This window comes from Pleurodeles waltl, chromosome 3_1 (genome assembly GCF_031143425.1).
Source record: "Pleurodeles waltl isolate 20211129_DDA chromosome 3_1, aPleWal1.hap1.20221129, whole genome shotgun sequence".
NCBI classification, from domain to species: domain Eukaryota; kingdom Metazoa; phylum Chordata; class Amphibia; order Caudata; family Salamandridae; genus Pleurodeles; species Pleurodeles waltl.
Genome location: NC_090440.1, coordinates 310,556,168 through 310,700,346, shown reverse-complemented (window position 1 = coordinate 310,700,346; position 144,179 = coordinate 310,556,168).

Genomic DNA, 144,179 nt, shown 5'->3' with positions numbered 1-144,179 from the left:
CCCGCCAGGCCCCCCGCCATGCCCAACATGCCCCCCATCCCCGCCATGCCCCCCGCCATGCCCAACATGCCCCCCATCCCCGCCAGGCCCCCCGCCATGCCCAACATGCCCCCCATCCCCGCCATGCCCCCGCCATGCCCAACATGCCCCCCATCCCCGCCAGGCCCCCCGCCATGCCCCCCGCCATGCCCAACATGCCCCCCATCCCCGCCAGGCCCCCCGCCATGCCCAACATGCCCCCCATCCCCGCCAGGCCCCCCGCCATGCCCAACATGCCCCCCATCCCCGCCAGGCCCCCGCCATGCCCAACATGCCCCCCATCCCCGCCATGCCCCCCGCCATGCCCAACATGCCCCCCATCCCCGCCAGGCCCCCCGCCATGCCCCCCGCCATGCCCAACATGCCCCCCATCCCCGCCAGGCCCCCCGCCATGCCCAACATGCCCCCCATCCCCGCCAGGCCCCCCGCCATGCCCCCGGCCATGCCCAACATGCCCCCCATCCCCGCCAGGCCCCCCGCCATGCCCCCGCCATGCCCAACATGCCCCCCATCCCCGCCATGCCCCCCGCCATGCCCAACATGCCCCCCATCCCCGCCATGCCCCCGCCATGCCCAACATGCCCCCCATCCCCGCCAGGCCCCCCGCCAGGCCCCCCGCCAGCCCCAACATGCCCCCCATCCCCGCCAGGCCCCCAAGCCAGCCAGTGGCCCCAAATCCATATTGAATTAAACTCACTTGTTGGTCTGGAGGACCGTAGAGTAGCGCATACTGGGGTAGGACCCCATCCACAAGTTTCTCCAACTCCTCTCCAGTGAAGGCAGGGGCCCTTTCCCCAGTCGCAGCAGCCATTGTCCCTTCCAGACCGAGGTCACAGCAACACTTGCAGTATAGGTCCTCTCCTGTGAAAGTTCAAGTCGCAAGTGGATAAGTAGATAGAAAATGGCGGTCACGTCCGCGGCGGTGCGTACCACGGCGGTGCGTCCCGCCACCGCCGGTGCCCTTCGCCATTGGCTCCTGAAACCCATAGGCTTCAATGTTAACCAATGCGGCTTCGCGCCGCGGTCTTCGCCCGCCGCCCGCCGCGGTGTGCCACGCCAGCGCATTGACCTCACATCCCATTGTCACACTTCACAGGTCAGGCAGCCGCCATTTCCATGGCCCACATGGCTCAATTTCAACTGCGTCACACAGGCCTAGGCCTTGCATAGCCACTCAGACACGCCATTCACTGCATAGAGAATCGTATACTGTGCTAGCTGTGAGTACGTACCTGTGGGTTGCCTGACTGTGTGCTCCATGTTGTCCTTCCTAGGCACCGTCCGCTGGGTTGGGCGAGGAGACGGATGAATCCTCCCGTGTACCGACCGCTGGTGGACCTGTTGACAATGGAAGAACGCCACATTATCCTGACCTACCGTCTTAACCGTGCCACTATCCATGAACTGTGTGCCCAGCTGGAGCCCGACCTGATGTCCCCCATCCGCCAACCCACAGGGATTCCCCCTCTGGTGCAGGTCATGTCAGTACTACATTTCTTGGCAAGTGGGTCATTTCAGACAACCGTGGGAATTGCTTCCGGGATGTCTCAGCCCATGTTTTCGAAGGTGTTATCCAGAGTGTTGTCTGCCCTGATGAAATCCGTGAGGAACTACATCATTTTCCCTGAGGTGGGCGAATTGGCTACAGTGAAGGGTGATTTCTACGCCCTTGGACATATTCCCAACGTAATTGGTGCCATTGATGGGACCCATGTGGCTTTGGTTCCCCCAAGAGACAGGGAGCAGGTGTACAGGAACAGAAAAAGTTACCATTCAATGAACATCCAGGTGGTATGTTTGGCTGACCAGTACATCTCGCATGTAAATGCCAAATTCCCTGGGTCAGTGCATGACGCCTACATCCTCAGGAATAGCAGCATCCCTTACGTGATGGAACAGCTACAGAGACACCGTGTATGGCTAGTGGGGGACTCTGGGTACCCCAACCTGTCGTGGCTACTGACCCCAGTAAGGAATCCCCGGACCAGGGCAGAGGAACGGTACAATGAGGCCCATGGGCGTACTAGGAGGGTGATCGAACGCACCTTTGGCCTCCTAAAGGCCAGGTTTAGGTGCCTGCATATGACCGGTGGATCCCTAATGTACTCACCTAAGAAGGTGTGTCACATCATCGTGGCCTGCTGCATGCTTCACAACCTGGTTTTGCGCCGCCAGGTGCCTTTCCTGCAGGAGGATGGTCGAGACGGTGGTGTTGTGGCAGCGGTGGAACCTGAGGAGAGTGACGAGGAGGAAGACGACGGGGCTGAAACAGACAACAGGGACAGAATCATTGAACAGTACTTCCAATAGGACACAGGTAACATTTCAAAGATAATTTAGTAAATGTTAACTACTCTGCAGCATCTCTGCTGCCTGTCTATTTGCCCCAGTGTATGATGACTGAGTTTTGGCTTTTCCCTCCCTATTTCAGATCTGGGGTCCCCACTACGAGTCCTGTGCTTCGTTTCCCCATGGACTACAGCTTTGTGGCAGCTGTTTGTTGACTTCACCATGTACAAGGACATATTTGCACTGTCATGTCAATTACAATCTATTGAAATCACAGCCAGACTCCTGATATTTTGGTGCAAAATAGGTGTTTATTGAAGTGCTCAAAATGGGATGGGTGGTTTCAAGTGGGTGGGGGCTATGGTGAAGGAATGTCCATGGCAGAGTCCAGAGTAACAGTCACACAGGTGCATTGTCCAGAGGCCTGTGGAGAGATGGAGCATGGGCAGTTCAAGGATGGACAGGGTGACAATGTGGGACAGTGGGATGACATCAGGTGGTATCCTTTGCTGGCGGGGGTCTTGACATCCTACTCTGTCTTCTTGCGAGATCTCAGGGCCCTCTTGCGGGGTGGTTCTTCTCCTGCAGGAGGTGGGGGTCTGGTGGGCTGCTGCTGTGCGGGGGCCTCCTGTCCACTAGCGCCGGCGGAGGTGGATGGCTGTTCTTGGTCCAGGCTAGTGGCAGGGGCCCTTGGGTGTTGTTCAGTGTCCGCCCTGCTGTTTACGAGGTCCTGCAGCAGCCCTACCATGGTAACCAGGGTGGTGTTGATGGCTCTGATGTCCTCCCTGTACCCCCGATAGTGTTCCTCCTGCAGGACCTGGATCTCCTGGAACCGGGCCAGTACCGTCGCCATCGTCTCCTGGGAGCGGTTGTATGCTCCCATGATGGTGGTGAGGACCTCGTGGAGAGTGGGTTCCCTGGGCCTCTCCTCCCCCCCCTGTCGCACAGCTGCCCGCCGAGTTGCCCTGTTTCCCTGGGCCTCTGCCCCCTGGCCGGTGTGCCCACTACCACTGCCCCCAGGTCCCTGTTGTTGGGGTGGTGGGTTATCCTGGGTGCCCTGTAGTGGTAGACACACCGCAGATTGACGCGCCCTGGAGACAGAGGCATGGGCCCGCTGGGTGGGAGCTGTGCTGGTGTTCCCAGAGGGGTTAGGGTCTGTAGTGGCCTGTGCCTGTGTGAGGGGAACCGACTGTCCAGAGGTCCCCGATGGTCCGGGCTGGTCATCGGTGTCCAGATCGACAGAGCTGCTGTCATCGCTGACGGCCTCTTGGGTGGGGGGTGTGGATAATTCTGGCCCCTCCGCCGCGGTGTGTTGACGGTCGGGTCCTGCAGGGGTATAGAGGTATGGTTATAGTTTCAATGTGTGGCATATGGGTGTATCTGTGGGTTCTCGTGTCCCCAAGTGCTGGCATTCGTGTGTGGGGGCTTTGGTGAGGGTGGCTTGTGGGGGGGATGTGTATATGCATTGGGCATGCTTTGGTGATGGGTGTCCATGCTTAGTGGACGCATGCAGGCCTAGGTTTTGGGATGTGTGGGTTGTGATGGTGAGACATTGGCGGGGAATAGGTGTGCTGGGGGTGGGGGTGAGGATGGTGGTGGGGGTGAGGATGGTGGTGGGGGTGAGGATGGTGGTGGGGGTGAGGATGGGGGTGGGGGTGAGGGTGGGGTTCGAGGATGGGGGTGAGGGTTGGGGTCTGATTTGGCATGCAGGTGGGGGGGAAGCAGTATTGAAGCTTCAACTTACCAGTATCCATTCCTCCGCCGACTCCTGCGAGGCCGTCAGGATGCAGGATGTTCAAGACTTCCTCCTCCCATGATGTGAATTGTGGGGGTTGAGGTGGGGGTCCTCCGCCAGTCTTCTGCACGGCGATGTTGTGCCTGGATACCATGGAACGCACCTTCCCCCGTAGGTCGTTCCATCGCTTCCTGATGTCTTCCCGATTTCTGGGGTGCTGTCCCACTGCGTTCACCCTGTCGACAATCCTCTGCCATAGCTCCGTCCTCCGGGCAATGCTGGTGTATTGTATCTGTGTGCCGAACAGCTGGGGCTCTACCCGAACGATTTCCTCCACCATGACCCTGAGTTCTTCGTCTGTGAAGCGGGGTTGTCTTTGGGGTGCCATGGGGTGGTGTGTATGATGTGTGGGGTGGAGTATGTGTATTTAAGTGAGTTGAGTGTGGTGGTGTGTGTTGTTTTGTGTGTGGATAGTGTGTGGGTGATGGTGTTGAGTGGCTGTGGCTGTTATGTTTTGGATGCTGGTGTCTCGCTCTTGTCTTCTTTACGAATTTTTAAGCGTAGGGGTTTGTGGGTGATGTGGGTGTGTGTTTTATATTGTATTGTGTGTGTGGGAGTGGTGTGTGTATGTGTATCAGGTGTGTGGGATTCAAATCGTCCAATGTGGCTGAGTTTTGTTCGTTTGTGTGTATTCTGACCGCGCCGGTGTGTCCCGCCAATGGAATACCGCGTTTGAATGACCGCCGCGTGGATTCGTGGGTCGTAATGGCATGGGCGTATTTCTGTTGGCGTGACGGTGGAGGTTTGGTCACCTCCACCTTTCCGCCGACCGCTGGTCTGGCGGTCTGTTGTGGCGGTCGGATTTTCGGAGGTTTGCCTTCTGCGGGTCAGAATGACCGTGGCGGGTTTCCGCGACCGCGGCGGGATTATGGAGGATTTCTGACCGGCGGTAGGCGCCTTTTACCGCCGAGGTCAGAATGACCACCATAATTGCCAATCCAATGCTTATATATTTACAGCTCTAGCATCTCTAACCTGTTTATCTAACTCAGCCATGATATGTAAAGAATCAGAAAGCAGAAGTAACTTATAAAACTTGCAGCAAAATCAAAAATAGAAAACTCTTCTTTCAACAGTTCAGTTTCACTTCCAGGAACCCTTCTTCCCTGTCAAAATCGGTTAGCAGCTTGTCAAAATCAGGTTTCAAAAGTCAAATCAAGTTATCAATGTATTTTCCAGTTACTTTCAACAGTCTCTATCTCAAAAATATTTCTCAGATTGTCTCAACAGTTCAGTTCCTCAACTTTCTTCATGTCACCCCAAAATATTGACTTGGAACTTGCCTATCAAAACAAAAAGACATAAACTCTTGTTGCCATTCATTTGTAGTTGCGTACGCCTATTCAGGACCTGTGTATCTTCGACTTGCTATTCTCCTCCTCTTCAATTTTCGATCACCATTCAGCTCTCCCTCGCTTAGTTCATCTTTTCTCGTAGTATCTACCTCCTCCTCTATCGTTGGTTCGACAACCACCTCTTTCCTTTTCTCCACTTGCGATTTCGGCCACTTATCTCCTTTCAGTGAAACTTCTGTCAGTATTCTCTTCAAGACTGAACTCGAATCCTTTTCTAGCTCTGTGGTGTTTTCTCTTGACGGACCTGCAACCGGTTCAGAAGGAGTCAGATCACTTTGACTTTGATCCACCTCAACTTCTTACCCTTCTCGGTCTGGCAATTGCTCTGTTTGTCTCTCGGAATCGTCTGCTTCTGGGAGAGCCTCCTCTGCATTAGGTTCTCCTGCTGTTTCAGTTGAGATAGGTTTTCCAGCACACTTCTGGAGATTTCCACCCTCGTCTCTCACAGGAGTAATGGAACCATCTTCAATGAGCTCGGGTTCAGCCTCAGTTCCTCCTTGCTCCTTTTCCAGTGCTGTAATTTGTCTCACAGTTGTTGGTACTCTCAACAACGCTTCTTCATGATCTAGTGGACATGCCACTTTCTTCATGTGAATCCTGTCAATCCAATTCGAGATCCCAGCACACTTCACAGCTGTCGTAGTCATTAGGACAACCTGGTATGGTCCCTTCCAAGCAGGCTCTAAACACGTCTTGCACACATGCTTTCGGACAACAACCCAGTCACTGGCTCTCAGGTTATGCCCTGGTCATGGATTGGTGGCAGTGTGGTGGCCTCCACCTGCTGAGAGAAAGAGAGGACTACATCAGCCGGATCCTTGCAGTAATCCAACACCTTATCATCTGTAATGTTGACAAGTGCATTGGCTGGAACTGCTGGCAACCTCATTGCTCTGCCCATGATGATGTCCTGGGGTGACAATCCTGTCTTTCTGTCAGGTGTGTTTCTCATTGACATCAACACCAAAGGCAATGCATCAGGCTATTTCAAATTCGTAGCTGCAATTTTTGACTTTAAAGTGCCATTCATCTGTTCCACTAGTCCAGATGCTTCAGGGCGGTAACTACAATGTAACTTCTGCTCAATGTTCAATGCTGCACACAATAGTTTAATCACATCATTATTCAAGTGAGTTCCTCTATCTGATTCTAAAGAGATCGGAAATCTGTAGCGCGGTATCAGTTCTCTGAGCAGCAGTTTTGTTACAGTGAGGCTATCATTTCTTCATGTAGGGTACGCTTCAGTCCAGTGGCTAAAGATGCAAACAATCACCAACACATATCTCAACCCTCCACACGCAGGCATCTTAATGAAATTCAATTGCATTCTGCTGAATGGACCTCCTGCTCTTCCAATGTGGCTCAAATTAAACCACTGTCCCTTTCCCTGCATTTAATTGCTGACAAATGACACAGCGATGGCAAACTACTTCAGCTGCTTGTCTAAACGTAAGGTTAAACCAATCAATTTTGAACAGACGAACCATGGCATCCCTCCCAATGTGTGCCTGACCATGATACTACCTTGCCACCTGGGATAACAGGCTATTTGGCAAAGCAACTGACCCTCTTCTGAAACCCACAAATCATCCCGTCTCTGGACACATTTCATTTTGCTCCACAAACCTTTCTCCTCTTTGTCAACATTACTCTGTAAAGATTTTAGCTCTTCCAAGGACTCAATCACTTTTAATTCAAAACTCGTACATGTTGTGTCTTCTTCAGGTAACAATTCCCACTTGTCTTCAAACGATATACAGTTCAAGGCACAAAACCTGGCGATGTGATCCGTGTATCCATTTCCCAAGGACATATAGTCCTGTTACCTTAGATGTGCACTGCATTTCACCACAGCAATTTCTTCAGGCAGTTGAATTGCATATAACTCCTTTATTCTCTCACCATTTCTCACTGGTGATCCAGTAGAGGTCAGAAAACCTCTCTGCAACCGCAATTGACCAAAATCATGAACTATTCCGAATCCGTATTGACTATCAGTGTAGATCGTGACTCTTAATCGAGCAAAAACATGGCACGCCCTAGTAAGAGCGACCAACTCCGCTACCTGGGAAGCACACCCCTCAAAGCCAGGAAGCTTCTAAAGTACCTGTAATTGTGTTTGCAGCATATCCTGTTCTCAGTGTCCCTGTGTTGTCTCTCAGACAAGAACTATCAACAAAAACAATTTGGTCATTTTCTTCCAATTGGGTATCTCTAGTGTCAGGTCTCGGTTTTGTGCACAACTAAGTTACTTCGAGACAATCACGTTCCACATCTTCCTCTTTTTCAATTTCAGTAGTATCACTTGGAAGTAAAGTTGCTGGGTTCAGCGCTGAACATCTTTTCAGTGTCACGTTTGGTGCACCCAAAATACTCATCTCATACGTAGTCAACCTAGCACCAGTCAAGTATTGGGTTTTTGTCCTTGTCAGTAAAATCTCAATCAAGTGAGGGACCATAACAGTCAGCGGATATCCCATCACCACTCCTTCACACTGTGAAAGACTCCGACCAACTGTGGCATCCGCACGCAAACAACCTGGTACGGCTGCTGCAACTGGGTCCAAGGTAGCTGAAAAATATGCTACTGGGCGATGAGCACCTCTATGGACCTGGGTCAAGACAGACAATGAAAACGCATCACGCTCATGACAAAACAATGTGAAGGGTTTCGTGTAGTCAGGCATACCAAACGCTGGAGCTCTGCACAAACTCTCTCTCAACTCAGTAAATGTTTTTATTTCATCCTGATCTAACACTATGGGATCTGTGACATCCTTATGAGTCAACTTCTGCAATGGTTTTGAAATGTCTGAAAAATTCGCAATATCCCACCATTCCCAGGAACATCCTGACATCTCTCTGTGTGGTTGGGGGACTTATTTGCAGTATCACTGTAATCCTCTCCCCGGATATTTTCCTCACCCCTTTCTTAATTTGGTGACCCAAATACTTCACTACCCTCCGACAGTGCTGCAATTGCAGTGGAGACACTTTATGACCATACTTTCCCAAATTATTCAACAAGGCAATCGAGCCATACTTACAATCAACCCTTGTCTTGGATGCAACTAATGAGTCATCAATGTACTGTACCAGAGTCGATTTAAAAGGAAATTCCAAGGACTCCAAATTATTTTTCAAGATCTGTTTGAACAAGGAAGGTGACTCTGTGTACCCCTGAGGAAGTCTACACCAGCAGTAGACTTGATCCAGGAATTAGAAACAAAAGAAAAATTGACTATCAACATGAAGAGGCACAGAAAAGAACGCTTCTGACAAATCAAAAACTGTGAACCACTCTGCATCACATGGAATCTGGAACATTATTACAGCTGGGTTGGGCACTACGGGACAACACTTGACAACAATGTCATTTATTTTTCTCAAATTCTGAACAATTCAAACCTCCCCACATGACTTCTTCAAACCCATTATTGGTGATATACATAGACTACTCAACGCCTCCTTCAAAACTCCCTGCTTCACAAAATCTGCAATTATTGGAGCCACTTTCATCATCACATCTTCTGTCATGTTGTACTGTGGAAGTTACGGAAAGACTGCATTCAGTTTCAAGGTAATCTTCATCGGCTCTACTCCTTTGATCAAACCCACTTCTTTCCCTGTCAGATCCCACACGTTCTCTTGTACTGTTCCCTGCAAATCAGAATGCAGCTCTCTCACTGTGAACATTGGGGAAAACTTAATCAGGGGATACTCTTCATTTGTCGTTTCACACTTAGTTTCTGGGGCTGGGTCTTCCTCATCATCACTATTTGTATGGATCTCAATTCTATCATTTGAGCAAGTAATCAAACGCTTTGTTTTACACAAGTCTCTTCCCAGTAGGGATACCGGGATCGAATCGCAGACCACAAACTTATGCAGTCCCTGGAAATTTCCAATCTCAACTTGCACTAGGTCTGTGATCGGGTTTGTCAAATACTGCTTCGCTACCCCTACAATCTGAACTGTTCGACCTGAAAGGGGCAGATTTGGGACCTCTTCACTTCTTACGGTAGAACGTGTAGCTCCAGTGTTCACAAGAAATGAGACTTTGTGACCCATAACCTTTCCCCTCACATAGGGTCTTTTCTGATCTACTTCTGAAGAAGTTGCAAGTACACATGGCTCCTCATCCGAACTGTCACTCATCCATTCACCATTTATTTCGTTCTCACTGTGTAATGGGAATTGGTGCACTGTGTTACTACTTCTGTCTTGTCTCTGACCAACCTGTTGAGAAAGCATCATCTGTTGCTGCTCCATTTGTGCTTGAGATATCTGCATTTGCTGTCTAGGTACCATGGGAACCTGCTGCTGCATTGGCTGCAACTGAGACACTTTTGCACGGGGCAATTGCACTTGTTGCATAGGCTGGAAATTTTGCACTTGTGCCCATTATTCTGAAAAATCGGATTAGGCCCCTTTGGCCTTGGTCCTCTCATATTTTGAAATGTATTGATGTCATTACCTTGCTGAAAAACACCCTCCTCCACCATCATCGGACACTTCAGCTTCCAGTGTCACACGGCTCCGCAAATGTGACACGGCAATAGCTTCTTCATTCCCTGCACATCATTCTGAACCACTACTGTATTCAAATCTGGACCACGATTCACATTGCCTCCACGACCTCTACCTCTCATCTGAGGCTGAAATGTGACATTTCCCTGCTGCTGAGGTATATGTTGCACAAACCTTCCTTGCACTCCTGTTTGAGCTGCCTTAATCTGCATCACCATTGCCTTCTCTTCCAATTTTGTATGCTTCCACTCAATCTCATCACTACAGTATTTCGCATGCTGCAACACCTCATCAATCGGCGTTGCTTGCCAGCAAATCAGATGACTCTTAATCATCTGACCTATCTCAGGTCTCAATCCTTCCACAAATCTGAACACAAAATGCAGCATGTCTTTTGGCTAAATTGCTTCTTTGCCACTATACTTCTTGAACGCCTTTAACAATCTCTTATAATACGCATGTATCGACATGTATCATAGTGCCCCATGATGATTTCATGAGGTGACAATCCTGTTTTCTTGACGGGTGTGCTCTGCATACTCTTTTTTTTTAAATAATTTTTTTTAATGTGCATATTCAAGCAGGTATTTATATTGAAGCATATTAGTATATTGTTATCCCAAATACAATGACATTTCTGAATGTCTCAGATTCTTTGAGCATAAAGTTGTTCTTTGAATTGGACCAATTTCATTTTGTATTCCCAGAGATCATATGACCGAGGCAAAGGTGTTCTCCATTATTGCAGGATCAAAGATTTTGCGATAAGAGACACAATAAAGAACAATTGCTTTGATTGTAATAACAACTCAGGATAACTAGATATGCCAAACAGGGCTCCAATAGGTTCTGGTGCAAGTGGTATATGAAGTTGTGCACTTATATGCTGGAAGATTTTATTCCAGAAGTTGGTAGTAACAGGACAAAATAAGCAGATATGGAGCCAATCACTAACATCACAATGGCATCTAAGGCATTTGCTCTACATTGATGGAAACATTGTGCTAAGCTGCAAAGGTGTATAGTAGAGCAACCACTTTGTAAAAAATGCTATCCTCTTAAAATTGGCACCCCTTAAAGACTTATGTGAGAAAATGTCCTACTGCTTTCAAGAGTGAGAATCTATCATGAAGCCTGTTGTGATTTTTATCCTGCTTATGCTGTAATAGGAATCTTTGCTGACAGTCCTTGCTGAAGAATATGGTACCAATTGCCAACCCTTGGTATTTTCTGAACCCACAATGCTTTTATAATCTTGAAAGCGAGTGATTCAGATGGGTAACGAATTGCAAAGCCCATTGATTGGATACAATAAAAAATCTAAAAGAATGAAAAGTTTAAGAAATCTGGAATTGCAGGATTATGAGTCTTGAGTTGTGTCCATGTTTTAACATTATCTCCTATCATGAAATCTTGAAGCTTAAGGAAGCCCAATTCAGCCCAGTCTTCTATAACTTTACTAGTAAGGGGGAACCCTAATGCTCCAGCTTCTTTTAAAGAAATTGATGGATGAAAGAGAGTAAAATGATAAAACTGTTGTAGTTCAGTACCTCCAGACCAGGGTAAATTTGGGACCTTATATCTAGTACATTTCGGAAGCCACGGTATTTTAAGAAATTAAATAATTGCATATTATTTTCGAGGAGCATCTGCTTCAGGTAAAAGTTAGAATCACCATGACACGTATTGGCAGCCTTAAAAATCTGATTCATATATGCTGCCTCATAGTACTTCTTAAAATGAGGTAAGGCTAGGCCTCCATCCTCGAAAGTCAACTTGATTGATTCCACCTGAATAGTTTTTTTTCCAGATAAACTCACTAAGGATAAGATTCAGATCCTTGAAAAAAATTTGAGGGACCTTAATCATGAGGTTCAAAAATATGAATAAGAATAGAGGGAGTATCATCATTTTGACCAATGTGATATGACCAATCATTGTCAGTGAAGAGTTCTGCCATTTGGACATAAGAGCTTGTGGTTTCTTAAGAGTGGAAAGATAGTTAAGTATGTAGAGGTCTAACATGTTTTGGGAAACATAGATGCTAAGATATCTAATTGGGTGGGAAGCCTAGTAGTTGGTTTGCATCTCGTGTGGCAATGCTGATTCTTTGGCGATAAAATGTAATGCCTCAGACTTTGATTTGTTTAACCGATATCCCCCTAAATCAGAGAAGGCTTGAATCTTTTTGAAGGCACTTCAAATATTCTGAGTTTCAGCAGCAAGATACAAAATTGCATCATCTGCAAAAAGTTTTAGTTTGGGTGCGCCTAACAATGGAGCTCTGATAGATTTGTCTTTTCTCAGGGCTGAGGCTAATGGTTTGATAAATAGTGAGAAAAGAACCAGAGACAGAGGGCATCCCTGGTGAGTCCCATGACGTATCTGCACCTTGCCAACTTCTTGTGAGTTGACTAATATTATAGCTTGCACCCCTTGATACAAATTTGATAGGAACTGGGCAATTTGATGGGGAAACGTAAACCTCCTGAAGATTGCAAAGAGGAGCTCCCATTGCACTAAATCAAATGCTTTTTCAGCATTGAGCATTATTATCGCTGCCTTACTTTTATTATTTGAATATTAGCCAATTGCCTGAAGCAAGAAGTTTGTATTGGTAGAAATTGGCTTGCGTCGTAATACGAGCTGCCCAAATCTTCATAAATTTCTTATAATTGTTTTTAAGAAGACTAATAGAGCAATAGTAATTCATTTTTTCACCAGGCTTACCTGTCTTGAGGAAGCTGACTATCACCGTCCTAGAGAAGGAGCTAGGTACTTCCTAGCCATTAAGCATTGCAGACGACTAAGGTTTCGGCTATCTGCTCAGACAAAACCTTGTACAATTCTGCAGGAATACGATCATTGACAGATACTTTGCCATTGGGAGAGCTCTTAATAGCCTCTGTTACTTCAGAGATGGAAACTGGCTGCAACAAAGCAGTCTGAAGTTCTTCGATGAGACTCGGTAGGGTAATTGACTCCAGATATTTTTTAGTATGCTCATCGTGAAATGGAGTCTTCTGGGAATAAAGATTTGTGTTATGCAATAAGAATACCGTCCCTATCTCCTCGGCCTGATCCAAATTTTGACCGTGGGCATCATCAAATTTAGTTTTAATTAAGGAGGCATTTAGATTTTTTTTTAACATAATGCACCAGGAACTTCCCTACATGCCCACTCTCTTTATGGTACTGCTGAAAGCATGCATTATGATTAACTTCCTCCTGTGATAAAAAATAATCTTTAAGTTGAGTTCTAACCTCATGCAAGTGAACTCCTGAGTCGTGTCCATGGTGAATTTGATGAAAACGCGTGGCATGATTCAGATCTTACTGATTTTTTCCTTCCCGATTTGTTTTACAAAACACTGTATATGATATGACCTCTTCTCTAATGTGTGCATTGCATGCCTTCCAGATTGAAAAGATGGAGGCAGTTGCATCATTCCTAGCTAGGAACTCAGCAACTGACACTCGCAAAGCTGAAGTCATCCGTTAGTAGAGATTTGTCTACGAACCATCTAGGTCTCTCTAATTGACGAACTGAAAGAGATAATTGGACCAGTAGGACTGAATGATCCAAAAAGGGGTTGGATATTGTGTCTGAACCAGCCTTATCTCAGCAGTGAGAAATTAAAAAAAAGTAAATCCTTGAGGCCAAATTAAATCTTTTAGAAAAACAGATATAATCTTGGACTTGCAGGTGACTGAGCCGCCAAGGGTCCTTAAATTCAAGATCACAGATACATTTTGCCAAAATTCGAGACATTTGCGGTTTCTTCTCTGTATGATTGTTACGGGAAGCATTGAGTTTCATATCTTGAATTATATTAAATTCACCTCCTACAATCAAGAGGCCAGAGAGCATGCTCAAAGGATTATAGAGGCTCTGAAGAAAGGCAATCTCATCTTCTATAGGCCCATAAAAGCTTTAATTATGTTCTAACTGCCTCCCCATTTTAACACTGATTACTACCCATCTGGCTTGGGGATCACGATAAACCTGGAGTACTTCTCCTTAGAAATCTCAAGTTAGAAGAACCGCAACCCCACGTACAGCCGTGCTACCGGAGGTGAAGAAAGAATGGGAGATAAAGCTAAGGATATTGAGGAGCTTTGCCTGTTGTTGAAAATGAGTTTCTCGAAACAAGATAACCTGAACCTGGAAGGATCTTAACCAATGAAGTATAGCTCTATATATATTTATGGGCATTATAAAGCCCATAAGCATTGTAAGATGTGATTTTGAAAGAGCACAGATTGGTCTGGCTAACAATCATTAAGTAAATAAAATTAGAGTCTTGATGTCTACATCTGCCAAAGACCTGCTCCCCGAAACCAGTCCAAGAAACTTATTTGGAAACAAAGAAAAAACATATAACAACTTTTGAATTACCTGTACGTTTTCTGTCCCTCACCAGAATGTGATCCCAACCCCCTATCACCAAAAGAGGCCCTACCCATCATGACCTCAATCTCCTGATGCCCCCAAACCCCCAGTGTCTCCTCTCCTGCATCACCAATAGGAGTACTCTGACATGGCACCTATAAAACCTGAGTCTGGGAAAAGACAGCAAGTGCAAGCCGGTGAGAATGCTCATTGAACAGATACAGCAGTGTAACATTAACAGAGCAAGAGTTTGAGATTAAATAATAACCCCTTTATTGAGGCAGTATCGCTAGTCTTCTCATGACTAACAACCTTGGTGGAATCTTAACTCAGTCTTAGTACCTTCTTAGCACCTATGTTGCTTTTTGAGGGAGTCCAGAAAGTCCCTTGCCTGTTGAACACTTTGAAAAATATGAGCTTGGTCCTTACAGAAAACCTTAAGTTTTGTGGGTTGCATATTACCAGCAGGGGCCCCAAGCCTCTTGAAGACGTCGATGAGGCTGACAAATTCATGGCTTTGCAAGCCGTTGCCATGGACTTGTCAGAAAAGTCCCGGAAGAAGAAGTCGCCTCCTGCATTAAGCGTTCTCATTTTTATAGCTTGTGATAAGAATTGACCAAGATAGTTCATGGATATTTAGAATTCAGGGGCTTTGCTGAAGGAACTCTATGAGCCCACATGACAGTGAAGTCTCGATACACTGTGATATTATCAGACAGAATGCAGTTATGGCTCAAGTCCGTAATTACTTTTGAAACTATAGACTCTGCTTCCAACTCTTTGGGGATTCCAACAAATCTCAGATTAGAACGTCTAGACCTATTTTTGATGTCATCAAATATGTATTGGAGTTCCTCGAGCTCTGACTGAATCTGATTTGTTGCAGTTTGGTGCCCATTATGAGTGTCCTCGAGATCTGACACACTGTGCTCCACTTGGGAAATCTGTGACGTTAAATGCGATATGTTGGAAATAAGCTGAGCTAAATGGTCGACAGTCTTCCTATGCACCTCCTCGTGAGAAACTGTCAAATCACAATGCTCCCTAAGGATCTGATTCAACATATTCTCGACTGTCGGGCTAGTCGGGAAGGATTCAAACCAGATGAACTAATGAGTGAAGTCAGGGTAGAGTTGTTATCCCTGTTGGACTATAGATCTGATGCCAGAGGAGAAGAATCTCTGAACATTGAAACAGTTGAAACTGCTATGTTGTCAGCAGTTGGATTATTCGGTACTTCCTCAGCCAAAGAGGTACTCTTCCCTTTTTCGCTCCCCTTATTATTATAAACTGAAAACAAGGGATGGGAGGACTTCCCTATATGATGAGGCTCCATAAAGCGTGGGATGGGAGTTGGAAAAGTCTCCATATTTGTAGAGGAAAGGCTTGCCTGGTTATCAGAAGAAGAATCCCTCCTCACCTGGGCTACGGAAGGTGATGATACTCCTGGGCTCAACGGCATCTGGGTCGTCCCAGACTCTTGATGTGGCATATAGTTGGAATTTATTAAAGGTGATGACATAGACGTTGTAGAAGCATTCATTTTATCCTGGGGCTTTTCCATGTGGTCCATGTGGTCTTGCTTTGGGCCTGACCTTTGCCTTCCTAATAATGCGGTAGTCAAACGTTTCACTCTGCTTGTTTTCAGGGCCTTGCCGGCTACACGTGTTTTGGATGAGGCATCAAGAGCAATGCATTTCATATTTGCAGGGAGAAGTTTTCTAAAGGGAGAGCCAGAGTGAAGCTAGGGCACAACAGGCCACATTCATACTATACAGACCGCTTCCGCTACTACCCTAGGTTAGCACTCCACCTTCAGGAGCTGCCTAGAGCAAAGTCCAAAGGCTGATGTGCCCCTATATAGCCCTTGATACTTAGTTCTTGCAAGTAATGGTGCAAGAAATTTGCAATTCACTGATGCCCCTGGACTATTGAATTGGCATTTTATTGGCATTTAAGCAGCCAAGTGTTGTAGTGTACTGCAGTAGGAAATCATAGCTCCTGGCCTCACTGGAGGCCCACACACCCAGGTTGATTAGCAGAGCCAGTTAATTGGGGGAACTGCAGCATATGCCAATAGCTCATGACCAATAAACTCCCCTAAGAGTCTATTACTTGTAACTTTGTGATTTTTCAGTTATTTCCATTGGTGATGAACACTGATTTTTAACCGTCTCTCACTATTGCTCACTGGTTCTCACTGACTTGTGCTGAAGATACTGCAGTGCCTTATAAAACCATGACTCCCCTGCCAGTCACTGGTTGTATTTCTTTGGAGGGCACCTGGGAAGGTCTGAACCTCCTCATAAAATTGCCACCCAATATGCCAGAGGCATATGCATGTAACTCGCTACTGGAGGGGGAGTTTGAGGATTAATGCATTTTTCAAAAAGTTCTCCTTCCCTCTCCCATGCACCATGCGTGCTAGATAATCACCTTCTGCTCACCCTCTGTCTTCGTGATGTGCCCGCCCATCCATCTGTTACCTGATGCTTCAGCCCAACTCGATGCAGCTTGAAGTAGCCATACAAGGAAAAACAAACACCTGACCTGTCACATCCGTCACATCATCCTGCTTCAATGTTGCCGCAGATTATTCTGTTGCCTCCTCTGTCAAAAGCGGCTCGCAGCATGCAAACGCTGTAATAGTCTGGCTCCACTGAAGCTCACCGGCCAGCTATCTTGCTGCTCATCCAAACACAGATTCAGTCACAGAGCATGACGGGACCTCCACGTGACCCCCCTTACCACAATACCTGTATGCTGTGCATACTCATCAAAACAAGAGGCATTACATTTGGCCATTTCAGTCAGTCAGTCAGTCAGTCAAAGATCTTTATTCGGCATTTGCCATAAAAGTACAAATTAAAATCGAATATCCAAGTAAACAAACAAACAAAAGGGATTAAAACACAACTCATAAAATCATATCTTACATATATTACAAAAAGGGGGGCAAAGTAATCTAGTCCAAGGTCCTCTTTCGCAAATATTCCAGTAGTCTTATCAGATCATTAACTAAAGTCATATGATATAAAACCAAAAACTTTTTAGCTACCCTAAAATATAGTAAAAGCCTTTCTCCCAGTTGGAGGATCTATCCTATACCAAATATAAAATCTAAAATTTTAAAACAGAAATAAGTTTTAAAAGTCAGCATAAATAGATTAATAAATTGCAAAAATTATTAGTATCGATTCCTAATAGCAATAGATGATCTAATAAAATGTAATACCTGAAAACAAATTTTGACATTTGATAATTTCTGAAGATGTATCAAAGCTTCCTTATAATGGATCGGTCTTAATGTATGTAAAATTGGTAAGATAAAAGCATTCCTCTGGGTGGCGAAAAGGGAACAAAAAAGAAAGAAATGGGAAGTACTTTTTGCCAGATACACTGATTCGGAAAGGCCACCTTAAAATGAATCAAGTTCAGTCTAAAAAAGGTTAACAGAGAATATATTTTTGGACATGAAAACCAGGTCAGATAGGGTTCTATATATAAGGCCGTAACAATCTGGGTATAAGAATCTAAAGATTGCAATTTCAAACAGCTATGAAGTCTTATGTCTAAGGTATGCTCAGAGTATCGTGATTTCAGCTGAGACCTAGCAGTTGTGGTTAGCAGTTGTGGTTCATCAAACATATACTTAAACCCCAGCTTATCAAAAGATGATCGCAAATATGAGAGCCAGGAAATCCTGTTCGAATTGGCCAGCTGTATATATTCAGTAATACATTCCTGTACAAGACTTGCCGCTGGATTCGTCCAACATCTAATCAACAACAAAAGAGGGGCGATAGAGACTGTGTCCTCTAATAAGCATTGACCCACCTCCTCGTGGATAATGATGTTTGCTATACACTTGAGTACCATCAACAGTCTGCACATAAATTTATTCTCAATACATTGGAGAGTAGGTACTTTGATATGACCCCAGACACCATCCCCACATAGGGCTGCTGAGGCACACTTAGAATTATATAGTGTCATAATCTGAGAAGATGGACTATGACCCAGTTTACGGGCAAATCAAAAAATCGCTTCCATGTTCCTTGCCATTTGTTGGGTCTTAAATTTAAGGTGGGTATTCCAAAACATGGAAAAACTTAAATGCATACCAAGGTAGCAGAAATCTCTGACCTTATTAATATCATTGCCCCCCATAGTAAATTGTTTAGATTTTGTATTTCGGGGGCCACATATCATAACAAATGTCTTAGAATAGTTGACTTTCAAATCGAGGTCCAACATCAAGTTCAGAAAGAGGTCCAACAGGCCTTGTAAACCGTTTGCAGTGCATGCAATGAGTACAGCATCATCTGCATATAACAAAACTAGAAGCAATCTCTGACCCATCTTTGGCACATCTTTCCCATTTTTTATCAAAAAGTCATAGAGCCCATTTATATATATATTACAAAAAGAAAGGGGGCCAGAATACATCCCTGTCTTACTCCACTAAAAGAGGGAATGGGGGCAGTTCTCTGTCCCGATGGGCCAAACTGAACTGAAACCTTTAAATCCATATGAAGGCGCTTTATAAGTTCCAATAGAGTCACGTCAAACCCCAGGGTTTCCATGATTTGCCACAACTTCTCCTTATTTACCAAGTCAAATGCACTGGATAAGTCAATAAAAGCCATATGAATTGACTTCCTTTTGGCAGTTAAATATTTGCTAAGAATAAGATTCAAGTTTAATACTTGCTCAACTGTGCCCAAACCGGGTCTAAAACCAAATTGAATTGGAGATAAAATCTGTGTCTGTAGCACCCAATCCTCCAGGTGGGATACAATCACACTGCCCAGAATCTTGGCCGTGGAATCAATCAAAGATATTGGTCTGTAACAGGAAGGATCTTGTCTATTGCCCTTTTTAAAAATAGGAATGATGATTGGCAATTTCCAGGAAGGAGGTATGTTTCCTTAAACAACACTTCTTACGACATTTGTAACTAAGGGGCCCCAAAGATTAGGAATAGAATTAAAAATATCGATGGGAACACAATCAGGGCCAGGAGCCTTCCCTTGTTTTGAACTGGCCGTTTCATTGTTGGGGATACACATACTTTTCCAGTCTGGACTTCTGTGTTTCATTTATTTGTTCTCATAGACATGAAGCTTCTGGATGATAACTGCAATCTAATCTTTGCTCACTTCCAATGCCGCACACAGCATCTTAAGGACTTCACTGTTGAAATAAGTTCCTCTGTCTGATTCTAAAGAAGTCAGGAATCCAAACCTTGGTATCAACTCTCTAAGTAACAGCTTTGCTACTGTGAGACTATCATTTCTCTTAGTGGGATAAGCTTCAACCAAGTGGGAGAAAATACAGACAATAACTGCAATATACCTCAGTCCATTGCACACTGGTAACTCAATAAAATCCAACTGTATTCTGTGAAACAGTCCTTCTGACCTACCTATGTGTTTCAGTGTAACAACTGTACATTTCCCTACATTTATTTGTTGACATATTACACATTGATGACATGTGGCTTTGGCATTCACTCTAAATCTAGGATTAAACCATGAGTGCCTGAATGTTGTACTCGTTGCATCTCTACCATGTGTTCTCTCATGTGTCAGTAGCAGTCATCAAGAAATGTTGGCTTGTCTCATTCTGTGTATCACTGTTTCACTCTCCATTAAAGAAAATACAACTAAGAGCACTTGACAACTTTATCCATATAGGTATTACCCAGAGTCACATAATTAGTTGATTTCCTACGGGCCAGGCATTTCACAACACCTATTTTTACTGGCACCTGTATTGTCATCAACAAATGGTAAATTTTGTTACCGTTTCAGATTGGGGAACCAGAAGAGGTCATAAAGCCTCTCTGAGGCCATAACTGTCCAAACTCATGCACAACACCAAACCCATAGTGGCCACCAGTGCAATATGCCACCTTAAGCTGCTCAGAAACACAGCATGCTCTGGTAAGGGAAACCAGTTGGATTACTTAGCTTAAAAGACTCCTCAAAGCTGAGAGGTGTCTATCACAATTGAAACTGTGCAAGCTGCATAAAATACTCTCAATGTGCCATCTTTATCTCTCAAATAGGAGCCATCAACAAACATAACATAGTCATTCGGGGACATTGTGAATTACAGGTCTTGGTTTGAGGCATAATTAAGTCTGGACAGTAATGCTGAACCTTATCTTCATGGTCACTTGCATTTGCAACAGGAATATGCATCAAAATTGCAAGATGTGACATTGTACATCACTTGATATTAACGTTCGAAGAGGTAAAGGTCACTTGCTCATAATGGGTTAGACGGGCACTTCTCAAGTATTAAGCCTTTGTTCTGGTTAACAAAATCTCCACTGAGTGGGGCATAAAAATATTAAGTCGATGTCCCATCACAATGCTTTTGCACTGGTCTTTGCTGATGCTGAGGGCAGCCCCAGCCTTCAGACAACCAGGCAATGATGCAGGTACAGGATCAAGTGTTGCTAAACAAATATGCCACATGTTTCAAAAGTAAGAATTCACATCCATCTCTCTCACAACAAAACAAAGAAAAACATTTGTTATAATTAGGCATTCTCCGATCTGGGGGGAGGAAAGAGGCTTTCTCTCATCTCTCTTAAGGCACGTATACTGTTTTCATCCAATGGTACTGTACCAATCCTTGTGTGTTAGTCTCTGTAAAGTCTTGATCAAAAGGGAAACGTTTGGAATCCAGTGACAACAGCAGTCAACCGTTCCAAAAACATTCAGACTTCTTTCTAAATTACTAAAGGATTACATTTCATTATTGCTGAGATTTGTTCTTGTGACACTTTCATGATTGCTGAGATTTTTTCTTGGGACGCTTTCTTCACAGCTTTTTCAATGTGGTGACCTAAAGACAGGACTTTGTTTTTGCAATACTGTAATTTAGCTGGGGAAACTTTATGGCCATTCTCTCCTAAATGAGTTAAAAGGGCAATTTTATCTCTGCATGTTTCTCTGGTGTTTGATGCAAATAATTTGTCATCAATACATCTTGCACTAAGAGTGAATGGTAGGGTATTTTAAGGGACTCCACATTCTTTTTCAGGATCTGGTTGAAAATAGATGGTAAGTCCCTATACACCTGAGGAGTTTGGCACCATGCCAAAACACAACTGCTGAATTTGAATACAAATAAGTACTGACTTTCCTCATATAATGGTACACAAACAAATGCTTGGCAAAGATTAATGACTGTTAACCCCTCACCTTCACATGGAATTTGGAATGAAATCACTCCAGGATTTGGTACCATAGGATAGCATGGAACGACAATCTCGTTCAGCTTTCTCAAATGTTGAACAATGCAGTATTTTCCATTTGGCTTCCACAATCCTAAAATAGGTGAGTTACATGGACTTCCCATGATACTATGCTTAAACAAATTTTCAATTAAAGGGGTCAATTCAGCAATTGTCTCTGGCAACTTGTTATACAGGGGGATTATTTAGGTATCTACATTTGGTTTTACTGTTATTTTAATGGGCTTAACACCTTTAATGAGTCATATTTATTTCCGGAAAAATCCCAAACTTCTGGTGTCACAAATCTTTGGGCAAATCATTGATATCATCATTGGGTACAATGTGACACTCAGATACTGCGCTACAATTGAAGAGGGCACATCTTCCTCATTTGTCTGAATCTCTCTTCCTTTAGGTGTGCAGCTGCTAGAACAGTTCAACTTACACAATAGGTCACGTCCCAGCAAACTTCCGGGACTTGAATACCAGATCACAAATTGGTGTTCATCTTCAAATGAACCTATTTTAAGAGGGACATGCTCTGTAACAGTATTTTTCAAGTGTTTATCAGCAACTCTTTCCACCTGCACTCTCTTTCCTGGAAGGGGGAAAATTTGATGCTTTGGCTGTTCTGACAGTGGAACATGTAGCTCCAGTGTTGACTAAGAATCACACATCATGGGCAATAATATTTGCGTTTACCTAGGAATCACATTGATCTACCTCTAAAGAAGCACCTAACATGCAATCCTCATCATCAGAACTATCACTGTGAAATGTTTTGATGAATTTCTCATCCCTCAAAAAAATTGAGGGAAATTACGATGCTATCTGATTCACGTTTGCATTTGACATATGTTTCATGTTTTGCTGATGAACAATCACCTGCTGATGTGTTAACAGAACTATGGTATCTGCATCTGTTGTCCTGGGGACACATGTATATTCTGAATTTGGGTCTTTGAACTCTTTGATTTTAGACCTGGATATTACCTTGAGTCTGAACAACTCCAGCATTCTGCACTTGAACATTTACATTATTGTATAGACATTCCAATTGACAATGACCCAAAGTTCCCCTCTCATGGCACAGATTTCTCCTTCTCAAAGATTGAACATCAAGAATACCTCTACTCTGCTCTATCTGAACACCACATCTTCTACCTCTAGATTGGACAACATTCATCACCTGCTGAGGTACTCCTTGCATCACACGACTGATCATCATCATCTAGGGATTCTGTTTGCTTTCTGTGCAGCTTTCAATTGCATAACTATGACTTTTTCTATTTCAACTGGATCTCTACAGTTTTTCACATAACGCTAAATCTTATAAATCGGTTTATTCTGTGAACAAATCAGGTGCTGCTGAATCATTTCACTTATATCTGGCCTCAATCCTTGTACAAATCTGAACAAAAAAATACCCATATCTTTAGGTTCAATAGTCTCAGTACCACTGTGATGCTTGAAAGCTTTCAACAATCTCTCATAATAAGCATGGATTGATTCTTTCGTCTCTTGGCCTGTTCTGTCAATTTTCTGCCAATCAATATCTTTTGGGGGCACTTTATTTTTCAGAAACCCAGTCACCTTGTGATACTTTTTCATTGCCTCTTCAGATGGTGCACCTTTTATAGGATCTCTTGGAGGTTTACATTCAGGCTAATCAACAAGCACTTCACACGTAGTCCACAAATCAGTTGGAACCACATTTTCTTTAAATCTTCCCACAGTCATTTTGAAAGTTTCACAAATCTCTTTCTCTGCTTGTACCACTCCACTGACTTTTCTCTCAAACTTGGGGAACCATTGTTGAATAACCATATATCACTGCTACTCCAAGGTACGTGAACATAACCTCCACCTGGTATTTCTCTCATGGGCCTCATTTTCACATAGTGTTCATCTTAATTTGCTCCTGCCGGGGGCACATTTGACTATGCGTTCTTCTAATCTTTATTCTTAGCCAAGCTGCCTTCCCACTTATCTAGGACTCCCCATGTCTGTATGTATGTGATCAATTCCTTATTGTGCAATTTAATTCCAGGTGATCTCATGCTGTCTATGTCTTTCAAACTGAACTCTAATCTTTGATTTCTCTTCAAGGGTTTTGATTTTTCTAAATCCACATCACATCTCTTGGATAATTCAGCTAATGTCTCATCAGCCTGTCCTGCACATTGAGTAACATCCTTACACATGAACTGTAGTTTGTCTTCTTTGTAAGTTTCCAATTGAGCTATGTCCATTGTTCCCAGGATCAATTCATAAACTTCTAATTTCAATCTGGGCACATTCACTGATAAGACTCTCTCTGGTGTTTCTTCTGTTCCGGCATTGCCATTTGTAAATCCTGTTGCACCTTGTGGACTCAAACTATATAACTAAACTGTCAATTGCTGTGCTGTGAAACCTTGTAAACTGATATTATTTCTCTGAGATTCATCTTGTGGGGTACTGCAATGTACATTCGGAATCTGAGCTGATCTGAGAATAGAATACGGTGGGGTTCTCTGAGGAAAGTTTGCATCAAGAAATGGTCCTGCCTAATTTAACATCAAATTGGGCTCTGTAATTCATGTAGGGGTCATAAGTGGAACAAGAGAAGCTATTCTATCCATCTCCAAATTGTTTAAATATACTGATCTCTGCATACCAGTTTTGGCAATATCCCAGGGGATGTAACTGGTGTTTCAGGAGCAGTCAGGACATTAATTGAATGAGCATTACTTCCAGAATTGCCTGAAGCATACAACGTAACAACTGGACCTATAGTCACGGGAGCTGTTAGTGCATAGGGACCCACAAGAGCTGTCTAATTTTGAGAAATTTGCATTACTACATTCTGCCCTATTAATACAGTACTGTAAGTCTATCCTGTTTGATTCAGAGTGATATTTGACATTGTCTGTTGTGGCGTAATTAAAATTTGGAGATTAAAATTCTGCACAGGCGTAGTCACATTAGGTGTCAACACTGTCTGATTCACATTAGGATCTGCGACAATTTGATTTACAACTGGATTTGGAACTGAATGTACTGTGTTAACAGTCAGGACTGGTGGATAAATCATGGATACATGTGTCTCTACACTTACAGGTGTACCTGGAACAATCTGATTCAGGATCTGTGCAATTGGAGCAGTTGGCACATTCGGGATTACATTCTTTACTGCTTCATTTCTCATTCCTGTCTCAAATGAATGATACAGTGGTGGATGTTTCATTAATAACTGATTTATAAACTCATCACCTGAATCACTGTCATATGTTACTGTCTTTTTACTCTCAGCTTCTACTGCCTGTCCTGCTTTTTCTGCTTGTTTCTTTCTAATCTTAGGTTTTGTACTTCCGTCACCTTCCTCTGAAATAGCTGGAAACATTCTAATATATCCGCTCTCCACATCTTCTGCTCTGCATCCCATCTAGCTTCTGAAAGTGTCTTAATTGCTTTCTGTATTCTATTCTCACATTTAGCTGACATTCTTTCATGGGCAGCAACTTCCCAAATACTGAGGATTTCAAATTGTAGAAGTCTTGGAGGTAGTCTCATTTCATATATTACTCATCTCTAATTTTCTCAAATGAATGGTCTGTACTGAGGAAAAGTAAAGCACCTTCTTTCTCAGTAATCTTGTTCAAGCCAAGTACATGCATCCGACCCTTTAGTGGACAACATAATATAACCTGGAGCTCCTTCTGGTGGCATTCAATACCATTTATAACTGGACTAAACACATCTTCCCTTAATGCACTCTTTAATGCTTTGAAAAATGTAATTTTCGGTCAAATTCAGTTAATTCCATAACTTGCGATCAAATCAGGAAGTATTTTCAATACCCCAATCCTTTGATCTCACGGTTGTCAACCGATAGTAACAAGTCACTGTCCACCAATAACAGAGCAGCTTCTCATTAACCGACCTATACCAGCTCATCACAATATGACATCACACTCACTTCATTCAACAGCTGCAATCACTTCACAATTGTCTCTCATACAATCGCCTACTGACACCTCATGCAAAGTATTGCGAGCAAAAACCAATAACCTGTCTCCGCACTACAGGTAGCAACTCAAATACATCATAGATGTATGGGCTTACAGTTCTCAAACTGTAGCTTTCACAAAAACACAACCAGTGAAACTTGACCAGAAGTTTTCACGCCAATTTATACATATCCTCCACGTGCACTCAGGATTCACTAAATACCAACCAAAAACTTGCACTTATTCAAGGTAAACTATTGGCACCATCAACGACATCTCATGACAAATACCTCACTGCAGACAATAAATTATCCAAGTGTCTTCTAAGCTTGTGCGTTATCCCAGGATCTTAGCCAACGATGGACCCGTCAACAACAACAACGGATATATTTGTGCAAAAAGCGCCAGAAACATGTTAAGGATGACAACTCCACAAAACACTTCACAACATTACACTTCAGCTCAGTCTTCAAGCAAAAAGCATCACAAGTGCAAAACCCTATTTATATTCACACAGATATCACCTGTAGGCACAACACTGAAAGTTCATACATTTTTTGACCAAACCTTAGGACAAAATTTGGAGTAATAAATCTTTAGCCTGGGCAATGACATGGAGTCAATCCTATCTCCCTAAAACTAAACAAATATTGTTCTCTCTCCTTATGGGACAATACTGTAACTCTGCTATCAGAACTGTTGAGGCATTTTCATCCTTCACAGGAATCAATGCTCATCGAGGTGGTTTAATATTTGGACCCAGTAAGTAGTGTAGTAGAACCATCAACAGGATTTCAATACAATCCGAAACAATTTCAACACCATGATCAATGTGGCCAAGGAAGGAAAACTACAATCAAGAAATAAAGCTAATGTTTTATTACAAACACAGGCACAAAGTCAGTTAGACAGTGCGCAAAAACAAGTTATAAAGATACATAGAGGCAGATTTAAGAGCCCCTAGAGTCTCCTTGCGTCACATTAGTGTCAACAAGGCCAAAATCACTGTGCCAAATTTACAAAGTGGCACAATGCATGCATTGTGCCACTTTGTAACCCTTGGTGCTACGTTATGCCCTTACCAGGCATAATGTATACAAAGGGGGCAAAGCCACCATTCGGGGGACCGAAAAATGATGCAAAGAAATAAAAGAGATTTCTTTGCGTCATTTGTTTCAGCACTTTTAAAGCCTGCTCAGACCATTGTTTACAATGGGCCTCAATGGGCTTTGCAGGATTAGCCTCAACATTTTTTGTGTAAATCCTGCAAAGCTCTGAACTAGCATAAAAAATTTTGACACTAGGGGCCATATGTACGAAAGCTTTTTCTCATAGACACAGAATGGGTAAAATCCTTTGGTACATCTGGCCCTATTTCACTAACTACTGCCATGGTTGTGCTGTATCTTAGATACGGTGCACACATGGTGGCATTAGGGGGCACTAACGGGTGAAAGAAAAGTGCCACTGCACTGAGTGCAGTGCCATTTTCCTTAAATCTGGCCCATAATCACCAAGGATTGCTCAAGGCGTCAAAATAGATTCAGCCAAACTAACATTAATAAAACAAAGCATTCAAGAAGAATAATGCATAACATCAATATAAATATTTGAGATATTGAAATAATGTGTTGCTCAGAGTTAAACAATCATTGGTCAATTCAAATCAGCAGAGTCAATAATCTTTAGATGGGCACAGGTCAACCCTACAACTAACCAAATCAGGGAAATACATGTGTGGGGAGAAACACACACAGACAAAATACAAACAGAATAACAAGGACAATAATAATTTGGGAAAAGATAATCTCGGACTGCAGATCACTAACTAGGTTAGGCAACAGATAAGGAAAAAGGGAAAGTGTCAGCATTTCAGAAGCTCAGTCAAAAGTCTTATGAAAGGGAAAATAAAGGGAATTACTAAATCAAAAAGGGCATTTAAAAAAGGGCAATGGTTGAGAGGGAAGCTACGACTCCAAGGGATACAACATTCATGGAATCTTCTTCAGCAAAGCATCAAGACAGCATTCAAGGACTGCAAAGGTCTGCGAGGGACTGCTCAAAGTTCAAATGTCCATTGATATTTTAGAATTCACAAACCATACTGATTCATCAAAGATATCAGTTAATGTCACATTTAATAGGCATCATCCAATGGGAAATAATCGTATGACTCCAAATTGAAACAATCCAACTTCTTCCCAGGTCTTAAAAGGGATTATCTTCCATCTGTGTGACTTCACACTCATTTGAAACAACTGTATACAATAACAGTCCATGTTTCACAATGTTCTTCCATCAAGGACACTAAACTACATTCTCTCTATCCTTAAACAATAGAATCTATTACCAACTAGCTAAACTTCTCATGAAAACATAACCTAGAAGAAAGTTCATGTTAGGAAATGAATCAACATTTCTTAGCACAGTCACAAATTGCAAACTTCATCAGGCCTCACTTATGCTAACGAAAGAGAAAATATCAAATGCATTTAATATGTTTTAGTGAAACATACGTTATATGCAAACATAAATTCAGCATTTATAATATCTCATTAATACGAGTAAAACATTTAGGCGGTCATTCTGACCTTGGCGGGCGGCGGAGGCCGCCCGCCAAAGTCCCGCCATCAGGTTACCGTTCCGCGGTCGAAAGACCGCGGCGGTAATTCTGACTTTCCCGCTGGGCTGGCGGGCGGTCGCCTTCAGACCGCCCGCCAGCCCAGCGGGAAAGAGGCTTCCACGATGAAGCCGGCTCGGAATCGAGCCGGCGGAGTGGAAGCTGTGCGACGGGTGCAGTTGCACCCGTCGCGTATTTCACTGTCTGCGCAGCAGACAGTGAAATACATGTAGGGGCCCTCTTACGGGGGCCCCTGCAATGCCCATGCCAGTGGCATGGGCACTGCAGGGGCCCCCAGGGGCCCCGCGACCCCCCCTACCGCCATCTGGATCCCGGCGGTCGGACCGCCGGGATCTGGATGGCGGTAGGGGGGGTCGGAATCCCCGCGGCAGTGCAGCAAGCTGCGCCGCCGTGGAGGATTCAATGGGGCGGCGGTACACTGGCGGGAGCCCGCCAGTGGTGCCGGTCCGACCGCGGCTTTACCGCCGCGGTCGGAATCCCCATTGGAGCACCGCCGGCCTGTCGGCGGTGCTCCCGCGGTCCTCCGCCCTGGCGGTCTTTGACCGCCAGGGTCAGAATGACCCCCTTAATTTCAAACAAAAGGCTTTATTACTACATTTCATTAAGTATAAAAGAGAATTGCATTTCTCTCACTTTGCACATATATTTTAAACTCATTCACCATTTACTAATCATTAGAAATTCAATATTGTATCTACATGCACTGTTAGTCTAGAGTGTAAATTACATTATAACATACATTTTAAACATCTAACATGATTAAATTCAAATGCCACCTGAGTGGAACTCTGAAACATAAGAAAGTACACATTTAAAAAAGGTGTCAGTGCAGTTGTACATTTTTGTCAGTAAAACTATGATTTACATAAACTATAAACTTGATAACCTTTTGTGACATGAGGGGCTCTACTAAAGGTTAGACTGCATCACCCACCAGCAGATGCCGCAGTTCGCTAGGGCTCATTGGCTGGGTCACACATGTGTTGCATGGTATACCCCCAGCAATACAGAATGCCAACTACATGCAGTGTCAGGTGTGAAAGGGGCATATAATTACCAGGCCATGATAAGGCATGCAAGGTGCCTTTTCGTAGCACGCTAATTCTGAGCTACTACACTGAACTGGAGTGCCATGTAAACATATGCACTGATGGGGCACTATGATGTCAGTGTCTGTGAAATGTGGCACATATTTACTCATGCATGATGAATGATGCAGTGTAGTGCAGCGGCCCAGCTTGCTGTGCTGAATCATTTCAAATGTGCAGGGATGTGCTGTTGTCACTGACATGCAATGCATCCCTGTACCACCCTTGGTGATGGGGCAATAAATGCTGCACAACACCAACACAGGCACACATTCAGCATGGTGTAGTGATTCCTCTGTTGCAGGTCAAAATGCACATTTGCAGGAAGGGACACATCCTATAACATCAACTAACAGGAATGCTGTCTGCCACTTACAATGACTGTTGATGATTGCAACACACATAGAAAGATGCTCAAATTAGGCCCATAACAATGCCAGTCCTTTGTAGCAATACTTCAATGCCTCCCCTGACGTGTTGTAGCAACCTGATGCATTCACTCATGCACAAGTTTGGAAATGTGTTAGGTCCTTATGCCACCCCATGTGTGTTGGAAGAGTGATGGAAGGGGGACCCACATGCATCCTCCTTGTCACCACACACATCAGAGGATGAAGACGTGAAAGGACCTCCCTTCACCCAAAAAACCACCCAGTAGCTACAGTCTGTGGGACATGGACAGTTTCTCCTTAGTTCTGTGCTTACGATCATGCCAGTGTTGTAACAACTGGCAACATCCCCTCTTTACTCTCCCACTGTTGACTTATCGTGCATGGACTTTCATTGTGGCCAATCCTACCTAATGGCAATGTGATCACCTCCTCACTGATGCACTCCTCTCCTACACATGTCTCATGACATGTCGCCCCCTCCCCCCTTAGACTCCATCTGGACATCCAATGGCTTGAAATCTCTCATGGGGTCAATCTCCTGTACAACGTACATTTTCACAAACATGACTTGCACTTGTAAATAAGTGCACTAAATATAACATTTGTGTTGAATTTGTGTCTGATGCAGTAACTGTTTGAACTTTATTCATTGTATGAAGTCAATACACACTGAGTTCTTCCCACAAGGAAATGCATGGATTTGTGTCAGACACCAAGCCCCCCACAATGACTGAAGCATGATTGAGGTGATTGATAGCTATGTGGACTGGCAAGTACTTCCAGAGTCTCTCAAACATATCATGTTACAAGTACCATGCATGTATTACAATGGCTATTTTGAAATACTGCACCAGAGGCAGGGTAAAGCAAGGATGGTAGAACTAGTAAACATTGATGTGACAACCAAGTAATACATGTGTAAGACTGTGAGGGCCAGCCTTGAGTGAGTCATTAACAATTCCTAGATTTAGGGGGAGTGCAGTGGCAACTACTTCATTACAATACAAGTCCCATTACTTATCAACACAGAGAAATGGTCTAAAATATCATGTTTTGGGATGTGTATACATACACATCCAGAGTGTCACGTACATTGCTGAAGAATGTCTTGAGTTGCTGATATGATACCATTGCCAGTCTGACATGTACTTGACCATAGTGGATACACATAGTCACACATGTAAATAACTACTGGCTGCAAAGCCAAAGGCATGTGTCTAACCTGACTGGTGCAGAAATGCTTCCACCCAGACATTAAATCATGAGGGAGACCATATAGTTGTAAAACTCACTAAACTACCTACACTAACCTAAGGTATACTATCTTATCATAACCCATCCCTACAGCTGACTTATCTTACCTTAACTTATCCTATATTTTAGACCTGGCACTTTTTGCAGGATCATTCCCTTACTCATTGCCTCCTTCCTCCTATTTTTTCTGACATGTTTTTGTTGGGTTTAGAAATCTGGGCACTTTACCACTGCTAACCAGTGTTAATGAGCATATGCTCTCTGTCTAAATTGTTTTGGTGATTGGTTTATCTATGACTGGCATATTTGAATTGCTAGTAAATCCCTAGAAAAGTGTGCTAAAGGTGCCCAAATGCTACCAGTCGACCTGCAGCACGGATTGTGCTACCCACACAAGTAGCCAATAAACATGCCTCAGACCAGCCACTGCAGTGTCTTTGTGTGCAGTCATGCACTGCCAATTCGACCTGACATGTGTACCCACTTGTCAGGCCCAAACCTTGCCTTTTATTACATGTAAGTCACCCCTCAGGTAGGCACTAGGTAGCCCCGTTTGTAGGGTGCAGTGTATTAAAAAAGTATGACATGTACTGGTGTGTTTTACATGTCCTGATAGTGAAATACTACCAAATTCGTGTTTCTCATGTTTCACTATTGCAAGGCCTATCCTTCCCATAGGTTAATATGGGGACTGCCTTTAAATATCTTTTAAGTGCAGTTTCCGATTTGGGAGCAGATGGAGGTCTGGTGTTTGGGGTCTCTGAACTCACAATTTAAAAATACATTTTTTAGTAGAGTTGGTTTTTAGATTGTCTGTTTGAAAATGCCACTTTTAGAAAGTGGGCATTTTCTTGCTTAAACATTCTGTGTCTCTGTCTGCCTATGGAGTCACCGTCTGGGTCAGACTGACAATTGGACTGTTTGTAAATTCCCTCTAGACAGTGACACAAAGGGAGCTGAGATGTGTCCTGCAAATCCTGATGAGTATACTGTGCTAGAGCGAGGAGGGGGGATCTGACACCTGCACCTGAAAGGGCAGTGCCTATCCTCACACAATGCAGTCTTCAACCACCTGGAGTGTGTCTGGGGGCATGCCTGGGCAAGGCAGGATCTTGTGAACAACAGAGCTTTGAAGTTTGCCTACTTCAAAGAAACAAATGAGTATACGTAGTAAACCCAATACCCCAGGTTTTTAGAATACGTCTAGATCAAGCGTAACCTCTGCCAAGGAGAAGAGCTGGAGGAGGAGTACTACCACTTTGCTGTGTGTGCTCTGCTAGGTTGACTTGCAGTTGCTGCTTCTGTCTCAGAGAGGACAAAGACTGGACTTTGCTGTGTATCCTGCTTGTGAAGATTCTCCAAGGGCTTGGACTGATCTTGCCCCTTTTTCTGAAGTCTCAGGGCCATCAAAAAATTGCTGAGACCCCTACCCTGCAAAGTGATGCTACATCCAGTCCCTGAGCCCTTAAAAGGAGAAGCTGGTGAACCCAAGATGAAAATCCATGCACCAAAGCAGAGTGGCAGACAAATCGATGCATCACCAGTAAAATCAATGAATCACCAGCTCAGCACGGATTCATCACTGTGGTGCATCCGAAATTTCATTGTATCTTCTCTGGGAATCAAAACCTCAACATCACCATGCAGACTTGAGGTTGCTTGTCTGGAAATCGACGCATCTCTTCCCTATGAGGAAAGAATTGTTGCATTGCTTGCCCAGCAGAGAAAGAATCCGTGCACGGCCTCACTTGCTAGTAAGGAATAGACACATCACTTGCTTTTCCGACACACACTTGCCCGTGCGACTTTATGTTTGACACATACCAGGTACTTTGGGGCACATTTATACTCTGTTTGCGCCGGATTTGCGTCGTTTTTTTTTACGCAAATCTGACGCAAAGCTAACTCCATAATTATACTTTGACGCTGGACCCGTCTAGCGTCAAAATTCTTGGAGTTTGCGTCATTTTTTAGCGTGGACGCCTACCTTGCGATAACGAGATGCAGGGTAGGCGTTTCCACGCAAAAAAATGACTCTAAGGCATTTGCGCCTTATTTAAACTCCCGTGTAAAAATGACGCACGGGAGGGGGCTGGCCTTAAAAAATCACGCGCAGCCGCATTTGCGTCATTTTTTAACTCCTGGTCAGGGCAGGCGTTAAGGGATCTGTGGGCTTGGCAGGAGCCCAGAGGGGCCCTCCCATGCCCCCAGGGACACCCCCTGCCACCCTCGCCCACCCCTGGAGGACACCCATGGATGTGGAGACCCATCTCAGGTAAGTACAGGTAAGTAGAGGTAAGTATTTTTTTTATATTTTTTGAGCGGCATAGGGGGGCCTAACTTGGGCCCCCCTACATGCCACTGTGCCCAATGGCCATGCCCAGGGGACAGAAGTCCCCTGGGCATGGCCATTGGGCAGTGGGGCATGACTCCTGTCTTTGCTAAGACAGGAGTCATTTCCATGGTGGTTGTGCGTCATATAATGACGCGAGTCAGGTTAGCGTCAACATTTTTGACTCTAACCTGACTTGCACCATTTTTTGACGCACAACCCCCATTATTCCCTATGCCAGCGCTGCCCGGTTCGCGTCATTTTTTTTTACGCTCACCAGGCAGCAGCGCCGGCTAGCGTCATTCCATAAATATGACGCCCGGCTGGCGCGTTGGAATACGGTTAGCCCGCGTTACATTTTTTGACGCAAAACTGCATTAGCGCAGTTTTGCGTCAAAAAGTATAAATATGGCCCTTTGTGCTAAAACGACACATCCATTGATTTCTATGGATTAAGACTCTTTTAACTTCAAAAAGTCATATATTTGCTTGTGTATGTTGGATTTTTGTTGTTTTGGTCTTATTTGATTTAGATAAATATTGGCCTTTTTTCTAAACTGGTGTGTAGTCCTTTTGTGGTGTTTTCACTGTGTTACCATGTGTGTTGGTATAAATACTTTACACATTGCCTCTGAGATAAGCCTGTGGTTATCCCAAGTGTGTATCTCTCTACCCTGACTATAGTGAGGGTCCCTGCTTGGACACAATGTAAACTGACTGCCAACAAGACACCCCATTTCTAACACTATACATTTAACATCATATGATAAACATCAACTCCTCAACCCAGTTAAAAAACATCTGTATAAAAGGACAACAGTAACTACTGCTAAATATTGACTAACAAAACATATAGCCTAAACAAACATTTTTGGTGTATGTTTTTATTAATTTTTTGCTTTTTTATTTTTTTAACACACATACCCAAAACATAACCCACCAACTAAAAACACTCAAGAATAATAGATACCCAAAACCCATCCCCTACAAATAAACGCTATGGGCCTCATCATGGGCCTCATCAAGGGACCGCAAAATCAGTGTTCCGGCCTCCACATTTGACCGTGGCAGAGCTGCCACTGATGGACCGCTGACACCACCAGGTTGACGCCAGCTGACAGCCTGGCAGTGCCAACGGTCTCAATCCACCAATGGGTCTCAATCTGCCAAGGCAGCGCTGCTTGCAGTGCTGCCCTGGGTATTATGAGTTCTCTTCCCACCAGCCTTTGCAAGGCAGCAGCCCTACCATGCAAAGGCTGGCGGAAAAAGGGTACCCACATGGACAGCCGCGTTCCGCATTTCACTGCCTGAATTATGTGCACTGAAAATCGCGATAGGTGCTGTCACACACGATGCTCCACCACGTTGCCGCCGGCTCAATTATGACCCAGCATCAATGTTAAGTCCCTGTTGCCTGCTGGGCCAGCGTTTCCGCCCACTAGCCCAGCGGGGAACTCTTAATAGGGCCGGCAGGTGGAAGACCGGCGTGGCGGTCTTCTGTGCGAATTAGTTTGGCGGGGGGCCTCCGTCGCCTGCCAAATTCATAATGGGAGCCTATGTCATAAAACTAATCTACACTGCACTAGCTAAACTAACTATCTAAGACCCCAACTAGTCAGAAAGATTACAAACAAGGGGAAGGGAAGGAGTGTCCAACAAAGTCGGTCACTAAATCAGTGCCTGCTGACTGCTGCCTTAATGTCATGGAGCAAAATCAACATTTGGTCTGTTTTTTTCCAGTTTTGACATCCTGATCTTTAGGTTGGCCATCTCCTGACACATTTCTTGCTTAAAACTTTGTGGCATGAGTGGAGGTCCAGCTTGTGTGCGTGATGCTGTAGACAATGCCTGTCCCAAGGTAGAGGGTGCAGCACCCGCAGACCTACCCCTGTCCTTGTTCCTTGACTTCCCTGGTGTGTGGGTGCTGGTGGTGTCAGGGTGCTTGGGTGGTCCTCCATGGGGAAATGTCTGCCAGGACCCTGATAAATTCATGAAAGGCCGGTCCATCCTCTGGAATCCTTTCGCCACAGCATGGATGTGCCAGTAGCATTCGGTGAACACATGCAAAGACAAGAATGTGGGAAATAGAGCAATACACATGCACACTTGCAATCCATATCACTCTCTCCATGTATCCCACATACCAACATACTGTGTCCCAAAGGGCAGACATGATGTAATGTAACACGTGTAAATTACAGTTACCCGTGAATGCAGGTTTTTGGATGTGGTAGACTGACATGTGCTATGGATTTTCTTTTTGTCTGACATGCTAGTGAGTGGTGTGTGTTCTTTATGTGTGATCTGTTCTGCCTACCACAGTGTATGTTTAGGGATGTCAATTCTACAGTCTTTTTTTTAATCCTTCATGGGTAACTGTGCACTTTCAGAGCAAAATCTTTACTCATATCAGTGAATGACATGTTACCCTATGTAGACACATATGTACTGTATCTAAAGGCCAGATGTATCAAATATTTTTGCAATCGCAAATGGCCCAAAATGCGTTTTGGTATGTAATAGTCCACTATGTGATTTGGTAACTTGTTTGCGACTGCTTTCCGATTTGGTATTAGAAAAGGGAGTGTCAAGGGCATCCCTTCCCAATACCGAATCGCAGAGGTATGTATGATTGTTTTGTGACCATGAATGCGGTCGCAAAACAATTGCAGTTACCACCTACTTCAAGTAGGTGGTAACCCATTCACAAAGGGGAAGAGGTCCACAACGGACCCCATCCCCTTTGTGAATGCATGCAAAAAACATTTTTTAAGAGCAGACAGTGGTCCCACGGACCACTGCCTACTCTTAAAAAATGAAAAGGAACCTTTTTGTTTTTCATTTTTAAACACATCCCATTTTCCTTCAAGGAAAACGGGCTGCATTTAAAAAAAAAAAGATTGCTTTATTGAAAAGCAATCACAGACATGGAGGTCTGCTGAGCCCAGCAGGCCACCATCCCTGTGATTGTAGCCATTCTCAATAGCATGCAAATTGTGACCTACCTCATGAATATTGATGAGGTAGGTCCATTTGCGAGCCCTTGCGAATCGCAGTATGAAACTCCTGGAGTTTCATACATTCCAATAGCGATTACTTAATTGCGATTCGATAAAAAATGCAATCAGGTAATCTCTATTGTAAAGATTGATACATCTGGCCCTAAATGTTCAGAGGTGGTTTTTCACAAACAACATGCCATTTGTTGCAACTTTTCATCTGCCCATGTGCAAAGTTACAGGCCACACAGAGCCTGGGGCACCTACTGGTTACATGAAGGTTGAATTTGTGTCAATGTTTGCACATACACTTTAACTGAACAATTCCTCTCCACGTAGTTTTGCATGGACTTTCCTTTTAGCACACACTCTGCACAGCAGGGCTGCTGTCAGACAGGGATGCAATCAATAAGTTAACACAGAGCGGATAAGTGCCCCTACAATCTCGACAATGAAAATATTAATTAGTCATTGGGTGTAGTTTTACTTCATTTCGACTTTTTATTTTCCTTTTACTTGGATGTTTCTTTTTGTATCACTCCCATATGCATACAACATGAAAAATCTATTTTACACACCATAACAAAACACTTATATACATATACTACAAGACATACCTAATAAAGTCGTTAAAAAACAACAACTTGTTGCATATACAGTTCATAATGCTGGGGGTCGCGTAACTAGTTAGCATGGAGGAGTCTTGTTCGTCATCGGAATTAACCAGACAAATTGCTCCACCAACTAAGAATGGCCATGCGTCAGACAGGGATGGCATGTTACACATCGGTGCAGCAGTGGCATAATAAATCCCACCTCAGCCCCATTGGTGCTGGTGTGGCCCCGATCTCAAGGGGAACCCCTCAGCAGGGTACATTGTACTCAGGTGGCAGGCCCCTGCAGAGTATAGAGTGGATGGAGCCCCCTCAGGGGACTTTGTTGGGGGGCATCCTCAAGTTTTGTTACGCCACTTCAGTGCACAGCCAATTGCAGGACTCCAACTGCAAATTAAACTCCCCTGCCATACTATGTACTAGGGACTTACAGGTTGTTGATGTCAGCCTTGCCCATTTATGTACTAGGGACTTACAGGGTGGTTATGTTGGACTTGTCTTATCATATACTAGGGATTTGCATGACTATGGCCCTCATTACAACCCTGGCGGTCGGTGTTAAAGCGGCGGTAATACCACCAACAGGCCGGCAGTAAAAAAAATTGGATTTTGACCATGGCAGTTACCGCCATCCAAAACCGCCACTTTAACACATCGACCGCCATGGTGGTAACGACCGCTGGGCTGGAGACTTCGGTCTCCAGCCTGGTGGCCGTCACTAGACCGCTGGCGGTATCAGGACCCCGCATACCACCATGGATTTTATAGGGTTTTGTACCGCCACAAAATCCATGGCGGTAGGCACTATCATTGCCAGGGAATTCGTTCCCTCACACTGATTGGGGTCTCCCTCTCCCCTGAGTCCTCCCCCAACACCCACAACCCCCTTACCACCCCCCAAAGGTGGTAGGATCCACCCTCACCCCCCACACCCACAGAAACCCCCACAAACATCCCCCACATCCCCCCACACGCACGCTCAAAACACTCATACACATACATGCACACATGCACACATACATACACGTCGCATTTCCCATACACACATTACACCCTGCATGCGTACACACACTCACACAACCCCTCTACACACTCACACGCACACCCCCATGCATGCACACACCACACAACACCCCCCCACCCCCTCCCCTAACAGACGATCACCTTACCTGTTCCGGTGAGCCACTGGGAGGGAACGGGATCCATGGGGGTTGCTCCGTCCCCAGCACCCCGTCACCAGAACACCGCCACGCCGAATACTGGGTCGTATTACGGTGGGCGGTGTTCTGATGATGTGGCAGTCATGGTGGAGCAGCCTCCACTTCACCACCAACCGCCAGCATGGCTGCAGGGGGCTCTCCTTCCGAAAAAGGGCAGAGGGCTGCCAGCAGTCATGATATGGTTGGCGGAAGACCGTTATCACTGGTGATCTTCGGCCCGGCGGAACCTCGGCGGTCTTGGAAAAAGACCGCTGAGGTTGAAATGAGGGCCTATGTGTTTTTAGGTGATATTTATTCCTCTTAACCCCGTAGCTGCTGGGCCTTTTCCCCCGCGCTGAGCCATTGTTTGGCTATTAGGGATAGTTTGCAATTAGGCCTTCATAACTTTTTGTCTACTTAAGCTATCCACGCCAAATTTGCATCCTTTTTTCCCCAACATTCTAGGGATTCAAAAGGTACCCAGAGTTTGTGGGTTCCCATGAAGGAGACCACGAATTTAGCCATAATACAGCAAAAATGTCTTTTTTTTAAAAAAATGTGGGAAAAAAGGACATCAGAAGAAGGCTTGTGGTTTTTTCCTTGAAAATGGCATCAACAAAGGGCTTGTGGTGCTAAAATCACCATCTTCCCACCTTTCAGGAACAGGCAGACTTGAATCAGAAAACCACATTTTCAACACAATTTTGGCATTTTACTGGGACATACCTCATTTTTACTATTTTTTGTGCTTTCTGCCTCCTTCCATTTAGCTGGATCCCGAAAAGCTAAACAATTCTGAAGAGTAGACAAACTTCTGAATTTAACAAGGGGTCATTTTTTGTAGATCCTACAAGCTTTTCCTATAGAAAATAACAGCGGAAACAAAAGAAATATTGAAATTGAGTTGAAAAAAACAACCATTTTATCTATGCTTTACTCTATAACTTTTTCCTGCGATGTCAGATTTTTGAAAGCAATATACTGTTATGTCTGCTGGACTCTTCTGGTTGTCGGATATATAGGGCTTGTAGGTTCATCAAGAACCCTATGTACCCAGAGCCAATAAATTAGCTGCACCTTGCAATGGGTTTTCATTCAATACCGCATATACAGCAATCCATTTGCTGAAATATAAAGAGTGAAAAATAGGTATCAAGAAAACCTTTGTATTTCCAAAATGGGCACAAGATAAGGTGTAGAGAAGCAGAGGTTATTTGCACATATCTGAATTCCAGCTCTGCCGGCACATAAGGAAACCTACCAAACGTGTGCATTTTTGAAAACTAGACACCTAAGGGAATCTAAGATGGGGTGACTTGTGGGGCTTCCATCAGGTTCTGTTACCCAGAATCCTTTGCAAACCTCAAAATTTGGCCCCAAAAATTTTTTTCCTCACATTTCGGTGACAAAAAGTTCTGGAATCTGAGAGGAGCCACAAATTTCCTTCCATTCAGCGTTCCCCCAAGTCTCCTGATAAAAATATTACCCCACCTTTGTCGGTAGGCCTAGTGCCTGTGATAGGAAACGCCCCAAAACACAATGTGGATACATCACATTTTCCTAAAGAAAACAGAGCTGGTTTTTTTCAATGTGCCTAGTTGTTGATTTTGGCCTCTAGCTCAGCCGACACCTAAGGAAACCCAACAAAACTGTGCATTTTTTTTAACTAGACATCTAGGGGAATCCAACATGGGGTGACTTGTGGGGCTCTCACCAGGTTCTGTTACCCAGAATCCTTTGCAAACCTCAAAATTCAGCCAAAAAACACTTTTTCCTCACATTTCGGTAACAGAACGTTCTGGAATCTGAGAGGAGCCACAAATTTCCTTCCACTCAGCGTTCCCCCAAGTCTCCAGATAAAAATGGTACCTCACTTGTGTGGGTAGGCTCAGTGCTCGCAACAGCAAGTGCCCCAAATCACAACATGGACACATCACATTTTCCCAAAGAAAACAGAGCTGTTTTTAGGAAGGTGCCTAGCTGTGGATTTTGGCCTCCAGCTCAGCCGGCATCTAGGGAAACCTACCAACAATGTGCATTTTTTAAAACTAAACACATAGGGGAACCCAGAATGGGATAACTTGTGGCACTCTCACCAGGTTCTGTTACCCTGAATCCTTTGCAAACCTCAATATTTGGCAAAAAAACACTTTTTTCATCACATTTCGGTGATATAAAGTTCTGGAATCTGAGAGGAACCACAAATTCCCTTTCACCCAGCATTCCTCCAAGTCTCCTGATGAAAATGGTACCTCACTTGTGTGGGTAGGCCTAGTGCCCGTAACAGGAATAGATCACACAATGGTAAATGTTGATCCTTACATGAGGGCAACTGTTGACCCTGGGATGATCCATTCCTGACGCAGGCACTAGGTACAGGCACTCAAGTGGGGTAGTGTTTTTATCAGGACAGGTGGGAAAACCCTGGTTGGCGGGAATTTTATGGATCCCAGCATATTCCTGTACGTTGTGTGACAGAAATGCAAGAAAAACTGATTTTTTTCAACATTTCAGTAGGGTATTCTGGGTATGTAAAACTTTGGGGAATCAACACAAGTCACACCTCTGTGGACTCCCACGGATGTCTAGTTTCCAGAAGTGTCTGGGTTTGGGATGTTTCTCTATATGGCCGCCGAGCCCAGGACCAAAAACGGAGGTGCCTGCCTTACAAAACCAGTTTGTTTTGTGATAGATCATTTTGATGGCTCCACAACGTGATTTGGGTGGTGAATTTGGGGCTGAACTAAATTGGGAAGCTTCCAAGAGAGCACTCTCTCTGTGCTTGCACCACATGCACCTGCTCTCTGGGTTGGGCTAACCCGCAATTGTCCTGCTGCACAGACTGCTTGCTAAGGGACAGCAGGACTGCCCTCATCACCTCCCTCATAATCATTGGAAGAGGCGTTATCGAATGGGACTCCTCCGACCCCAAAATCACTCCAGAGTCTGCCCATTGCCATTTACCTCAGAGGCTTTCTCAGTATCTGCTGTCTCAGTCTCTGATCCTAAGTCAGTGTTGTCCTCTATAACTCGAGTTAGGGCTTGAGCAGCAGTCATACAACGAGATGCCATCTCTGCTACCGGCTAAACTGTCGCTCTAAAACCTTGGCCTATGTAGACAGTCACAAAATTGCTGGTGGGTGTCTGTGTGATACCTGCAACAGTAGAGGTTACCATACCTTCGCTTCTTCCCTCAATCAGCATGTTTTCTCAAGACACTCAAAAAAACAAAAAAGACACACCATTACGTCATCTTGTCACATACCAATCGTCACAGTCCTTAGGGCCTCTAGTGCCCAGTCCAGCAATCATTATTGTTTCTCCTCCCAATACCTTCTCCTTCAATTCCTCACTACCACCCAGCATTTCATCTCTCCATAGCCCCCCTTGATCGCACCCCACCAGGGGTAAACCTACCTTTAAAAAAATATATACCCTGGGGGGTGGCGGCCTGTTTGTGGAAAGGGCCGCCCCCCCCAAGTGAACACCCTGGTGTCTAGTGGGGGCCAGGAAACCCATTCAGGAAGGCCTCGTTTGAAAGGGGAAAGTTTCCCCTTTCAAACGAGGCATTGCCGAAAGTCAGGCAGGACGTTTGGGGCTGTTTTCCCCACTGGAGCAGGAAACAGCTGCTTTCTCCGGTGAAGAAAACAAAGAGAGAGGGCAGGGGCAGACACAGAAGTTGTTCTGTGGTTCCAGGATATTTTTAAATAAATAAAAATCCTCAGGTGCAATGTAGTGTGGGCAGTGGTCAGTGGCCGACAGCCGCACTGTAGTGGTTAAGCATTGTTAGGTCATTGGTAGACAGTGGAACAGGGGCATGTTGTCTAGACGGGGCAACTCACCTGAAAAGAAGGATGTCTGCAGGGAGGATGGTATGCCCCCAAACCTTCTGAAACACCTCTTGGCACTTCCTGGTGGACACAGAAACCCCAGCAGGTTTCCCAAAGGAAAAGGGAGAGTGGAAGAGAAAGAGACAAAACACTGCCACGTCTTGCCAATCCAGCCAGGCACCCTGTATCTTTGGGGAGGCAGGTCGTTGTCGACAGAGTGATAGTAGTTAGTGCACTCAACTTCCTTGAAACTGAGGCCCATATTTATACTATTTTAGCGCCACATTTGTGTCACTTTTTGAAGCAAAACCGGCGCAAACTTGCAAAGTACAATTGCATTTTGTAAGCTAGCACTGTTTTTGCGTCAAAAAGCGGCACAAATGCGGCACTAAAAAAAGTATAAATATGCGCCTGAATCTCTCTTTCTGATATGGGCACGGGAGCGGTAGGAGAACAACGGGATGCTCAAGCACTTTTCTTGGATAATAATAACTGTTGGCACAATTACTAACTCTGCATTGCCAAAATCCCAAACTGAGTACCATAACAATAAGTACTGCGACACTAGGGCTGGCTTCACAGAGATTCACTGTTGTACAATACAATTAGAACTGTGGTTGCACTTAGCAGGCCCAAGAAAGAAAAACAAGGGCATTAATTATATCACATATAACTTTCCTGCATGCATAAGGTTAAACTAAAAGGAAAAAAAAAAACAATCCAAGAAATACAAATGTCCACTCTGGGTTTAAACAGTTAGGGTGGCACAGTTTGGTTTGGTTTCACTGTGTGTGTGAAAAACCCTTCAAAAGCAAATTCCTCAAACCTGAAACACAGGCATGAATGACACAATTTAAATCCAAGAGTTAAGCAATTAGAGAAAGAAAAGTCACGTAAATGCTCTTTTAAAATTTGTAGTACTTGAACTTAAGCAGATTTCCTGAAGCACATTTAGGCAAGTAACTACAATAATAATGTGTAATGTTCAGAAATGCATTTGTCTCTTCAAGATAAGCACTCTGCCAAAATGCAAGGTCTGAAATACACCAGCTGTTCTAGGAAAGCGCGGCGCTCAAAGAACAAACTCCCTGGAGAATACTAGTCACTTAGCTGCAGTCTTTTCCGGAGTCACTTAGCTGCAGTCTTTTCCGGAGTACTGGAGGAATGCCTAGTGTCAGCTGGTACAGAAACAAAGAAAATAATTGCCTCAAAAGTCCTGAATAGGAGGATGACAGCAGGGGGTGGGCTACCAAATCAGATGCTGAGATCGGGAAGCAAAACAAAGCCAAGCAGAGAGGCATGCTTCACTCTGCTATTTATAGCCAATTAGGAAAGCAGTTGAGGTCCACGTGTGGATGAGTCACCACACCCAATTAGAACCACGTCTACACCTGCTCGCATTAGCAAACAAGCATTGGTAAAACAAACATTGATAAAACCAATTGTGTAACACAGCACATTATGTTTACTTAAAAACACGAAGGTTTAACCAAGAACAGAGATATGATTTAACCCTAATCCCTGGGGATGCTGACAGATAACGCAGGAGAGTTCCTGTCACATGTCTGCAGACTCAGGGTACAGATAGTGTCAGTTCCCACTTGCCTCATTCAAACTTTGTTTTGCTTACCAAGCACACAGGTGGAGTTGCTGACAATGTGACTGGGATGTTTACTTTCCTACACAATGTTTGTGAATATGAGTATGCACTTACATGGCTGTCATGTTGTTTTGTGAAGTGAGTTTCTGACAATGTGTAATAATTCCCTCACATTTAAGCCAGCTTGTGTACTGTAGGCTTCTAGTGGAACATCTTTCTTATCCTCACCCTCCAGTCCTTCATGCACGTCATAATATTTCATACATGTGAATTTAATAAAAGACATTGCTTCTTCCACAGCCTGAGCAATATTTGACATACCATTGACATTGTTTGCAAGATGAGCGACTGACTCCCACACATCTCTCAACTCAAGCCATGGCACTTGTGTAGGCTGTGAGTGACATCCACATATTGGCTGCCAAAATTAAGTAGAGGAGTGTCTCAGCTGTCCTTACACATTTGTTTGTTTGACATGTTCAGCCATACACAGCTCTATTCACCATCCTTGGTCACATGCACTATAAGTGTGTGAATAGTCCCTACAGCTATGACCAGAATATGCATGATTTTACAGGTCTGTGTCCTTATTCACACATAGTAGTTTGCCAAGAGTTTGTGACTTGCTATGACATTGCTTGATATACATGATTTGAGTCTGACAGACCTAGACATACATGTGCATTGTCTTCTATATGTAACTCACTATTAATTATACGTGTCAGTGACACTGACGGGTGTGTTGTAAGTTGCCACTTGTGATTGTGACATTCAGACATTGATTTGTTACATAGCAGACACTGACCTACTGTTTAAGGTACTGATTACACTTGTCCTACATAGGCCAGACATCTGAACAGCAGTCAAAACATTTTTTTTAATTTGGCTACTTTCAAATGTTAACCAGACAGATGTGTGATATGTGTGTTGCTGTTTAGAATATATGTTCAACAGTCAATGCATACATTACACCCTCACATTCATGTATTAGTGCATTGTGTGTAGTTATTTGGTCTTCCTCAGTGTGTTTCAAATTGATCTCCAACTGTTGAGGCCTAGTCATGCTTTCTAAGATGTGGGTGAGTTAATAAGGCATGTGAATGTGACAAAAGTACTCCAAGACAAATCTGTGTTCAAGTGATTTATTTGAAAATGTGTGCTCAGTCATGAATAAAGTAAAGTCTCTCAGTGAAGAAGTTGTGAACAACATTGTCCCTTCTGCGTGCTTCAGCAGCAGAGTTTTGTGCTTCCCCATCCTCTTGTTCTGCATGATTGTCCTCATTCTCCTGCCTGGGGACCTCCACCTGTTCTTCTCAAGGGACATTGGCGCGAACACAGATGTTGTGTAAAATTGCACAGACGCTTTATTTAGTACCCAAGGAGTAGTGCATATAATAGTTTTCCTCCGGATACATCAAGGCACCTGAATCTGGATTTCAGGATGTCCCCTCACCACATTTCTGGTCCTTTTCTGTGTGTCATTGTAAACCTTCTTGGCATCAGTATGGGGGTTTCCATATGGGGTCATGACCCATGGCTGGATGCTGTAACCGGGATCTGCTGCGATGGAAGAGGGGAGACTGTCAGACTTGCACTTGTGTTTATTTCTAACTGGCCTGGTGCAGTATTTGTCAATGGAGTAGAGAATCAGACTTACATCTGCATTATGTGGGTTCCTGTTTGCATGCATGATTGTATTAGTGTGTGGTGGTGCCCTTTCCAGTCAAGGGTACAGCCTCAGGTGCATGGTGATTGTGTGCTTTGTGTGGCATGACACTTCACCCATGTGGGGTACATGTAATGTTGAAGATTATTGTACATTTGTCCTATAACTTATGACTTGCAAAAGAGCCATGTAGTGTGAGTTTTAACCTATTTTGTGTGTTGTGTGCCATGAGAAAGGTATTGTGCCCCGTGAGTTGCCTGTGACTCCTCACCCCCAACACAGTATACTTCCCTTGCACACAGAGCTGTTATCGATATGTCCTGGCCAGCATACATGTGTGTATGTAGACACCAAGCAAAGTGTGGCATAGTAGCTTGAGATACCATACCATGTATGTGATTACTTTACAATCCATGTGCCCATGCATTCTGTCAACGATGATCAACTAAGACACTGTCAGCCTACATTATTTTGCAGTTTTGGAACTGAAAAGTGGCCAATCCATGTTTAGCACTACATTGTCATCATTTCACACACAGGATCCCTGCCATCATGTTGTCATAGGGGGCATCTACGGCTTAGGGGACACTGCCAATGGGGCATATGTAACCTACATACAACACTGGCACACCTATTATTGACCACTGAAAGCACAATCATTCCTGAAAGCAAATCAACCCACATGCCCATCACACAGTTACTCATTGTCCATTGATACACAAGCCAAAATACCTGAGTCACTGTTATTGCAGTGCACCAGGAATGTGGCATTGCATTTGTCTCACAATAACAGATGATGAAATGGAGTGCTATCTGGAATGTATTATCCACAAGATTGTGTAGTCAGGCTTGGCACCACATGATTGTTAGGGCCAGTGCATGTGTGAATATGTGTGCCTATCACTCACTGGAGTGACAGTGTCAATAAATAATTGCAGTGGTGTGTCTGTTGGAGTGGCTACATTCCTGATGTGCAGCTCTATGATATAAAACGTCACATACAGTGATTTGTTGTTCCCACGTTTGTACTATGATCAGACATTGAGCATATATCACCCTTCCATGTTTTACAGGTTGATCCGCCCTCGACACCATAGGTGAAGTGGCTCGATTCGAGGACCCAGGCGTATCCAGTAAGTGTGAAAATGTTTCTCCTGTGCTGTGTTTGCAGCTGTTATGTGATTGACTCCTGTGTGTTGGACTCATTGCAAGATATGATGAGCTGGCACGTGATCTGATATGTGACTTGACAGGAGGTTGACATAGTGTTCCATGGAAGAGTTGGACATTCACTGGCAGAGAGTCATACATTGGGAGTATAGTGCTGCGCAACAGGCATGGGCAGGTGAACAAGTTGCTTTGTAGCCACATGTATGCCCACAATTGATTTGGAGGTGCCCAGTGTCATAATTTAGTCATCAAGTCGTACCCTAATTCACACAAAACAGTGATGCATCAGTTTTACATACAAACATGCGCATCCCTGTGATGTAATGAACACATAGGACTGTATGGGTGGCTGTCCCCTAGCATCTAGTCCCACATGTTGTACTTTATTTAGGTGGCACTTCAGTGATATGTTATAGGCGTGCATGCAGGTCAAGGCCAGATGTGTGCTTGCATCAATGTGGTTAATTTAGCAAATGTGTCAGTGAGATCTGATGTTTATGGTTGTCCACAAATGGAAACATGAATGTAGATGTGATTGACCAATGGTTAACTCATTCCTAGTTGGCAGGCCTCCTTACCTGTGTCACACTGACTAAATCCATGCACAGCTGGACAAAGCTTTGTGGTTGTCCTTGACATGTGAAAAATGTACTGCATGCCCATCCCCCCTGAGGCACAGGGGTAGGGGGAGAAAATATATGTAGCTAGGTGTGATGGTCACAGTGTAGATGACAGACATGTAATTCAAGCATTCGTGTGTGTGAAACTACAATGACCCCTTATGATTACCAACTGAATACCATCCTCCCAGTTCCATATACAAATCACAGGTCTTGTGTTCCTTGAAGTTGATCCAGAAGATAGGGATTAGTTGGCCTGGCACATGTTGAGTACTTGCAGCATTTGTAATGTGACCAATAGCACTACATATATGCACAGATCAGTTAATTTGGTACACACCTTGTTGTGCATTGCTGTGCTGTTAGATACTTGATGGGTAGGCTGTGTTGGCATGTTTTTCTTCAGGGACATTCTATCATCTGTACTGTGTTTTGGACTGCATGTGCCTTTTGTGAGGAAGTGTTAGATTATCATCTGTACATGTATCACACAATGATGCCACTAATGTTTGCCTGTCTCTTTAACAGCTGCCCACATGAATGCCCAGGAAATTAGTAAGCTTCGGAGGCGGGCAGTGCAGAACAGGCACATCCTCAATGTGGATGCTGGGTACCGCATGATGGGAAGGCGGTATCATCACGAAAGAGCCACATGTGCATGGAGGGCTTTTAGACAAGGGGAGCCAGCATTGGCCACAACAGCCGCCACCACACCGACTGCAGCCACAGTGTACACTGGGATAACAGCCACTCCAGCTGGACCACCAACATCAGCAGCACCAGACACAACTGCTGCACCATCTGTACCACCACCTCCAACCACGGCACCAGCACCTGCAACATCGAGTGCAACACAAACCACGACAGCAGGTGTTATGGACATGGCAGCATTGCGCCACCTACAACGGGACATGCAACAGATGATGAGGCGCATGGACAGTCTCCAGTCTATCCAAACAATTCTGAGGAGGGCAAACCTCTGAGAACATTGTTCCTCACCCCTTATTCCGTCACCTCCCTCCTCTTTCCTCATACTGTTTTTAGTGGGTTTAGTGATAGGTTAGAGTAGGCTATTAGTTTAGTTAGGGTAAGTGGGTTGGGACGGGGGTATATTATTACATGTTGGTTTGTGGGTGGGGGTTGATGGGGTTTATTTGTATTCAAATAAAAAATTAAAAAATACAAAAAATATATATATTTGTTTAGGATTATTTAGTATGTGTTTAGGTTAGTATATGTTGTCCTACACGTGTCCCATCATAAAAAGGGGGTAGGGGGTTGATGTTTAGAGTGTTTAGTTACATATGGTAGGTAAGTTTAGCATAGGGTAGTTAGGGCCTGTTGTGGGTAATGTATATTTAGGATAGGTTTGGTTAGTATAGGTGTTTGACATAGTCCAAGTTTCCTTTCATACATATATAATAAAGTTTTATGTACTTCTTTATGGTATGTGTCATATGCTTGGGGATCTGGGCCTTTACATGAGTGTACAGTGTCAAATTTGTGTTTGCCTGTGTGTTCCATCCTGCATCCACATCCCATTCTTGACATGGTTATTCCCACTTCCAAATGAGCTGTCACATTGGCAGCTACAACAAAGCTACATATCTATGCATCTGCCATCCATTGAACCCACCACTCAAGGTGACTATGGTTCCCATGTATTGTAGAGGCAGGTGAGTCCCATGTTGGAATCTTGGGCACTGTGGGACATCTGCCTGCAGCCTGATGTTCACGTGAACCCTGATAAACTGAGTGTTGTCATAATATTATAAAGTTCAGCATACATATATCACACCTATGATTTTTTACATTGTACTCCCAGGTGACGGTATTGTCCAAACACTCACACACATCCATTCCTGATGTATTGTGTGGGTGTGGGATTTAAGTTTAGAGTCATATGTCACATACACAATGATTGTCTTGTAAGGATGTGGGCAGCATTGAATTTCATCTTGTATATGCTTTGGGCCTGACATATGCAATTTTTACACAGCATTATACTGTTTGTGATGCTTTAATCAGAAATAAGCCACAAGCAGCATGGATGGTGATAAAATCCAGACCCTTGTGCATAGATATAAGCCCACATTCTTTCTACAGTATTGTACTGACATTCTGTGGCCATTGACATGTTACATGCATCACAAAACTCTGCACGGTTGATGTGTCACATTACACAGAGACAAAGTGGTTGTGTAGGTGCTGTTCATTTTAAAGTGCTGTAGTGCAATATTTACATAGTCCTGGATTGTAAGTCCATTAGTGTGACGCATTATATTGTGAAGTGTGAGGCATTCTATTGTGACCCAACAAAAGTGCAATGGTGAGGGACATGCTGTGATGAAGTGTCATTCAGAGTGGGGGAACATTAATTGGCAATTAGGTAGTGAGAGACAATTGCAGTCCATAGTGGCAAGGTAAACAGTGTGTTGGAGAACAGTGCATGTTACCAACTGTAACAAGACTGACATGTTATCAAGCACAGGACATAAAAAAATCACTGTCCATGTGGTATGGACTGGTGCTACCGGGTAGTCCTTTGGGTGAAGGTGATCTGTTCCACGTCTTCATCTTCTGATGTGTGTGTAGTCTCCTCTGCCCTTGGTGGTGGTGGGTTTGACGGGGCAACACACACTTCAGTGTTTGGAGAAGTGGACTCTGAATTCCCGGTAGGTGCCAACTGTGGAACCGTAGTGTAGCCATTTTTAATGTAGCTTTTTGTGCGTTTGCTTAACGTATTAGGCCTCTGTGCACTTTGCCCTAGATGCATTTTATTTAGCCTCGCACTGTTATTTTACAATAACCAGTTTCACTGTCTTGTTTTATTTCCTTCTATCACACTGTTTAGCTTACTTCAGCACTGTGTTCTCAAACAATACATTCTTGCTCGCGCTGTGCTTCAGTCAAGGATACAGTCTGGTACATTGCTGATAGGCGTGGTAGAAGTTTAGTCTTTATGGTTCGTAGAAAGTACACATCCTTAAGTAGGGACGTTTCTTAGAAGACCGGTGTGTTAGTTATAAAAACACTTTCTAGTCCTGGTACAGGCAAGAGGGAGATTCCGACCAGGAACCCACAACTAGATGCTGACTGCCCTGTTGCAGATGCTGATCCAGATCACAGGCCTTTGCTCAGGTATGAGGGTTGATGTCCTCCCGGGGGAACCAGAAAGGCAGGCTTAAAGCTTCACATGCTGTGCTCAAAATATAACTTAGAGAGAACATAATTTAGTTACAATATGATAGCCTTATTCTTATGTTTCACTCTCCTCGTTACTATTTCAATCCTACTATGTTGTATGGTTCTGGTTATTGCGGCTCACACCTTGTTATCTAAAATGCAGTAGTTTTATTAAACCAATCTTTAAAACTCAAACTGCCTTTGTCATTTATATATGAGACGCACTTTGTACGAGAGAACTGGTTGTGACCTGAGTGACCACGACGTCCCTGGGAAGCACTAAGATGTCATGCGCTCGGCTGCCCAATTGTCTCTTCCCTTTGGGAGAGATGAGGCACTGCTAGTTAGCCGGAGCATAACCTGGATTTGGGGTGACAAGGGTCCTTCACCGTGGGTCAGACTTAGTCCCCCACACTACGAACGATCCTGCCTCCCAAAAATCCAGTAGTCTCATTAGGATAATGAGAGCCTACGTGACATGGCGCCGCCAACGTTTGGTCTGGCTCTGATTTTCGGGTCCACCAGTTTATCTCGGTCTCATATAATATAATGATCCCTCAGTTCCTTTAGCGGAGGCGTCCTTGGTACTAAGGATTTCCACCACCGCGGTATAGGTACTCTTATTTACAGCGGATGGTTGTTCAAGCTTGAACCTTAAAAGGAAAGACCCCGTCTTGGTGTGCCTTCTCTGAACTCTCGCTGTTTTTCTAATGGCGAATCCCCAGGTAATACAAATAGCTCTTAATATAAGACAACCGGTCACAGCACATTTGCTAGCAAATGGTCTTACGATCCAGGGTTGTCCAGTCACATTTGTGGTGGCTGCCCACACAGCCTATAGAACAGAACTTTTTCACTCTTGGGTCACATTTCCAGCAGTTGATGGAAACACAAATACATTCCACACATGTACAGTTGCTAACGCGCCTGGGCAGAACAGGGCGTACGCATACTTGGAGATACCTCTTTCTTATCAAGAACATAATAATTGGCTTGATTGCGCCGTACCCCATACATTATTCCCAGTAATGTTAGGTCCACTACGTAATGATGGTCCTACCTGGCCTTTATTGGCCACATATACACCACATCCTGCGGTTGCAAATATGCCAGTGGCTGAAGTTCGACGTTTGTATACAGACTTAACGGCTACATATAGACGCTTAGTACAATTTGTGATGCAGACTCTAAATACAAACCCAGCGCGTGCTTCTCCAGCACAACCACATGCAGTAGCACCAGGTATAAACCCGGTGACTGTACACTCTATTATGGGAAAAGTCCCAGCGAAACGGGAGGAGACTCCATTTTGGCTGGCACAGAAAATTAATAAGCTGGAGGCGGTATTTACCCATACGGGACCTCAGGACAAACATAGAATACTAACTATGTGTTTACCCTTTGGGATGGTTCCCACAGTGGAACATTGTAATACATGGGGCACGGTGTTTGCTGCGCTCTATATGACGGCACACGGTACACCGACATTGGCCAACCTACTGGACGTGCATAAACAAATTCAGGATGAATACGGGGCAGCCCCGGCCTTAGATTTGGAAATGCAACTGATGGGCAACTTTGCCATGGTTTCTTCAATAATCCTAAGCAATCTTAAAGGGGAAGCAGTTGCACTTGCATGCGTCTTCGTGACGTCCCACAACAAGATCAGGAGCGGGAACTGCCTAAAATAATAGCGGAAACATGTTCCAGTACTGGTCGAGATAGCCTAGGGGCTAGACCACAAAAACCTCAATTTCAGGGAAAAAGTAGTAAAGAAAATGCTAAACAGCAACCTGAGAGTAATAAGAAGCGCTGGGAGAAAAAACAACAAACATCTAAAAAAGAAAGGGGAGAATCTCCCCGTACGGAGACCCCACAGAATAGGTATAATCTCAGAAATAGAGATAATATAAAAACTCCTGATAGATATCAATATACTGATACACGCCAATCTCGTTCCTTTCAGGACTCATCGGAAAAGAGAAATGAGAGAGGTGGGCGGTCAGAGCGGAGAACAGAGTACGTGAAACCAAGACAGGAATCACAACGCTCTTCGGAGGTTTCTGTCAAGAAGGAAGAGAAACCGACACAACAAAAACAACAGTTTAAAAAGAAAAAGGTGGCGGCAGTCTCAGTTAGACACGCCACTCAGGAAGAGAGTTCTCTTGAAGAGCAAGCCATGGGCACTAGCACTGCTAGACAGCGCGGCAGAGGTCACAATAGTTCGCCGGAATCTTCTAGAGCATCTGGAGGTGAAAGCAACTGATGACTTCGTACAAGTTGAAACAGCAGATATGCGTGTCTCCGAGCCCGATACGGTGTATACGGTGACTTTACAATTGGAGGAGACATTGAGCGCACTATACACGCAATCTTTTGGGATCGTGTAGTTAAGATATATGACATCTTGCTGGCTGAACAAGACTGGCCACCTGATTTTGTCTGCACCTGCCCAGTTGGGGAGGAGGTTATTAAACCTTCCTTCTCAGCCCTTGTTCCAGGGGAACCTGCAGAGTCCTATTGCATCAAATGGGCTCTAGCACAAGCACCTGCCTTATATAGAAATCACGTAGGGTGGGACAGGGATTCTCCATATCATGTAATTCCGATTAAAGGTGAACCTCAGCCACAACCGCAGTATCCCATAAAACATGAAGCAAGGGCACCGGTGAGAAAAATACTTACACAATTAGAATACCAGGGAGTAGTTGAACCCTGTGTCTCACCGATGAATAATCCTTTATTCCCTGTAGCTAAACCGGACCATTCATATAGAATAGTCTTAGACTACAGACATTTGAACGGACATACACGTACATAAGCTAAACAGAATTCACATAGCGCTGCACTGATGAGCAACATAGTGCGGGAAAAATATAAAAACGACTTTGGATGTCTCAAATGGATTCTTCTGCCAGAATATAGCACCTGAAAGCAGAGATTTAACAAGCTTTAGCGTGCTAGGCTCCCAGAAAAATTCTGTTGTTTGCCTCAGGGGTATAAGAACAGCCCAGGACTGTTTGCAGCTCGTGTGACTGAAATTTTACATGAGTTGAATCCTGAAGCGTTGTCATATGTGGATGATATATATCTCACGGATGACGAGTTGCTACAACATTTAAGACGGGTAGCCCGCATTGTTGTATGGTTTGCCGAAGTCGGCTACAAATTTAACTTTAAAAAATTGAAAATTGCCTTCCTCAGTGTCATGTTCCTGGGATATGAGCTGTCGAATGAAGGGAAGAGCCTAGCGCCACAATTCTTAGAAAAGTGTGCACAGTTGCAACCACCACATACGATTAAGAAACTCCAACCATTGTTGGGCTTTCTAAATTTTGGCAGAACATACATTCTTGATTATGCTACACGCATAAAACCTTTATATGAATTAATACATCCTGATTTTTCGAGCAAATTCTGGACAATTGAACATACACATACTCTTCGGGAGTTACAAGCAGATATGCTAGCAGCGAAACATCTACATACACAGGACAATAAGGTGCATTTGGTCATCAGGGTGATAGCTGGCGCCATTGGGTTTACTTATCTAACATTTAATGAAGGTGAGACAGTCCAGATTGGATAAAAGTCACACTTGTATTCTGCTGGTGAACAACGATTTGCACCCGCGGAGAAAATACTCACTGCTGTACAGATGGCTGTTATTAAGGAAAGACCTCTTGCCCAGGGAAAACGCATTATTGTCGTTTCTCCTATTCCGGCCCTCGAGGCTGTTACAAAAGCTAGCGTTCCGAACGCAAAAGCACTTCACTCGCGATGGATACAATGGGCTACGTCTTTAACAGCCACTGATGTAGACTACAGTTTTGACCCAAAGTTACAAACTCAGGAATTTCTGCAATATGAAGTTGAATATCCAGTGCCCGCTGACACATTGCCTACTGATCAATATCAAGTAGTCATGTACACCGATGGCTCTGTGCAACCGGCGATTGGGACGAAACACCAATATTCGACTGCATGTGCAGTAGTGAGTGGCTATATGGTGGGGGAGAAGTTCTGCCCCCAACATACTTATACACAGACCTTAGGGCATTGTACAGCACAATTAGCTGAGCTAAAAGCTCTACTAATGGCACTGGGACATACAGATCCGACGCAGTTCACACTGATTGTTTGTGATTCGTATTATTGCGTCCAGTCTTTTAATGAATATCTACATTACTGGCGCTTGAATGGGTTCAGAGATTCAAAAGGCAACACCATAAAACACAGGCTACTGTGGGGGAAGGTAGCAGACTTGAAAGAGACGCTACCCAAAGTCCATGTTGTGCATACACTTGGACACCAGCGCGTTGGAATACACGTTGCCGGAAATACTTTGTCTGATGAAGCCGCAAAGTCAGCAGTGGCAGTTGCCACTATAGCTGCAGTGACTCGTTCGAGTTCCATACCAGACACAGAGATTATGGCTGCCATAAAAGCTACGGTTGATGGCACGCCTTATCCTAAAGGATTTCCTAATAAATACCAACACTTCCTGGGAAGTATGCTGAACGCTGAGGTTAAAATTCCTAGCATAGGCGTATGCGACATCCCAAATAAAGCTGTAAGACCACAATTGATTAAAGCAGCGCCTGAGGGAGTGGCATCTTCACATGCTGGTGTGGCCGCTACAATTTCGCTATTACAGGCCCATTACTGGTGGCCTGGTCTCTATAAAGAGACTAAGCAGTATGTCCTTTGTTGTGACATCTGTCAACAAATTAAAGTTTCAACAGCTAAGCGCCCGCCACAGACACCCCTCTTAATATCCAACAGACCATTACAATGTGTGTACTTGGATCATTGCGGTCCACTAACACCAGATAGTGCATACAAATATATACTGGTCGCTGTTGATTCTTGCTTCAGATTTGTGTGGGTGTGGCCACAGCGCTCGGCTGAGGCTCGGACTGTTATTAAAGATTTGTGAGTCTTTGTCGGTACATATGCAGTTGCGGCATTCCATTCAGACCAGGGCCCTGCTTTTGCCAAAAGGGCATTCAGGGACACCATGGATTCGTTGAAGGTCCAACTCAAGTACTCGTCTTCAAACAAGGGAAATTCTGTTGTGGAGTGATTAAACAGCGATTTAAAGCAAACCTTAACAGCCAGAGTCTTAGGTGCGGGTCGTAGTTGGCTAACCCACCTGTATGGAGTTCAGAGAGCACTAAATAACCTGCCCAGAAGGTCCCTGGGGGTCGTACTTCATATGAGTGCCTGTTCAGAACATTAATGTTTGTTCTAGATCTTGATGGTCCTGGTGTGGAGGCGGCAGAAACGCCTTTTGACATAAATGATCATGCCACTGTTTTGCACGAATTACAGCAGTTCCGTGAAGATAACTCTTCTAAAAGTGCCGCCTCCACAGGAATTAAGGATGTGCCAGTAACACTTACCGGCTGGATTCCCAGAGTTGGGGATCTTTTGCGTGAAAAGGTCGCAGTGGAAAAATAATTTGGCCCTTCTTATCGAGCACCAGTCACTGTGTTGGGGATACACGGAACGAGAACTGTTATTTTACCACCGTTGCCAGGTGCCAAAGAAAATCGCTTTGTTTCCATTGACAATGTCAAGTTACAAAATTTGGCCGATTCTACACAGCAGACCAAGAGGAATGTCCAGTAGTTCCCGAATCCCTCTCACTACTGGGGAAGATGTTCCGCTTCAAGTTATCTATACCAACACTGTTGCCTCTCCGAGCTTGGGGAGGGTGGATGATGATCTCGCGTTAGTTCCCCTGCCAACAAATAACTTAGAAACATTTGATCAAGTCACCATGACTACTGACGTGACAGATGGTGCTATCTATAGTGTACCACCACGAGAAACACCAACTCCTCCATAGAATACGGTGACGCCTTTTACACGAACTGCCTCTGGATACTTTGCCAACAACAACAATGGTCTATCGGACTCGTTTGCCTCTTCGACTACTGACCTGTCAGGTCCACGTAAGATGATGTGTTGGCTTAAAGATACGTATTTTGTCTTTCCATGGAATTATCTGTGGCTCTTATTGACTATGCTAGCATTTTTTCTTTGGATTGGGTTTGTGATTACCTTTTTTCTGTTGATACGTGTTAATTTTCTTCCTGAGAAATCAGCAGTTGAACAGGTGGAGGAGGTGTTGAAACCACATTTTTCATCACATAGCGTCCGAAGAGACTTGTCCTTTGTGAACATTTCTGCAGTACCCATTCCGGATGGGATTGTGTGGGATAAAGTGATGTTTGATATATACGTTCCCACTGAGATAATTCAAATACCGTATGTCCTAAAGTTATCTATGAATGATATAGTAAAACCAGGCATTGTATCTGATGATTGGGATGTGAAGACAGTGGATTCAGTGATGACAGAATTGCAATATCATACTGTTTATGAAAATGAAGATGTTTACCAGTTTAAAGACAATTATGGTGACATGTTTTGCTATAATTATTATGGGCACCATTTCACACACAAAGCAAGTAGTCCAAAAACAATATTTGACTATACACAATGGGAACATTGCCCAACTCCCCCACAAGGGAGTTCCAAAACATACTTTGAGAAATTTACGTATTTTTCTGGGCATCATCAAATGAATGCTAAGTCATATTATTTTAGGTTAACTCTGTCTAAAGATAAACAAATGTTGTTGACTAACACGAAATTCATATATTCAGATTCCTTTGTTTCCCGACTGTCAATTGAAGGTTATGAATATTGGTCAAAAAATATTGATTTGAAAAGTGTTTGGGGAACTAAACGTTGGCAACCAAAGGGTAGAGAAACGTTGTTTAGAGCATGTCTCATTCCCGTGCAAATGATTTTTTTAAATGAAACAGTACAACAGACTAGCTGTTTGGGCTTAGCCATAATCAGAGAATTGAATATGCTTAGTATACCTGTCCCTGCAAAATTTTATAAGTGGCAGAAATACGTCAATGCCACTTTTAGTGAACTTCTAGAATGGGTCCAGAATGGTACATTTAACACTTCATTGACACGTCCAGGCGGGTGGTTATTGAGGCCCATAGACACCAACGGATGTCATCAATGTTTTGTCACCTCCTCGGGGGGTTTCCGAACGAGTAGGTCAGACCCTCGCTATATATCACCAGAACATGCTGAAATATACATATAGTGTGGGAAAATTGTGCCAACAATGGTTAAAATCATCCTCGCTAGATGCAGTTAAGACACATCTCACTCTCCTGTCTAATAACACTGAATTACAAGATTTTTTGTCAGGCCCGAAGACACCACATAGGAAGAGTTTCTTGTATGAAGTATACAATGAAATATGGAAACTTTCACAGCAGGAGGCTGCAGCCCGGTTAAGGCAGATAGAACAGGAAAATTTGAAAAAGGCATTAGATGTTGTGGATAATGGAATTCACACCTTGTCCGACCGAATATATACCATTAACAACATTGTTTCTTCTGCTATAGACATTATACGATCTGATACGTCTTCTTTATATCATGGACAGAGTCAGACCAGGTCCATTATGCAGCTGGGTTGGACACTTCAGATATTGAAGGCGGGTTGCGTTCCGTGGCAGCACATCAGTGCCAGGGACATATTTTTTTCCTTTAATTTAACGCGACAACAACAACTAATGGCTAAGAAGGAGTCGACTTATGTCATGCTCAACATTGAAAAGTTAGAAAGATTGCCTTTTACCGTGGCTGAGATTCCCTCTGCAGAGTGGTTGATACACTGGGTTATTAATCTGCCTATTTCTACGTTACGATTCACTTCTTGTTTAAGACATGTTCCGGTAGGCAGATATGAAAAGTTGGGAGATAGTTACATCCATGAGGTGTGGGAGCTTCCCTTCTTATACAAATGTCTCAATGGTATGAAAAAAGTCTTTCTTAGTGTTAGTGAATGCGAGACTTCGGTCAGCCATACGATGATTTGTAAGCAGCTGTCCTTACATGGGGCGTGTAATGCCTCAGTGGCGAACTTGGCTTGCTATCTGAAGGGAGTTCCGGTCCCCTTGATTAAACTAACATTCCAGGTGCTTTCAAACGGCAGCTACGTCCTCCTCAATAGTGAAGACTGTTGTGGCATGCGGGCCGGAATAGTTTACGTTGTTTCGGTCACTAAGGTCGTTACTTGCTGCAGGAGTGTGTTGTTTCCCTCCACTAAAATTAGGGAGGTAGCGGATATTTGGCCTCACATTGCTACTTCCAAGGTGAATTTCGACAAGTTAAGTAGACTGAAGGCTTTATTGTTTCAGAAGCATGTGGCCCTTACATCTGCACGCTAGACCTACGCACTTCAGGTGGCAAGGTCATCAGCGGAAATACAGTCCCTATTAAATACCAACTTTAAGAGCCACTTTGGTATATTTAATGCGTCCAGTACAGCTGGATTAGCACATTTTTTTTAAAGCCATTGGTGTTGGTTTCGTTCACACCTTCTCTTCCATATTTGGCTTAATACCTTTGGCTATTCATTCAATTTTCGGAAGCATTTTTGGGGGATTTCCGATAACTTTGGCTTTATTAGCCGGCATTTTGCTGTTGCTGTTGTTTTTCCGCAATGGCTGTCCCGCCGCAAAAAGGACGAATGTGGGCGCTCCCATCAGCGCAGCTGTGTCGTGAACGCATGATGCTGCAATTTGGAGCAACACTCCTGGAACATTTGGGGTGTGACTGGTCTCTGTCATTCAGACCGGTATTGGATTGTGTGCAGCCTCTGTTTCGGTGCCTTTGGTGCTCTAGACGTCTGTCTCTCACAGCAGCGCCCCCCAGTGGATGATGCTGATCTGTTGATGTTCCCGATGAGGGCTCATTACCAGACATGCGCGCTGCGGCTGCGTTTGCTTCGAGAGCCTGATTACGAGATACCCTTCCTGGAGGAAAGTTATGTTAACTCGTTTACAGGCTCTGCACGGGATGCCGCCTTGGTTGACACTGGGGCTTTGGAACTCACCTGCTCCCTAAAAGTCTTTGGCGTGGATCTTCCGGTTTTGTCATCTGCCGAAGTGGAGAATCTCCTGCTGTCCATGTCCACTGTTTAAATTGAATTTGTTCTAAATTGACTTTGTCATATGAATTCGGCATTTTGCTGCATACGCAATTTTTAAATTGAGGATTGATATGTTTGGTGTCCTCTTAACTTGTTGATATTTGGTAGGGTTTTAATCATCTTTTAGCTTAGGGCATTTTTTTGCTTCGGCTTAAACCACTTTCTGCCGACAAGGGGAGGGTGTAGTGTAGCCTTTTTTAATGTCGCTTTTTGCGCGTTTGCTTAACGTATTAGGCCTCTGTGCACTTTGCCCTAGATGCATTTTATTTAGCCTTGCACTGTTATTTTACAATATCCAGTTTCACGGTCTTGTTTTATTTCCTTCTATCACACTGTTTAGCTTACTTCAGCACTGTGTTCTCAAACAATACATTCTTGCTTGCTCTGTGCTTCAGTCAAGGATACAGGTTGGTACATTGCCGATAGAATTGGTAGAAGTTTAGTCTTTATGGTTCGCAGAAAGTACACATCCTTTGGTAGGGACGTTTCTTAGAACACCGGTGTGTTAGTTATAAGAACACTTTCTAGTCCTGGTACAGGCAAGAGGGAGATCCCGACCAGGAATCCACAACTAGATGCTGACTGGCCTGTTGCAGATGCTGATCCAGATCACAGGCCTTTGCTCAGGTATGAGGGTTGATGTCCTCCCGGGGAACCAGAAAGGCAGACTTAGAGCTTCACATGCTGTGCTCAAAATATAGCTTAGAGAGAACATAATTTAGTTACAATATGATAGCCTTATTCTTATGTTTCATTCTCCTCGTTACTATTTCAATCCTACTGTGTTGTATGGTTCTGGTTATTGCGGCTCACGCCTTGTTATCTAAAATGCAGTTGTTTTATTAAACCAATCTTTAAAACTCAAACTGCCTTTGTCATTTGTATATGAGACCGCACTTTGTACAAGAGAACTGGTTGTGACCTGAGTGACCACGACTTCCCTGGGAAGCAATAAGATGTCATGCGCTCGCCTGCCCAATTGTCTCTTCCCTTTGGGAGAGATGAGGCACTGCTAGTTAGCCGGAGCATAACCCGGATTTGGGGTGACAAGTGTCCTTCACCGTGGGTCAGACTTAGTCCCCCACACTGCGAACGATCCTGCCGCCCAAAAATCCAGTAGTCTCATTAGGATAATGAGAGCCTACGCGACAAAACTATTAAGGGCATAACTGCAGCAAGGAGGAGCTGCTGGTTATTGAGTATAGCAGCAACATCGCTGTGGTAGGCAGCCAGGTCGGCCCGAGGGGTTCATAATTGTAGTCATGCATGCAGTGAAATGTTTGGACTGCCAGGTGTTGTGACAACTCCCTCACTGCAGTGGTGAAGTCCCTCACACACTGTTGTAGTCCTTGCAGTTGTGATTGTTGGACTTTCAGGGCTGCTGACTGTTATGCGGATGCCATCATGCCCATGCACATCCCCTCAAGACTGGCTGCCATATTTTGCATCCCCACCGCACCTCCTTGGCCAGCTCCCGCTATACTCCCACAACTGTCCTCTCAAATGTGGTCCCAGTGTCATCAGAGTCCTCAACTGTGTTTGAGCTGGCAGGTAGTACTATTGGGGTGGTGGGTGGTTCCTCTGTGATGGCTGCTACATCTGTGCTCCTCCTTGTGACTAAAGGTGGGGTCTGGAGGGTTCCCAGGACATCTTGGAGGGTTTCCTGGCTAATGGTTGTCAGCTCATCATCCATGTCATCAGGGTAGTCCAGGACACGCATATCCACAGGAGAGCCATCGTCTTCTGCAATGAGATATTGTACAATTAGTGTGTCTGTGTTGTGGCAGTCATAATGTGACATCACTGACTTCCTAATAGTGGAATATTGTAATCTGGGGTCCTGTTCATTGTTCCTGTAATTAATATTAGCATTCTCACAGGCCTATGCCCTACCTGCATGTCACATGTAGTGTGGGCAGTTTGGGGAGTTGTCTGCGTCACATCCTCTAGGTGCGGGTTCTGTCCAAATTGTGTCTTGCCACCTTCTTGTCCCACTCAACCCTCCCTCTACTTTCATTGGCATGGTGAGGCCTTGCAATGCCTGTTGGTGTTCTGATACCACTTGTACCACACATAACAAAATGGGACTGACCCAGTCTATGATATTTCACATACACCTATACGTTGCTGAGACCTAGCACATACCATGTATTGCATGGGCATGACACGATACAGGTGTCAGCATTGGTAGTGTGTCATGTTGATGTTTGCCAATGTGTGCTACATTGGATTGCACTGATGGGCCTGGAAATGTTCCATTTCCTCTTATGACTGTGCGGGCGTGTTTCACTTGCTAGACACATATGTCCTCCCCCTCAATACTGTTGTCTTAGCAGTATGACAGTTGAGATGTTGCAAGGTGGCATTGCAGCTATTGTAACACAGGCACAGGTTAGACCCTGGAATGGGCAGCATGGGTATGACATTACTGCTGTGTACTTCATACTGTAAGTAACAATACTTGATGTTTATTGCGCCCATAGACATGAGCATTTGACAGGATCTACACTTGCTTAGGAATTGAAGGGGATTGATCACATCATCTTTCTGAACCCTCATTTTGGGTGTGCTTGTTCCATGGGCACCTAACTGCCATTTCCTAATTGACCAGGGCACACAGCACAGGTGGTAGTGGCAACTGTTGTCAATGGTAAATACCGCTTGAGGAAATGGCCTGAGACTGGCATTGTCCCCTAGTTCACGTTCTGACAATACCAGCTGTCCTGTGACAGCAGCCCAGTTACACGCTCTACGCTACCCTCCTGGTCTGCTAGAGCATTTCCAGCAGCCTTGGCATGGCGGAGTACCCCCATACAAAGGTTGTTGTTGTTGTTGTGTTGTGCTGTGCCCCTGGGTGCCCCTGCACCTGGGCCCCTTTCCCCTTTCCACTGCCTGATTTTCATGACTGACATGCATTGTGAAGTAGGCATATACATGCCCTGCTTGCAATTAACATTTAGGCATTTTCGTCCCCCATGCAACTTACCCTGCATATGTGTTGTTTCCTGGTGGTCTGTGCTGTCCTGTCCTGCGATTCCTGTGACGATCTCCTCCGGGATGACGGCTGCAACCATCTCCTCCATCTTGTCCAGGCCTCCTGCTGTGCTGGACTCCCACCTCCAGTCTGCAGTGCTGCCTTTCTGTTCTTTGCCGTTTTTTCCTTTGTCCTGCGCTTGCAGTCATGCCAGCGTTTCTTGCACTCAGTGACAGTTCTCCGGACCTCTGCCACACTGTTTATCTTGTCAACAATTTGTTGCCAAATTGCCTCTCTTCTCCCAGTTGGCATTTTTGAGGTAATGAAAAGTTGATGCTGGTGCTCTGTCACCTCTCTGACTAGTATTTCATGCTCTTCTGCGCTGAAACAACACTTCCTTTTCTTCTTGTCTCTCCCCTGGGTCTTGTCTGTGTCATCCTGGCTGGTTCCTGGTAGATTGAGGTCTTCCTGAGGTCTCGCCTGGCTTCCGGGATCCATTTTGGGGCTTCTTAGCACTGTTTGCTGCATTTGCACTGCTTTTTGATGCTATTGCAGTGGAAAATGGCGCATATCTGGTTTGCGACATCGCAAACCGGATTAGAGCCCTTTTCCCAGCATTAACGTCGTTTTGCTTTACGAAGCGGCACAATGGTTAGCATAAAGAAAAAGAAAATACTCTAACCCGTGCTTAGCGCCACCGTGGGTCAAAGTATAAATTTGACGCAAAGGTGGCACTAAGAAATGGCGCTGGCCCGCGTAAATCTTTTTGGCGCAAAACTGCATTAGCGCAGTTTTGCGTCAAAAAGTATAAATATGCCCCTCAGTGGGGATGTTGCTGAGTATCCTTTGATGATCCACAATGGCCTGAAGGTTTATGGAGTGGGTGTGCTTCCTTTTCTTATAAATGTGTTCAGTTGCAGCAGGAGGGACAAGTTGGACATGTGTACAATCCATTGCACCCAGTACATGCGGGAACCCAGTGATCTGGTAGAATTCTTGTTTTGTCTCCTGCTGCAGTTGCTGGTTGTTGTGGAACAGGATGTAGTGGGGAGTGAGGTGACCAGTACCATAGGGAAGAAGGCAGAAAAGGATGGTTGAGAGATACACTTACTCATGCTGTATTTGTCTGAAATGAGCCAGAGGCCAGCATGTGGAGCATGGCCAGGGGCTTGGTCATGGGTGGTATGGGTATTGGACTGTACACTCTTGCTGTGATGTGAGGAGCAATTTGGTGGAGCAGGTGTACTATGGACTCCTGCTTCAGGTAGTAGTGTCTGATGATCCCTTACTCCCTGAGGCCAAGGATGGATAACCATTGGCGACATTTTCGCTCTCTCCTTCCGCGCTGCCTTTTTGTCTGGTCTTGTGGTGGTTGAGGGCTGTCTCCGGATGACGAGCTGTAGCAGTGACGGGTCCATTTTGTCATGTTGTTTGCCAGAGTGTCTTCTGTTATTATTCCTTATATACTTATGGCTGTGTGTCATTTTAATGACTGGTTTGACCAGGCGTTAAAATGTTTACACAAAACAGAGTTTGTACCATTTTTCCTAGGTAATCCTAGGCATGTGTCATTTTCCCACAGGATTATAAATATGGTGGTAGCGGGCTAGCATCATTTTTAGGAGGGAACCTCCAAAGCATTGTCGATAAATGAAGCAAGGTAAAGCGTCACTCGTAAAAAATGACGTAAGCCAAGGAAAAGTGGCACTACACAGGTCAAGTGCCACTTCATAAACATGGCACTGTGTCAGTGCCGCCATTGCGTAAAACAAATGCTGCAACGGCGGCACAAACTTTTCAGAAATATGGGCTCTGTGTAATGTTTGCACATGGATCTTCATGCTAAAGTCATATATGGTTATAAGGGCGAACACATAGAGGGCTTTAGATCATACAGAAGGGTGCCTGAGGGATGTGTTTTAGCACCCCTTCTTTCCTTTTCTTTTTATTTTATACATTGACAGCTTAAATTATAGTTTAATAGGCCAATGTCAAGAATCTTCTTCCAATAATGGCCCTGCTCTACTCAAAGTGGATGACGCTGTATTATTATTGCGCACAGCAAGCTGTTTGAAAAAATAGTTTATACCTTTATTTTACATATACATGAGCTGGAATTTGGGTACCAACATTTGTAAACCTTTAATCATGATTTGTGGTCCCAAAACCAGAAAGTTGAGATTGTTGTCCATCAAGAACACAGTAATTACAATGGTATGTCAGTTTTCTTCCCTTGGTGTTATGTTTAACACAGTATGTAATTAATTTCTCTTAGTGAGCCAGAGACTTAAATTATTTTTTCAGTCATTGGGTACAGTCTTAAATTTGGCTTCTAAATTAGCGAAGCAGTCCTGAAAGGACATGATAGAAATGTATAAATTAAAATGCATAAAAAAGCCTTTCTTATAGAGGTAGAATTTGGGCTTACACAACAACTAATTCATTGCAGCTTGAAGACAACCACTTTTAAATTAATCTTTTGGGCCTCCCCTATAGTAGTCCCCACTTACATTGTCATGAGGAACTGGGTCTTCAATACATTGAGGATTTAATTACTCTTCCCCCTGTTCTCCGTTTGGGTCAATCCCCACACTGCACTCCCACAGAGCCTTTGTTGCTGATTGTTTTAAATTGGACAGTTAATGCACAATTCTCAGGTTTAAGGATGTAAAGTTGGTTAGTGAGGACTATTGAGACCCATTTTGTTTCTGGACCTTACTTCCATTACTTCCAGCAACATGTTAAGGTGGAAAAATGCATTTTCTGATCACAGATGCTCATAGATGCAAGCTGTTGAAATTGTAAAACCCTCTGTTTGACAATATACTAAGCTAAGAAATTCAGGGCCATATTTATAGACCCCTAGCTCCACAGGAGCATCCCTTTTTGCTCCTGTGGTGCTAAGCACAGCACTGTATTTACAATGTGGTGTGAAGCCACTTCGTGTGGCTTAACTCCACCTTGTAAATATGGCCCCTTCCCATGCAGCACTGTGCGTGGAAGGGGAGTGCAATGGGTGTTGCTGTGGGTGTGCCACAGCAACACCCATTGCATTTTGACGCTGCCTCTGATTTATGAAATTTCCTAATAAACCTGAGGCAGCGCCAGGGGTGGCATTGGCAGGGCTCAATTTGAGAGAAATACTTGTACGCATAGAAAAAGCAGAATGCCAGAAACGATTGTTTATGTGCGGGATAGTGTCCCTGCACATAAACAATTTTTTGAAAATGACGCTTTGTGTGCAGCACACACAGAAGTGCCAAAGTGCTATTAGTGATTGTTTATGTGCAGAAAGGGACACCTTTCCGCACATAAACAATCACACCCCTCAACACAGATATCCTTGCACAATGATGCAAGGATGCCTGCATTGGCAGCTAAATTTAGCGCCAGCACAGGGGGAAACGCAGAGGTGCACTGTATTCCCCTAAATACGGCACATCCCTGTGTTTCTAAAGTGACGCAGTGAAATGCTGACAATTTTGGTACAGCACCGTGCTGCGCCACTTTTCTTTAAATCCCGCCCTCAGTCTTGATCTAGACAGAGTTTTATTTATTCATGGTCACAAACTTGTGAGAGCAATTTTTACTGTGTTGTTTCAGAATGGGAATTGCTCTTTATCTATTATCATTCTCCAAGGGTTGTATGACACAACATGGAACCATGACTGCATCTTTTCCATGCATGCCTTTACAACACATTTTGTTGAAAAAGTATGCTTTGTAAAGGAATGTGTGGAAACGGCATGTGTGGTTGTGTTATACAGTCCCCCTCTTAACCCTAAAAAACAACCTCAAGCCACCCACCCCGCCCTGAGGCCCAAAACTACTCCCACCCCTAAAAACATCCCCCCAAAAAACCCTGCCCCTTGATTACATAAAAATAACTACCTGATCCCCCAACCACCCTGAGCCCCAAAACCTCCCCACCACTAAACTACCCCAACACCCCCACCCTGCCCTGAGCCCTAAAACCTTCCCCCACCCCTAATAACTAAACTACCCTAACCCCCACCCACCTTAAACCCTAAAAAATAAACTACCCTAAAAAGCCCTAAAAATGTTTTATTGTGACACCACCCACACGCCCTGAGCCCTAAAACCTTTCCCACCCCTAAAAGACAAAAATACCCCAACCCCCCACTACCCTAAGCCCTAAAAAATAAACTACCTCCACCTGCCCCTAGAAATAAACTAATCTGACTCCACCACCCACCTGAAGACCTATATCCATCCCCACCCCCAAAAACATACCTCCCAGCTCAGCCACGGCCTCACTTACCTCACTGCATTCTCTCCAGATCCTTCATCCTCTCCTCGCTGCACCACTAGACCACTCTCCGCTTTATCTCTCCCTTAACCATGCATATGCATGGTTTAAGCACATGGTTCGTGAAGGCAGAGAAAAAGGCAGTCGTCGTTTAGGCAAACGTTGTTCCGCTTGCATGGTAAATGTCTGCGTGGCTTAGGCCACTTTTTGTAGAACGTTTCCCTTCCCCAAGGTTTGGGTTAGCTCAGATACTGAATGCCGTTGTCCATATGCGGTTTCTTGCTTTTTATGCATAGAAGTTAAAGATCACAATTAAATGTCAATCAATCAATAATGTTAATTTTGGGAGTGTGCAATTTCTTGTCATTTTAAATTTTATTCTTTTTGACCCATTTAGCTCTCTATCATAATATGACTTTTTTGGATGTTTGGTATTTGTGCATCTTTTTAATTTCTTTTTTATGTGCTTGCTACTTTTAGGGCTTTGTTTCAGCCAATTAAAGTTATTTATTGAACAATTGAAATGATTACTCAATTCTACAGTCTACAGGACTTAACAATTTTTTGGGGAGTGTGTTATGAGGCTCATTTAAAAAAATGAAAATATTATTCTCTTGGCAAAGATGCAGAGGCAACCAAACTTTTATATTAATTGCAAAAGCTGTTGTGCGTTTAATAAAATGTGCCTTATTAACAATGAGCAGAGCATGGATCTACACTCAAATAATAAAATTACATTATTAAAGTGTCTTTCTTTGGCTTATGCTACCTAGGCCTCGGATGGGCCTCAACGCCATCTTGTTCAAAATTAATGTCTCACCCTGCAAGCTGACTGTTGTTATTTCTACTGCACACAGTCAAGAAAAGCTGTGTTTATTTACTTTCAAATGACTACTCTCTAAGAAGCCTCTCTAGCATGTTAAAACCTTCAAGGTTTATTTTGTCTGCTTGCTGTATTGCATTCATTCATAATATCTCACTGTTGTTTTGTTCTTCCATCACTGGATAACATTAGCATAGGAGGGGCGGAATCAATATTCATGTAGTGGGATAGTGGTTAGGTGGTAAGGCAGTGTGACACTTATTATTTCTGTGCTCTGATTTGCCGAAATTGTATTCTTTTGCTCACCATGATGAATTAACAGTTTTTATTCTGTCAAATGAAAAGATTTCCAAAATAAACTCTCAAATTTGGGGGTGAGCCAGATGACTTTCCATTGCTGTTAGTGATGCTGTCCGATTTCTTACTGATTCTGCTGCGCATTTGGGTCTAACAATGTCCTTCACTTTGCCTATTAATCTGTATTCCCCATTAGTGAAAGCCTTCATGGCAATGACTTCATGCATCTGCACTTCATAATTTCTTTATTGTACCAATTTAGAATTTTGTAATAAATCTTCTCACTTTCTAACTCCACCCTAGAACTCACTTATTGAGTTTGTCCTTACCCAATTAACTGTATTTTTGATATGCTGTGTTGCACCTTATCTTGGGACACATTGCCTCATGAAATTAAGGTTTAACACCATCCCCATGCTACCCACTCTTGGGTGTGTTGTTCAAGTGTCTTTTTGGGGGTGAAATATTTTAGAGGCTCCCTGCATCCACACAATCAGACTCCTGTTCATAACCTAAAAATGTATTTAAATATTCTGTCCTCCTTGGGAAAAGTATTCTAGAATTGTTATGTGAGCGTCAGCAATAGATTACTGGATTTTAATCCTTGTTTTAGTTCTACTGTAAAATGTGTAAACTTTTTTTCTCCGCTAAAGAGCTTCTTGCTACTTGCAATGTATTGGGGGCAAGGCAAAATCACATATGATGTTACTATGGAAATGTGGTTAATCCCCCCGTAGTGTACCAGTTATACGTTAAACCCGCTGTAATGGGGATATACCATGTGGAACTGATTTTCTCATCCTCACTCCCATGTGTCCTAGTGGCTCACTCAGAACAATGAAGTATTTTCTCCATGTCCATCCCTTCTCCCCGGAAAAGGCATTTCAATCCTCCCAGAGTTCCAGTGAACTTACCTGTCCCAGAAGTGGCCAACACCTACTGAGGGTAGTAAACTGTAACCAGTAAAAACACAACTGTGCTGCCAGCAAGTGTGGGAGTAATGTACACAATGCCTCTCTTTGATCTGATATCACTGATCTCCATTTCATAATACTGCAATTTGAAACATTGGCTGAGGGTCATTGTCTCTCTAGAATGGAACTACCATAACAAGAAGTTAGTGCTACCTTGACTCACTTACTCACCAAGAAGTTGGTTAACATAAGTTGGTCCTTGCTGCTCTTTGGCTACTACTGCTAACCAATGAGCTTAGTGTCACTGAATGTCCTCTGGTCACAATACTATAACCCATTGTAACAAGAAGGCCAAATGTCTTCTGTTATCTGTCACTGAGGTATGTCTATAGGCCTAAGGTATTAATAGAAATGAGTGACACCCTTCACAACATTGTGATACCATTTCTTACACATGTATGTCACTGACATTTATTCAACAAGTATTTCGGTAACTAGTAAACCAAGCCCTCATATCAGTCTCAGAAATTACAGAGTGAAAGATTGTACTGGGCTTTCTAACTTTTATGTTAGTTTTCTTTTCTTTAAAAGCTGTCCACTTGGCTCCAACCATGTGCTGCACCTTCAAAGAGCATCTAACTACAGGGCCACATGCACACATATACCGCCTATGGTTTAGGCAATTAAAATATGATAATTTGTCAAGTTATTGTACTAACTGCAATTGCCATGAACCTGATAACTCCCATTTAAATGTACTTTATTAGTGTCATGGTTCCATGCACTCTAACCAATTCACACAATGTCTTGTATGCCAGTATGACCTTCTTTACATCTTACCCCACTACAAGTGCATGGGGGCCAACAAGTATGTCCCTATAGCACCTGGCAATGAAGAAGCAGGGGATAATGCTCCATTACCTAGCAGAGGCTGTTTAAAATTCTAAGAAACACAAGCAGTCCATCAATACCACAGCACACAACAAGCTTTGTGTAATGCCAAATAACTCACATTAGTCATTGGTTGCGATGGTAAGTGTACCTTCTTGATTGCAGGTCTTGAGATGTATGAGCAAAGGTTAATGGTGATTGACCCAGCTATGCAGAACACCCACCCTGGAGGTACCTCATATTAATTCCCACTACCAATATCAATCCTAAGTACTGCCTTCTCACCTAAGTAAAATTGAGTTTCCAAAGGTGTGTAACTGGACTCTCTCATCCTCTCTTTAACACAACACTAGCCCTGAAGTCAGGCATCTAACTCCTTTCTAATGTCTAAGGGTCTATGTGATCTATGAGTGCCTGCCTGGGAAGCCTGAATTACCAGCTGGCTGACCATACCTGTCTTACACAGAATTACAACCAGCTCTTGCAGATTCATGACCAGCTCTTGTAAATCTCATTGGACTTGCATGGTGAACATCTCCAAATGATGAGTGAAATGGTGAGAAAAGAGAACAGCTGGTGGAAATTGGAAATGAAAAAAGAGCACAGCCCAGAGAGGAGTCTTCAAATTGGAGAAGAATGAGTTTTCTCAAAACGAATGCCTAACACAAAATCAGTGTTCCAAGGGAAATGGTCAAAAGTGAAAACAAGAGTCTAAAACTTTAATTCAAAGTGTGACATAAAGAAACATACAAATTATAATAAAGTCAATTCCCCAATGTGCTACCACATAGCTCTCATGGGTTAGGGAAGGAGATGCTGGTCATCAAACTCTTGATATGAAGGAAGAGCAACCAGAACTACCTTCTCAGAGATATGTCAACAGTGTGGGGAAGGACCAGAGACTCGCCGATGGGATCATATATAGGTACAAGGACAAATGTGGCTCAATGACTGTTACTAATTAAGATGTCTGGAGGGCAGGGATGGGGGGTTTGGGAGAAGATATGAAGGCCACTGTAGGAGAGATGAGGAGGTCATATTCCTGTGCTGATCATCCTGTGTTTCCTGTGGGGAAACACAACCATTTTCAATGTCCTTCAGCATAACGTCCAGCCACCAACTCCCTCAACTCCTGGATTTGCCCCAAAAGGTGGGAGGTAATGGCAATGTAAGGGAACAGAAGAGGCCCCTGGAGTGAAATGTACCCTTGCATATTGGCCTAGTGATCGGTGGACACTGCTTTAGAGAGGAGGTTGGAAGGAAGAGTTGGACATAGGTTGTGGTACTGTTCCTGAGTGATTCTTGGCCACCATTAGTTTTCCTGGCTAGGATAATCCCCTACCACAATGACCTCCTGGCCTGTTTTGGTGCCAGGTTCACACCTCCCCTGATGTATGCCTGCCTCACTGAGACATTTGAACAATCATGTGGTCCGTCTGTGTAGGCAATGTCTCTGCAGCAAAGGAGTACTTCTTCGCTGTGATGGTGGTGGTGGTGTTGGTGGGGGTTGGTTCTACAGCCAAGATTGTAGATTGTTGCTTTAGTTATTGCTGTCCTTCCCCTGTCTTGTACTGACTGCTGCAGAGAAGAGAAAGAGAGAAATCCAGTTATATCCAGTTGTATGTCATGAGGTGACCCAAATGATGAGGTAATAATCTATATAGAGCAAATTGATTTAGACCCTACAAAAAATTCATGTGTGTGGTGACAGTATGAAGTTTAATGGACGGCATGAGTGCCCAAGAGTGAACATGTATCTCTATTTTGTATCTTGTCTAACAGTGCCAATAAACTGATGTCAGCATTCAAAGGTACAGTGTGTAATTACTTCACTTACCATGCAATGTATTTCTGCTATTTTGATTGTTTCACACAAATAAAAACAATGCTTATCACTATACTACTGATGTCTGCTCAAAAGGGTGTACCTAGTGACACTGCAGTACATGACGTACTTTAATGTACTCGGATACATGAGACATGATACATATCCACCACCATACTGCTGCTCATGTGCCTGCAGCTATACAAGAGATCCAGCCATGACATGGCCAGGACTTCTTTTGCAATGGGGCACGCTGATATTGGTGTTTTAAGTGGCTTGTGTGGCTTGTGTGGACCTCAACATGATATCTGCTGGCTATATCCTGGATGAGTGGCAGATATCCTCCCAGCATTTGTGGAATTCTGGGGTTCTTTGGGTGGCAACCTCCATTGTTGTGTCTTTCCTGATTAAAGATGCCATATCTCAAGATGCGCACTGTGGCAAGGTCGGGTTTTGGCCCCATGATCACCTAAAGAGCAATGAGAAACTTTTAAAGGCTAAATGACCATCTGCATTACATTCCTCCCATATAAGGTTTGGGGCCCTCCCAGGGCTCTTCTCAGCCATTTTGGGAGTAATTGATTATGGAGCAGTAGCAGGATAGTGATACATGTTGGTTTAGCCTCTGGATCCATCAGGAATGGCATTTTGCGTACTTCTGTCTTATTTACCTCCCAGTTTGTGCAGTTATTGCAATATTTTCACCCTCAAATGGTACACGCAAAGCAAGCTAAGGATTCAGGAGTTGCAGTTTTGAGGTGTGTTGCCACTTAGGCCTTACCCCTTGGAATGGCAAGTGTGCATTTATCTTGAGAAGTGCATTTTCAGCATCTTTTTTGTTACATATGTACAAAATTTGTTGTACTGATGTGTGGCTATGATTTATCATTTTTAAAAACATTTGTATTGAGGTATTTACATACCCTGTAAAATACACTCTATATAATACAACACAACATATAAAGGTGAGGTCATTTATCTTATTAGTGCTGGGTGCCAATTTTTGTGGATTATGATACATGTGACATGTTTCCAGTGGCATTGTCATCTAATTGTGATTTTTTGTACCCCTGTGCATGAATTTTGTTAAGTAGCCCAATGTATATGTGTGGTTTTGCTTGAACTCTTGGAATATTTTTATGACGTGTTAGAAAATGGGTTATAAATTGGGGCAGATGTGAGTCCTTTTCAAGTAATAAATCTATAATCTGTTAGGTCCAGCACACAAGTTCAATAAATACATCTAGGTTCACCCCTTGTAGCTATGACACAGAGTAGAAAGGCATATCTTAAGGAAAAGTGTGTAAAATATTTAGCAGTACCAATACAATTATTATTTTCAATTAAAAAGGCAAAACACAACACAATAAAAAAAACAAGTTTCCAAAAATAGAGAAAATTATTAGAAGAAAAATGCCATTACAATGAGTAAAATCAGAAAAGGTGATCAAGAGGTATATTTGTTTTATGTTTTAAGGCAAATTGCATCACAAAAAGTTAAAGCGGCAATCAGAAGTCACTGTTCGAGGTTCACAGGGATCTGGGTATGATTTCTGGCCAGTTGTCGCCATATGAAGAGGATCACCCCAGTCAAAGTTTTTTTCCTTCAGAGTTAGGGCCTGATTTAGATGTCAGTGGAGGGAATACTCTGTCACAAATGTGATGGGTGTCTCCTGCACTGTGTTACGATCCCCATAGGTTAGAATGTGATTGTAATACTGAGGACCAGATATCCGTCATATTTGTGATGGAGTATTCCCTTTTACCCACTTCTAAATGAGGACTGTGGTCTTTTTTATGGAATGCAAACTCCTCCAGAAGAGCAAGATTGTGGCCGTAAACAATAATGTTGTATGGACTTGGGATGAGGTCCGTCTGAAACCATTGATTTTGGTGAGAAAAACTCAGAATGACAAATTCTAATTTTGCAGCTGCTGAAAATTCTCTCCTTGGGTGAATACCTTTTTTGTCTCTGTACAGTCAAGAATTCTTCCTTTGGACTTAGGGCCTGATTTAGACTTTGGTAGAAAGGTTTCTCCATCACAACATGACAGATATCCCATCTGTCTTAGTTCAAGTGTCATAGAATATAATGCACTTGTAAGGTGGTAGAAAACCTGTCTACCAAACTGTAAATCAGGCCTTTTTTTGGAGCTCACATTTCTCCAGCAGGGCAACCGTGGAAGCTGTATCAAAGTCCTTGCAAAGTCAAACACCTAATCTCAAGGTCCTGCTGGCACTTTAGAAGTCTTGCAAGTCCATAAAATTGTAAAAACTTCAACTTTTCAGTCTTTATGGGGCACTTCCTCTTGGTCTCTTGTCAAGTTCCCAGGAACCAAGGGATAGCACTTCGGGACCAGGACTCACTTCAGCTGAGGCCCCCAGCAGGGTCCAGCCCAGGTCCGGTTGCAACTGGTCAGGTGACACTTTAGGAAAAGGGCCACTTGCATTTTATTGCATCTCTATTGTTACACCGAAGTTCAGCCAACTGACACTTAGAATTCACTTCTTTATAGTGGGTACAAGTGTGAGCAGATGAAGCCCCTAAGGTCCTTTCACAAGTCTCAAACAGCAGGTGCAGTTTTTATTCTGTTCTTTCACAAGTCTAGAAAGTGTTCTAAGAAGGGTGTCTTGAAGTGCCACATTTATAGTTGGCTCTAGCTAGTGGATGGGAGTGACTCCTGGCTCCTCACTAGCTCAAGTGGTAAGAATTCCCAGGTGGGATCCTAACCATATTTTCAGCGGTTCATGTTTGCCTTGCTGCAAACAATCCCACAGTGCACCTTATTATTACAATCCAAGATGGAGAAACACTTTCTCCCCTGTGCAGAGCCTGTGTGCCCATAGGGCTGTATAGCCAGGGAAATTAGTAGTGCCCTCCTCTGTTGTCACTCAAAGTCAGATCTGGGTGTAGCTTCCTTCCAACTGGGCTTTGAGCCAGCCTGGCTGGGGGAACACAGTTTGGCTTCCCCATGTCTCACCTTACACTTACTTGTGACAGGGGTGGCCATTTACAACCTAATGAAGTTATTGGGTCTACCCTAACTGGGGTTCCTGGAAGTGGAAGAAAAACATCTTCCTATAACCAAGCCATTGTTTCTACTCCGGGAGCAGTTTTCACACCTGCTAGCTGTGCAACTGCTAGAGAGCTAATGCAAATTATCCTCAAGGAGTTTAAGACAGGGGAAATATAACTTTCTGAAAGTTAATAAAATATACTAATGTGGTTTTTCCTAAACCTGTATTAGAAACTCAACTTCACCGTTGAATTGAGGTTTTAATAAATATAAAAAATTGTGATTGCATTATATTTCTAGGCAGTCCAAAATCTGAGCAGAACTTTTATTTTAATCTGTACTCTAGTTTTCCACCTAGGACAGCTAGCACATTACACATTAAAAACATCTTTTGAGGTCATGCCACTGTGGAGAAATGGTAACATTAAACTTCTACAGGATCTGCTTTTAAATTCCATGCACCCTACAGTGTGAACTACAAGGCCTAGATATGGGTGATTTATTATTATTTAAGAGAGAGAAATTTCCCTGTCAACCAGCATTATTTTGACAGGTCAGAATGCAGGGCTAAACTAAAACAGTCAGGCCATGCTAGTAGGCAAGAAGCCATGATTTCCCTGACACACTAGTGGATGTCTCAGTAAGCGCTGCAGAGACAGGTGACATTTAACTGTCCATGCCATGGGTAAATCTCTGCATGTATATAAAATCTTTTGAGACAGTTAAATTTGCCATTTAGGGGGTTTCCATTTTTACCATATTTGACTTGTCACAGTTTTTTTCTTCCATAGAATATCCTTTGCCTCCCTATTTCTATTATCACTTTTAGCGGCTGAAAAGGGACAAAGGGCCTGATTTGGTGGATGGTGTACTCCAGTACTAATGTGATGGAGAACCCCTCAGCAGTATTACAAGTTCTATAGGGTGTAATCAGCACCACTGGAAATATAAGATTGTGCGGCAGTGGGGATTTTCATTTGATTATAGATTTGCCACATAATCCATCATCTTCAGCATAATCTGTAAATTCGAACAAAAAAACAGTTTCTATCACCAATGTTCCAAAGGTTACTAAATATGCGATGGCACGTGTTGCAGCACAGTGAAAGGCCCTTTGCGAATCTGAAGTAGTCACCTTTTGGTTACTTATTGCTATATTTGGGTGTTGCATTGGCACTAATGAGGTGCAACCAATGTCCAGAGAGGGTTACCAAGTTTGGAATCAACAAAATAATGAAGTATTATTATTACAAAATGTGGTGCATTATGCCGCATAATTTCCCTTTTTTACCACATAATTGATTTCACCTTGCTGCATAATTTGGATCTCTCCTGACACATATTTCCAGTGGTCCTTTCTATAATGTGCTTCTGATATGTGGACACGATATCTGTCATGTTTGTGATGGAGTATTTTATCCGTCAAACTCTAAATTGGGCCCTAGCTGATTTTTTTATTGTTGTTCCACCTATAGGGAAGTAATGTCTTTTATAGGTGTTGTCTGCCCATAGAATTCAAAAGGTAACCACATTCCTGATCTGACACTGAGTTGAAGCACAGTTCATTTTTCTCTAACTTATTACATTAAATTGGGATTTAAAATTGCAATAATTGTCTCTCTTCATAAACATTCTTACATTTTTTTGTGGATAACCAGCTACACTGCTAACTTTTGTTTTAGGAAATCTGATATATTAGACTAAGGCGGTCATTCCAACATTGCCGGTAAAAGCCGCCTACCGCCGTGCAAAAGACCGCCAACACACCGCTGCCGCAGCGGAATTCAGCTACAGCACACATCTCGGAACCCGCCAAAATTGAGACACCCACACAAGTCCGCCACACCAAAGGTCAGTGATAAACTGCCGAAAACAAATCCTCCACCGTCACGCCAACAGAAATACGCCCACAGTATCACGACACACGAATCCACGCGGCGGTCTTTCAACCGCTGTATTCCTTTGGCGGTACACACCGCCGTGCTCAAAATACACACACTCTTACAAAACACAGCCACATTTGACAATTCAAAATACACACACCTGATACACATACACACACCACTCCCACACACCCAATACGATATAAAACACACACCCACAAACCCTTACGACCAGAATTGCTAAAGAAGGCCAGAGAGAGACACCACCAGCAAGTACAACAGCATCCACAGGCACATAACACCATCACCCACACAACTTCCAGGCACCTCACACAACACACCACTACATATCACCACACTTATCACCACACACACCACCCCACACATCACCTACACCACCCCATGGCACCGCAAAGACACCCCAGGTTCTCAGAGGAGGAGCTCAGGGTCATGGTGGGGAAAATCGTCCGGGTAGAGCCACAGCTATTTGGATCACAGGTGCAGCACACCTCAATTGCAAGGAAGATGGAGCTATGGCGAAAAATAGTGGACAGGGTCAATGCAGTGGGACAACACCCAAGAAATCGGGAGGACATCAGGAAAAGGTGGAACGACCTACGGGGGAAGGTGCGTTCCGTGGTCTCAAGACACCACCTTGCGGTTCAGCGGACTGGCGGCGGACCCCCACCTCCTCTCCCACAACTAACAACATGGGAGGAGCAGGTCTTGGCGATTCTGCATCCTGAGGGCCTCGCAGGAGTTGGTGGAGGAATGGACTCTGGTAAGTCAAATCTTAACTATTACATCCCCCACCCTACCTGCATGCTATCACATACCCCCACCCTCGCTCTCACCCCTATCACTCCAACTCCTCACAAATGTACCAATATCACAAACCACACATCACAACACCAAGCACTGCATGCAACAACAAAGCATGGACACCCTTCACTAAAGCATGCCCACTGCACATACCCATACACCCCCCTAAACCATCATCACACAAGCTCCCACACAGGAATGCCAGCACTGGGGTACACAGTCACCCACCCATTGCACACCATGCCACACACAGATGCAATAATCATGCCTTTCCACCCGTGCAGGACCCCTACCCAACGTCACCAGACAGGAGGGTCCAGACATGTCCACTCCACCCACAGAAGAGGCCCACAGTGATGACAGCACCTCTGTCCAACTGGATCTAGATGACCAGCCCGGCCCATCGGGGACCTTGGGACAGTCGGTTCCCCTCACCCAGTCACAGCCACCACAGACCTTCCCCCCTCTGGAAACACCAGCACAGCACCCACCCAGCGGGCCCATACCTCAGTCCCCAGGACACGTCAATCAGCTGTGTGTCCACCACTACAGGGAATCCAGGATAACCCACCACCCCAACAACAACAGGGACCTGGGGGCAGTGGTAGTGGGAACACGGTCCAGGGGATGTTAGCCCAGGAACACAGGGGAACTGGGAGGGCTGCTGTGCGACAGGGGGCGGACAGGCCAAGGGAACCCACTCTCCACCAGGCCCTCTCCTCCATCATGGGAGCATACCACCACTCCCAGGAGACGATGGGAACGGTACTGGCCAAGTTTCAGGAGACCCAGCGCATGCAGGAGGAACAGTATATGGGCTTCAGGGAGGAACTCAGAACCATCAGCTCCACCCTGGGCACCATTGTAGGGGTGCTGAAGGAACTACTTAACACCAGGAGGGACACTGTGGCAGTCCAAGGGGCCCCTGACACTAGCAAGGACGATGAACTGCCCACCACCTCTGCCGGCGCTATTGGACAGGACGCCCTGCCACAGGACCACCACACCAGCACCCCACCCCCTGTAGATGGAGAACCACCCCGCAAACGGTCCCTGAGATCCAGGAACAAGACAGAGCACGATGCCAAGACCCCCGCCAAGAAATGAGAGCACCCTGATTGTCATCCCACTGTCCCACTTTGTCACCCTGTTCATAATTAAACTGCCCCAGCTCCACTTCCTATGCCCATATGGGCAATGCACCTGTGAGACTAATAGACTGGACTCTGCCATCGGGGTATGGACACCCTCCGCCATCACCCCTCACCATTTAACTTCCCCCTCCAATATTTTGTATTTAAATAAACACACCTAAAGCACAAAATGATCTGGAGTCTGTCTGTGATTTTGAAATAGTGTATTTGCAATTACAGTGACAAAATGTTCTTGAAATGGTAATGTCAACATACCTATGTCACACAGCTCTAGTCCATGAGGAATCTAAGCAGATGACACATGTTGGGACCCACATGTGTGAAACCGTAAGGGAAAGTGACAACTCAGTGATCATACACTGGGTGAAAACGACAGACAGGATAGAAGTAGTAGTGTAAAAGTACATGTAGTAGGCAGGAATGTATTCTCACCTGTGTTTCACTGGAAATATTGCTGGATCACTGAGTCCCTGTTCTGCATGTCTTCTTCCTCTGCTTCATCCTCATCACTGCCTCAGGCTCTACAGCTGCCACAACACCGCCATCTGGACCATCCTCCTGCAGAAAAGGCACCTGTCGTCGCAAAGCCAAGTTGTGAAGCATACAGTAGGCTACGATGATCTGGCACACCTTCTTTGGCGAGTAGAATAGGGATCCACCTGTCATGTGGAGGCACCTGAACCTGGCCTTCAGGAGGCCGAAGGTCCGCTCGATCACCCTCCTAGTTCGCCCATGGGCCTCTTTGTAGCGTTCCTCTGCCCTGGTCCTGGGATTCCTCACTGGGGTCAGTAGCCATGACAGGTTGGGGTACCCAGAGTCACCTGCAAATGGCGATGGACAACTGTTAGACACACACTAACCTGTAGGGATAACCCCAGACAACCATTCCCACTGTCTTGCTTCCAGGAGCTCACCTAATAGCCACACACAGTGCCTCTGGAGTTGACCCATCACATGAGGGATGCTGCTATTCCGCAGGATGTAGGCATCATGCACTGAGCCAGTGAACATGGCATTCACATGGGAGATGTACTGGTCGGCCAAACATACCATCTGTACATTCATCGAATGATAACTCTTTCGGTTTCTGTACACCTGTTCACTCCTGTGGGGGGGGACCAAAGCCACATGGGTCCCATCAATGGCACCTATGATGTTGGGGATATGTCCAAGGGCATAGAAGTCACCTTTCACTGTAGGCAAATCCTCCACCTCAGGGAAAACAATGTAGCTCCGCATGTGTTTCAGCAGGGCAGAAAACACTCTGGACAATACGTTGGAAAACATAGGCTGGGACATCCCTGATGCCAAGGCCACAGTTGTTTGAAAATACCCACTTGCAAGGAAATGGAGCATTGATAGCACCTGCACTTGAGGGGGGATTCCTGTGGGATGGTGGATTGCTGACATCAGGTCTGGCTCCAACTGGGTACACAGTTCCTGGATTGTGGCACGGTCAAACCTGTAGATGATTATCAAATGTCTTTCCTCCATTGTCGACAGGTCCACCAGCGGTCGGTACACTGGAGGATGCTGTCATCTCCTCACATGTCCTAGCGGACGGTGCCTATGAAGGACAACAGCGACCACAGAGTCAAACAACTCAGCGGTACGTACCCACAGTTTACACAGAACACCAATCATACACAAAAGGTGGCCTGTATGTGTGTTGCGACTAGGCCTAGGTATATGTGACGCAGTTGGAAATTAGGCCATGTGGGCCCCTGAAATGGCAGCTGCCTGACCTCTAAAGTGGGACAATGGGATGTGAGGTAACTGCGCTGGCGTTGTACACCGTTGCGGTAGGCGGTCGGAGACCGCGGCTCAATGCTACATTGGCTAACATTGGACCCTATGGGTCCCAGGAGCCAATGACGATGTACGCCGGCGGTGATGGTATGCACTGCCGCGGACGTGACCGCCGCGGACGTGCCTGCCGTTTTCTTTCTGTTGAATCACTCGATACCTGATCTCCGACAGGAGAGGACCTACACTGCAAGTGCTGCTGTGACCTCAGTCTGGAAGAGACAATGGCTCGTGCGTCTGGGGAAAGGGCCCCTGCCTTCACATCAGAGAAGTTGGCGAAGCTCCTTGATGGGGTCCTCCCCCAGTACACGCTACTCTACGGTCCTTCAGACAAACAGGTAAGTACACAGGGAGCATGTTGTATGGGCTATGCCTGTGTGGGGAGGGCTGGATGTAAGAAGGAAGGAGGCAGAGTTCTGCGTGCATGAAAGACGGTGGGTGCATGTGCCACATGGCAAGGGTGGGGATGGGGGCCACTCACTTTGACGGTGCAGTCGGTAATGACTTCTCTTCTTCCCCTGTACATTTCATGTAGGTCAGCGCCCACCAGAAGAAAGATATTTGGCGTGCCATCGCCAAGGACGTCCGGACCCTGGGGGTCTACCACAGACAGAGCACCCACTGCCGGAAAAGATGGGAGGACATTCGCCGCTGGAGCAAGAAGATGGCGAAGGTTCAGCTGGGGATGGACTTCCAACGTGGGAGCGGTGCCCGTTGAACCATGACCGCCCTGATGTTCAGGATCCTGGAGGTGGCCTACCCGGAGTTGGATGGGCACTTGAGGGCATCACAGCAGACACAAGGGTGTGAGTACACTCTCATTCAGCTGGCTTTGCGCGCAGTCGAGTTGTCTGGGTGGGGGAGGAGGGCTGTGGGTTTCCCTAGGCCAGGGCGAGTTCCGTAGGCTAGGCCCCTCCGTAAGGCATGGCCCTGTGGACTCCCACCCCACCTCTGTAGAGTGTCAAGTACAGCTATTCATGCCCCTGTGTCATCTATGTGTGCAGATGTCGTCCATAGCCTTGTAGGCCATTTCCCAGGAATTGCACTGTAGAGCCCAAGAGCGCGGCGTAGTGCAGGGGGCTTCTGTGTCTGTCTTGTCTGCCAACGGTAGCGGTAATCCATGCACTCAACATGTCTTTATTCTGTTCCCCCCCCTTTTTGTGGTTTCCCTGTTCTTGTGTGCATTAGCATCATCAGGCAGAGGAGCAGTGGCACCGGAGCACGAGGGAGCTGCATCCCACATAGCCATGGAGGGCCACACTACGGACTCTGAATTCACCATTGGGACGGAGGGTGAGGGGAGCTCCACGGCAGGGACAGGAGCTGACACCAGCGACACGGACTCGTCCTCTGATGGGAGCTCCCTTGTGGTGGCAGCAACATCTGTGCCCCCGCATCTACAGGTACAGCCGCCACCCCCCCTACCAGCACCGCCCTCCCAGCAGCCCCTCAGCCTTTGCCCCGGGCCCGCTCACCCAGGAGGGTGGGCATCACCTTCGCCCCAGGCACCTCAGGCCCTGCCCCTGTCACCCCTGCTGCCCTCAGTGAGGAGGCCATTGACCTCCTCAGGTCACTCACTGTTGGGCAGTCTACCATTTTGAATGCCATCCAGGGTGTAGAAAGGCAGTTGCAACAAACTAATGCATTCCTGGAGGGCATTCTTTCTGGTCAGGCGGCCCTTCACCAAGCCTTTCAAACTCTAGCCTCAGCACTGATGACAGCCATTGTCCCTGTGTCTAGCCTCCCCCCTCCAACTTCCTCCACCCAGACCCAATCCCCTGTACCTCTGCCTATCCCAAGCACACCATCAGACCAGCCTGCACACACCTCACCACACAAGGGAAGCTCAGGCAAACATAAGCACCACACATCCCACAAGGACTCACGCAAGCATCAGACACATGCAGACACACCAACATCCACTGCCTCCACTGTGTCCCCCTCCTCGTCGTCTCCCTCCTCCCTCCCAGTCTTGTCTAACCACACACCTGCATGCACTACCTCTACAGCCACAACGTCCCTCACCAGCACACCCCGCTCACGTGCAGTCACCACCCCCACTACCATTCACACGTCCCCTGTGTCCTCTCCCAGTGTGTCTGACGCCCCCTCGCAAGATTCACAAACGTAGGCACACACCCACCCAACAGCCATCCACCTCACGACAGCCTCCAGCGCATGCACCTTCACCCAAAGTCACCAAACGTACACCTCCTACTACCACCACCTCTTCCTCCACTCCCAAACCCCCTCCAGCTACCCGTCCCAGTGTGTCCCAAAAACTTTTCCTGTCCAGCCTTGACCTTTTTCCCACACCTCCCCCACCCAGTCCATCTCATAGGTCCCGAACTAGCACCTCAGCCACAACATCTCCGGTACCAGTGGTGCCTGTAGTCATAGGTATGTGGAGTGCACCGGCCACCAGAACAGCCAGTGTGGCACGGAGCCACAGCACAGCCAGTCCCACCCTGTGAAGCATCAGAAGTTGGCCAGTACCCGGCGGGAGAGGGGGAAGACTCCAGCCACCAAAGCCACTCCCAGGGGTCCCGGGGGGAGTGTGGACTCAGCTGTGACACCTCCCAAGGTGGGGAAGGGCCACAAGAAACCTGGCAAGTCTGGGAAGAGCAGCACGGCGGAGAAGACCGCCATCATCCCCGCTGCCCAGGAGGCCACCGCCAGCCCCAGCCCAGCTGCCCAGGAGGGCCCTGCCAGCCCCATCCCAGCTGCCCAGGAGGCCCCGTCCAGCCCCATCCCAGCTGCCCAGGAGGGCCCCGTCCAGCCCCATCCCAGCTGCCCAGGAGGGCCCCGCCAGCCCCAGCCCAGCTGCCCAGGAGGGCCCCGCCAGCCCCATCCCAGCTGCCCAGGAGGGCCCCGCCAGCCCCAGCCCAGCTGCCCAGGAGGGGCCCCACCAGCCCCAGGCCAGCTGGGCCATGAAGGACCGCCAGCACAAGCCCCGCTGGGCCATGAAGGACCGCCAGCACAAGCCCCGCTGGGCCATGAAGGACCGCCAGCACAAGCCCCGCTGGGCCATGAAGGGCCGCCAGCACAAGCCCCGCTGGGCCATGAAGGACCGCCAGCACAAAACCCGCTGGGCCATGAAGGACCACCAACTCAAACACCGCTGAACAGGGCACCGCCAAATCAAGCACCGCTGAACAGGGCAACCACCGCTGAACAGGGCACTGCCAAATCAAGCACCGCTGAACAGGGCAAGAACCGCTGAACAGGGCACCACCAAATCAAGCACTGTTGAACAGGGCACTGCCAAATCAAGCCCCGCTGAACAGGGCACTGCCAAATCAAGCCCCGCTGAACAGGGCAAGCACCGCTGAACAGGGCACCGCCAAATCAAGCACCGCTGAACAGGGCACCGCCAAATCAAGCACCGCTGAACAGGGCACCGCCAAATCAAGCACCGCTGAACAGGGCACCGCCAAATCAAGCACCGCTGAACAGGGCACCGCCAAATCAAGCACCGCTTAACAGGGCACCGCCAAATCAAGCACCGCTTAACAGGGCAAGCACCGCTGAACAGGGCACCACCAAATCAAGCACCGCTGAACAGGGCACCGCCAACTCAAGCACCGCTGAACAGGGCACCGCCAAATCAAGCACCGCTGAACAGGGCAAGCACCGCTGAACAGGGCACCACCAACTCAAGCACCGCTGAACAGGGCACCGCCAAATCAAGCACCGCTGAACAGGGCAAGCACCGTTGAACAGGGCACCGCCAAATCAAGCACCGCTGAACAGGGCACCACCAAATCAAGCACTGCTGAACAGGGCACCGCCAAATCAAGCACTGCTGAACAGGGCAAGCACCGCTGAACAGGGCACCGCCAACTCAAGCACTGCTGAACAGGGCACCGCCAAATCAAGCACCGCTGAACAGGGCACCGCCAAATCAAGCACTGCTGAACAGGGCAAGCACCGCTGAACAGGGAACCGCCAACTCAAGCACCGCTGAACAGGGCAAGCACCGCTGAACAGGGCACGGCTAAATCAAGCACCGCTGAACAGGGCAAGCACAGCTGAACAGGGCACCGCCAAATCAAGCACCGCTGAACAGGGCACCACCAAATCAAGCACCGCTGAACAAGGCAACGCCAACTCAAGCACCGCTGAACAGGGCACCGCCAACTCAAGCACCGCTGAACAGGGCACCGCCAACTCAAGCACCGCTGAACAGGGCACCGCCAAATCAAGCACCGCTGAACAGGGCGAGCACCGCTGAACAGGGCACCGCCAACTCAAGCACCGCTGAACTGGGCACTGCCAAATCAAGCACTGCTGAACAGGGCACCGCCAAATCAAGCAGCGCTGAACAGGGCAAGCAACGCTGAACAGGGCACCGCCAAGGGCACAGCCAAATCAAGCACCGCTGAACAGGGCAAGCACCGCTGAACAGGGCACCGCCAAATCAAGCACCGCTGAACAGGGCAAGCACCGCTGAACAGGGCAAGCACCGCCAACTCAAGCACACTGAACAGGGCACCGCCAAATCAAGCACTGCTGAACAGGGCACCGCCAAATCAAGCACCGCTGAACAGGGCAAGCACCGCTGAACAGGGCACTGCCAAATTAAGCATCACTGAACAGGGCAAGCACCGCTGAACAGGGCACTGCCAACTCAAGCACCGCTGAACAGGGCACAGCCAAATCAAGCACCAATGAACCGGGCAAGCACCGCTGAACAGGGCACCGCCAAATCAAGCACCGCTAAACAAGGCACTGCCAAATCAAGCACCGCTGAACAGGGCGAGCACCACTGAACAGGGCAAGCACCACTGAACAGGGCACCGCAAACTCAAGCACCGCTGAACATGGCACCGCCAAATCAAGCACCGCTGAACAGGGCACCGCCAAATCAAGCACCGCTGAACAGGGCACCGCCAAATCAAGCACCGCTGAACAGGGCACCGCCAAATCAAGCACCGTTGAACAGGGCACCGCCAAATCAAGCACCGCTTAACAGGGCACCACCAAATCAAGCACCGCTTAACAGGGCAAGCACCGCTGAACAGGGCACCACCAAATCAAGCACAGCTGAACAGGGCAAGCACCGCTGAACAGGGCACCACCAACTCAAGCACCGCTGAACAGGGCACCGCCAAATCAAGCACCGCTGAACAGGGCAAGCACCGTTGAACAGGGCACCGCCAAATCAAGCACCGCTGAACAGGGCACCACCAAATCAAGCACTGCTGAACAGGGCACCGCCAAATCAAGCACTGCTGAACAGGGCACCGCCAAATCAAGCACTGCTGAACAGGGCAAGCACCGCTGAACAGGGCACCGCCAACTCAAGCACTGCTGAACAGGGCACCGCCAAATCAAGCACCGCTGAACAGGGCACCGCCAAATCAAGCACTGCTGAACAGGGCAAGCACCGCTGAACAGGGAACCGCCAACTCAAGCACTGCTGAACAGGGCAAGCACCGCTGAACAGGGCACGGCTAAATCAAGCACCGCTGAACAGGGCAAGCACAGCTGAACAGGGCACCGCCAAATCAAGCACCGCTGAACAGGGCACCACCAAATCAAGCACCGCTGAACAGGGCAACGCCAACTCAAGCACCGCTGAACAGGGCACCGCCAACTCAAGCACCGCTGAACAGGGCACCGCCAACTCAAGCACCGCTGAACAGGGCACCGCCAAATCAAGCACCGCTGAACAGGGCGAGCACCGCTGAACAGGGCACTGCCAACTCAAGCACCGCTGAACTGGGCACTGCCAAATCAAGCACTGCTGAACAGGGCACCGCCAAATCAAGCAGCGCTGAACAGGGCAAGCAACGCTGAACAGGGCACCGCCAAGGGCACAGCCAAATCAAGCACCGCTGAACAGGGCAAGCACCGCTGAACAGGGCACCGCCAAATCAAGCACCGCTGAACAGGGCAAGCACCGCTGAACAGGGCAAGCACCGCCAACTCAAGCACACTGAACAGGGCACCGCCAAATCAAGCACTGCTGAACAGGGCACCGCCAAATCAAGCACCGCTGAACAGGGCAAGCACCGCTGAACAGGGCACTGCCAAATTAAGCATCACTGAACAGGGCAAGCACCGCTGAACAGGGCACTGCCAACTCAAGCACCGCTGAACAGGGCACAGCCAAATCAAGCACCAATGAACAGGGCACCGCCAAATCAAGCACCAATGAACCGGGCAAGCACCGCTGAACAGGGCACCGCCAAATCAAGCACCGCTAAACAAGGCACTGCCAAAGCAAGCACCGCTGAACAGGGCGAGCACCACTGAACAGGGCAAGCACCACTGAACAGGGCACCGCCAACTCAAGCACCGCTGAACAGGGCACCACCAACTCAAGCACTGCTGAACAGGGCACCGCCAAATCAAGCACCGCTGAACAGGGCACCGCCAACTCAAGCACCGCTGAACAGGGCACCGCCAACTCAAGCACCGCTAGCCCATGAGCGGCAGGGGCTGTGACATTACTGGGACCGTCACGGGGTGAGTGATGCACTCTGGGCACCAGTCCCCCTCCAGAACCAGTGGAGACTGTTATCAACTCACTGTAGAGACTTGAGAGACTGTGGCTTTTCACTCCCCAGGATTGAACAGTGGGCAAACCACCCACTGTAGAGACTTGAGAGACTGTGGCTTTGCACTCCCCAGGATTGAACAGTGGGCAACCCACCCACTGTAGAGACTTGAGAGACTGTGGCTTTTCACTCCCCAGGATTGAACAGTGGGGAACCACCCACTGGAGAGACTTGAGAGACTGTGGCTTTGCACTCCCCAGGATTGAACAGTGGGCAAACCACCCACTGGAGAGACTTGAGAGACTGTGGCTTTGCACTCCCCAGGATTGAACAGTGGGCATTGAGCCTCCTCGTGGATCTGGCGTTGTGCACTCATCTGGCTGAGGTGCCCCCCCTTCCCTTCCCGCTGAGGTGCCTGTTGTATTTCTATCTGATGCCCCTGCAGTGTTCTCTCTGTTTTGATCTGGTATTGAGTGTGGGCCTCGCCCATGCATTTTGGGCCCAGTGGTCCACAGACTATAAATGGTGCAATACCTGGACTTGTATCATTGGTATATATATTTGTTTATAGTGTATATATATTTTATAGTACTGTATTTTAATAGATTACAATAGTTACAATCATTTCCTTTGGTCTTTGCGTTCTTCTGGGTGGTTTGTGGGCGTGTAACTATAATGTATAGATATGTATTAGAGTGTGTGTTGTAGTGGGTGAGGGTGGGGGTGGGGGTGTTGCGTGTGTGTCCCTGTATTTTGCCTCCCCCTCCCCTGTGTCGTAGGTGCAGTACTCACCGTGGTCTTCGCCGCCGGCGTTCGTGCTCCTGGTACAGGAGCAGGAAGACTATCGCAGGTAGAATTTGGAGTTCCGGGTCCATGGTGTCCTCGTGGAGTGTGTAGAGGTGAGCGTTTTCCCTTCGAAATTCCTGTTTCCCCTGTGTTTTTATCCGTGGTGAGTCCGCCCCGGAAAAGGTGGCGGATTGGCCTGTCATAATAGTGTGGGCGGTACATTGTCTTCCACCTGTCTGTTGGCGGTGACCGCTGCGCTGTTTGTTTGCACCGCTGTGGCGGTCGGAGTGTTAAAGTGGCTGTCTTTGTTGGCGGTTTCCGCCACGGTCGTAATTGCACATTTTTTCCCGCCGGCCTGTTGGTGGTTTTACCACCGCTTTAACACCGTCCACCAGGGTTGTAATGAGGGCCTAAATTAAAAAACATGGGAAAAAGGGGCTGCAGAAGAAGGCTTGTGGTTTCTTCCCTGAAAATGGCATCAACAAAGGGTTTGCAGTGCTAAAATCACCAGCTTCCCAGCTTTCAGGAACAGGCAGACTTGAATCAGAAAACCCAATTTTTCAACACAATTTTGGAATTTTACTGGGACATACCCCATTTTTACGATTTTTTGTGCTTTCAGCCTCCTTCCAGTTAGTGACCATAATCGGTGAGAAACCAATGCTGGATCCCAGAAAGCTAAACATTTCTGAAAAGTAGACAAAATTCAGAATTCAGCAAGGGGTCATTTGGGTACATCCTACAAGTGTTTCCTACAGAAAATAACAGCTGAAATAAACAAATATTGAAATTGAGGTAAAGAAACAGCCCTTTTTCTCCACGTTTTACTCTGTAACTTTTTCAGTTTTTTAAACTTTTTTAACCGTTACGTCAGCTGGACACATCTGGTTGCAGGGATATATAGGGCTTGTAGGTTCATCAAGAACTCTAGGTACCCAGAGCCAATAAATGAGCTGCACCTTGCAATGGGTTTTTATTCTATTCCGGGTATACAGCAATTCATTTGCTGAAATATAAAAAGTGAAAAATAGGTATCAAGAAAACCTTTGTATTTCCAAAATGGCCACAAGATAAGGTGTTGAGAAGCAGTGGTTATTTGCACATCTCTGAATTCCGGGGTACCCATACTAGCATGTGAATAACAGGGCATTTCCCAAATAGACGTCTTTTTTACACACTGCCTTACATTTGGAAGGAAAAAATGTAGAGAAAGACAAGGGGCAATAACACTTGTTTTGCTATTCTGTGTTCCCTCAAGTGTCCCAATAAAAATGGTACCTCACTTGTGTGGGTAGGCCTAGCGCCCACAAAAGGAAATGGCTCAAAACACAACGTGGACACATCACATTTTTTCACAGAAAACAGAGGTGTTTTTTGCAAAGTGCCTACCTGTGGATTTTGGCCTCTAGCTCAGCTGGCACCTGGGGAAACCTAGCAAACAAGTGCATTTTTGAAAACTAGACACCTAGGGGAATCCAGGATGGGGTGACTTGTGGGGCTCTGACCAGGTTCTGTTACCCAGAATCCTTTGCAAACCTCAAACTTTGGCTAAAAAAATCACGTTTTCCTCACATTTCGGTGACAGAAAGTTCTGGAATCTGAGAGGAGCCACAAATTTCCTACCACCCAGCGTTCCCCCAAGTCTCCCGATAAAAATTATACCTCACTTGTGTCGGTAGGCCTAGCGCCCGCAACAGGAAATGCCCCAAAACACAACGTGGACACATCTCATTTTTTGACAGAAAACAGAGGTGTTTTTTTGCAAAGTGCCTACCTGTAGATTTTGGCCTCTAGCTCAGCCGGCACCTAGGAAAACCTACAAACCTGTGCATTTTACTTATAGGCCGATCTGCCCCAAAAGGCCTTTAAAAAAAATGCCCCCGTGGGAGCGACCCTTGCCCAAGGGGTCGCTCCCCTTGCGTGCAATTCACGAAGAAAAAAAAAAAACTCCCTGGTGTCTAGTGGTTTCTGTCCCCCTTGGGGGCAGATTGGCCTCATAAAAATAGGCCAATCTGCCCCCAAGGGGGGCAGAAATGGCCTAAATATAATTTGCCCCCTATGGCAGCGCCCTTGCCTAAGGGGTCGCTCCCCACCTCTAAAATAAAAAACAAAACAAAAACAAAAAAAGCTCCTTGGTGCTTAGAGGTTTCTGCCCCCCCTGCCCCGGGGGGGCAGAAAAGGCCTTTAAAAAAAAAAAAGTCCCCCCCTGGGACCGACCCTTGCCCAAGGGGTCGCTCCCACATGGCAATTTCATTTAAAAAAAATAAAATCCTTGGTGTCTAGTGGGCGTTTTGACAGCCGGATTGCTTGCAAACCGGCTGCCAAAACGCTGAGAGAGACTTCAAAGGGAAGGAAATAACTTTCCTTTGAAGTCTCTCTGCCTCCTTCACGTGATCGGAAGAGAAATGCCTTTGCATTTCTCTTCCGATCGCGCTGGAAGTGGAGGAGGCCCTTGTGACAATCAGTGCGGGATCGCACGTTGACGCCACTGGGGTAGGGGGGGCGGGTGTGGAAGGGGAAGGCCTTCCTCTTCCATCCCTGCCTTGGGGGGGTGGGGGGGAACCCCACAGAGGGAGCACTAGCGCTCCCTCTGGGCTCTGTGCCCAGGACGTAATGGTTACGTCCTGGGCACACGAGCACTGTGCCGCAGGACGTAACCATTACGTCCGCAGCACAGAAGGGGTTATAACCACATATCAAAGACCTGCAATTTTTGGCAGTACATTTCTGATTCTTGCCTCTAGCATTCCGTAATTCTATGTAGGAGTTTAATCCTTCTTCATCTGCTTCTTAAATAAAGAAAATGTTGTCAATGCACTGTGAGTAGTGAATGGCATTTTAAAAAAAATGGAGTTGACTTACCACATATATTTCTTCTCTCAAACTGTTTAAAATAGAGATTAGCTATGCTGGGAGCACAAGCTGTACCAATTGAAGTGCCTCTAATTTTAAGGAAGGTTTACCCATCAGACTCAAAAAAGTTGTTAAGGAAAACTACCTCCAACAATTGTTCCAAGCATTCCACAGACACACTGTTGAAAAGTGTATAATTGGTAAAGGCAGGTAGGTACCTACTCTAAGCAATAGGCCACAAACTCCCACTAGGTCCAGTCAAGGTCTCAATAAATGAATCCTTGCTCAACTCTTGGTAGCTTGGCCCACAAGAAGGGAGGCTTAACATAGGAGACAGGTGTGTAAAGCATTTAATATTAACAAAACAGTAAATAAGTAAAACACAACACACAATAAAAATCCCAAACCAATTTGCAAAAATAGGAAATACATATATTATTATTTTTTTAAGTGACAAAACTACAAAAATCCAATGTAGGGAACCAGTTGCACTGAATAAATAGTGCTAAACGCAAGACAGTAGCATCCTGAACTCTCTTAGGTAATTTTGCCTGTGCTTCTGCAATAAGATTTTTGCCTGATATTACTCCTAATTATGCGAGTGGGCATAACTGCATAATTTGGGATCATAAGATTAAAGTGGAATTGTCAAAATTACTCTGATTACTCCAGCATAATTTAAATTTCACCCATGCCTTGTTGTGAGGCCTTCTTGGGCCCACATTGGTTCTCCCTTTTTGCTCAGTTTGATATTTTACACTTTACACATTTTAGCTGACATCGCTTTTAACAATGACATTTAACACACTTTATACTTGCATTATATTATTCCAAGAATACATTGTACATGCTGCTTGTTTTTAGTTAGCCTTTCTCGACTTGTAATCTGTACACTTTGTTCAAGGCTAGGAACACAATTCAAGATGTCCTAGTGCTTGCATTGCTCGTTCGGAAACAGCTTCTAGCATCTAGACATATCATTGCATCAGAGCTGTGCCTCTAACATGGTGTGGCTTTGTTTATATAAGCCACTACTGTTCTAGAACGAATACTGTGTTTGATATGCAGCTCTGCTGATCTTTCAGCTGGTGGAGAAGGATTGCGTACTCCACGTTAGACCGGCACCCTAGCTCAGCTTTCCAGGTATGGGGACCTCAGGCTATCCTATTAGATGGGGCACAGGCAGAGGGTACATCTGCTTTGCTCTCGGATTGTACATAGAGTGAGGTAGTAACATATAGGTCTAAGATCATTATGGTTAGACTGTTTATTCTTTTCACCATGTTAGTAATGCTGGTTACAATGCTTTCTTTCATCTGCATAATTATTGCAGTTTATTCTTTCCATGCAAGAATACTATTAGTTCTATAAATGTTTGAAAACACTTTTTTCTATCTTTCTTGTGTTTGCCATGGGCATGCATGAGGAAAACAATGAAAGAGGTAGGATCTGTTTCATTGACGTTCTTGGGAGTCAGTGTGTCATATCTGAGGATGCTTAAATCATCTGTTACCCTGGCAAGGTTGGGATTTCAGGTGAGACACTGTGAGCTAGCTAGGAATTGGGTCAGTAATTTCTGATGGTGTAGATGAAGTCAGGCCCATCATCCTGAAGATCTACCACCTTAATACATAGCCCTACCTTACCTTTTAGTGGGAGCTGTTTTAACAGCCTACTTTAAGCTTAAACTAGCATCTTGCTCATACAGATATCCATAGTGACCTGCTAAGACACCTTCTAATTCAAGGAATCATATCTAACTGAATTTGTCCTGGTCATTTTCTCCTGCCTCAAATGGATCATTAATAATACTCTGAGTAGTCCCATCAGCGATCCTGCAATGACCCAATAGCCTCTCCCACATGGTACATTTCATTCTTGTGGATGGACATATAATGTATTTTCTGGTGGCTTAATATGTTCCCCATGATCTAGGCTTCTGTGGCTACTAGATGGTCCCATAAACCATTTATGGGTGGTTTAACAGTTTCTATATGGGTTAAGCCTCTGTTTAATTAATGACTAATCAATAATTACTTGTTAATTACCTAGGGCCTCATTATGAATCTGGCTGCTTAAGGACCACCATACTCATGGTTGTAGCCAGACCGCAGCACACCAGGCTGTCCAGCCGCAACATTTTGACCCTGGCGGTCGGACCACCAGGGGACCGCCATCACTGCCAGGAACAAGGTTCCCAAAAGGCAGATGTAGGTCAGACTTGTGGTCAGCCTTGGCGGCGCTGAACTCAGTTCCTCAGTGCTGATCACGACTCCTGTTTCTGCCAGCCTTTCCATGGCAAGGACCCCACCATGGAAAGGTTGGTGGAACACAGCGCAGGGGGCCACTGAAGGGCCCCTGCAATGCCCATACCATGCAGAGGCCTGCCTGCCAGCACCCTCGGAATGCACACTGTCTTCTTTGCTGAGAGTGCTGGTGTGCTACATATTGGCCTCAGCTCCCTTAAGGGAGCCAAGACCCACAACATAGCTGTGGGATTGTATAATATGATGTTCCCGCCAGTCAGCCTGGTGGGAACATTATAATACGGTGGAGTGAGGCAGTTGAGTTGAGGGACCTGCTCCTCCCACAAGCCCATCAACAGATTGGCATAGAGGGGGCGTAGCAAGTGCCCATCACATTTCCCTGCTTCTCCCTATACAGTACCCCATTGAAGAGGAAGATGTTATTTTTTTGGACAATAATCCATAATTTTGAAGATAATGTGTGTGTGGGCTAAAAGGCAAATAGTCCTAGCTCTCAAAAAGTGCTCACATCCAGCAACCCCATCCTTATGGAGAATGCTGGAGTACAGGGATTTCACATCAAATGTCATTCACCTGAAGTTTGTCTCCCTGTGTACATCCTCTATTCTCTGTAAAAAATCTTTAGTGTCTTCAATGTGGTATGGTACAGCAGTGACAAATGGTTTTAGGAAAACAATCAATATAGTGAGAGGCATTCTAAAGGAGACTATTCCTGAAGGATAAAATATGTCTTCCTGGTGGATTAACCAGATATTAATGCACCTTGGGAAACAGATATAGGACTGGTAATCTGGGGTGGGTATCTGTTAGAAATGGGGTTTTTGGTTGGCAGTCAGGTTACCCCCTGTCCAAGCAAAAGCCCTCACTCTAGTCAGGGTAAGTCACACACAATCCAAGATTATCCTGTGCCCACCCTCTGGTAGGTTGGCACGAGCAGTCAGGCTTAACTTAGAAGGCAATGTGTAAAGTATTTGTGCAATAAATCATACAATACCACCATATAGCACCACACAAATACACCACACAGTGTTTAGAAAAATATATAATATTTATCAGGATAATTGTAGGTCAAAAAGAATAAAGTTGCAATGGGAAATTGTAGAGATATCACTGAAAAGTGATATAAAGTGTCTTAAGTCTTTAGAATATAAACAAAGTCTCTTTCAAGCACAAGTACCTAGTTTAGAGTGGTAAAATCTCCTCAGAGGGCCACAGAGGAAGAGGTGCGTGGAAATAGGGTGTGTGCGTCGATTTCTCCCCAGCACACGGGACTTGCGTCGTTATTTTCCACACGGGGAAGTCGTGCGTCGTTTTTTGGCGCGCGGACAGTCTCTTTCTGTGGATCGCGGGGATTACCAGATGTCCCGGGTCTGTGCGTGGATTTTCCTGCTTGTTCTCCGGCTGCGCGTCGGCCTGCGGGGCTGCGCGTCGAAATTACGATCTCACGGCAGGCGTCGCGTCGATTTCTCCTCTAGACGTCGGTCTGCGGGGCTACGCGTTGAAATTACGATCTCATGGCAGGAGTCACGTCGATTTCTCCTCTAGAGGTCGGGCGGCATTGTCCTTGCGAAGCCGTGCGTCGGATTTTCGGTAGTCCCAAAAGCGTTGCGTCGATCAGCGTCGGTGTGCAGTGTTTTTCTCACCGCGGAACAAGTTGTGCATCGAAATTTTCGGCGCACGGAGCGTCCAAGTGAAAAAGAGAAGTCTTTTTGGTCCTGAGACTTCAGGGAACAGGAGGCAAGCTCTATCCAAGCCCTTGAAGAGCACTTTCACAGCCAGACAAGAGTTCAGCAAGGCAGCAGGGCAACAGCAAGGCAGCAGTCCTTTGTAGAAAGCAGACAGGTGAGTCCTTTGAGCAGCCAGGCAGTTCTTCTTGGCAGGATGTAGTTTCTGGATCAGGTTTCTTCTCCAGCAAGTGTCTGATGAGGTAGGGCAGAGGCCCTGTTTTATACCCAAATGTGCCTTTGAAGTGGGGGAGACTTCAAAGAGTGGCTAAGAAGTGCACCAGGTCCCCTTTCAGTTCAATCCTGTCTGCCAGGGTCCCAGTAGGGGGTGTGGCAGTCCTTTGTGTGAGAGCAGGCCCTCCACCCTCCCAGCCCAGGAAGACCCATTCAAAATGCAGATGTATGCAAGTGAGGCTGAGTACCCTGTGTTTGGGGTGTGTCTGAGTGAATGCACAAGGAGCTGTCAACCAAGCCCAGCCAGACGTGGATTGTAAGGCACAGAAAGATTTAAGTGCAAAGAAATGCTCACTTTCTAAAAGTGGCATTTCTAGAATAGTAATATTAAATCCGACTTCACCAGTCAGCAGGATTTTGTATTACCATTCTGGCCATACTAAATATGACCTCCCTGCTCCTTTCAGATCAGCAGCTGCCACTTCAACAGTGTATGAGGGCAGCCCCAATGTTAGCCTATGAAGGGAGCAGGCCTCACAGTAGTGTAAAAACGAATTTAGGAGCTTTACACTACCAGGACATATAACTACCCAGGTACATGTCCTGCCTTTTACCTACACAGCACCCTGCCCTAGGGGTTACCTAGGGCACACATTAAGGGTGACTTATATGTAGAAAAAGGGGAGTTCTAGGCTTGGCAAGTACTTTTAAATGCCAAGTCGAGGTGGCAGTGAAACTGCACACACATGCCTTGCAATGGCAAGCCTGAGACAAGGTTAAGGGGGCTACTTAAGTGGGTGGCACAACCAGTGCTGCAGGTCCACTAGTAGCATTTAATCTACAGGCCCTAGGCACATGTAGTGCACATTACTAGGGACTTATAAGTAGATTAAATAGCCCAATCAGGTATGATCCAGAGTTACCATGTTTAAAAAGGAAGAGAGCATATGCACTTTAGCACTGGTTATCAGTGGTAAAGTGCGCAGAGTCTAAAAGCCAGCAAAACAGGGTTCAAAAAGTGGAGGGAGGCAGGCAAAAAGTTAGGGGTGACCACCCTAAGGCATGTCAGGTCTAACAGTATCCTTCAGAAATAAAAATTCCTCTGTCACAATAAGACCCTTCTCCTTCCATGTAGAAAGTAGTTCCCAAAACCTTACAATGGCACTTTTGTCATCAACCTGACTGATTGTCTCATAACAATTGGTATCATTTAGCTGTCTCTCTCCTTCCACAATATACCTGTCTAAGGGCAAGATCACAATGTTCCTTCCCTTCTCAGATGGCCTAATGACCACATTAGTGTCATTGGCTAAACTTTCAATAGCTTTACATTGGCTCCAGGCAAGATTCCTCCTAACCGTGGTATTTTTTCATCTGATCGTTCTTAGATCAGCAACAACACATTCATGAAAGACATCAATCATATCAAAAGATAATGTTGGTGTATACTTAGGTTTAAAATTACTTTAAACATTAAGTTCACACACAATGCCAAGTTCCCTTAAACCTTGCTCCACATCATTAGATTCAATGTTAGCATCCTGCTGTAATTCATACAGGGTAGTCAAAAACGTTACATCTCCCACCACTACATCACTGTTACAGCAACAGTTGTTTTGGTCACCTCCTTTGGTAACTCTGGGTTTCATGCCCAGTTTGAACGCTTTTCTAATTTTGAGGCACTTGCTTAGTTTAAATGCATCAATTCTGGTCTTTACAAAATCAAAACTTTCTGTGAGGCAGTATTAAAGGCCAAAGCATAAGACACTGGACTCAGTTAGTGTCAATGGTGCATCAGACAAACTAAGGATGGTATTATTTACCAAATTCATTGTAATTAATTATCTGTAATTAACAACATTATTTATGTAAATGTTACTTTAAATAAAACAAGTCCACATGGGCAAACGTTCATGCTGCAAATAGCAGCATAGTGGATAAAAACAAAGAATGTAAGCTAAACAATAGACTGCAAGCAATCAAGCCCAATTGGGCATAACGGACTCATCCAATCAGTCTCTTTTTCTAATTCGGTGATACAACTCTAAACAAAAAGTGTAAAACAGCTTTCACCGTGTCCAATTGATTGTCTTGTGATGGAAGAATAGGGTGGGAGGCTCTAGCCTCTTATTCACAACAACACCACGATCTGTAGAGAGTACCTTTCACTCCTCCCTATGAATAAAACAGAAAAGGATTTTAATTGAAATGCCATTATAAAATCATTATACATTTAAGCCCAAAGGGCGACTGCCAGGTGAGCAGCAAAAACAAACATCAAGAGAGAGCAATGAAAGAAATCGTGTCCAAATATCCAAGATTACATACAAAGACATACATATGTGAGCACGTGTCTCAGTGTGTCTGAGATTTGCAGCTTGCATCAACTATACAAAAGCCACATTTATTTAATTAGCTACTGCCAGCTTTCAAGGCTGATAGTCTGAATGATAAAAATAGGAGGTGAAATGAACGGCATTCCAGAGAACAACTTTTCTGATCATCATGCATAGAAAAGTCCTGAAATCTCCACAATAACTGACAAATGGTTTACAAAAGCCAGTTGTACATAAGGAGTATTCAGACAAGCAAAAGGTCTCCATATGTTCCACGGCTGAAACTTCCTAACCTTCAGCATGTTTGAGTTTCTGAAATGTGAAGCTACTGGAGACGATGAGATAGCAAAACATTAAAAAAAAACAGATCTACACCAGAAATATATGTGAATAGCATACAGTTAAATGCATAAGATCCATACATTGTAAAAAAAATGTACAGGTGCTCCTGGGACATATGTGACTAGGGATATCAGTCATAAATACCCTCAATACTGAGGGGGTACGCCTAGACATCTAGAGGTTCACAATTTCTCTGGAGTAAAAGTTTTTAAATTAGCTGATTAATGAAAAGCCCAGGTAGCAAACACAAATATAGTGGGGCAGGTTATAAGTCAGTAACGTTTTATATGCATTTCACATGAGGTCTTCTGTAGAAGGCCATTTATGTATGCTCTTAGCATGGCTTTGCACCTTTTTAGATGTGGCGTTAACCAAGACCTTTTGATTTTAATAAATTAAATGTACATTATACTTACTTAAAAGGGCTTTCTGCCAGCTCACCTCATTCATTAGTCTATTGCATTGCCTTTTACAATCTGCTTCTGCCCCCTAAACCATGCAGCAAGAGGCAGTTGGTCAGCCGACTTCAGCCACTGGCTAGCTTCATTTTGAATGACTGCATTTTGCTCTTTCACACAGAGCACATCCCTACATAAGGTAGGGCCATTGTTTTTGTTTTAACTTTATTATTACTTTGCTGTCACCTTTGTCTTTAGATCCTGAGGTGATAGCAGGATACCTCCTACTTGCTACTTTTAATGTTAGCACGTTCCAGCTTCACCAATTCCTGTGTCTTTCTAATGCTGTTGTTGATTTGTTTGGAGTGGTCTTTGTTTATTTGATTGCTGTTATTTCACAGCATACCAGATTGTGTCCACCTGAAAATGTTCTTTATGAGGTTATCCTCTTTCTAGTATGCACACAAAGAAGTTGATTTACACCACATGGCACACACCAACTTATTCTCAATGGCGGTTTTTGCGATGCAGTGATTGGTGTTTTTTTTTTTTTTTAACCCCCAGTTGCCCTTCCTAACCTGCTCGAAGACATTTCCCCACCCCCAACTGCAGTGCTATTCAATTGGTCACTGCAGTGAAGTGGCAAAATGCTTGTCCACAGTAACAACATGGCCCAAAATTCACATTCCTTTCTAACTGCACTCCTGTATGTCATGCTGGTATGTATTTTAATTCAAGAATAAGGGTATACTTGTAAATCAATGTAGTCTGTATAGTATGATTGTGTGGCTATCTAATTTGCTTTCAGTACTCTTGATGTTGACATTTAAATATTACAGTACTAATTCAAGCTGTCATTTATTCCAAAGTTGTTATCTATTGTTGGAGTGTGATTTTTATAATCAATATGAACATGAAAAGCTTGCAAAATAATTTATAATATATCTGCATAGAAAATGTGTTAGAATAGTATTAATGCACATGTTTGAAATGTGCCCACAGGAAGTGGCCACCACTGTATACGATGATTAATGAAACTGACAAATGATGAATTAAATATTGTACTAATGTATGATTGTGTATTAGCGTTAAGAGTTATGCATTAGTGTTTTACTAAATTAATCACTAGGCCTTAGTTAGCAAGGATCTGGTCCTAGCTGCCTGGTCTCATATTAACTGTGTTTTCTAACGTGCAATGTGCTGCTTTCCTGAAGGACACAATGCTGTACTTTTCCTGAAGCTAGAGAGATGTGTTGTAACCGTAGTAAATTCTTTCTCATGAGACCCGACTTGCTCAAGGAGACATTCTTGCCGAATGCAACAGTGTAATTCGCAACAGGTACAAGGTCGCCTAAACCAAGGGAAGACAATGGAACTACTGACTGGAGTGACTAGTGTAACTTTTCCTACTTGACATTCTACCCGATGAAGACGTCAATCACAGGAGCCAATAAACTGCATGTGGACTGTCTTTGGTGAAAATTCTAGTAAGGCGAGCAACAGATTACTGGACAGAGATAACGATGCACCAAATATTGCCCAGTTGGAAATTAGAGACTTGTCCGGCAACTTTAATATAACGAAGTGACAAAAGGAGAAATAAGCCATTATTGAGGCATTACTCGCCTTTACCCTGCCACTCTTGAAGCCGTTATTCTTCTTAGCTATCCTAAGAGACTTTTTTCTTTAGCTGTTCGATGCTCTTAGCAATCCTCGCCGTACCCCTTGCCTGATTTGCACTTCTCCTCCTTATGAGGGAAGAGCCCTTTGCTATGCCCTGCTGAGCCTTACCTGCTTATCCTGGCTGATGGCGAATCGTCTGCTGTCCTGAGGACGAAGACTGTCACTGTATGCCGCCCCATTTGGATGGGTAACTCTCTGATGATGAATTGTGATTGTCTGTTTGCCTTTTATTTCTAGGTACCAACTGCTCTTTTTGACAGAGCCCATAGTTAGATGTTTTCTAAATTCATGTTACTAAATTGTTTTGCATGAAGCCCAACATGCTGATGCTAATTAGAGGTTAGTTAAGGAGGTCACCAAAATCAGGGCAAATAGACAAATGACTGAATCTTTGCTTTGTTGAATAATGTACTAATAATACTTTGCTAAAGTTTAATTCATGTTGACTTCGTGTTTTGTGCTAATGTTCATGATCTTTGCATTGATAAAATCTTATTCCATTTGCCATATTGTAGACTAATGAATATGCTAGTAGGTTGTAACTAATAGGGAATAAATATCCAAAATCTTACTAGATTTGTGTGGTTATTTGTAGCTGAAAGGTCATGGTGTGTTTAATTCTCATTAAATGTTACTGATTAGTTTGATTGGTCAGTTATTGTGAATATTGATTTGGTTATTGATCTATCGGTTTGGATGTTAAATAGATATCTCGTCCTGAGGAGTCTTCAATCAGGGTCAAAAGATTCATTGGCCTAAAACGAGTCCCATTGTAAGTAAATTATCAAAGCTGGGACGCGTTATCACTATCTATCTATCTATCTATCTATCTATCTATCTATCTATCTATCTATCTATCTATCTATACTTCCCTATTTATCATTCAGGCAGTCTGCCTGTCTCTCTATTTATCTGCCTGTCTACCTAACTGTCTGCCTGTCTACCATTCTTTCTGTTTGTCTGCCTGTCTAATTACCTTTCTGCCTTCCTATCTATCTATCCATCTATCTACCAAGATCAGTATCACACTCTGGGGGCTGCCACTGGAGCACCAGTGGTTCGATGTCTAACCCCCTGGTGCATACAAATTGAAATACTAGTTGGACTGATGTACTCAACCCGCTGCCAGTACTGTGCAAGAAGTGTTTTCTGGTCAAGCTCAGTCCCATGAGTTCAGATACACAGTGGCACTGCAATCCCTCTTTTCGAAAATATTAGCACACTCAAAAATAGCATTAACCGCTTAGGTGCGGGCGTCGGCCACTGGCCGACGCCCACACACCCTCCCTGGTGCGGGTCACGACCAGTGGCCGACACCAGGAAGGGCATTAATAAATCCTCGGGTGCGTCGCACCCGAGGATTTTTTTTTTATTTTTTTTCCCCCCCCGGGAGACACGGAAGCTACCGTGTCTCCCCCCGCCCCCCACCCGCCCCTTTGTGACGTCAGCGCGCCGCGAGGCGCGCTGACGTTGCAAAGGTGTTTTCCCCATGAAAGCAGGAAGCAGCCTTGCGGCCGCTTCCTGCTTTCATGGGGAAAACGGCCTTTTTCACGTTCGGGAAGGCCTCGTAAGAAAGGGGAGAGTCTCCCCTTTCTTACGAGGCCTTCCTGAAAGTGTTTCCTGGCCCCCGATCGCAGCACAGCACTCCCCTTTCTTACGAGGCCTTCCTGAAAGTGTTTCCTGGCCCCCGGTCGCAGCTGTGCTGCGATCGGGGGCCAGGAAACACTTTCAGGTTTCCTGGCTCCCCCGATCGCAGCACAGCTGCGATCGGGGGGGTCAGGAAACCCCACTAGACACACTAGTCAGGGGGTCAGGAAACATTTTGAAAAGGCCTCGTAAGAAAGGGGAGACTCTCCCCTTTCTTACGAGGCCTTCTGAAACTGTTTCTGGCCCCCGATCGCAGCAGTTTCAGAAGGCCTCGTAAGAAAGGGGAGAGTCTCCCCTTTCTTATGAGGCCTTCTGAAACAGTTTCCTGGCTGCGATCGGGGGCCAGGAAACCCCACTAGACACCAGGGATTTCACTTTTGGGGGGCAGCCCCCCCCGGAAAACGGGCCGCCCCCCCCCCGGATAATTTTCCTAAAAAAATAAAAAGGTAGGTGCCCCCTGGGGAGGGGGGGGGCGCGATCGCGCCCCCCCCCCCCCCCAGGGGATTTTTTTTTATTTAAAAAAGAAAAAAAAAAAAAGAAAAAATGAAATGACAGGGGGTCGCCCGTGGGCAGGGTGACCCCCTGTGGGGGCAATTTTTTTTTTAGATGTTGTAGGGTTTCCGTGGGGGCCATTTTGGCCCCCAAGGAAACCATACAACAACTAAAAAAAAATATATGTATATATCTATATATATATATCTATGTAGATAGATATATCTAGGTACATGGATATATCTATAGATATATCTATGTAGATATATATTTATATATATATATATAGGTAGATCTGTATCAAAGAGATTTATAAAGCGCGCTACTCACCTGTGAGGGTCTCAAGGCGCTGGGGGGGGGAAGGGGGGGAGGGAAAGGGGCTAGGAGGTTCACTGTTCAAAAAGCCAGGTTTTGAGGCCCTTCCTGAAAAGAAGTAGGTTTTGGGTCTTGCGAATGTGGGTTGTGAGTGCGTTCCATGTTTTGGGTGCAATGTAGGAGAAGGATCTGCCCCCGGTGGTGGTGTGTTTGATGCGGGGGTCAGAGGCGAGAGAGAGGTCAGCTGAACGGACGTTTCGTGTGGGGGTGTGGAAGGTGACTCTCGTTGAGGTAGGCAGGGCCTGTGTTGTGGAGTGATTTGTGTGTGAGGATGAGGATCTTGAAGGTGATCCTTTTGTCAATGGGGAGCCAGTGGAGGGATTTGAGGTGTGGAGAGATGTGTTCGTGTCGGTGGAGGTCGAGGATGAGTCGTGCTGCTGAGTTCTGGATGCGTGTAGTTTGCACTTGAGTTTTAGAGTGGTGCCGGCGTAGAGGGCGTTTCTGTAATCAAGCCTGCTGCTGATGAGTGCGTGAGTGACAGTTTTTCTGGTCTCTGTGGGGATCCATTTTAATGTTTTTCAGTATACGGAGTTTGTTGAAGCATGAGGAGGTAAGAGCGTTGATTTGTTGGGTCATAGAGAGGGAGGAGTCTAGGATGATGCTGAGGTTGCGTGCGTAGTTGGCGGGGGTGGGTGCAGGGCCTAGCGTGGTGGGCCACCATGGGGGGTCCCAGGTTTTTTTGGTGAGGGCCAAAGAGGATTATTTCGGTTTTGCTTGAGTTGAGTTTCAGGTGGTTGGCTGTCATATATACATCACTTTTGTCAATATGTGTGTGGTTTCCCTGGGGGGAAAAGGGTCCGACTTGTCTAGTGGCAGTTTTAGTGCCATAAAGAAGCGCAGAAGGTTTATATGCCTACTGCAAAGAGCACATCTGTATTTTATGTAAATAGCTGAGTACATTAGTAAAGTCTATGGAGAGATGAAGGGCACTTTTGCTGGGTGGTAATGAGGGAATCCGAGGAGGAGGGAGTGGGAGCACCAATAATGATTGTTGGACTGGGCGCAGGAGGTGCTAAAGACTGTGACGAATGGTATGTGACAAGGTGTTTTTTTTTAGTGTCTTGAAAGTACGTGCTGATTGAGGGAAGAAGCGCAGGTAAGGTGGCCTCTACTGTTGCACGTATCTCACACACACCATCGATTTTGTGACTGTCTACGTAGGCTAGTGTTTTAGAGCAACAGTTTAGCCAATAGCAGAGATGGCATCTTGATGGATGACTGCTGCCTGCACTCGGGTTATAGAGGACCGCTCTGACATAGGATCAGAGACTGAGACATCAGATACTGAGACAGCATCTGAGGGATAGGACAATGGCGCAGACTCTGGGAGTGATTTTTCAGTCAGAGGAGTCCCATTCGAAAACTCCTCTTCCAGTACATTATGAGGGAGGTGATGAGGACAGTCCTGCTGTCCCTTCGCAAGCTGTTCGTGCAACTGGGTAATAGTGGGTTAGGCCAACCCAGAGAGCAGGTGAATGCGGCGGCAAGCAGAGAGAGAGTGCTCTCTTGGGAGCTCACCAATTTAGTTCAGCCCCAAATTCCACCACCCAAATCATATTGTGGAGACATCAAAATTGTCTATGGCAAAACAAACTGGTTTTGTAAGGCAGGCACCTGTGTTTTTGGTCCTGGATTCGGCGGCCATATAGAGAAACACACTAAACCCAAACATTTCTGGAAACTAGACATTCGGGGGAGTCCACAGAGGTGTGACTTGTGTGGATTCCCCAAAGTTTTCTTACCCAGAATACCCTGCAAAGCTGAAATGTTGAGAAAAAACTCTATTTTTCTCGCATTTCTGTCACACAAACTACAGGAATATGCTGGGATCCACAACATTCCTACCACCCAGTGACTCCTCACCTGTCCTGATAAAAACACTACCCCACTTGAGTGCCTACACCTAGTGCCTGTGTCAGGAATGGATCACCCCAGGGTCAACAGCTGCCTCACGTAAGGACCAACATTGACCGTTGTGTGATCTATTCCTGTCGCAGGCACCAGGCCTAACCACACAAGTGAGGTATCATATTTATCGGGAGACTTGGGGGAACGCTGGGTGGAAGGAAATTTGTGGCTCCCCTCAGATTCCAGAACTTTCTGTCACCGAAATGTGTGGAAAACGTGGTATTTTAGCCACATTTTGAGGTTTGCAAAGGATTCTGGGTAACAGAACCTGGTCCGAGCCCCACAAGTCACCTCATCTTGGATTCCCCTGGGTTTCTAGTTTACAAAAATGTGCTGGTTTGCTAGGTTTCCCCAGGTGCCGGCTGAGCTAGAGGCCAAAATCCACAGGTAGGCACTGTTTTCTATGAAAAAATGTGATGTGTCCACGTTCTGTTTTGGGGCATTTCCTGTCACGGGCGCTAGGCCTACCCACACAAGTGAGGTATCATTTTTATCGGGAGACTTAGGGGAACGCCAGGTGGAAGGAAATTTGTGGCTCCTCTCAGATTCCAGAACTTTCTGTCACCGAAATGTGAGGAAAACTTGTTTTTTTAGCCACTTTTTGAGGTTTGCAAAGGATTGTGGGTAACAGAACCTGGTCCGAGCCCCGCGAGTCACCCCTCCTTGTATTGCCCTAGGTCTCTAGTTTTCAGAAATGCACAGGTTTGGTAGGTTTCCCTAGGTGCCGGCTGAGCTAGAGGCCAAAATCTACAGGTAGGCACTTCTCAAAAAACACCTCTGTTTTCTTCCAAAAATTTTGATGTGTCCACGTTGCGCTTTGGGGCGTTTCCTGTCGCGGGCGCTAGGCCTACCCACACAAGTGAGGTATCATTTTTATCGGGAGACTTGGGGGAACGCCGGGTGGAAGGAAATTTGTGGCTCCTCTCAGATTCCAGAACTTTCTGTCACCGAAATCTGAGGAAAACTTGTTTTTTTAGCCACTTTTTGAGGTTTGCAAAGGATTCTGGGTAACAGAACCTGGTCCCAGCCCCGCGAGTCACCCCTCCATGGATTGCCCTAGGTCTCTAGTTTTCAGAAATGCACAGGTTTGGTAGTTTTCCCTAGGTGCCGGCTGAGCTACAGGCCAAAATCTACAGGTAGGCACTTCTCAAAAAACACCTCTGTTTTCTTCCAAAAATTTTGATGTGTCCACGTTGCGCTTTGGGGCGTTTCCTGTCGCGGGCGCTAGGCCTACCCACACAAGTGAGGTATCATTTTTATCGGGAGACTTGGGGGAACGCCGGGTGGAAGGAAATTTGTGGCTCCTCTCAGATTCCAGAACTTTCTGTCACCGAAATGTGAGGAAAACTTGTTTTTTTAGCCACTTTTTGAGGTTTGCAAAGGATTCTGGGTAACAGAACCTGGTCCGAGCCCCGCGAGTCACCCCTCCTTGGATTGCCCTAGGTCTCTAGTTTTCAGAAATGCACAGGTTTGGTAGTTTTCCCTAGGTGCCGGCTGAGCTACAGGCCAAAATCTACAGGTAGGCACTTCTCAAAAAACACCTCTGTTTTCTTCCAAAAATTTTGATGTGTCCACGTTGCGCTTTGGGGCGTTTCCTGTCGCGGGCGCTAGGCCTACCCACACAAGTGAGGTATCATTTTTATCGGGAGACTTGGGGGAACGCCGGGTGGAAGGAAATTTGTGGCTCCCCTCAGATTCCAGAACTTTCTGTCACCGAAATGTGTGGAAAACGTGGTATTTTAGCCACATTTTGAGGTTTGCAAAGGATTCTGGGTAACAGAACCTGGTCCGAGCCCCACAAGTCACCTCATCTTGGATTCCCCTGGGTTTCTAGTTTACAAAAATGTGCTGGTTTGCTAGGTTTCCCCAGGTGCCGGCTGAGCTAGAGGCCAAAATCCACAGGTAGGCACTGTTTTCTATGAAAAAATGTGATGTGTCCACGTTCTGTTTTGGGGCATTTCCTGTCACGGGCGCTAGGCCTACCCACACAAGTGAGGTATCATTTTTATCGGGAGACTTAGGGGAACGCCAGGTGGAAGGAAATTTGTGGCTCCTCTCAGATTCCAGAACTTTCTGTCACCGAAATGTGAGGAAAACTTGTTTTTTTAGCCACTTTTTGAGGTTTGCAAAGGATTGTGGGTAACAGAACCTGGTCCGAGCCCCGCGAGTCACCCCTCCTTGTATTGCCCTAGGTCTCTAGTTTTCAGAAATGCACAGGTTTGGTAGGTTTCCCTAGGTGCCGGCTGAGCTAGAGGCCAAAATCTACAGGTAGGCACTTCTCAAAAAACACCTCTGTTTTCTTCCAAAAATTTTGATGTGTCCACGTTGCGCTTTGGGGCGTTTCCTGTCGCGGGCGCTAGGCCTACCCACACAAGTGAGGTATCATTTTTATCGGGAGACTTGGGGGAACGCCGGGTGGAAGGAAATTTGTGGCTCCTCTCAGATTCCAGAACTTTCTGTCACCGAAATCTGAGGAAAACTTGTTTTTTTAGCCACTTTTTGAGGTTTGCAAAGGATTCTGGGTAACAGAACCTGGTCCCAGCCCCGCGAGTCACCCCTCCATGGATTGCCCTAGGTCTCTAGTTTTCAGAAATGCACAGGTTTGGTAGTTTTCCCTAGGTGCCGGCTGAGCTACAGGCCAAAATCTACAGGTAGGCACTTCTCAAAAAACACCTCTGTTTTCTTCCAAAAATTTTGATGTGTCCACGTTGCGCTTTGGGGCGTTTCCTGTCGCGGGCGCTAGGCCTACCCACACAAGTGAGGTATCATTTTTATCGGGAGACTTGGGGGAACGCCGGGTGGAAGGAAATTTGTGGCTCCTCTCAGATTCCAGAACTTTCTGTCACCGAAATGTGAGGAAAACTTGTTTTTTTAGCCACTTTTTGAGGTTTGCAAAGGATTCTGGGTAACAGAACCTGGTCCGAGCCCCGCGAGTCACCCCTCCTTGGATTGCCCTAGGTCTCTAGTTTTCAGAAATGCACAGGTTTGGTAGGTTTCCCTAGGTGCCGGCTGAGCTAGAGGCCAAAATCTACAGGTAGGCACTTCTCAAAAAACACCTCTGTTTTCTTCCAAAAATTTTGATGTGTCCACGTTGCGCTTTGGGGCGTTTCCTGTCGCAGGCGCTAGGCCTACCCACACAAGTGAGGTATCATTTTTATCGGGAGACTTGGGGGAACGCCGGGTGGAAGGAAATTTGTGGCTCCTCTCAGATTCCAGAACTTTCTGTCACCGAAATGTGAGGAAAACTTGTTTTTTTAGCCACTTTTTGAGGTTTGCAAAGGATTCTGGGTAACAGAACCTGGTCCGAGCCCCGCGAGTCACCCCTCCTTGGATTGCCCTAGGTCTCTAGTTTTCAGAAATGCACAGGTTTGGTAGGTTTCCCTAGGTGCCGGCTGAGCTAGAGGCCAAAATCTACAGGTAGGCACTTCTCAAAAAACACCTCTGTTTTCTTCCAAAAATTTTGATGTGTCCACGTTGCGCTTTGGGGCGTTTCCTGTCGCGGGCGCTAGGCCTACCCACACAAGTGAGGTATCATTTTTATTGGGAGACTTGGGGGAACGCCGGGTGGAAGGAAATTTGTGGCTCCTCTCAGATTCCAGAACTTTCTGTCACCGAAATGTGAGGAAAACTTGTTTTTTTAGCCACTTTTTGAGGTTTGCAAAGGATTCTGGGTAACAGAACCTGGTCCGAGCCCCGCAAGTCACCCCTCCTTGGATTGCCCTAGGTCTCTAGTTTTCAGAAATGCACAGGTTTGGTAGGTTTCCCTAGGTGCCGGCTGAGCTAGAGGCCAAAATCTACAGGTAGGCACTTCTCAAAAAACACCTCTGTTTTCTTCCAAAAATTTTGATGTGTCCACGTTGCGCTTTGTGGCGTTTCCTGTCGCGGGCGCTAGGCCTACCCACACAAGTGAGGTATCATTTTTATTGGGAGACTTGGGGGAACGCCGGGTGGAAGGAAATTTGTGGCTCCTCTCAGATTCCAGAACTTTCTGTCACCGAAATGTGAGGAAAACTTGTTTTTTTAGCCACTTTTTGAGGTTTGCAAAGGATTCTGGGTAACAGAACCTGGTCCGAGCCCCGCAAGTCACCCCTCCTTGGATTCCCCTAGGTCTCTAGTTTTCAGAAATGCACAGGTTTGGTAGGTTTCCCTATGTGCCGGCTGAGCTAGAGGCCAAAATCTACAGGTAGGCACTTTGGAAAAAACAGCTGTGTTTTCTATAAAAAAAATAGGATGTGTCCATGTTGTGTTTTGGGGCATTTCCTGTCGCGGGCACTAGGCCTACCCACACAAGTGAGGTATCATTTTTATCGGGAGACTTGGGGGAACACAGAATAGCAAAACAAGTGTTATTGCCCCTTATCTTTCTCTACAATTTTTCCTTCCAAATATAAGAGAGTGTGTAAAAAAGACGTCTATTTGAGAAATGCCCTGCAATTCACATGCTAGTATGGGCACCTCGGAATTCAGCGATGTGCAAATAACCACTGCTCCTCAAAACCTTATCTTGATCCCATTTTGGAAATGCAAAGGTTTTCTTGATACCTCTTTTTCACTCTTCATATTTCAGCAAATGAATTGCTGTATACCCAGTATAGAATGAAAACCAACTGCAGGGTGCAGCTTATTTATTGGCTCTGGGTACCTAGGGTTCTTGATGAACCTACAAGCCCTTTATATCCCCGCAACCAGAAGAGTCCAGCAGACAAAACGGTATATTGCTTTCAGAAATCTGACATCGCAGGAAAAAGTTACAGAGTAAAACATAAAGAAAAATGGCTGTTGTTTTCAGCTCAATTTCAATATTTTTTTATTTCAGCTGTTATTTTCTGTAGGAAAACCTTGTAGGATCTACACAAATGACCCCTTGCTGAATTCAGAATTTTGTCTAGTTTTCAGAAATGTTTAGCATTCCGGGATCCAGCATTGGTTTCACACCCATTCCTGTCACTAACTGGAAGGAGGCTGAAAGCACCAAATATAGTAGAAATGGGGTATGTCCCAGTAAAATGCCAAATTTGTGTTGAAAAATTCGGTTTTCTGATTCAAGTCTGCCCGTTCCTGAAAGGTGGGAAGATAGTGATTTCAGCACCAGAAACCCTTGGTTGATGGCATTTTCAGGGAAAAAACCACAAGCCTTCTTCGGCAGCCCTTTTTTCCCATTTTTTTGGAAAAAACAAAATTTTCACTGTATTTTGGCTATTTTCTTGGTCTCCTCCAGGGTAAACCACAAACTCTGGGTACCATTAGAATCCCTAGGATGTTGGAAAAAAAGGACGCAAATTTGGCGTGGTTAGCTTATGTGGACAAAAAGTTATGAAGCCCTAAGCGCGAACTACCCCAAATAGCCAAAAAAGGGCTCAGCACTGGGGGGGAAAAGGCCCAGCAGCTAAGGGGTTAAGAAACAGGGGGTATACTTTAAAATATTTATTTGTAAAGCACAACCCTAGTGCATAGAATATGAATGATAACCACACAGAAAGCGGAAATAAATTCAGCAATGCATGAAATGGCCAGCAAAAACAATATGAATGTTCATAACATGTTTATCAAGTTCTTAGCATTCTAACACCATATAGCTACTTCTAAGTGCTATGCTATATTTGAGCAGAAGGTAAACAGCAAGCTTATACATCAAGTTTCTTAAGATGGATTTGGCAGCTTACCTTCTCTTAGTATAAAATTACTGTTTAGCTATTCTCTATCACAGCTTCTGCTTTGGGAACGATAAGCAGTGCAAGGTTGAAGGCCAGTGCCCTACAGCAGTGGTTCCCAACGTTTTGACTTCTGTGGACCCTCATTTTATCAGTAATGGAACCCAGGGACCCCCACTGAATCATTATTGGAATCCGGGGACCCCGTACTGAGTCATTTCTGAAATTTGGGGACCTAATCTATTAAAATTATTACAGTTTCTAAGCAGTAGTGGACCCCCTGAGGAGGCTTCACGGACCCCCCAGGGGTCCCCGGACCACAGGTTGGGAACCTATATCCTACAGCACTCCCAGAGCTGCCTCCAACAGAAACTAGCTGTTGATGTAAACCAGTCTGACTTTTAGTGTGATAATCCTAGTACAAAGCCCCTCCAACCTTTGGTCAAATATCTGTGTTTCTATAGTATCTCATAGACAAGTTTATCTTATATGTATAAATCAAAACGGTGCTTACAGCTTCTAAAGTATCAACAAAACTCAACATAAATAATGATAAATGTGTAATCTTTTTCCACATGTAGATTACATACTCATATAGCTAAAAACAATAAAGCCATGTTAGGTTATATAGTAAGTGCCCATGATGTTATGACAGTGTCCTCACAAAAACAATAAAATATGTCAGCCTAGGTAGGCCGCAGGCATGATATTAACATTTCTGCACCTATCTAAAACTTCACGCTTTCTATTAAAAGAGATTTTAAAAAATCTGTAAGCAGGCACTAAAGGAAAATAGGAGCCTAAATAGGACTGGTCACACTGTTCACAACAAAGGATTTAGAAAGACAAAGGGGGTCATTCTGACCCCGGCGGGCGGCGGGAGCCGCCCGCCTGGAGGGAACTGCCGAATGACCGCACCGCGGTCAAAATACTGCGGCGGCCATTCTGGCTTTCCCGCTGGGCCGGCGGGCGACTGCCAGAAGGCCGCCCGCCGGCCCAGCGGGAAACCCCCCTCAACAATGAAGCCGGCTCCGAATGGAGCCGGCGGAGTTGTAGGGGTGCGACGGGTGCAGTGGCACCCGTCGCGATTTTCAGTGTCTGCAAAGCAGACACTGAAAATCATTATGGGGCCCTGTTAGGGGGCCCCTGCACTGCCCATGCCAGTGGCATGGGCAGTGCAGGGGCCCCACAACACCCGTTCCCGCCATCCTGTTCCTGGCGGTAAAAACCGCCAGGAACAGGATGGCGGGAAGGGGTCGGAATCCCCATGGCGGCCCTGCAAGCAGCGCCGCCATGGAGGATTCCCTGGGCCAGTGGTAAACCCTTTTCTGACTGCGGCTTTACCGCCGCGGTCAGAATGGCCCAGGAAGCACCGCCAGCCTGATGGCGGTGCTTCCGCGGTCCCCGGCCCTGGCGGTCATGGACCGCCAGGGTCGGAATGACCCCCAAAGTGTGGCAATTTATGCAATATGAGCAAACACATAAAGATGACAACAGTAGCTAACCTGGCTTAGCTTGGGTTGCCTTCATCTGCAAAGGACAGCCTTGCTGACACACAGAGCTTTGACTGTTCAGGCCAGACCTCTTCATTGGCAAGTCAGCCAGCTATCCCCTTGGGGGCCCTATTTTGATACAACCTGCTTTTTCTGTGCAGTGGGGCCACCTGGGTAACCTGTTCAGAGATACCACAGGACCTCATATAGCCTAAGGCCAATGTTGAACTATGCAAGCACCAGCTTATCCAAAGGCATACCGTGCTTCATTCTCCAGGGGTGAAGGGTCACAAACCACTCAACTGTGAGCAGCTGTGTCCATGCATTTTCTGTAATTGGCCCTTAAGATGCTCAATTAAGTAACTGGGTTATCTTGAAGGTGGATGCATGATCCATATGTCAGTGACGAATGTGGGACCTATACTAGCATGCATGTAAATGTGGTGGAGGTGCCTGGGCCTGAAGGTGGATGGTGTGCAGAAGGATGCATTCGGGATTATGTGAAAGTGACTCGGTCGCTGGTGGTTATGAGCACATAGATCACAGACTCTTTGGGGATGTCCAAGGCTGTAATGGTCATGTTCTTAATGCATGTAGTAGTCATGGATCTGACTATAGGGAACATTCGTAAATGTGGGAATCATTGAATGTGTTCAGTTTCATGTATAGTAGCATTCCATGAAAAAACTTGAAGGTTTACAAAACTGGGTAAGGTATGGTAATGTTAGTGATGGAGGTTTTACATTAAAAGAGGTGTTGGCATGCAAGAATGCGGGGTACCATTTTTGGGGTGTTACTGCAGAATTTGCTGGTCTTCCTCTAACTTTGTCTATGCCTGTCTTTTCAAACTACAACTTGCCATCATAAAAGAACTTCACTGGCTCCACCTCAATGCTAGCATCCAAAATTAGAACCTAAGAAAATGGCTGAATTCGCAGAGGAAAACTGAGAAATAAGTACTCAGAAAAAATACTTCGGAAGATGGCCCACATGTATCTGAAGGAGGTGAGATTCAAGAAGATTTAAATAGGTAACGTTTAGCAATTGTGTCTTCATGTATAATAAGGCAGGATGCAATAGGATGTGGGGAGTACTGGAGATCGATAGGAAAAAGAACCAGAACTCACAATATGAAAGTAGAGAGCTGAGTAGGAAAGCAGTAACACTGTCAGGAAGCAAGAAGGAAGTAAGCAAGAAGGAAGTAAATATTCTCAGCTTACATACTTTATCTGTAAGTCTTACGATGGAAGTGAAGAGAGGCAATTTTGGGGCATGAGCAAACTGTTGATATCATATGATGGAGAAATACTAGAAAGAGAAGTGTATCAGTCGTTTAATGGTGGAAATCCCCTTGGAATTACCCAGAGATAATTGCCCTCATGCAGATAACTGGAAACATTTGAGTTGAGATTTGCCATAAGCAGGTAAAGTAACCTCTGTCAACTGTTGGGCAAGCAGGAATAGTTGGACAGACAATTATAGGTCACAGACAGAGAAGAAAGAACATTGAACATGTAAAGGAAAGGTAGGACATGAATTTACAGGGAATAGGACAGCATGGAAGACCTGTCCACACAGATGGAATGTGAGAAGAGGGTATGCGTTGGTACAGAGTATGAAAAAGCCTTGTAGTTATATTTGATTTTGGAGAAGTAAAAATGCACCTAGGGTGCAGACGGTGAAGAAAATGTCTGTAACAATGTACATCTATGCTCAGAGTAGTAGGTATGCACTACGTGTCCCATAGAGGGCTCAGGTTGTATATAGTGCTATTGCTTTATGCCATATTCAGACTTTCAGAAGACTCTACTTACATGCTACTTCTGCTCATTCAGTCGTGTTTCCACCTAGCCACGGAGAAGCACACTGCAGTCACACATACTCTGCATTTGCCTTCTAATGCAGTCTGCCTCTTATTCTGGATGGTATGTCGCACAACAATGGTTCTGTGCACAGATGTAAAAATATTTCGCATGAAATTGCTCATGCATATTAGTCTACGGAAATTGCCAAGCAGGATGAAAAGTGTCACTGAGAGAGAGATGCGTCCACATGGATTGAATTTTTTTTGGAAAGAACAAATGCATGGGAACTTAGAGAATGGATACATGATTAAAAGCATCGGCAAGGCAGAGTAATCGATCAGTAGTATGCATGCTTCCCATAGATAGTTGCTAGATAAGGTGGCATGCAAGTTGCACTTATTTATGCATATCATTCATCGTAATTTGCCTGCCTGGGTGAATGATGGATGAGTCCAATAAACCCATTCTATCCGTGGGATTGGGCTGAATGTGGGCTCAAATAGTTTACTCCCATGCTGTGATGGTATTCCGCAAGCAGTGACTCTGCAGCTAAGCTAACAACTATTTGTATCATCAGCCGGGGGCGTAACACAAACCCCTGCAGCCCCTGCAGCTCAGGGGGCCGTCAACCCTGCAGGTGCCCCCAAAGCCTTCAGGGGGGCCCATTCCGCCCAAAAGGCCAATAAATATCTAAGAGATATGGGAGACTCAGTGGCCCTTCATCACTTTCTGCAGTGGGGGCATAATTTTATGTAACAACACTGTTGCCAGCAACTTCTCAATGGTGTGCCCCTTTCATCCTGACATCATTTATTGATGTCAGGCTTAGAGTGATGTTCAGCACCAGCTGCATTAACTAGATTGGTTACCTCATGCAACATGACCTGTCTGACCGCTGTAATGCATGGAGACTATGGGGTACATTTGAATGCTGCATAACCTAGCAGACCAGAATGTATAACTCTGAATCCTAACTCTGAATCCTAAAGGTTCTCGGCTGCTGCATCCTCATCACCTTCCGTGAAGCAAAGGCTGATGCTTTGATGCAAATTTGTAACTACTAAGAAAGCAGGACATGGGTAGTTCATCCTGGTATTTGCTATGTCGCTGCACCATGTGCTTGCTCAGCAGTACAGTGCATGCAAGCCTACTTTGTCCCACACATGCAAATCATACTTTACACACGTTGATCTAAGTTGCAAATGTCAAAACAAACTATAGAGGAACCCATAGACCCAGTTGAGACCTGGGTAAATTGTGATATCTTCAACAATGTCTCAACATGTATCAATACATGTAACAATATAACACATAATGCATAGAAAACACAAGAGGAAAGCACCAATTAGATTACTGCATTGTCAAATCAGGAAACAAGACAATATATAGCAGCGTCAACATTTATCAAAAATAGGTGCCGTGAATAAAGAAAAGTGAACACATAGTGCCTGTGAACGAGTGCCTGTGAATGTATACTGGTGGAGAAACACAGTAGTTCTGGCTTAGCCCCTCTGTGAGGTACACAGGTGAGTGGGATTGCCTCTGCTATATCTTATTTGAATGCTTCAATTGCTTTGTACCCACTGCAGCCAGGCCATCTTGTTCTCCTGCAATCCATTTCCTTCAGCTGCACTTTGATTGTGAGAGGCACCTTATTGCCATGTGCCTGAAAACAAGGCTTTGCACAAATCCTTCTGAGATCAATATACTGGGCTTATTTTTGCAGCAAAAGGTCTTCGTTTCAAATGGCCATATCCTTCTTTGATGTAAATCCTATCTATGTATACTTTGTTCAGGGAATCAAAAAAGAGAAGCAAGCCTTGAGCCTCTGCGTTGAAAAAGTCACCATCTCCCCTGCATTAGAATCCTCTGAGAAATTCTCTCTTTATACTCATTGCACACGTAATATTTGTAGACTTACAGAGTGCTTTGACAAACCAATGCCTCCAAGCATTTGTCCAATATTTTTACAAATCTTGTGCAATGCCTAGTTTTCAGTGTGACCCTTGAAAGATAGTAATGAGTTGAATGTAATGTGTGATGAATTTATGTTAAATGTATTCTGCCAATATACACATAAATACTTATCGTTATATTTACTGCAAAAATATGCATAATTATTGATGGGTAACAGTGAATTACAGGGTTGATTTGTTTTCAAAGCGCTCTGAATGATGTCAAATAAACAAGAGTGAAGCTGAAGTTTTCTGTGTTGTCACTGAAAACCCTGAAGTGAAAAACATCCCGGTAATTCATTTTTACCCATCTACAACTTTAGATTATTTATGTCCCACAAAACATCTGCCTTTGTACCTTCTCTGACTTCTTCCCCCCTCCTGCAGCTGTTTTTTCTGCTTTCAGTCAAAGCAGACAAGCAACACTGTGCTGACAGGCTCTCAGGGAGGCTTGTCAGTCTGGCCTGGGATGCATTTATGATGTCACCGCAGTGGGTAAACACTTTTGTTATCTACTGGTGCTGTGTCATAGCAGTGGGTTATAAGATTCAGGAATAGAAATAAACGATAGAGGCTCTCTATGAGAGGTATACCTAACAACTAAACAACCATCTGATTGCTGACAGAACTAATTTATGAACCACTGTAATCTGCTCTCATTGACATAGCTTGTAAAAATAAGGCCTTTATTGAGCTCAGTCTCACACACTTGGGGGGTCATTCTGACCCTGGCGGTCGGTGATAAAGCGGCGGCCAACCCGCCAACAGGCAGGCGGTCAAAAAAAAGGAATTCTGACCCTGGCGGGAACCGTCAACACAGCCCGCTACTTTACCACTCCGACCGCCACGGCGGGACAGACAAACAGCGCGGCGGTCACCACCAACAGGCAGGCGGCAGACAATGTACCGCCCACCCTATCACAACTCACCAATCCACCACCTTTTCCGGGGCGGGAGCCCCGCCGATAAAAACACGGCGGAAACAGACTACGAACGGGAAAACGCTCACCTATACACACTCCACGAGGAAGGAGGACAGCATGGAACCCGAATTACACATCCAACCAGCTATTGTCTACCTGCTCATCTACCAGGAGTACGAACGCTGGCGCAGACGACAACGGTGAGTACTGCACCTACGACACAGGCGAGGGGGGAGGAGGAAAGCTTACGGGCACACACATGCGCCATACACCCACCCCCCCACCACAAATACCTACACCCCATTGCCGAGCAACAAGTCAGAGTGACACCACCCAAACCCCCCGAAATAATGCAAAGACACAATTAAAATGATCTATAAAATATATGTATAAATAGCTCCATTGAAGGTATGGGAAATATGCTATATAAAAGATACAAAAATAGGGAATGAACACAGTCAACATTATATACATAGGCAATAAGTCCTGCACATTCCGTCAAAGTTCCATAGTCCGTGGGCCAATGTGCACAAACACATGGGCAAAGCCCACACAGGAGACCAGATACCATTGGAGAGAACACTGCTGGGGCATCAGATGATAAATCTACAGGGACCTCAGGGGGAAGGGAAGGGGGGGGCACCTCAGCCACATGAGTCCACGACGCCAGATCCACGAGGGGCCTCCATGCCCACTGTCCCATCCTGGGGAGTGCAAAGCCACAGTCTCACAAGTCCCTACAGTGGGTGGCTTGCCCACTGTCCCATCCTGGGAAGTGCAAAGCCACAGTCTCACAAGTCTCTACAGTGGGTGGCTTGCCCACTGTACCATCCTGGGGAGTGCAAAGCCACAGTCTCTCAAGTCCCTACAGTTGGTGGCTTGCCCACTGTCCCATTCTGGGGAGTGCAAAGCCACAGTCTCTCAGGTCTCTACAGTGGGTGGGTTGCCCACTGGTCCATCCTGGGAAGTGCCAAGCCACAGTCGATCAGATGGATTACCGACTCCACTGTTAATGGAGGAGGCATGGTGCCCAGAGTGCTTCCTGAAGCCCTGCTCGACACAGAACCGGCACTGTCAATGGGCCAGCGGTGCTTGACAGGAAGGGCCCAGCGGAGCGGTGCTTGACAGGAAGGGCCCAGCGGAGCGGTGCTTGACAGGAAGGGCCCAGCGGAGCGGTGCTTGACAGGAAGGGCCCAGCGGAGCGGTGCTTGACAGGCGGGGCCCAGCGGAGCGGTGCTTGAGACGGCGGGGCCCAGCGGAGCGGTGCTTGAGACGGCGGGGCCCATCGGAGCGGTGCTTGAGACGGCGGGGCCCAGCGGAGCGGTGCTTGAGACGGCGGGGCCCAGCGGAGCGGTGCTTGAGACGGCGGGGCCCAGCGGAGCGGTGCTTGAGACGGCGGGGGCCCAGCGGAGCGGTGCTTGAGACAGCGGGGCCCAGCGGAGCGGTGCTTGAGACAGCAGGGCCCAGCGGAGCGGTGCTTGAGATGAAGGGCCCAGCGGAGCGGTGCTTGAGATGAAGGGCCCAGCGGAGCGGTGCTTGAGATGAAGGGCCCAGCGGAGCGGTGCTTGAGACGGCGGGGCCCAGCGGAGCGGTGCTTGAGACGGCGGGGCCCAGCGGAGCGGTGCTTGAGACGGCGGGGCCCAGCGGAGCGGTGCTTGACAGGAAGGGCCCAGCGGAGCGGTGCTTGACAGGAAGGGCCCAGCGGAGCGGTGCTTGACAGGAAGGGCCCAGCGGAGCGGTGCTTGACAGGAAGGGCCCAGCGGAGCGGTTCTTGTCCCGGTGGGCCCTGTTCAGCGGTGCTCCTCCCGGCGGGGCCCTGTTCAGCGGTGCTCCTCCCGGCAGGGCCCTGTTCAGCGGTGCTCCTCCCGGCGGGGCCCCTGTTCAGCGGTGCTCCTCCCGGCGGGCCCCTGTTCAGCGGTGCTCCTCCCGGCGGGGCCCTGTTCAGCGGTGCTCCTCCCGGCGGGGCCCTGTTCAGCGGTGCTCCTCCCGGCGGGGCCCTGTTCAGCGGTGCTCCTCCCGGCGGGGCCCTGTTCAGCGGTGCTCCTCCTGGCGGGCCCCTGTTCAGCGGTGCTCCTCCCGGCGGGCCCCTGTTCAGCGGTTCTTGTCCCGGCGGGCCCCTGTTCAGCGGTGCTCCTCCCGGCGGGGCCCTGTTCAGCGGTGCTCCTCCCGGCGGGGCCCTGTTCAGCGGTTCTTGTCCCGGCGGGGCCCTGTTCAGCGGTTCTTGTCCCGGCGGGGCCCTGTTCAGCGGTTCTTGTCCCGGCGGGGCCCTGTTCAGTGGTGCTCCTCCCGGCGGGGCCCTGTTCAGCGGTGCTCCTCCCGGCGGGGCCCTGTTCAGCGGTGCTCCTCCCGGTGGGGCCCTGTTCAGCGGTTCTTGTCCCGGCGGGGCCCTGTTCAGCAGTTCTTGTCCTATGTGTCTAGGGAGCCAGACCTGGGCAAGACTTCCCGCTCATTCGCCATCTGAACTTGCGGTTGCGGGGCCCTCCTGTGATGGAGTCCTGGGCCCGTGGGTGTCGTCCGTCACAACCGGAATGGGGCTGGTGGGGCCATCCTGGGCAGCTCGCCTGCTGCCTGACTTCTCCGCCCTGCTGCCCTTGCCCTCCTTCGCTAAAGCTCTGTGGCCCTTGCCTCCCTTAGAAGATGTGGCAGGTGACGGGCAAGGCTACTGTCCTTGGTGGCAGCTGTCTCAGTCTTGTCGCGCCGGGCCTTTTTCTTTTTTGTCCTCTTCCCAGGGGGTGGGCTGGCTGTCCCCTTGCTGCTGGCCGATGTTCCTGCCCTAGGATCTGGTGGACTCCAATAGCCCTGCACTATGGTCACAGTAGATGCAGGGCTGGTGGTGGCTGAGGTGCTTTTTTTACTCTTACCAGATGGAGGGGGTGGGTCAGTGATTGGAACGAGCTCAAGGTTGGAAAGGAAAAGGACTTTGGAAGGACAGGGACGGGTAGGTGTAGTGGGTATGGGAGTGGAGGAAGAGGATGTGGTTGTAGGAGAGTCAAGTGTTATGTCTTTGGTTGCAGGTGCTTGTGACGGAGGCTGTCGTGAGGTGGATGGCTGTTGGGTGGGTGGCTGCCTGCATTTGTGTGGTTTGGAAGAGGGGGTGACAGACACACTGGGAGAGGACACAGGGGACGTGTAAATGGCAGTGGGGGTGGTGACTGCACGTGTGCGGACTGTAATGGAGGGTGTGCTGGTGATGGAAGTACTGGCTGATGGTGGTGTGCATGCATGTGTGAGTGGAGACGTCACAAGGAGGGAGGAGGGAGATGAGGAGGTGGGGGACACGGAGGTGGTAGTGACTGTTGGCATGTCTGCATCTGGATGTTGCTTGGGTGAATGCTTGTGGGATCTGTGGTGCTTATGTCTGGATGAGCTGCCCTTGGGTGTAGAGGTGTGTGCAGGCTGGTCTGATGGTGTGGATGGGATAGGCAGAGGAACAGGAGACTGGGACTGGGTGGAGGGAGTCAGAAGAGGGAGGCTGGAGACAGGGACAATGGCTGCCGTCAGTGCTGAGGCCAGAGCGTTGAACGATCGCTGATGGGCAGCCTGACCCGAATGAATGCCCTCCAGGTATGCATTGCTCCGATGCACCTCCCTTTCTACACCCTGGATGGCATTCAAAAGGGTAAACTACCCAACAATGAGTGTCCTGAGGAGGTCAGTGACCTCCTCACTGAGGGCAGCAGGGGTAACTGGGGCAGGGCCTGAGGTGCCTGGGGCGAAGGAGATGCCCGCCTTCCTGGCCGAGCGGGCACGGAGCGAAGGCTGAGGGGCTGCTGGGAGGGCGGGGCTGGTGCGCTGGGTGGCGGCTGTACCTGTTGTGGCGGTGGGCACGGATGTTGCCGCCACCGCTAGGGAGCTCCCTTCCGAGGACGTGTCGGTGACGTCTCCACGGGTCCCCGTTGTGGAGCTCCACTCGCCCTCCGTCTCACTGGTGTACTCGGAGTCTGTTGTATGGCCCTCCGGGGCCATGTGAGATGCAGCTCTCTCGTGCGCCGATGCCACTTCTCCTCCGCCTGATGATGCTAATGCACACATGAACAGGAAGACAAAGAAAATGGGGGGGGGGGAGAAATGAAGACAGGTTGAGTGCATGCATTGGCAACACCATTGTCGGAGAGGACAGACACAGAAGCCCCCTGAACTAGGCCGCGCAATCGGGGTACACTACTCAGTTATTGTGACTAGGCCTACAGGTCTATGGACGACAAATGCACACATGGGTGAGGCCGGACCATGGATAGCTGTACTTGGCACCCTTCAGAGGTGGGGGGCGGGGGCACAGGGCCGTGTCTAACGGAGGGGCCTAGCCTGCAGAATGCGCCCTGGCCTGGAGATAGCCACAGCCCTCCTCCCCCACCCAGACACCTTCACTGCGCGCAAAGATAGCAGAATGTGCTGATACTCACCCCCTTGTGTCTGCTGTGATGTCCTCACACGCCCATCCAAATCGGGGTAGGCCACCGCCAGGATCCGGGACATCAGGGGGGTCAATTGGCGGCTGGCACCCCTCCTACGTTTGGAGGCCATCCCCAGCAGTGACTCGGCGGTCTTTCTGGTCCCGCGGCGGATGTCCTCCCACCTCTTTCGGCAGTGGGTGCCCCGTCTGTTGTGGACCCCCAGGGCCCGGACGTCCTTGGCGATGGCATGCCAAATGTCGATCTTCTATGGGCGCTGACCTATGTGACATGTACAGGGTGGTAAAGGAAATCGCATCAGTTTTCTGCCTGGTCAATGTGAGTGGCCCCCCCCTCCTCAACCTTGCCATGTGGCACATGCTCTCATCTTTCGTGCGTTGCACTCCTCATTCGCTCCCCTCCCCACCATCTTACATACACCCCACTCAACACAGGCATAGCCCATTCAACGTGCACCCTGTGTACTAACCCGTTGGTCTGGAGGACCGAAGAGTAGCGCATACTGGGGTAGGACCCCATCAACAAGTCTCTCCAATTCTTCGGAAGTGAAGGCAGGGGCCCTTTCCCCAGTCGCAGCAGCCATTGTATCTCCCAGACCGAGGTCACAGCAGCACTTGCAGTATAGGTCCTCTCCTGTGGATGATCAGGTCTCAAGTGATTAATCAGATAGAAAATGGCGGTCACACCCGCGGCGGTGCGTACCGCGGCAGTGCGTACCGCGACCTCCGGCGCACATCGTCATTGGCTCCTGAGACCCATAGGGTTCAATGTTAACCAATGCTGCTTTGCGCCGCGGTCTTCGACCGCCTACCGCCACGGTGTGCCACGCCAGCGCAGTGACCTCACATCCCACTGTCACACTTCACAGGTCAGGCAGCCGCCATTTCAAGGGCCCACATGGCATGATTTCTACTGCGTCACACAGGCCTAGGCCTTGCATTGCCACTCATACAAGCCTTTCAATGCATAGCGATTCGTGTCATGTGCAAGCTGTGTGAACAAACCTGTGGGTTGCTTGACTCTGTGCTCCATGTTGTCCTTCCTAGGCACCGTCTGCTGGGACTTGCGAGGAGAAGGATGAATCCTCCCGTGTACCGACCGCTGATGGACCTGTTGACAATGGAAGAACGACATATCCTACTTACATACAGGCTTGACAGAGCAACTATACATGAACTATGTGCCCAGCTGGAGCCAGACCTGATGTCCCCTATCCGCCAACCCACAGGGATTCCCCCTCTGGTGCAGGTTCTGTCAGTACTGCATTTTTTGGCAAGTGGGTCTTTTCAGACAACAGTGGCCATATCATCTGGGATGTCTCAGCCTATGTTTTCTAAGGTTTTGTCCAGAGTGTGGTCTGCCCTGATGAAATACATGCGGAGCTACATTATTTTCCCTGAGGTGGGCGAATTGGCTACAGTGAAGGGTGATTTCTATGCCCTTGGACATATCCCCAACATCATTGGTGCCATTGATGGGACCCATGTGGCTTTGGTTCCCCCCAAAGAAAGTGAGCAGGTGTACAGAAACAGAAAAAGTTATTATTCGATGAATGTCCAGGTGGTCTGTTTGGCTGACCAGTACATCTCCCATGTAAATGCCAAGTTCAGTGCATGACGCGTATGTCATGCGAAATAGCAGCATCCCTTATGTGATGGAACAGCTACAGAGACACCGTGTGTGGCTAATTGGTGACTCTGGTTACCCCAACCTGTCGTGGCTACTGACCCCAGTGAGGAATCCCCGGACCAGGGCAGAGGAACGGTACAATGAGGCCCATGGGCGAACTAGGAGGATCATAGAAAGGACCTTCGGGGTCCTGAAGGCCAGGTTTAGGTGCCTGCATATGACAGGGGGATCCCTCATGTACTCACCAAAGAAGGTGTGCCAGATCATCGTGGCCTGCTGTATGCTTCACAATCTTGCATTGCGATGCCAGGTGCCTTTTCTGCAGGAGGATGGTCCAGATGGTGGTGTTGTAGCAGCTGTGGAGCCTGTGAAGAGGAGGAAGACGACGGGGACGACACGGACAACAGAGATACAGTCATACAACAATATTTTCAGTAGCACACAGGTAAGAATCAGCCACCCCATTTTACATTTACTTAAGGCCTCATGCGTCTCCACTGTCTGTGTTTCCCCCCAGTTCCTGTTAACTGATTTGTGACTTTCCCTTCCCTTTTCAGAGCTGTATGACCCACTGCCTGACTTCAGCTTTGTTTGCCCATGGACTAAAGCTTATTGAAATTGGTATGTTGTCATCACAAAGTAACTGGACATTATTGCACCGTTATGTGTAATACATTTGTTAAGAATACAAGCAGACTCCTGTTTTTTTAAGTGCAATAAGTGATTTATTTTAAGTGCTACATATAGGTTCATGATTGGGAAACGGTGATGGGTGGGGGTGGAGTAATGTCCATGGCAGAGTCCAGTTCTCAGTCGCACAGGTGCATTGTCCATATGCCTGGGGAAGGATGGAGCAGGGGCAGTTCAAGGTTGGACAGGGTGACAATGTGGGACAGTGGGATGACATCAGGGGATATCTTAGGCTGGCGGGGGTCTTGCAATCCTACTCTGTCTTCTTGTGTGATCTCAGGTTCCGCTTGCGGGTGGTTCTTCTTCTGCAGGAGATGGGGTTCTTGTGGCCTGTCGTTGTGTGGGGGCCTCCTGTCCACTAGCGCCGGCGGAGGTGGTAGGCTGTTCCTGGCCTGGGCTAGTGACAGGGGCCCTTTGGGGTGCCACATGGTCCCGCAATGTGGTGACGATCTGGGTAAGGGCCACGACGATGGTCCCCATTGCGGAACCGATGTTCCTCAGTTCCTCCCTGAACCCCATGTACCGTTCCTCCTGCAGTTCCTGGATCCGGGCCAGTACCGTCGCCATCGTCTCCTGGGAGCGGTGGTATGCTCCCATGATGGAGGAGAGGGCCTCTTGGAGAGTCGGTTCCCCGGGCCTGTCCCCCCCCTGTCGCACAGCAGCCCTCCCAGTTCCCCTGTGTTCCTGGGCCTCTGTCCCCTGGACAGTGTGCCCACTACCACTGCCCCCAGGTCCCTGTTGTTGTTGGGGTGGTGGGTCAACCTGGGTGCCCTGTAGTGGTGGACACACCGCTGATTTACGTGTCCTGGAGACAGAGACATGGGCCCGCTGGGTGGGAGCTGTGCTGGTGTTCCCAGAGGGGGTTGGGTCTGGTGTAGCCTGTGGCTGTCTGTGGGGAACCGACTGTCCAGAGGTCCCCGATGGGCCGGGCTGGCCATCTGGCTCCAGGGAGACAGAGCTGCTGTCATCGCTGGGGGCCTCTTCTGGGGGTGGGATGGACATCTCTGGACCCTCTGTGGCGGTGTGGTGGCGTTCGGGTCCTGCAGGGGTATAAAGGTATGGTTATTGCTTCTGTGTGTGGCATTTCGTGTGATGGGTGGGTGTCCGTGTACCCATGTGCAGGCATTTCCTTGTGGGGGCTTTTGTGAGGGTTGCTTGTGGGGGTGATGTGTGTGTGCAGTGGGCATGCTTTGGTGATGGGTGTCCATGCTTTGTGGTCGCATGCAGGGCTTGGTGTTGGGCAGGGTGGGTTGTGATGGTGAGCCTTTTGCTAGGTGTTGGTGTGATGGGGGAGGGGTGGGGGTATGATTTGGCATGCAGGTGGGGTGGGGGTGGAAAGCAGTAGTGAAGATTTGTCTTACCAGAGTCCATTCCTCCGCCTACTCCTGCGAGGCCCTCAGGATGCAGGATGTGCAAGACTTCCTCCTCCCATGCGGTAAATTCGGGGGGGAGTAGGTGGGGGTCCGCCGCCAGTCTTCTGCACCGCAATGTTGTGCCTTGATACCATGGAACGCACCTTCCCCCGTAGGTCGTTCCATCTCTTCCTGATGTCCTCCCGATTGCGTGGATGCTGTCCCACCGCGTTAACCCTGTCCACTATCCTTTGCCATAGCTCCATCTTCCTGGCAATTGTGGTGTGCTGCACCTGTGCCCCGAAGAGCTGGGGCTCTACACGGACTATTTCCTCCACCATGACCCTGAGTTCGGCGTCACTGAACCTGGGGTGTCTTTGGGGTGCCATGGGGTGGTGTGGTTGAGGTGTGGGGTGGCGTGTGTGGTGCGTGTGGTGCGTGTGGTGGTGTGTGGTGTTTGGTGCGTGGATTCTGTGTGGGTGATGGTGTTGTGTGCCTCTGTGTTGTGGGGATTGTCTATTCTGTGCTCTCTCTCTAGCCTTCGTCAATAATTTCGGGTCGTAGGGGCTTGTGGGTGATGTGGGTGTGTGTTTTATATTGTGTTGGGTGCTTGGGAGTGGTGTTAGTATGTGTATCAGGTGTGTGTATTTCAAACTGACCAATGTGGCTGAGTTTTCTATGTGTGTGTGTATTTTGACCGCGGCGGTGTGTACCGCCAATGGAATACTGCGTTTGAAAGACCGCCGCGTGGATTTGTGGGTCGGAATGGTATGGGCGTATTTCTGTTGGCGTGACGGTGGAGGTTTGGTCATCGCAATTTTTGCGCTGACCTTTGGTGGGGCGGACTTTTGTGGATGTCGGGTTTTTGGCGGTTTGCCAGTTGCGGGTCAGAATGACCGTGGCGGTTTACCGCGGCGGTGTTATGCCGGTCTGCTGACCGGCGGTAAGCGCCTTTTACCGCCGAGGTCAGAATGACCCCCTTAGTGAGGAGCGTGAGCTGCTAAGATAGTTGTGTGTCTTAAAAGCTCATGAATGGAGAGCTTGAAATACAAATATGGAAGTTCTGGTGCTCACAATTAAGGGGCAGAATACTTGCCAGCCAAAAGGACCTATGTGCAAGAAGCTGGATACCGGAAATTCTGTTCCCAAAGGGTATCGTCATACATATAATTACCTATAATGAGTTAAACCCAAGGGAAAAGGGAATAACTGTGCAGATGTGGGTCAGAACTCTGCACAAATTCTCAATTCTGTGAGGTGTAACAGACACATTTAAAAACAACAAGTGATGGACGGAATGCTGAACATTGTCAAACACTCACCGCCAGTCATAGATCTGGGTTTAATCCATCGTTCTTTTGCTCACCATGCCACCCCAGTTTGGACCCAGCCATATGCAAATCAGTCTTCACCCTGTTCCTCATGGGAACAGTCCAGACCGAACTGCCAAGCCAGGTCCTCATTGAACCGGAAACAAGCATCCTGGGACCGGTTTCGGGGTTTCACCCCTCATCAGCCAGGCTAGCTTGAATCCAGTGGCATGGGAAGCACGGGACCCACATCTGGGCATACTCTTCCCACTTAGGGCGACAAAGCAAAAACAACAAGTGATGGAGGGAATGCTGAACATTGTCAAACACTCACCCCCAGTCATAGATCTGGGTTTAATCCATCGTTCTTTTGCTCACCATGCCACCCCAGTTTGGACCCAGCCATATGCAAATCAGTCTTGACCCTGTTCCTCATGGGAACAGTCCAGACCGAACTGCCAAGCCAGGTCCTCATTGGACCGGAAACAAGCATCCTGGGACCGGTTTCGGGGTTTCACCCCTCATCAGCCAGGCTAGCTTGAATCCAGTGGCATCACTTGTTGTTTTTGCTTTGTCGCCCTAAGTGGGAAGGGTATGCCCAGACGTGGGTCCCGTGCTTCCCATGCCACTGGATTCAAGCTAGCCTGGCTGATGAGGGGGTGAAACCCCGAAACCGGTCCCAGGATGCTTGTTTCCGGTCCAGTGAGGACCTGGCTTGGCAGTTCGGTCTGGACTGTTCCCATGAGGAACAGGGTCAAGACTGATTTGCATATGGCTGTGTCCAAACTGGGGTGGCATGGTGAGCAAAAGAACAATGGATTAAACCCATATCTATGACTGGGGGTGAGTGTTTGACAATGTTCAGCATTCCGTCCATCACTTGTTGTTTTTGTAACAGACACATTTGCCACATGTGTGGAGCAGGTGCTATATGTGTGTGGGAGAGTCGGTGCGAGGCTTTGGGTGGGAGAGGTGGCTATTGATAGTGGCAGAGAGAAGGGGAGCATGTTGCCTGGTGGTGGGGTAATATTACAGGCTTCCCCATGGCCCCCCAGGCCTTCCAAGGTGTTGGCTGGAAGCAAGGAGACAGGCCCGGGCTGCACTGCAGCCCATTCCCATCACAATATGTCTCAGGAGTGGGATTACCAGGCCACTTGCTATTGGGTGGGAAGGCACGCCCCCTGGTGATACAGCTCTTTCCAACACATAATCACAGACTAATACTACTGAAACCCTGCTGAGAAGTACAGGGACGATTCCTTTTGAATTATAGAAGAGCAGGTAACCAGTACCTGAAATTTAAAGCATTGAGGTCGAGAAATTGCATCCCCTCCAGTGGGCTACATTAAAAAAAAAAAGAAAAAAAAGACCTTCCCATATTTTTTATACTGCCAGGATAATGATTCGGAGTGATGTTCAAGCTGGATGATCTTGTCTGTAAAGCAGCACAGCAGAGGCCCCGAGAGCTTCTTTCTTCTCTCTATCAGGCATTACCTTAAGATCTGTTTGATGTCTGGCAGAATAAACACTTTTACCAAATCATTAAATAACATAACAAAAGGCAACTCTTCTTCACCGCTGTGAAGATTGGTAGGCGATTGTGCTAAAGCACACCGTCTCCGGATCCCTTTGTTGCGCTGGAGGGGATTTTCAGGGTGATTTAGTAGGGATTGATTTGCAGTATATTTTGCAGACATTGTTTGTAATGTGCTTAGCACGCCCGTGTAGCCTGTACCTTAATTGTTCTAAATTAAACTGTGGGGACCAGGAAGCACACATTACAATCTGACTCGCAAAATATTGCACTGGGACACATAATCTCTTGCTGCGCGTCCACTGCAGTGTTTGTATACATAAGGAATGGCCAAAAAGGCATTTGCACCGTCACTGTATTTTAATTCAATTTCACCTTTTCCTCTGCAAACAATAGGGATGAGGGCTCAATCAAGAGGCACACTGTGTAATAAAAATAAAATACATTTCTATTACGACTACGAATGCAGTTTAAAATAAAAATGGGTATTTATGAATGCATGAGCACTCTGATATACCACTGCTTGTGATAAGAAATATAATTCTGTTATGGCATTCACCCCATACTCACCCACTCCTGTTTGAGTAAGGTATCCTATTTCACTAATATCCCTAAATGTAAACATTTTACATACTGCATTTTTACCCATTAATGTTGTGAAAAAGAATTCCTACACACATTAAATAACGACTCAATTGCTAACATATGCGTGTGTGTCTTCTGAATCCTGTTCATTCTCTAGGAACAGTGCATCACTACACACAATGCCTGCTGTAGCCATGTAGGCCTTTGCTTCATATTCATTGCCATTTGAATGTCTGTTGGATTGTTCTCAGTATTAATCTACAAATTTCGAACTTTTACATCAACCCACGACCCCACATGGATATTCCGCACTGGTGGAGCATTGCTAGGGATTCTCTCAAAAGCCACTAATGATTGCACTTGTGTGAGATGGGTCACAGATTTCCAATTTCATTCACTTTCACCTCCACTTGCGTGCCAGAACGGAGATTTTTATATCCCAAATGTTGAGTACAATCATCAAATAACTCAGGCCATTGATTCTATGGATCTTTGTTAGCTGGCAAAGAGAATACATAAGGAGGCATTATTTACATTAGTTACCATAACATTGAAGACCAATTGTGACTTCAAAGGAAACACAACAATAACTGGAAAGGGTTCACATGAAATTTAAGAACAAATCAGTTCAAATCAATGGTTAGCTCAGTAAGTATTTTATATTTTAGTCATCACTATTACAGGTTCAAATAAAAGTTTACATTTCAAAATAAGATACAATAGCACATTTGTATGAACTACAAACAGAATGCAGAATATGCAGCAAGTGTGTTCGTAAAGGAAAATCCCCTAAACTAAAATAAAGAGCATTGGGTGAGAATCCTGGACCGTGCCTAGTACCACACTGCTGGTCCTCCCTCCCCCCGAATATACATCACCACCGAGCTCTACACCCTGAACCCCAGACGTCACAACAAACACTGCCACAGCACAGACCCACGCTTCACATTAGGACCTTCTACCTCTACCCACTGCCACTTCACCTGCCACAGCACACGCACCAGCCAGACATCCAGTCCCACCCGGAACACACCACAGACAGCACCTGAACAAAAATACCAACTTGCATGCACCCTTCTCAATACACGCTCACTGTACAAGCATTCCACCGAATAATGGGACCTCATCGCCACCCTTGCACCGGCATCGTCTTCCTCACCAAGACCTGATTCAACCCCACATTTGCCCCAGACATTGCCACAGCAGTCTCCAACAGATGTAAAATCATTCACCAGGACGGCACCAACAAGCTGGTAGGAGGAACAGCCATCATCCACAAAGAGACCATACAGTCCACCGCCACCACTGTCAACACCACACCCCCATGGAACATCTCCACTTTAGGCTCCACACGGACAAAAGAGGCACCCTTGCATACTGACACCCAGAGGCACCCTTGCATACTGACACCCAGGCCCATGCTCCAGATTCTGCAACATAATTGCAGACTTTCATGAGCCCCTAGCCTTAGACTCCACGGACTATATCTTCCTCTGTGATCTAAATTTCCAAATCTACTACCCCAACAACAACAACACAGCACACCTCCTCGACAGTATGAACAGTCTTGGATTGACCCAGATCATCCATGACCCTAAACACACTGCAGTACACATGCTCGACCCGATTTTCACCTTCAGCAACCACAGCAAATACAGCCATGTCCCAGAACTCACATGGACCGATCACTCCATCGTCCACTTCAGCATCTCCAACCTCTCACCTCCACACCCATGATGGCCAACACCCCCCACCAGGGGTAGAAAAAAATCTCAAAGACCAGCTGGGCAGACACCCTCAGCACTTCCAACCACACTAGCGCCAGCAACGTTGAATATGGAAAACACCTGGGTCACGAATTGCACCAACATCATCGTCCCCATCAAGAGCAACAACCAGAGAAAAATCTCCAAAATGGCCAGCTGGTACCCACAAGAACTCAGAACAGCAAAACGAGACAGCAAACAGCTGGAGAGGAGATGGCACACCGACAAGAAAGACTCTGACAGAGCAGCCTTTAAGACCTCACTCAACCCCTACCACGGCCTGCTGATGACAACAAAGAAAACAGCCCTTGCTACAAGCATCAAAATTAGTGCCAACAGTGCCAAGGAAATTTTCAACATCGTTAAGGAATTCTCCAACCCAGCTGCCAGCGAAAACAACATCACACCCTCACAGGAGCTGTTTGACAACCTCACCCACTTCTTCCATGAGAAGATCGCAACCATATACAGAAACTTTTAATGCAACCCACCCTAAGGACTTCCTCAATAGATACGCCACCACTGTAACTGACACAAACCGCAAACTGACCACCTGGAACATCCTCTCCACCCAGGACAGCACCTCCACCATAAGGTCTATCCACTAAGGTGCTCCCACACAACCATCCTGCACCACATCTTCAACCTTGGAAACCAAAGGATTGGCCAGGAAGTCACCACCTTACTCAACACCTCAATCAGCACCTCAACATTTCCTGATGCCTGGAAACATGCAGAAGTCAGACCACTACTCAAAAAAACCTCCATCGTCCCCAGCAAACTCAAAAAACTACTGGCCGACCTTCCTGCTTCCATTCTGAGTGAAGGCACTGGAAAAGATCATCAACAAGCAACTCATGACAAACCTGGAGCAGAACTAACTACTCAACACCTCCCAATCTGGCTTTTGCAGAAACCACAGCAACGAAACTGGCCTGATCACTGCCACCAATGACAGCCAAACCCTCCTCAACTGAAGGGAAACATCAGTTCAACCCCTCGACAGCTTTTGACACCATACCCACCACATGCTGATCAAAAGACGCCACCAAATCAGCATCCAAGGGGACGTGCTCAGATGGATCACCTCCTTCCTCACCGGAAGAACCCAGAGGATCCACCTCCCACCTTCCACCTTCCACCTTTGAACCCAAGGAGATCACCTGCTGTTTCCCCCAGGGCTCATCCCTTAGCCCCATGCTTTTCAACATATATAAGACCCCTAAGGCCAACATCATCAGATCCCACAGTCGCAACATAATTTCCTACGCAGGCGACACCCAATTCATCCTCCCACTCACCGATGACCCCTCCACCACCAGAAACAGCTTTCACAGATGCATTACAAGCATTGCTGATTGGATGAACAACAACAGCCTGCAGCTGAACACAGACAAGACTGAAGTACTGATCTTTGGCAATAGCAGGAACACATGGAATGACTCCTGGTGGCCATCAGACCTAAGACCTGCACCCACTCCCTCCGACCATGCCAGAAGCCTCGGAATCATCATTGGCAAGAAGCTCACCATGAAATCACAGATCATTGCCATCTCCTCCGCCTGCATCCTCACTGTTTGCATGCTACATAAGACCTTCAAGTGGCTGCCCCTACACATGAGATGCACAGTGACACAGGTCCTCATCACCAGCCGACTGGACTACGGCAATACCCTCTATGTCTGAATCAGCACACACCTCCTACAGAGACTTCAGACCATCTCATCTCCGGCCTTCCCTCCATGAACCCGCTTTATACCGCACCACAGGCAACTCCATTGGCTCCCTGTACAGAAGAGATGCCAATTCAAACTGCTGACCCACACACAAAAGGCTCTACACAACAGAGACCTGCATACATTAACCACTGCCTGAACTCTCACCAACCATCGAGAAGAGTACGCTCTGTCTCCTTTTCCCTTGCCCATCCTCCCCACATCTACTGAAGCAGAAGTGGAGGACGCTCTATTGTATAGCTATTTTAGCCATATTTTATACATGTTATTTTATCTAACTAGGCCTGTAGCTGCACCCTTTCCCCTAGATATATATTTGGCAGTATGGTTTTATTTTTCTAGCAGTAAGCCATTTTCACTGTGCTGTTTTATTATTACTATCACACTGTCCTTCAGCCTAGGAAAACACTACGCTCTTAGCATTCATGTGCTGGGACTATTTCTTAGAATGCCAGCTGTTGCATCCTAAAACACCCCTTTGTCCCAGACACGTTAGAGGAAGATTCCAGCCAGATGACCACGACTGTATGCGGATTGCTGAATGCTTCACTACAGCTATCTGCTTAGCTGGCCGAACCCCTGATCCATATGGGGATCAGTGTCTTCCCTGACTTCAGGCCTCTCCTCCAGGTATGAGGACTGATGTTCTCCCAGGGGGAAACCCAAAGGGCAGATTGGGCTTAGTATGCTGTGCTCATACTTAGCATATGCAGGAGGATTATAGATCCATCCCCCCTTTTGACAGTATTGTAGGACTTTTTTTGTGTTTTGCACTTCTCGTCACATGCTTGTTTTTAGTGTGTTTTATCATCCTAGTTATTGCTATACACGCGCTTTTATCTAAGATGCAGTTATTTCAATAAATGTTTATTGAACTATGTTCTGCCTCTGTTGCCTTTGCCTGAGTGAGATTTTGGTAACTGAGAGATCTTCATAGCTTAAAGACAGCAACCATCTCTAAGGCCTATTTCCTATGTTTGGCAGCAAGGTCTCTGTCTAGTCCAAAGATCACACGCTAACATAGAGTTCAACAAAACATTACTTGCTAAATTGCATCTCATTTCCAATGTTCTAATATTTCTAATTGTTCACCTCCAAAGGCTGGAGGTAGGTACACCTCCATTTCTCACATCTTCAAAATGGATCATACACTATGTCCTTAGTTTGTTACTCTGACCACAATCTTGTGGTTTAGATAGCTCTTCCAACAAGTTCCGTTTCCAGCCAACTTCTCTCCTCCCAGTGATAACCTCACAATCAGCTGTCTAATGCATAACATGCATATTTACTAACTAACAGAATGCTTCTGGAAACTTACACCATCTGCAGTGGGACAAAAGAGAAAAGCACATCCTGCAAATCAATAGTTTAAATATGAAAAACTGGCCTTTTTGCATTAAGCATATAAAGTTGACATTCAAAATAGTATCAGCATTTAAGCTAACTTAATTCATTCCAATATGTTAATGTGAGTGCTCGCTTATAATGGTTAAGCAAGATTACCTACTACAAATTAATCAGAAATTGAGGTTAGCTCTTAACAGTTATGTGTGTTTATTTTGCAAAATAAGGACGTTCACTCTATCAAGTCCCCCCTCTGATGGCTAGTGATGCACTTACTTTGATCAAACAAGATTTTAGTTGTGTTTAGTTGCTTGACTACTCCTGAAGCTTCTGTTCAGTAGTCGTAATGTGACCTCTGTTGCACTTGCAGTGCCACAAACAACATTCTAAGCATCTAATTATTAATATGAGCCCTCCGGCCTGACTCTTGAGAAACTAGAAATCTGAGCATTGTTATGAGCTCTCGCAACAACAGTTTATCTACAGCAAGACTATCTTCTTCTTATAGGATAGGTTTCCACCCATGAAGAGAAAATACACACTATATCCAGGATATAGCTCAGCCACTTACAGTCAAGCATCTCAATAAAATCCAATTGCATTCCATTAAAGGGTCCTCCTGATCGACCTCTGTGGCTTATGGTTACAGGGGTTCTTCTCCCTACATTCATTTGCTGACAAGTCAGACAATCTAAATTGAGGACTAATAAGGATTAACCTAATTCTTTCTGAACAATCTAACTATGGCATCTCTTCCTATATGTGCAGGGGCATGACCATGTCTGAGGAATAGAAGAACAGCTAACACCACAGCACTCACAACAAAAAATATTTGTAAATACGAAAGTGTAATCTGATTTAGAAGGTCCAAGGTATATAGTACAGTAATCTTCTTGGTGTTCACAAAGTAATTTATTTAGATCAGCAATTGCTTGTAATACATATGTGTTCATGTACAGCCAACGCGTGTTTCGTCACACAGTGACTTTTTCAAGGCTGTAAAAGACATGGTATACATATGTAATATTTAAAAATAATAACTAATAGTAAACAGTAGTGAATATCAGATAGATAGCATATATAAACATAGATAGATTTTCTATAGTGAGAGGGGAATCAGACATGATAATGGTGACTAGGGATATATTGATAGAAAAGTGTTCATGAAATATTTTGTGAAATTAGAAAAATATATATAAAAGAATATATTTTGAGAAGACAATATACAATCTCCACTGTATCTAAGCAATATAACAAAAATCACCAAAACCCGTGAAAAGGCACAGCAAGAGTGAAATTGGATAGTAGGAGGTGTATAGTCCATGAAATGTCAAATTACCATAATTGGTGGAAACAGAAACAAGCATTCAACGTTAAGAACCTATCCAGACTGTAGGCTAGATAACATGTCCATCTAGATAAAAGTGTGAGGACACTGTAACCGGATCAGAGAGAGAGAAAAAACACAATTCAGATTGGAAAAGTTGAGTAAAAGCTACTTAGTGGTAATGTTCAAGAAATAGACAACTGCTAGTATAAATACCAGTTTCCCACCTGGGCAAGCGAAGGAGTAAAGGGTACATGTAAAGCAGGGTAATGGTAACTGTAAAGTATGTATCCTCCGTAGGTAAAATAGAAAGTCATCAAAAAATCAGTCAAGGGACCATGGTAAGTCCTAAGATCGAGGAGAAGAGGAAAAAAACAGTTCGTACTGTGTCCGTTTTAAAGTTTTTAAATTAACATCGGTATAACTGATTATGTATTATGCTAAGCAGACACTGAAATTCTTTGTGGGGCCCTCTTATGGGGGCCCCTGCAGTGCCCATGCCATTGGCATGGGCACTGCAGGGGCCCCCAGGGGCCCCACGACACCCCATACCGCCATCATGTTCCTGGCGGGCGAACCGCCAGGAACAGGATGGCGGTATGGGGTGTCGGAATCCCCATGGCGGCGCAGCAAGCTGCGCCGCCATGGAGGATTCCTGAGGGCAGTGGAAAACCGGCGGGAGACCGCCAGTTTTCCCTTTCTGACCGCGGCCAAACCGCTGCGGTCAGAATGCCCTTGAGAGCACCGCCAGCCTGTTGGCGGTGCTCTCGTGGTCGTTGACCCTGGCGGTCAATGACCGCCAGGGTCAGAATGACCCCCATTGTATCCTAAGTATTGGAAATGGCTTGAGTGTACTTTCACTGATGAAGTAATCAATGTGGTGCAGTCCTTTACATACAATGAAGTCCAACAAAATGGGACACTTGCAATAAGAAGGGCAGTGTTGTGTCACACATGTGCTTGACTATGGAGTCGCGGGTGGTTACACAGGAATCTTTGGACCTTCTTCCATGCCCAGGAGTGGCCACAAAAACTGGATTACTGCACCAGAGAGGGTGTAAAGGATGCAAGTAGCAGTGAGAGACAGGTGGGTCCTGTAAGGTGCCGTTCAATCAGCATCCATGTTGGGGTCAAGGCACACAAGTAAGGGGCCAGCTGAGAGAGATAGAAGGTCATGCAGTAAAGGGAGCAGTGTTGGACGCATAGTCCACCCATCTTGCTGTCCACCCACAGTTTTAAAACTCTCAGATCAACTTCATTCCCCAATAGGAGAATCCAGGGTACTCATAGGGGCAGCATGCCAGGACATAGTTATATTGCGGGACGATCATCCATTTTAAAGTTTGCATTCTGCCCCACATGGGCGGGATCAGGTGGTTCCATTTAATAAAGTTTTGTAATGGACGCGGGGGGAAGTCGCTCTCCACCATCCTCTCCAGGGCTCTATTCATTCATATGTCAAGATATCTGAGTCTCTTCAGAACCCAAAGTATGCCCCAAACCCCTAGGCATGCCTAGTTTTGCTCTGCCTCCTGTGGCTCCACCATCTAAGTATAGCCCTTTCCCTGGCTCCTCTGAACTCCTGACACCTGTCAGGAGTCCGAGGCCCTCCTCCACCCACAGGCTTCTGCCTGCACCTCATCCCAGGTGTCTAGTGGGAGAGCTCTGCTTTCCTACTAGGCCGCCTTCTGCTTCTCGTCTCCTTTGGCTTTGCTTTGCTCTGCTCTCTGCTCCACTACTGTCCCTTAGTGCTCCTTTTCCTTGTTTCTCTCACTCCGCTCTCTCTCTCTCTCACTTTCACTCTCCCCTTCTCCCTCCCCCGCCGCTGCTGCCCTCGCAGCCCACCCCCTTTTTTCAGCTCTGCACCCTTTTTCGGCTCCGCCCCCTTTTTTGTGCTGTTTTTCATCCCGATCCTGCCTTCCAGCTCTCCTCTCCTCCCTTCCACCTCCCTACTTAATGGCGGCCACTACGTGGTTGAGCAGCAGATGTGCGCAGAGGGTGCACTACTGGCGTGCCAAAGGCAAGCTCATCTGTGCCCGTCCACGCCGTGATCGCGCCTAGCGCCAGAACCCCTAGCTCTCATCGCCCCCACCGCTGCCATGCACGTCTTCACTACAGTGCCGCCACCCTCTACTTCCTCAACACCAGCCGCTCTCCCGTCTGCCTTCATGCCTCCCCGCAGACCACCGAGGACCCTTCTCCTGCCGGAACTGCACCTTCACCAGCCTCCACGCCGACGATACACCCACCAAGGCAGGATGCAACCATCTCAGATGTATCCTCCTCAACACCCGCTCCGTCCACAAGCACGCAGTGGAGCTATGGAATCTACTCGACTCAGCCTCCCCAGACATCGCCTTCCTGACTGAGACCTGGATGAACCCCTCCTCAGCGCCTGACATCGCCATAGCCATCCCGGACGGCTACAAGATCACCCACAGGGACCGCTCCAACAAACCAGGAGGAGGCATCGCCATCATCCACAAGAACACCCTTAGGATCATGACCAACACTGGAGACACCCTCAGCTCCGCCAAACTCCTGCACTTCCAAATCCACATTGACCCAAACACCACCCTTCGAGAGACCCTCATCCACAGGCCCCCCGGCCCACGACAGCAGTTCAGCGACTCCATTACCAACATCATCAGCATGCATACTCTCGCGTCCACTGACTACATACTCCTCAGAGACTTAAACTTCCCCCTCGAGAACACCAATGACAACAACACCGCCACCCTGCTCGACAACCTCTCCAACTTCGGCATCAAACAGCTCATCACAACACCAACACACTCCGCAGGACACACGCTCAACCCTATTTTATCTGCCAGGAATCACATCTCTTTCAGCCACACCACCAAACTCCACTGGACAGACCACTGCTGCATCCACTTCTCCTTCAAGAAACCCACAACACACCACCACCCACAACGGATCCCCCACCGCAGTTGGAACAAGGTCACCGAAGACCAACTTATCGTGACCCTCTCCCAGAACCCACCCATTGACACCACAGACACTGATGCAGCTGCCCGCAACTTCAGGCAATGGGTCAAAACCTGTGCCAATACTTTCGCCCCAATCAAGAATCCCTCCAATAGATGCACCAACAGAAAGGCCTTTTGGTTTACCGCCGACCTCCACGAATATAAGAAAAGCTGCCGAAGACTCAAAAGAAAGTGGCGCCAATATCAGACTCTGGACAACCACGCAGCCTTCAAAAACGCCATCCACAGACACCACCAACTCATCCGAGCCGCCAAAAGAACTGCCTTCAAAGACCAAATCCACAACAATGCACACAGCCACAAGGAGCTCTTTAACGTCATGAAGGAACTCTCCAACCCCAGCTCCAAAGTCAATGACATCCCGCCACCCCAAGACCTCTGCGACTCTCTAGCCTCCTACTTCCGCCGCAAGATTGCAGACATCCACGACAGCTTCAGCACCAAGACCACCCCCCCGGCAACCACCAACACCACAGATTCACCTCCGACAAACCTCCTGCTCTCCTGGACCCCCGTCAACGACAACAACACCATCAAAATCATGAACACCATCCACTCCAGCTCTCCATCTGACCTCTGCCCTCACCACATCCTCAACAAAGCAAGCTCCGTCATTGCACCCCAACTACGGAAGATCATCAACAGCTCCTTCGAGTCGGCCACCTTCCTGGAGAGCTGGAAACATGCTGAGATCAACGCCCTCCTCAAAAAACCCCAGGCGGACCCAAAGGACCTCAAGAACTCAAGAACTTCTAGCCTATCTCCCTGCTCCCCTTCCCGGCAAAAGTCATTGAGAAGGCCATCAACAGACAACTAACTCTAACTTCCTAGAGGAGACCATTCCCAATCTGAATTCGGCAGCAACCACAGCACTGAAACCACCCTCATTGCCTCCACCGATGACATCAGAAGCATTCTGGACAGTGGCGAAACCGCAGCTTTCATCCTCCTCGACCTCTTGGCCGTGTTTGACACCATCTGCCACCACACCCTACGCTCATGCCTCAGCAATGCTCGAATCCGCGACAGAGCCATGGACTGAGTCACCTCCTTTCTCACTGACAGAACCCAGAGAGTCCGCCTCACCCCATTCCGCTCAGAGGGTTTGTCCCTCAGCCCGACCCTTTTCATAGTCTACATGGCCTCTCTTGCTAACATCGCCCGATCCCACAACCTCAACATCATCTCATATGCCGACAACACCCAGCTGATCCTCTCCCTAACCAAGGACTCCACCAAGACCTACCTCCATGAAGGAATGAAGGCCATCACCGAATGGATGAAAAGCAGCTGCCTCAAACTCAATTCCGACAAGATGGAAGTCCTTATCTTTGGCTCCACCCCCTCCGCATGGGATGACTCCTGGTGGCCTGCCACTCTCGGAACCGCTCCGACTCTCACCAACCACGCACACAACCTAGGATTTATCTTGGACCCCTCACTATCCATGACCCAGCAAGTCAACACCATCTCCCCCAGCTTCAACACCCTCTGAATGCTCTGAAAGATCTACAAATGGATACCCACTGAAACCAGAAGAACAGTCACCCAAGTCCTCGTAAGAAGCAAACTGGGCTACGACAATGCCCTCTACGCAGGAATCATGGCCAAACTCCAGGAGAGGCTGCAACGCATCCAGAACGCCTCCACACGCCTCATCCTGGACATCCCCCGCCACTGCCACATTACAGACTTCCTGAAAAACCTGCAATGGCTCCCAGTCAACAAGAGAATCACCTTCAAACTCCTCTGCCACGCTCACAAAGCACTACACAACACCGGACCAGAATACCTCAACAAACGACTCCCCTTCTACACTCCAACCCAACATCTCTGCTGACCTCGCCCTCGCAACCGTCCCACGTGTCCGCAGAACTACAACCGGTAGATCATTTTCACACCTCGCTGCCAAAACGTGTAACACTCTTCCCACCCACCTGCCCCAGACCAAAGACCTCCTTACCTTCAGGAAACTTCTCAAGACCTGGCTGTTCGAGCAGTAGCAGCACCTCCACTCCCACCTTCTCCCCCTCCCCTCCTCAGCGCCTTGAGACACTCACGTGTGAGTAGTGCGCTTTACAAATCCCTGATTGATTGATTGGTCTCGACCCAGGTAATTTTATAGTTCAAGGGGCCTGAGAAGTGGTCTATGGTGGATACAACTGCCAACAGAGAGAAGAGAAGATGAGAAGAAGAATGCTGTTGATGTAGATAAGTGCCTTCACAAATAGCTATTCCATGTACATCCGATAAAAGATGCATGGCCATGGCAAACAGTTCTAAAGCTATCAGGAATAGTAGAGGGGAGAGCTGGCAGCCCCACAGGTGTCCCTGTGTATCTGGAACATCTTAGACAGAAGGCCTCCGCAGTTAAACTCCGGTGAGAGAGAGTCTTACAGGAGACAGACCTTTGATATAAAAAATCTCTGAGCCCCATCTTGGACATCATTTGAAAGAGGTAGGGTCCAAGGCCTTATTGGTGTCAAGTGAGATCAATACTTTCTCCTCCTCCTCATCCCAGACATGCCACAAAAGGTGGTTGAGGGTTCGCAGTTGTTTGCCGGAGGTACAGCCTGGTATGAAACCAACTTGTGAATCATGGATCAGTTGAAAGATGATGTTCTCCAGCCTACCCACAAGGATTTTGGCAATAACTTTAAGGTTGAAATTAATCAAAAAGATTAGACAGCAGCTAGTCCAGTCAAGAGGGTCTTTACCATCTTAATGAACAGCAGTCCCAGCGTGCTATGGTCCGGAGCCTTCTTCAAGTAGAGTGGACAGTGCTCCCTTATGTGTCTTATAAAATTATACGGGAAAGCCATCGTCAACAGGGGCTTTGCAGGTAGAGAGGGCTGATATAGCCTCTGCCACCTTTTTGTCCATATCATTACCTACAAAGTTTGCTCACCCATCAGCCTTGATAGAGGGTAGCTGAAGTGGTATAATGAAACCATCTATCTCAGCCATCAAGGTGGTGAGGTTCAATTGGTAGAGCAAGCACTAAAACTCAGTGAAACGGTTCACTATGTCCTTGGGAGGAGTCAGAAGGGATCCAGACATGATGGGAGACTCATGTTGATGCAACTGGGCAGCCAGCCAGAGGCCAGCTTTTTCGCCCTGACCATATTTATGCCACTGAAGTCTCAGTAGCATGTTTTCAGTAGATCCTGTAATAAGGGTATAGAGCTGAGCCTTGGTCTTCACAGACAAAAGATCACCAATGGCTGCTCTGTCACTGCGTTGTTGGGCCTATCAGATATATAAAAAAAACTGGTCCGGGGATAAGTTCGAGGCACCTCCCAAAAGGATTGGAGTGTAGCCAAAAGTCAAGAACATTTGTAAGAGGCTTGCAAAGAAGTTGGCCTTCTCAGCATTGGGAGCATGGATAGAGTGAGGCACCAGTGTTTTATCCAAGAGGTGAAGTTTTGTGAAGATTCAGGGACCATACACATCATAAGGACTTTGCAAGAGAGGTTCTGGCAGAGCAGAATGGCTATGCCACATTTTTTAGCGCAGTTGTGGGTGCAGGAGGGTGTGCCAGAATCACCCAGTTGTTGACTACTGCTAATCACCATGTCCACCCAATTCCATTTGTTTCAAGGATTCTTCAGAGGACAGAGGACAGGTACATCTCTTGAGAAAGAGCAACATCATCCTGCTGTGGCTGTACATAATGCAGTACCTTTTTGCACTTAATATAGTGAGTCACACCATTAACATTCAATGTGGCTAGTGAGGGGGCGAATGTATCAGAAAACCAATGCAACAGGAGAGCAGGTGTCTCAGAGAAAAAAGCTTTGGGCCTGATTTAGAGTTTGTCAGACAGGTTACTCTGTCACAAACATGATAGATATCCTGTCCGCCATAATATGATTCTCATACTATAAAATAGGATTGTAATACAGCAGAAGGGATAACCATCGCATTTGTGATGGAGTAAACCCATCAGGCAAACTCCTAATCAGTCCCTTTGTCTGGACAGTGCCCCCCAATGGTGCCGGGCCAATAGTCAAGTGTATTCGGCAGGTGCCAGGGGGATGGGGGCAACAGGAGACTAAACTTAGAAGGGGAGGGAAATAGAGAGTGGACAGACAATGGGATGGAAAAAGTGTCTACTTTTGAGCTAGGACCTGTGCTCCACAGCTCCAAGATCCCTAGGAGCCCCAAGAAGGTGTCTGTAAATGGTGTGCAGGAACAAAAGGAGAGAGAAGGTTAGACCCATGAGGCTCCATGAGGAAGGGGGAACACAGGATGAATTTGGGGATCTAGAGCCACTCAAGGCCTCTTGAGACTAAATAGCTGGTAATAGCAGAGAGAGTACCCGGGCATGGAGAGTTGGCCAAGGGCCATCAAACATGACCTTGGGACCCCAGCAACCCCAGCAACCCCAGCACCACCCACAGGTCATCATCTGGCATCCCAATGTTCACTGACCTGGAACCACACATGTGTAGCCAGAGGGCGTAACAGGGGAGACAAAGGGCAGTACTCAAAAGGGACAGTCCCTAGCCTGGGGAGCAGCAACAGGGCATAGGCTGGAAGGGGTAACAGAGGTATAGGCAACACAATGTCAGCCCGCAGGCAGGCAGAGCACTCTGGTCAGTTGGGCTGAGGGCTGTGGGACCAAGTGGAGGACCAGCATAATCTGGTAGGAATAAGGTGTCCCTGCAGGTGCAGGAGCAGGATCCTGTGAGCGGTGATCGCAATTTGCACCTGTCTGTTTTTTTATGCAGAGCTTCCACCACCTGATTGAAGCCCATATGGTCTAATTTTCTGTGCTGCCCTGCCAGTAGGTGTCATTTTTTCTGATGGGGTCGTTGTGGAGGCCTGGCAGGCTCAACAGCAGTGGGAATGGTGTGGGCATTCAGGGAGGCCTTTGCAAACATTGAGAAGTCATCAAACTCATCTAGGAAAGTTTCCAGATCTCTTGGGTCAGTAAACTCTTAGGCTGTCCATCAATAGTAATTTACAAATGTGCGGGGTTCAAAACCCCAAATTTAATGTCCCTGTGTTGAAGACGGGGCCATAGACCGACAAACTGTTTCCATCAAGTGTTGGTGGCCAAAGAGTAATCTGCTGTGACGGAAATATGGTGCCCTTCGAAGAGCAGCGGGGGAGGGACCTGCTTTGCTGCTTGTTTAATAGCTATGGCATGTTGATAGTGGAGAAGGCAGGCAATAATTGGGTGAGGCAGGTGATCAGAGGTTGATGAGCGAGAAAGGATGCTGTATGCTCAGCGGGTTCTGAAAAATAGAGCTCCAGCAGCCTAGGGAGTAGAATCCCAAGGAAGACCATCATGTCTTCATCCTTCACTCCCTAAGGCACGCCAAATACACAAATGTTACAAATGTTGTCCCATCGAGACCTGTATTCCAAGTTTGTGATCTTGTGCATGAGGAAGGAAATGCTTCTGCCCCATTCGGGCAGGCCAGAATATTGAGGGTCCACGTTGTTCATTTGGTGGTCAAGGGTATGCAGGTGGGAGTGGATAGTGGTGACCTCCTGGCATAGGGACTTCACCTCCAAGGTAAGATCAGTCTTTTTACTGTCCATAGTCACCAGGGTGGCCCCAATTGCCAAAATCTCCTTCAGTATGGCTTCTATGGCTGTTGCAGACCACCTCTGAGAAGAGTAATTGGCATGCCATTGGCTTGGGCTGTGGTATATGGGGGATAAAGAGAAAGGACTAATAGCCAAGTTCTCAAGTCATAAACAAGCTGACCTGTGGCAGCCAAGGGCGAGCCAGGTCCTTCTAGGAGTTCTAGGAACCACTTAAGGTCTCACTGGCAAGAGTGCAGGGTCCCCACAAAGAAGGTAAATGCCCCAGGCAATAGGACATGTGTGGGCACTGATCACCCGCCCCTGTGTAGAACTGGGAGGTTCCCAGGTGACTGCTGGATGGCTAGACAGGCCCCAAAAAGTAAAATCCCTAGTAAGTCTACCAACGCAAGTACAAGTTTCTCAATGGGCAGCCAAGGATGATGAAGTTATAATCCACAAAAAAAAGGGTCTCTGCTGTGCTGCATTGCTAAGATCTCTTGCAGGCATCCAGTTTACCCTGTGAGTGAGGGGGGCAGTGACGGATACTGTTGGGCCCCATGGGTCTCCTGACGGGCCACAGGATCTCGGCATCAGCCCTGGGGTGGAAGTTCCACCACGGACTCACTCGTTGCAAGGGCAGTCTCTTGCCTAGCACCTCCAGTCAGTCCAGGAGCCACAGGATGGACTGTTGACCTGCACCTCCCCAGCCACCGGCAGTGTCCCTTCTCCGGGACACTGCTCTCCCAGGCCTCAGCCCCAGGTGTCTCCAGACAAGCAGGCCCTTGACGTGAGCAGAAATATCAGAAAGAAGGAGACCCAACTGGGCCATAGCAGTCAGCCCACTGCTCGCTCTGTCCATGGCAAGGAATGGACCCAGAAAGCCTGACAACAGACCCCCAAGGGGTTTCAGAGTCATTCCTCCATCTGGAGCTTTGCTGCCCGGTCTTACTGTATGCAGATTAGGGCCCTGGAACTTGGCATCACACAGGAGCACTGCTAGGTGCAGTCATTTGGCATGCACAGAGCTCCGCCTCTCCATAACTCTTTCTGAAGTAGGCTCCATACCATGAAGCTTTTCACTTGTCATCTTTAGAAAATTACTACAGCGCCTCTGGCAAACTAGGAACAAGGTAAAAAGATCTCTATATCGCTAGATAACGGAGAAAGCTAGTGACTGCATTGAATGTAATTACTTGGTCTAAACCTTACATGGAACAAACATCTGCCCTCATTTATAAGATAGCTGTCAGCTTACCAGCAGCAAAGGAGAGCAGAGTGTATGTCATCCACTCTCAGGTGAAGCATCGACCCACAGAATCAGAGAAGGTTCTGAAGGCTGAACAGGTGTTGAAACAGCACTATATTTGTTGCATCACGTGTTTTTTTGTATAAATTCCCCATGTGGGAGTTTATACTAGAAAAACAAAAAATCAATGGCCTGACTCACAGAAGGTTTTTTCGTGCACCTGGGCCCTTAAGCGATTAATCTGTCCATGACTGCAAGACCTGCTTGGGACTGCCATGCCTTGCTTTGCAGTCATGAGAATGGAAATTTAGTGACAGTCACCATACCCTAAATGGATTGGGGCCACTGTCACTTAGATCAGATGGCCCTGTGGCATGTAGACACTCAGGTGGTCATTCTGACCTCAGCTGTCTTTTTTGTAGACCGCCGAGGGACTGCCGTACGGAAGACCGCCAGTGCTGGCAGTCTTCCGCACGGGCCATTACGACCGTTGGCAGTGCTCCGCCCGTTTCCGGACGAAGAGCCGCCAACAGCCATACTGGCGGCAGGCGGGGAAGTGGAGGTAGCTCCACCTCCACCGCCACCGCCACACCAACAGAACACCGCCCAGCGAATCACAACTTGTGATTCGCTGTGGCGGTGTTCTGTTGGTGTGGCGGTGTCGGTGGAGCTGCCCCCATGGGTCCCGTTCCCTCCCGGAGGATCAACAGAACAGGTAAGGTGATCGTACGTTAGGGAAAGGGGGTCGGGGGTGTTGTGAGTTGTGTGCGTGCATGGGGGCGTGTATGTATGTATGTTGAGAGTGCGTGCATGAATGTGTGCGTGTATGTGTGTATGTTGAGAGTGCGTGCATGAATGCGGGTGTGTGTGTGTATGTGCATGAGTGCGTGCATGAATGCTGGGGGGTGTGTGTATGTGCATGAGTGCGTGCATGAATGCGGGGGGGTGTGTGTATGTGCATGAATGCGTGCGTGCATGAATGCTGGGGGGGTGTGTATGTGCATGAGTGCATGCATGAATGCTGGGGGGTTTGTGTATGTGCATGAGTGCGTGCATGAATGCGCGGTGTGTGTGTGTGCATTAATGCGTGCCTGTATGCATGCATGTATGTGTGTATGTCTGTGTACATGTTGGGGATCAGGGTGGGGAGTGGGGTCCTGCAACCTTTTGGGGGTGGCCGGGGTGGTGGGAGGGGTAGGGGAGGGAGTTGGGGTGGGGGTGGGGGAGACCCCTATCAGTGCCAGGGAAGGGATTCCCTGGCACTGATAGTGCTTACCGCCATGGATTTCATGGCGGTCCCAAACTGCATGAAATCCATGGCGGTAAGCCGGGGTCAGGCGGGTCGGAATACCACCTGCAGTATGTGACAACCGCCGGGCTGGAGACCCAGGTCTCCAGCCCGGCGGTCGTTACCGCTGTGGCGGTC